The sequence below is a fragment of the Gordionus sp. m RMFG-2023 genome, chromosome 2, assembly GCF_954871325.1.
Source record: "Gordionus sp. m RMFG-2023 chromosome 2, tfGorSpeb1-WG-v2, whole genome shotgun sequence".
Lineage (NCBI taxonomy): Eukaryota > Metazoa > Nematomorpha > Gordioida > Chordodea > Parachordodidae > Gordionus > Gordionus sp. m RMFG-2023.
Window position 1 is genome coordinate 45,022,065 of NC_088776.1, and position 102,887 is coordinate 45,124,951.

At 26.7% G+C, this 102,887-nt stretch overlaps 1 protein-coding gene and 2 long non-coding RNA genes across 6 annotated transcripts; 1 reads left to right on the plus strand and 2 right to left on the minus strand.

Annotated features, from left to right (window-relative positions):
- The first annotated feature begins 30,045 nt into the window (after nt 1-30,045).
- LOC135924959 (uncharacterized) lies at nt 30,046-30,732 on the plus strand. The gene is made up of 3 exons (XR_010571465.1): nt 30,046-30,232; nt 30,275-30,479; nt 30,547-30,732. It is a non-coding gene; the product is annotated as an uncharacterized LOC135924959 (long non-coding RNA).
- Nucleotides 30,733-31,802: 1,070 nt separating this feature from the next.
- On the minus strand, nt 31,803-32,811 carry LOC135924636 (uncharacterized). Its single transcript, XR_010571346.1, has 5 exons — nt 32,561-32,811; nt 32,317-32,493; nt 32,243-32,275; nt 32,082-32,200; nt 31,803-31,995 (listed from the first exon to the last, which is right to left on the minus strand). It is a non-coding gene; the product is annotated as an uncharacterized LOC135924636 (long non-coding RNA).
- Nucleotides 32,812-38,088: 5,277 nt separating this feature from the next.
- LOC135925127 (uncharacterized) lies at nt 38,089-102,243 on the minus strand. Of its 4 annotated transcripts, none has more exons than XM_065460316.1 (59): nt 101,953-102,243; nt 85,065-85,104; nt 79,076-79,157; nt 78,567-78,667; nt 77,598-77,879; nt 77,408-77,506; nt 77,128-77,258; nt 76,200-76,482; nt 75,962-76,110; nt 75,549-75,825; nt 75,286-75,458; nt 73,219-73,408; nt 72,966-73,154; nt 72,675-72,854; nt 72,379-72,561; nt 72,150-72,332; nt 71,990-72,106; nt 71,788-71,948; nt 71,592-71,744; nt 69,201-69,366; nt 68,908-69,099; nt 68,320-68,505; nt 67,874-68,236; nt 67,587-67,784; nt 67,247-67,491; nt 66,726-67,203; nt 66,427-66,684; nt 66,092-66,364; nt 65,547-65,750; nt 65,209-65,429; nt 64,592-64,856; nt 63,842-64,000; nt 63,623-63,793; nt 53,796-53,960; nt 53,535-53,726; nt 53,353-53,479; nt 52,940-53,082; nt 52,686-52,886; nt 52,406-52,633; nt 52,178-52,311; nt 50,783-50,976; nt 49,440-49,564; nt 49,051-49,362; nt 48,607-48,772; nt 48,054-48,546; nt 47,846-48,008; nt 47,591-47,731; nt 47,178-47,534; nt 45,225-45,654; nt 44,985-45,178; nt 44,737-44,940; nt 44,287-44,688; nt 44,085-44,243; nt 43,790-44,038; nt 43,636-43,743; nt 43,492-43,591; nt 42,790-43,427; nt 42,282-42,377; nt 38,089-38,225 (listed from the first exon to the last, which is right to left on the minus strand). In XM_065460316.1, exons 1-59 carry the CDS (start codon nt 102,112-102,114, stop codon nt 38,215-38,217), a joined length of 12,246 nt encoding a protein of 4,081 aa, XP_065316388.1. In that variant the 5' UTR covers nt 102,115-102,243; the 3' UTR covers nt 38,089-38,214. The 4 variants fall into 4 exon arrangements, with proteins under 4 accessions (XP_065316388.1, XP_065316387.1, XP_065316389.1 ...); XM_065460315.1 differs by lacking the exon at nt 38,089-38,225 and adding an exon at nt 38,411-38,626; XM_065460317.1 differs by lacking the exon at nt 38,089-38,225 and adding an exon at nt 38,411-38,626 and having other exon boundaries at nt 102,042-102,107.
- Between the last annotated feature and the right edge of the window lie 644 nt (nt 102,244-102,887).

Consider the following 102,887-nt stretch of genomic DNA (forward strand, 5'->3'; position numbering starts at 1 on the left):
CAATTATACAAAAGCCTAAAAGGGCATTTTCTTATCTTATATTTGCCTTACCACAAAAATCGCACTCGTAGTTCCTTTAGGCCGCATTCATAGTGGAATTAGATCCAACACGATAATAGCTCATCGGTTGTTAAAATCGGTATGAGAATCAATTTTTCTTTATTAATACCAATATTTCTTAGGTAATTATCATGTATAGAATTAAAGATAAAATTAATGTTAATAAAGAAATATTGATCTCATAAATTTTAAAAATCGATCAGCTGTTAAATCGCGTCGGATAGGATCCTACTACGAATTCGGCAACATGGTGTAAAACGAAACTGCATATCGATTTTCACTTGATCTCGGATTCTTTTTTCTAACATTATCTTGAAAAATCTTAGAGTCTAATCTCAGCACGAATCTAACGGACCACATTTTCCCTTGTAGATAGAAATAACCACGTTTTCCCGCAGTCCACGGCGATTTTTTTAAAATTGATTTGGTCAAGATCGGTCATCTATTCCACTCCATTCTCTATCGCTGTCTTTGGTAGTTGCTTTACCTCTTTATCTTTGAAGCTTTCTTCCCTAACATACAGTCAGGATCTTCTGCATTTGTATTTTTTTATATCTAAATATTTTTAATAAATTTCAATATATTAAATGTATAATAAAATAATTTGAAAGGTTCATATAACTTAAACCTTGGCACATATTTTCTTCTGTTCTTTCTGACACCTTTAACCAAGATTTCCTACAATTAAACGAGACACTCATTTATTTTAATGTACTACGATTGCTTCTCACCATTAAAAAATCACTACGTTTCGCATCGCCGGACTGATAAGTCACCAATTTCTTTTTATCTTTCTTAAAGAGCGTGTTACAATACCACCATTGCCATGTCATCGCTACTAGGTCTGCTTTCAACATACTATAACCCTTATGAATCCCTTCATATCCTTCAACGTGTCCATTTAAGCCGCTGCCAAGTATAATCACCTAACATTCGATAGTTTATTTAAGACATTTTATCATCTCATTAGAATTCCGCAAGGATAACATTCTCCGCACTCCTAAATTTAATAAAATAGCGTATAAAATATTTCCTATTTGGGCCCTCTATTTGGAATAAGGACTATCGAATATTTAAAAAGATATATAATACGGATATTAAAATTAATATATCTACACCTGCAAAGTATCAACTTAAAAAATAATTAGTTTACACATTAATTTGGGTCTATCGTAAAAAAAATAATTATTTGTGCATTTAAATAATCGATTCTTCATTACAAACCTGCTAAAAACTAATTTGGAAATATTACATGGAGTTATATACATTTTATGAATGAATAATTATTTATTAAAATTAAAAATGTGTTATTTTTTTGTAACAATATGCTAAATCGCTTTTCCCATAACTTAATATAGCGATGCTCAGCTCAGCTCAGTATGAAAGGACTGTCCTTAAGCCGTCTCAACGCTTGGATTATATATTAAACTTTTTCCTGTTTAGCTCTTAGCTATTAAGCCTTTGAGCTTTGACTATAATAGTTGGGTGATTAGTATATTTTTAGTCATTTAAGCCAATTTTTAGCCCTAAACCAAGTTTTTAGCCGAAAACTATCACTATGGCCTCGCGTTTTTTTTTAAAGATAGCAGCTGAAATTTGGAAGAAACTGATAGGATTTTCTCCAGCACGCGCCTGAAGATTGAGCCGTATTAGCCGATGTTTAGGCATAACCCAGTCATAACTATTACACCCTATTCTGGTTTATTTTAAGATTGTACATTAATAAATATTTGTTATTTATATATTTTTTCGGTATAAATATAACGAATACGTGGCAAATCATAATAGCATTTTTCTTTTTAGGCTATTTAGAGGAAACTATGGTTAGACAGACGGCTGTTTAAAAATAATTAGAACGTTGACACGGCCTTAATACTTTGTGTGTTCACAAGAACCTATTACAATTATCATATTTAATTGCCCCCCCCCCTTCCCCCCATTTTTTGACTTATAAGTGTTATTGATGTGATTGAAGTCTTATATAGATTACATGTGTATTTCTTTTATAATTAGGAAAATATAAATTGGTCAATTATAATTATATTAAATTGAAAGATTTTTCTTATAAATAGTGATATTGAAAATATTTAAAAAATCGAAAATGTAATAATTATTTTTACTTTATTATTTTTCTGTTAATTTTCTAATTGTAATCATTTATTTGTACAATTAGAAAATAAATTAATGATTAATTAAATACTTATTTAATTCCACTCTATAAGTATATTAGTTTAAATTTAGAAACCACGAATAAATATAATTTTTTTATAAACATATTTTCTACCACATTGATTGTGTAGCTTCCCTTCCACTCCATAAGTATATTAGTTTAAATTTAGAAACCACGAATAAATATAAAAGTATTTTGTATAAACATATTTTCTACCACATTGATTGTGGAGCTTCCCTTCCACTCTAAGTATATTAGTTTAAATTTAGAAACCACGAATAAATATAAAAGTATTTTGTATAAACATATTTTCTACCACATTGATTGTGTAGCTGTAAAAGTATTTTGTAAAAACATATTTTCTACCACATTGATTGTGTAGCTTAGGGGGTTACCAATTCTAAGACCACTGATTGATTGATGAAAAAGTACGCATAACGATCCCGCTTATTTCTCAATGCTATAATTGGCGAAGAGTATTAGCACACATAATCGAGTAAAAAACCTAAAAAAGGACTGGATTTTATGTGGATATGCACATTTTTACTTTACACTTATTTTACGTCACTTTAGTTATTGATAATTATTTTCGATAATTTGTTTTGATTAAATTTGACCATTACTATTTCACAATAACGTGCTATACTTTGACTTACATTGGAAAATAAAGGAAAGATTCAATATTGGTATGTATTGTTTGCTGTGTACATTTTTATTTTAGATTCTTTATCTCAAAAGTCCTTCACATTATCATCGGACCGCTCTAAAATATAGGATAGATTCTATATTGACAAGGATTGCTCATTAAATTTTAGGTACTCCTATTTTAACTGATTCCTCTACATGACAATGGTCATAGCTATTCTTTATCATAATCCAGAGCTAGTCGGTTCACTAAGCAGTCTCTAAGATTTTCAGTGGATGCAAACCCCACTCAAAAATCTATGCCTACCCTCCTCCCCCCCCCCTTTAAAAAATTCCCGATATCTTCGGTAGCAATGTTTTTACATTCTTAATTAAACCCTTTTAATTATAGTGGTACTCCTTTCATGCATGATTTTAAAAAGAATAACTTACATTATTTTAGCTCTACTTCAACTATCAAAATATTGTGAATATAAGTTATTTTTTATTTTTTTAGATCATGAATTCAATTAAAAATCCTCATTTACAATGAATGTATTATTATAGAATATTGTTTGGCATGAATATGAGTTTACTGAGAATGCCTAATCCTTTTAAATTACATTTAAAAGGATATGTCTATGATTATTTGCAATATAGATTTGATTGATAATCAGGAATATCATTGTATTATAATAGGTCTATATGTATTAATTTTTACAGCAATATATTTTGTCCTATTTCCTACCTACCATTTAAAGGCGCCCACCCCCTCCCATCTCAACAAAAATTGCCTGCAAACTGTTCCTACCCTACCCGCTCATGTAGACGTCACCTCTTGTTCCCTTCACATCCAGAATCTTATTAATGATATATCAAATATGACACTTTGATTTAATTTAATCTCGTCAAACTTTATATACCAGATAAGATATAAAAACATTAAATATTTTTAAAAATTAGGATATGATAATGGAATAATGACTTGTATTCAAAGTTGTAAAAAAAGACTTTATCATTTTGAAATATTATATCTTATAAAAGACGTTTTATTCCCTATCGATTTAATAGGAATTATTTATAAGCATACCAATGTAATACCAAACTCTACTTATTGTAAACCGGTTTATGCAAAAATATAATTTAAAAAAAAAATTATATTTAAATATTAATGAAATTGCTACTTTCCAATATTGTTTCGAAATAATCAGCAAAATAAAATAAAGTTACTTTGTTTGTTTTAAAAAATTGAAAAGATTGTTATATACCCTATCTGAACATGTATAATCAATAAATCCATAAATATTTAAAATAATTGCCTCATTATATTTTATTAATAAGTTTAATTAAAGTATAAAAGATTTACATTATTTAAGAAATTTTTTTAACTATATAAATTAGTAATAGCCAAATTTATACCACAAGAAATCTATTCAATATGTACATAATGGAAACAAGTCATATAACATATCAAATAATTTAATGAATATTTAAATACTAAGAATTATCTCAAGTTATATATTTAATAAAGTTGAGTAAGTAATATATAATACATTATATATAAAACTAAATTTTTTAACATCTAAGGTAGTCACAATTTGTAGACCATTGATAGTGATTCTAAACCATAGACAACCTCTATCGAAACCAAACAGTGATTAAAACTGGTATTAATATACACATGTATAAATATTTTGTCACCTGAATCCAGTTTCTAAAAAAGTCTGTGAACCGGGTTGAATTTTTTAAATATCCTAACTAAGATTATTATCAATCAAATTCAGAGGCATAAAGATATTGGGGCCCCTAATAAAAATATGAGGTCCATGTATCTGCAAAAATTTGGCCCCTGCTTGCGCCATAGCCATTTTTATATATTAATATTTGACGGTGCCAATTATAAAAGTGTTACCATATAGGAGTATTTCAACCAGAAATTTATTAATTCTCCATGTTATAAATTAGAAGTGGCGAGTCTAATTTTTTTATTTACCATCCATCCATTCGTGCTAGTACTAAGACATTACATTTTTACATCCGATGCTTTATTTTTTTTTATAGCCGACCCGCTCTCACTAAGGACAAAATTTTGATAATGCCAGAAAAAATCACCGGCTATATTAAAATTAAAATAAATAATTATTTTCGCTAAACCAAAAGGTGATTAGTAATATTTTTACACTTATTTATTTTATTTTTCTTTCAAAGTTTTATTCAACAAATATTATAATTCTGCCTTTTTCTTCACACAACTACACAAAGAGCAAAAAAATGAAATAATAATAATTGTCTTACCCTGCATTCGCGGTTAACACTAATTCGTGGCGAAATATATAATAATATACAAAATACAGCGTATTTTGTATAATTCGCCGCGATTTCATATTTGGCTATATTGTACAAAAATATTTATTCGACAAATTATTATCCTTTGTTTAAAAAAAAAATTACGACATGCTACGGAAACCGTTTTGAAAAAAAAAACTAGCCTATAAGTGGCCTTTTTGTAGCAGCTAAGAATTCATCACATTTCATTCATAAATCAAAATTTATTCAAAAAATGTAGAGTGCTAATGTATTTTTTTATTTTCGTTGCTTTCGTCTTTCGTCTTTCCTCTAGTAAATATTGTATATAGAAAATAATCTATCAATGGAAACACACTAGACAAGGTTGGCAAAAATTCACATTTAATTTTTTGAAAAAAAGGAAGAATTTGAGAAAATTCGAAAACTTTGATAAAAATAGTTTTTTTCTAAAAATAAAAACATGTTCAAACCATTTTTTGAAATTTAAAAAATTCTAAGAGTTTATTCAAGTTTTTTTATTTGAAAGTTTTTATTAAAATTTTTAAAACTAAATTTTCCTTGATTAGGGTTAAATATCTACTCAATCTCGATTATTTTTTGGAAAAGCCTGCCACGCTCATTCGGTACGAAATTTGTTCACACTCAGTGTTGCAATTTCGGTCACTGAGATTATTTCCCGCGCCCATCTCTATTATAAATTTAATTTGAAAGAAAAGGATCTAAAAATATTTTAATCGTGTATGACTCATCTTGTCTATCACTTTCGGAAAAATATATTATAATCAGTATATTATATGTACAATAATAATAAAATAATATTGGTTGCTTTATGTATGGATTTTAATGATAAAATTTTTTAAAATTTCTTATTCTAACCAGTTTGTATACTAAAAGGGTTAGATTTTAAAGGCAAAAACCTAATCGATATTATTTTTTACTAGACGAACTTAAACCATGAAATTGTTATCTTTATTGAAATCTAAACCGAACCAAGAAAAATGATAGCTAACGATTCCCAATTATTCTTTATATAGCTTTAAGGATCTTATTATAGATACAAATTTTGGAAGGTGCCTAATTGACATATGGGGCTTGTTAGTTCATTGATTGAATTTAAAACCGGCAAAACTTAAGGATGCGTCCATACTCCATACTCAAAAAAATAATAAATAAAATTGTATTTTATAATAGCATTTAATCTATATCTTTGAGACAGAATTATTTTTTTAAAAATTCCTCTTATATTTTTAATATTTTTAACACGCTATTTTAAATAGTATGCTAACTAATTAACAGTTTAAAAAATTATAAAATACATATTATATGAAAAATAAAACTCTCTTTTAATTTTTGAAAAAGTTTCAGATTCATGTATAACTTTTTTTAGTCAGTTAGTATTTTAAAAAAAACCTGGTGTCTTATCAGCATCTAATTAACATAAAAAAGCATACTATAAAGTTGCAAAAAGCCATTATGTGTAAAGGACACTGTGACTAAAAAACTAAACTGTTCATTATATTTATAAGTTATTACTGATATTAGCACCACAAGGGCCATTATAATCGGGGTTAATCGGGATAAATCAATTATGTTTAAAGATAGATATGCACCTAATGCTCATGCTATTGGTCAGTATTCACTATTTTGTTGATACATTTGTTGATACAATGTGTCGTCACCAAATTATTCAACTCTCATAAAGATAATTGAATAACTTTTCCTAAAAACTTTGTAGTAAAATAAATTATATTTCTTTGTAAAATATATACAAGTCATTTAAGCCTGCATCCTGTATTTTTACAAATGTAAAGATTCCCATACATTTAAAATGTCATATTTGATCAATTTTTATATGAATATTTTATATATGTAAGTTGAAATATTATATCAATTGAGCATTGTGCATCAAAATAAAGAGATAAATATATTGATCCCTCTTCTATGAGACTTAATAAATTATTCGTTGCCTAGAGAGATCCGACTCGTCTTGGGTTAGGGGCTTGCAGATTCAAGAATTCACTTTTATCAAAATAGATTTTGAATTTTTTTTATTAGTTATTACTTTTTTTATCAGTACATAAAATATGTGTAAGATTTAAATGACAAATTTAAATTAGTATTTCGTAGACTTGAATACTGTTATTCAGTGGCGTATTCAGTGAGAGGTCCAAAAAATATTTTAATTTATTATGTGATTTTATTACTAAATTATTAAAAATAGTTATTATTTTTCCCCCGACCCTCCTAAGCCAAATGCTAGATACCACTGCTTTCATTATTTTAAGATATCACTTCCCTATACTGTACTATCAAGTGCGGGAATAAACTTTTATAGGATGATTAATAATTTGCCTGTTTGTACTCGATAATCAACCAAGACAGATTAATTGTCTAGGGCTATTTTTGTCCAATGTCTTTTTTTTATCACATTTATGTCCAGGGTTCCTCTTTAACATAAATTTATAGATAAAAAACAAATCCACTCTTTTTAATACAATTATGATTTAAAATTTATATCACATAATCGATGGGAGATATATCCAATTAGGTTTTTTTGACTTATGATTTAAGATAATAAAACTTTTTTAAAAAATTATAAATTTGCAAGAATTGCAAAATGACAATACAATAATAATGATCTAATTGAAATTCAACTCAAGATCTTGTATTATTTTATTCACTTTTCCTAAATTTCTCTTCTTTTTTTTATTATCTTTTGAAACAAAAACTACTCATCGTATTACTTTTATTGAAAAATATATTTATAAAATTCGATTCTTCTACAAAAAGTAAAATATTTATTTTTTGATCTTATTTGTGCCAAACATTTTCAGGCAACCGATCATTACCCTTCATAGTCCTTAAATCTCTTTCAATTCTCTCTAAATTTAATATTTACTTTATTTTACTTTGCAAAATATTTGTTCACTTGTAAAATATCTTTCTAAACTTGTAGTGTAAAATACGTTTTGATATATTTTTTTAAATCAAATTTGAGATGTTAGACTTGAAATTTAGAGTTATACTTTATACACTCAAACTGACTTACAAGTTTAACATGATAAAAAGTAAAATTCTAAATGCACGACTTTTCATGAGAACTTATTTAAATTTAAGGCTTATATAAATTTAAAAAATAATAAAATTTGTTCAAATTTAAAATATTTTTCGAGAGAGTTCAAATTAAATTTAGATGTGCTGAATAAGATTTTGCTCTTTATGCCACAATAGGAAAGATTGGGGCGCATAGAATTAGGAGGTACATCGGAGCATCGCAACTTTTTAAAAACCTGTAAAGGTCAAAGTATGATATTTTTTATTATAAGATAGATAATTACAATATGCACCTTCGGCAAAATTATGATATATACCTCTCGACAATTAATAATTGGTTAATGTCAGCTAGGTGTCATGAAGTATGTTTTTATATCTAACTGCAATATATTTTAGAAATATTTACGTCTAGATTCTTAATCCTAATCTTAAATACCATGAATAATAATTGAAATAAAACCCTAAACTATATTCTATCATCTATGTGAGTATTTATATACTAGTATCTTTTAAATTCACTTTTATCACGACTGTGGATTTAGGGTATTTGGAGACAATCGCTCGTCACATTTTTTAAATATATCTAAGGGGTGAGGGATTATTGAAAAAAGAAACCAGATATATTGTACGTATCCAAAGTTTAGGAATGCATTAAATTATATGAAAATAGAGTTAATTTTAATTAATATAACAATATCAAAAAAAGTATAATAGGCTTTTGGAAATTCCTAAATAATCTATTGATTGAAAATTCATACTTGAAAATAAAATGACACCATTTCTTTTGGGAATTCGGCCTTAAAATGTATCTACTGAAAAAAAAGAAGAGTTTTCAAATATATTTTTGAATCTAAACTCTACTGAGGTGCATGACTGCTGGTTTCACAATAAAGATTGTAATTCAAACAATATTTCTATTTAAATTAGATTGACTTATAATTATAATTTAGATAAGCATTATACATAAGGATTATTTAAAATTTGAGTATTAGTCAAAAGTGCTAGAGTCTTATTTGATGAACATTAGTTTGATTTATTCAAATATTATTGCAAATCATATTTTCATTGAAATTAGGTTGACCGACTTCTAATTATAAAGAATTAGATAAGCATCATGCATTTTCCGGTCCATAGCTAGAATTTTTTTCTTAGGGGTAACTGGAGGGGTATCGCGTTATTACAGAGAAACCATTACAGAGAAAACAATTATAGAGAAACTTTTACAGAGAAAACAATTATATAGAATGTCGATTATAGAGAATAATTTTATAGAGAATTATTTTATAGAGAATTATTTTATAGAGAATTATTTTATAGAGAATGTATTTTAGAGAGTTTTTTTTATAGAGAAAGCAATAATAGAGAATGTCATTTATAGAGAATGTCTTATATAGAGAATGATTTTACAGAGAATTATTTTATAGAGAATGATTTTATAGAGAATAATTTTATAGAGAATGATTTTACAGAGAATGATTTTATAGAGAATGATTTTATATAGAAAATGATTTTACAGAGAATAATTTTATAGAGAAAAATTTTATAGAGAATGATTTTATAAAGAATTATTTTATAAAGAATTTTACTTAAAGAATATGATTAATTTATAAAAATATGTTATATATATTTGGGAATTTTACGAAATATATTTTGAAAAATAAGTATAAAATAAAATAGGTGTTGTTAAAAGTTTGGCAATGTAATGCAACTATTCAGGCGCGTACGCAGGAATTTGGTCTGGGGGGGGGGGGATAATAAATTTTTTTAAGAAATATTATTGTTTTTTAAAAATATTAAGCATAAATTTATTAGGACTAATAACTATATCTAATACATAATTTTAAATTAATGTGAATTATAAAAAAATTATATATAAAAATCACTTAAATGACTCAAAATAGTAATTTGAATTTTTTGAGCCTTTAAAATTTATATATAAAATATAAAAAATTTAAATGTTGGAAATATAAATTAATATATAAAAAATTTCTTAGGAATAATTGTATTTTGTATGTTATATATTTACAATGTAAAATCCAATCTTCGTTGGGATTGAGCTAATTTTTCAATTATCTCATCCTTGCTTGTCATCAAATACCTATGAATATTCAAAAGATCCAAACCTTTCAATCTACTTTCAGAAGTTGTACTTCTTGGTATGTTTTTCAGAGACCTGCAGGCCCGGCCACCAGACCGGACCGTATTTTAATATATCTAAAAATGCCCGGGCCAGGCCAGAAATTTTTTTAAAAAACACACGGGCTCGGCCTAAATTTAAAAAAAACACACGGGCTGGGTCTAAATTTTTAAAAAAAAACACTCAGGCCGGGCCTGAAAATTTTTTTTTTTTAAATTTTTTTTAAAAAACACTCAGGCCGGGCCTGAAAATTTTTTTAAAAAAAATATCCAGGCCGGGCTGTATATTTTAAAACAGCCTATGTTTTAAATCGTTATTATTAGCTATAAAAATCAAAAATGAATATAATTTATTTTAAAAAAATCCGAGCTGGGCCTGAAAATTTTATTATAAAAAAAGCCGGGCCGGGCAAAATTTTTTTTTAAAAAAATACCCAGGCCGGGCTGTTAAAACAGTTTATATTTGAAATCGTTATTATTAAAATCAAAAATAAATATAATTATTTTTAAAAAATCCGGGCTGGGCCTGAAAATTTTATTTTTAAAAAAGCCGGGCCGGGCCTGAAAATTTTATTTAAAAAAAAGCTGGGCCGGGCCTGAATTTTTTAACCGGGCCATGCCCTGCAAATGGTACCTCTGCAGGGCTTTGTTATTCTTCTTAAAAAAGATAATGTTCTCACATTATCTTACTAATGGGAAGATTACAAATATATATAAACTCTTTTAATACATTGGGAATATAATCTTAAATGTGTTTGAAAAAATGCAGAGCATCCATAGCATTTTTTGGGACTATATCTACCATAGTTAATCTTATAAACATAGTTATTCAGCTAATAAGGCATCATAAGATACTATAACATCTTCATGATAAAAATCTAACAAATATATTTTTTCTATCACCACCTGAAAAAGGTTGGGAAGGCTTTTGTGGAAGTAATATTTGCAGATTGGTAAGTGCTGCATGATGAAATAAATTTCGTAAAATTCCTTACAAATCATGTCAAAATTTGGTTCATCTCTTAGTGACAAATAACTTTTAACTTAAGAATGGATTATCGGTGTGTCCCATCTATAATTAAAATTTTTTTAGGAAGAAGAATAATAATATAAGTAAGAACTAAATAAATTTTGCTGAAAGCTTATAAATGAAAATCTCTACATTAGTTTTGTCAAATCAAGTGGTTACCATTAACTAGCTACACTAAATTTTTGCTAAAAAATATTTAGAACTAGTTACATTTACAAAATCGTAACTGTAGCTGCTACATTTTTTAGAAAGTAACTGCCAAAAGTAACTAGTTACTTAATTTAAATAAATATAATTAAATAATAAATTTAAATTTGTAAAATTATTTTATATTCTTTTACTATATGATTTAATTAGTCAATGAATTTATATTAATATAAATATATTATATTTAAGGTAATTTAATCTATCCGGCTAACCCTGAATCTACTATCCACTAAAGATAATTGTAACTAGTGACAAGTTATATTTAAAAAAAGAAAACTCTTAACTGTAACTTGTTATATTTTTCCAAATTTAACTACTAACTTAACTAGTTGCATTACATTGCCAAAGTAACTTTTAACAACACTACCTATTTTATTTTGTACTTATCTTTAAAAATAAATTTCGTAAAATTCCTTACAAATCATGTCAAAATTTTGTTTCCTAATAATCGAAAAACCTTGTGCAAAGATAAACAAATTTTTCTGTATCGATTGTAATAATTCAAAAACTACCCAATTATTCGCTTATATAAGGTAATTCTAATATATAATATTATGTCAAATATTGTAATTTATTTTTCCTATGACTATATATAACATTTTTCATAAAATAATCATATTCTTAAATAAAAAATAATATTCTTTATAAAATAATTCTATAAAATACATTCATTATAAAATAATTCTCTATAAAATAATTCCCTATAAAATACATTCATTATAAAATAATTCTCTATAAAATACATTCTCTATAAAATCATTCTCTATAAAATCATTCTCTACAAAATCATTCTCTATAAAATCATTCTCTATATTCTCTATAAAATCATTCTCTGTAAAATCATTCTCTGTAAAATCATTCTCTATATCATTATCTGTAAAATAATTCTCTGTAAAATTATTCTCTATAAACGACATTCTCTATAATTGTTTTCTCTATAAAAGTTTCTCTGTAAAATACATTCTCTGTAATGCCGTGGAACCACTAGAGGGAAGGGGGCTAAATTTTTTGAGGTATTTAGATTATAAATTATGGTTCGATCACTTTTTATCATTTTATAGCGAATAAGCAGATTCGAATAACAAATAAAAATATGCATTATATATCCTAAAATATAAATAATTGGTAAATGACTAAATTAGGTAATATTAATCATAATTTATGGAATATAATATTACATAAATTTTTATTAATAATGATTTATGTAATATTAATGATTATTTATGCAATATTAAGGTTAATTTATGTATATATATTTTTTAAACATAATTCCCTTCTAAATATGAAGTAGCAAAAAATTCCAAATCGTTAAAAATATTCTAAATGGAGTGTACATCTAGGGGCTAGGCTCCTAAAATACCTACTCCCCATTAGTTGCGGCCCTGTGCATTATTTTTTAGGATATTCTTAAATGACTGAACGAACTTTAATTTGATTCAAAATTTCAAAGCAATTTTCTAAATTAGCTAGATTTTTTAAAGTACTATATAAGCATTCGATTATTTAATATAAATTTTTACTAGTCAAAAAAGCTTGATCTTAAATTTATTGACAAACCATTTAAAAAATCAGTTTGTTAACAACAATCATATAAGTATTTCAAGTAATTTAATTATTTAATCAGGATATTAGTAAAAAGAGTTTGAGATTTAAATTATCGGTGGATACTATTACTTTATTAAAAATTGCAAGGCAAGGCATTTAAAAAATCGTTGTATTAAGTTATTACTTTATAATAAAAGAATTATGCTTAAAATTTTGGATTAGAAGATAAATTATAGGATCTTATGTGTATCCTCTTTACTCATTTCATGGAATATATGATATTCTTGGTTTTTGAGGTAACCCAATGTGTCCCATGCAATGGTACTACGTGTCTTGTTACCAGCCTCATGCCGAGACTTTTGGCGGCCCAAGGCAAAAAATAATTTGGCAACCCCAAAAACACGATATACCTAAACTTATTTGATAACTTTTCGCAATGAAAATAAAAGAATATAAATACCTTATTAAATTTTAATCATAAATGAAATGAGTAATGCACATTATAAAAATGAATATAATTATAGATTAAAATATTGCGATTTTATTTTCCTCCTCGCCTTTTTATTTGCAAAAGAGGATATTATGTCATTAGAATCTAAGGATGAGGGGATATCATTTCCTATTGAAATTAAAGAGAGATTAACAAGTCGGTCCTTTTCCATACAGAATCGTAGATAAGTTAATTAATTTGAAAATCTGCTTTCTGCGGATGTGACGGTAATTGGAATGATTAAAATAATCCTTAATAATTAATGTTAATATAACATAAAATTTCCAATAGAGTTTTTATTCAATTAGTAGATTTTGAGGATTAATAATGTATCCTGATCTGTTAAATATCTAATGGACAAGATATTTTTATCTCACTTTCAGGCTATCCATTCTGGTATACATAATATCGATCCAAAATTTTATTTTGTAAATCATTATTAAACTTATACAGAGTCTTTTCAGGATTTCAAAACATTACCTTCAACTTATTTTGCATAATTGAAAATGACACAAGTAAACGGTATTTGTAAAATTTGAATTGAAACTACAAATTTGCTATATTTTTAACTTAAAAGATACATTATGAAAGATACATTGCAGTTTGAACTTTGAACATATTTATGCGGTTCATTGATCCCCCTTTGAGATTTTTTTATAATGGTTTGAACAATACCGTTAATTCTGGTCTTGTGGTTCGATTCGAGTGATTAGAGATTAATTCACTTGAAAAATTACTACAAATATATTTTCTTATAATATGGAAATCTATAACTTAAAGTTTGAGCACCAAGTTTTGTATATTTTTTATATAATGTTTTCCTTACTATTTAGAATTAGTGTATAATTTTTATTTAAATCTAAATTCATTGTGAAAAATTCATTCAAGTATTTAATTTAAGATTTTCTATTTCTATTCTCGTAACATTTCAAATTCCATTATCAACGTTATATGAATGCTTTTAATATATTATAAACTTGATCATCTCCTTTTAAACTTTTGTCGGATAAACTTATTCGAAATTTTTTTACACTTATTATATTAAAAATTGAGGGTCATAGACCCGGGAAAAGCTAATTTTTAATATGAGAATAAGGAATTAGCAGATATGATTTATATAAATATATTCCATGTATGTTTTAAAAGTTTATTTTGCTACCTTATCGATTTGTTTGTTTCATTGAAATAAGTTAATATACATACTATGATAAAGTTTAGATTTAAAAAAAAGGAAGATATGCTATAGATAAATATTAATGAAATATGCTTTTTTAAATATCATATCCAAATTATTCATTGGGTTATTTATAATAATACAGTCAATATTTTAGAAAGGCTAAATATTTATTATAGATATAATTATTTATTAAAAAAATATGCAAATTTATTTTGTAAATAAATATTATTATAAAAAAAAGCATGGTTATTGAAAATCAACATGATATCGATATATTCAACCAACATAAATACAAATTAGTAACTCGCACCTTGTTATATAACGATAACGCGATTTATACCGAAAAAATGGATAGGTGCCAGATACAAGATGGAAAAGTTCACGACAGCAGAGATTTTTACTTGATACATCTCAATAATGTTTTTCTATGCGTTGCGCTTGTCTTTCCCATCATCTATCGTTGTCAAAGATGGATTTTCCAGTTTTGCATTATTAGTGGCTCTTCTCTCAACATAATTTGGTGGAGTATAAATAGAGATATCTTTGACAATCAGAAAAAACTAACAATAAGTAGTAATTATAGTAAAACAGACTTATACAATGACTCGTTACTTGTTGGAATCAATTATTTGTATATCAAATTAAATTCACACAATGCAATCAAAAACCTCTCAGATGAAAACTTTGCAACACATTCTGTAAAATTAATTACTTCTATAAACGTAACAAACCACTTACAAAAAATGGACACTTATAATGACATCGACTTTTTACTTTGGAACATCACCTTTTTGATCATAAATTTCGTTCACCTCTGTTTTCTTATAAATTCAAATTACATAAATTGTCGACTTGATCCTGTCCGTATCCTTTTTTATGATAAATATTTTAAACCATTAAATATATCGAAATACGAATTCTCCGGCTTTTTAAAAGCTTCTGTCATATCAGCGTATTCTTTTAATCATCCAAACGAATCTTCCGCGAATTTTAAAAATATAAAGGTTAATGACAAAATCTCGAAAACAGTTGCTATAAATATAATACATCCTAAAAAATCAGGAATCCATTATCAAAAATACGTGTCTCATATCAAAAGTGTTTACCCTTACTTATCTTTATCAGGTTTCGAGAAGCGAATCGTATTCGCCACTAAGACCCTGAATAAAAATAAATTCAAGTTTGATCCGTTTAAACTTCACTATTTGTTGGAAGGGAGGTATAAAAAAATTATTTTTTATATTATACTGTATTTTTGCTTTTATAAATTATATCATTTCTGGTGTGTAACTCAAAGTTTAGTAATTTTTGGAACAAAGGTTGAAAAAACTTAAATAAAATTTATCATAACTAAAAGTTTCCAGTCAAGCGATCTCCAAAATGCAAATTATAAATGATATTGGTTAAAATTTTGATTAAAAACATAGTCTCATCGAAGTAATTCCAATGTAGGGTTTTGTTTGTATAGATATTTCATAGAAAATTTTATAATTTTCCTAAAGAAGACAAACATTTTTTAAAAATGAAATCTAATTTAATAAAAGCATAACCTAAATTTTGTGATTTTATTAATTAAATGTTCTGTTTTAGATATGTTAAAGAAAATTATGATTTTATTCGATAATGTCTTTTTTTATATTATTTTATAATCACATAAATCATGTATATTATAGTTGATGAAGAGATATGCAATGGGCGAGATTTAGTTTCTGAAGAGAATTGTCCTCCCGCCTATTTGTTTAAATATATTATTGGTCTAAATATATTATTCCCGCTCACCAATTTGAAAATATTTTTTTTGCTAAGCTAACAAAATGGTAAAATTCTTTTTCAAAGGGTTTTTTTCCTTGTTTTAAAATGATAATATTTTCCATATTTTGTCGATATACTCTGAATATATGGAAAACTAAGATTTCTTTGGGTTATGATATTTAGAGTTTAATAAACAATGATCAGATTTTATTTTTATACCTTTTAGGGGTCTCCCTTAGTTCAAATCATCCCCTGACTTATACGTAATATATACTAATTCCATAGCAGTTAAATATCTAGGCTGCAATTGGCGAGAAATGAAAGATTCCGAAATGTTTTGCCACGAATCAAACCATCAACCCTTCGCTTCATATTTTTCAACCTACTGACCCACCAGCTATCATAAAAAACAATTTTTTAAAATATATACATTAGTGTTGTTAAAAAACTAGATTTAGCTGATTTTAAAAAAGCGGTGACTTCAGGATTTTAGATAAATAAATATTTATTTAAACCTCGAGACCTAGCCAAATCATACCAAAAAGATTTGGCCATTTTTTGGCAAAATATTTCATTTGATTCTCCCTTCAAATATTTTGGCGGGCATACCATTAAAAAATGAAAAATTCTTAAATGAGGAATTAATTTTTAATAAATATAAGCCTGTACAGACAATCTTAGCACATACATTATTTCAAACCCATCCACCTATCTAATTTTTTAAAAAAAATTTCTGCCTATCCATATTGGAGTGTGGACATACATGCCAAAACTTTACTCATTGCAGACAGGTAAGGTGTAAATTGGGCAAGTAGGAAATTTAAATTTCCTTAATTTAACGTGTTTAATATATTCTAATTGATTAATATCTAGCAATCCCCGTTAATTAGATTAGACACTTTAAATAAATTGTTCTGCCTACATGGCCCCCATATTAAACTTACTTCATTTCAATTGACTTATTAAGGATCTACCATATATGCAATTTAATTTAATAACCAAAAAGACATCTTGACTATATTATATTATAGAAAACGGGAATAATGTTAACTTAGCTGACCAATCATTACAATACTTATCATAATTTATAATATTATAGTATCAGAGTTGAAATCGGAAAGATTCATATCCATGATATTCCTCCCATGAATTTTATTAATTCTCTCGAGTGGGATTTTATGATACACTCTTCGCTTAAAACGAAATCAAATGATCATCTACTCATAAATCAGGTTAGTTTATCGATTAAATTTCTTTTTATAATTACAATTTGTTAATATATATAATTCAATGAAATCATCAAAGGTTACCACTTCTGTATAGTTGGCTTCTATATAATATCACAACTTAAGTAGATTTACTACTCAATAAATTATTACAATGTATAAAAATATTTTTAAATAAATAGTATTTGATTAATCATGAAAATACCAGAAGATGTATTAATTTATATAAATCTAACCATAAGCTTTCTCCTATAAATTAATCCCATCTCATATCAGTCTTTATCACACTAGTGTGGATAAAAGCTCGTGACTTTTTGGAAATGTTTGTTATTAATAGATATATAAATTCTAAATCTAGCCATATCACATTAATTAATAATCATTATTTGGCTAAGCCCGGGAACCCCCCTTAATGACGTAGTTTGTATTTAGGTTTGGTAAAAATTCCATGAGTTAAGGCTAAATAACTTATAAAATTAACACATTTAGGCCGTCCTAGTAGAATCATATTTATAAAAAAATATAAATAAATCTAGTTTTTACCAAGAGTCTGTAGTAAACTAATCAAATTTAAAATATTTTTTTAGAACCTGAAAAACTTATAGACTCTAAACCCGAATTCTTTGTTAATGCATTTCAGCAAATGCTATGCATTACCATAAAACTTTACTTCAAATGTAATTACATATCCTAAACTAGGTATATAAGCTAAAAAGACCTGACGTGGCCTAGATTTATTATAAATTCTTACTGAAAATCCGTTACCTAACCAAAAGGAATTTTTTTTTGTTGTATTTATAGTCAGGAATATGTTTTCTAACTTAAAAGCGCGTAGCCTAAAATTCAGTAGAAATGCCTTATATCATCATTATTAAAACTTTTATATTTATTTAAATTATTTAGCAAAAACAATATCTTCCATAATCACTATTATAATTTTTGTTAATATATTATAAAGGTTAATGCTATTATTTTAAATAGCTTATTATCTTATTAAAGTTGGATTTAAATATTAAAATACATCTTTGTCTCCTGTGAAGTTAAAAAACGGCTTTAAGTAAGACTGAATAATATATTTAAACATGTGTGAATGGTAGGGGAAATCAATGTATAAATAAATATTAAATATAAATGTTTTGTTGATTTAACTAAAACTAGGCACAGGAAGGTCTGGGTGCAATCAAGGATTAGTAATATAATAGATATTGGATTAGATTCATATTTATCAACACATAATATTTTGCTATTTTTAACCTATGGCCTGGGGTTTATAAATAATGAAATGATTAAAATTTGATTATAATCAGGGACATGGAACGGAACGTTTACGGAACTGAACTTGCTTCCGGAACCTTCCCGAAACAAAATATATAAATTTCTTATTTATTTCTATAATATAAAAATAAAAATTTTAATCTATCTAACATACATATATTAAGTTTTTTTTTCTTTTATAATTTTTTTTTATAATAGTTAAGAATCATTAATCATATTAAACTATACAATACTAGCAAGGTAATAACAATTAGCAAACAAGTAGTAAATTAAGAAATTAAAAAAAGGGGAAACATTTTTATCAAATTTTAAAAATTTATTTAACTGTTTTTTTCTATAAAATTAATTTGTTTTCTTATTAAATAAAATTTTAAATGGACAAAAAATAAAAAAATTTCAAGCGAATCTTTTAGGCAAATCAAAAAATTTGCTATAATACTGGGAGTCCAATAAAATAAAAAATCCCATCCTGCATGAATTGTCCCAAATCGTATTAGTAACTCCATTTAGCCAGATAAGTGTTGAACGTTGTTTTTTTGACACTCAAACACCACAAAGAACCAATATAAATGATAATCTTTTAGAAAATATATTATTGCTTCGATGCAATAATTGATTCATTTAATAATTAAACAAAGATTAATTAAAATGTGTATATTAAAAAATATATTTTTCTAAGAACGTTCCAAGCTGGAACGGAACAATTTAACTTGGCCTTAACCTGAACGAAACGGTGACACAAAAATACCCTTGTTCAGGGTCCCTGGTTATGATATAATAATTAATATTTTTAAAAAATTGATGGACAATTCTTTCGTTATATATCCAATAATATATTTGGAAAATTCATTGCGGTAATGTTTCGCCCAGTAATACGAGGTTTTTATATTCCGGTTACCTTATATAATTTTTTATTTATTTAATCACAAGGTTAGTTATAAGCCTCTATCAGACGATATCATATACCTTTCGTGGGACAAAGAATTTCTTTTTCATTATTTTTTATCCAACGACACATTGGAAACACAAAATAAAAATCCGTTTTTAATTAAATGCATATTGAGTATGGACATACTTAAAAAGTTATTCGACGTTAGAGAAACAGTGGTTAAAGATAGTCCGAAATCTTTAAATGATGAAAAACAACTACACAAAATAGATATTAAAGGAAAGTCATGCGAAGCACAAAAAATAATTAAAAAATCGGCTTTATCAACTAGAACACCCCTAATCGTGATTAAAAAAAGCGATAAAAACTTTTTCAACAAGATAAAATACGAACCGAATCCAGTTTCGAGTGATACTTATTTTATTTCAACAGGTACTAAACATGCTCTCCAAAGATTACAATACTAAACACCGCAATAATGTGTATATAAAAAATTTGAATATTAATCCAAATAAAATGGTGATATATGCGCACAAATTGTCAAATTTATCAGTTCTGATCTATCCTAACATCAAAAGTTATGCACATTTCGTATATTTAGATGAATAACTTTGCATTGTAAAGATATAATTAAATCAATCAATATATAAAATGTAAGCAAAAAAAGTATTAAAATAATATATAAATTTAGTATTTTATGCTTTAATATTAATTAAAGCTGTGATCTATGCTTAACTTTTATATTAATTGCAAATTATATCATTATCCAAAATGAAATAAATTCGTATTACATAATTTGATTTAAATAATGATTAAAAACGATTCATCTAATTATTATAAGCAGCCAAGTAATGATAGATAACAACGATATTTTTGGTTGCCTCAAATCAAATATTAATCATAAATTATTTTGTTGGTTATTTTAGTAAATATAAAAATCTTCTAAGTGAAAATCATCATGGAAAGTAGCAAATTATTGTCTTTAGCTTATGACTACCATAGTGGTAAAAAGAAACATTATTTGATAAGTTAATTTGATATTTAAAAAAAAAAAAATTTGAAGCAATAATTTTTATTTTTAAAATGTTGTAAGAATCTCGAGGGAAATTTAAAAAACTCATTTAAATTTTCTTTAATTTTTTATATAATGATTTTAATGTTTAATTAAGCTTAAATTAAGAGGCCACATTTGAGTTTTGAGTGAAGATGTGAATGATATCTATATAATGTAAATTAAAAAAAAATATTTGTCCTTTATTTAAATTTATTCCCAAAAAAATAAACGAAATGATTAAGTGAAATCGTTATTCGAGTTTTAAAATATGAAATATAATATAATTCAATGAAAAACTGGAATTGAAAGCGAAAAATAAATTTTCAAATTAGCGATCGTTATTGTCAATCAAAACATATAAAAATAAATGTCATGACACATGAGAGAAGGTTTATAAAATCAAATGACTACCGAAAAATTTAAGGGTCACTGAAAAAAATATACTGTTAAATTTATAACTTTAATAACTATCTGGCTCTGCAATTAAAGATATTATAATTTATAGTTATTTTTTTAACCAGGGATCCAAAGCGAAACTGAACCAAACCATTAAACCGGTATTAATCGTTTTTATCGAATCTGAACGGTTAAATCGGTATTAACCGTTTTTATCAAACCCGAACCGTTAAATCAATTTCTATCGGAATACGAAAAATGCTTAACCGGTTGGAATTTCATGATTTTATGCTTATAATAAAATTATTAGTAATATATTGTGAAAATTTTAATTTATATCCAAATTGTTTTAAAAATTATTATCATAACATTTTGATTGATAAGTATCAGACACAATTATATATAGCCATTTTACAACATATATTAAATGTACTTAAAAGTGTAAATACATGGAAGTGAGCTACAGTGGGTCCCTACAACGGGAGTGGGGGTGGGCCGAAGCAATTGCTTCTTAAAATTTGAATAGGGAAAAAATTTTAGTTTTTTTTCCCACAACCATCTATAACCAAAAGATTTCTTGTCTTATAAAATTATTTTCCCAATTTCAAAGTATGCCAAAAAATATTAACCGAAAAAATACAAATGTTTAATTAATAAATGCACACGGCATTATATAAGAGATGATAAATGGACAGACCATATTAGAAAAAGATATGGTTGGCAAAATTTTAACAATACAAAGAAAAGCTATTATAGTGGCTTTTAAAGATATTATTAAACTAATTGCAGATTAGGAACCTGTCATCAAATTGTATATTCAACAAAATGAATAAAAAAGAAGGGAGAAAAAACAAGAGGGATTATAATCCAAATTATATTCTAATTTATTATCGTATAATAATATAAATAATCTTATTAAAACCATGAAAATATGGTTATAAAAAAAATTAAAAATGAGATTAATTTAATAGGTGTTTTCAACTATAGTTGATGGTACATTTGTTGTGTCGAAATCAGAAGCTATTGCTTTGTTAGTAATATATATTGAAAATGGTAACACTACTGGCCTTGATATTAAAAAAAATACGATATGCAAACTTAGTTCCACGAATTCACCCCTCGAGTTCTTAATTGTGAAAGCTATGATGGCCTTCAAACATAAGTTGAAGGATCATAGGAGTACAGGCCTTAATTAGAGTGAGATCTAAAGTCGACTTTTATTTGGTGTTAAAGTCATCGATTTAATCTAATCATTGTTCAATTATGACAGTCGATAAAAGTACTAATAAATGTTTTAGGGATCTTAGACGAGATTCACGTGTATTTCTATGGTGTTAAAAAATATGCAGTGCTTAAAGCATGTCACAGTGATGTACAGACAAAATCGTAACGATTTTTACCCATCAAGAATACCATTCCGTAATAATATCTTATTTGTTTAGATTATAAATGTTTATTTTATATTTATAGAAGCTATCTATCCTCTGCAAGAAAAATTTTTCTACTTTATAATACCTTGAGGGGTTTTGACAAATTTAAAGGATTTTGAAGATTCTACCACTTCTTAGAATAGAAAATTTTGATTTTATTTTATAACTTTGTGTTTTGGATAAAATATTGTTGATAACATTGACTTGTACAAAATCGCAAACTATTTATGAATGTTTTCTCAAAGGCATAAGATTTTCTGCAGAGGAAAAATCGACCTTTTGATTTTTAAAGTTCTAGACTTAACACATTAGTGAATGTAATATTATATTAGCTTTAGAACCAGTTTATGCTGCACCTGAATTGATCATCATGCTGTTGAAAGATTCAATTATAAATCGATGAAATTTTTAAATCAAACATCATTTTTTACACCAAAGGAAATGGCGGGAAAAACATTCGTTAAAGAAGATATTAATGATATCTGTCATATTTACTCTTTAAATTTAAGCATATTTTTGAAAAAATGTATAAGTTTGGAAATATTTATATTATGACTAAAACGAGGGATGTAATTAATACACATGACCTGGAGGTTAAAGAATCTAAAGATTTGTCAGATTTTGAGAATTGTAAATTTATTCTATAAAAATAATTATATTAAACATTATCTAACTACTTCTGATGATGATTTTGAGACTTATGATTCAGACTGGAATTCCTTTATTTTACCTTATCGTTTACTTTAAAATTTTGCTGTTTTCCTTAATTTATCAATTTTATATAAATATTTATTTACCATCTCTAGGTGTTAAAAAATAATTAACTGGTATTGCGGAGAGCGTGGGGGGGGGGGGGTACTTTTTATGGGGTATTCTACTTCCATCGCTAGAAAGTGTAAAGGCCACTGGTGGGCTATAAGCGCCATCTTACTGTTTGTAAGTTGATTAAACGACATTAATGAGCATTAATATATTGATTCGATAAGACAATTATTTAACGTGCAAACCACAAAATGACACTTTCTATCTATATACACTTTTTATTAATGAATTGTCAATCTAGTAATTATTTACGTATATATTATAAATGACGCACCCCAATGTAGTTACAGATTATACTATTATAAAAGGCCACCACAACGTCACCAGAAATCATCCTCTAAAACTCGCTAAAATTAACAAAATATCAAAAGCCAAAAGAAATAAAAAGGATAAGAATTTCATCAAGCCAACACTCTTGAAAAGAACAAACATGGCACAAGATCTATTAGAAAATCAGAGAATATTAAAAATATTTTCGTTCATTTTCCTAAAGAACTTCGCCTAAATAAAGAAATGAATATACTATTGACAAAATCAGAGTAATCGATACCCGGAATTGCATAAATTGTCTGACGTTATATTGGCAGTGCCAGCAACTCAAGTTAGCGTAGAGAGATGCTATTCAACAATAAAATTTATACTTTCTCCATATGGATATATTTTGACTAAGGTAGAAAACATTAAAATTGTATGCCTTAATACTATTTTTTAAATAAATAAAATCAATATTGATGTAAATAATTTATAAATTAGATATTATTTATAATGTGCAATAATAAAATATACGTTATATATTAATGAAAAAAATGTTTTTCTAAATATGTAATTCGTAAGTTTAGACCGATTAGATATTTTTTAAGAATCTAATCTGAAATATTCGTTTCTGATCCCTGTTTTTATCAATTAAAAATGTGATTTGCTTTTCTAGATAGTACAGGGTGGGGCAAAAAGTTACCATTAACTTTAAGTTACTTAACACTTCTGTTATCATGTTAAAAATGTAATAGAGTTCTATAACTGTTAATGTATGAATTAATGTTAACTTAAGTTACTATATAAATTTTAGCCATTTTCCAAAATCTTTTAACGAATAGATAACCATCATATAATGTAAGCTTTGCAGTCAAAATCGGATAAGGATAAGTGTCCTAAATTATCTACATTTATCATTTTTTCAGTTATACGATTACATTGATTATTCGTTATATATTTTGCACGTATTCTTGGGTTAATGTTGCTTATTACCAAAGGCAATACCGAGAGAATCGTGATTTTACAATTTTTATTTGATATATAATACCAAAATTTATTAAAATGTAATAAGACCCTTATTATTTAACATATATTATAACGGAATCAAGTGGTTGAGTCCGGCAAAAAATACCATCCCCCAAGGACGGAACCACCAAATTAGATTAAGAAAAAAAATATGATCATTGCTGGGATTCGAATCCATAACCATCGGATTGGTAAGAAATGCTCTTGCCGACTAGGCAACGGACGCTTTCCAAAATTCACGATTTTTCAAATATATATTATAAATATATTTGGTAGTGCCGATCCAAATGAAAAATAAACAAAATATAAATTTGACAGGCAATACCTTAAGGTAGTAAGCATCATTAATCCATTCTATGCATATAAGCTATGTATTTGTATACAATTTTAGGTATATTTATTTATAAATTTTAAAATGAAGAATATATCTTTGCGAATTTCAAATCTGTGAAATGGAAAGTAATTTACTATATATTTCCCCTATACATATTATTAATAATATAAATAATTTAAGAGATTCAAAGTTATTTAAAAAAATAAGGTTTGGATAGCATTAGGATCCAAATAATTTCTTTTTTTAAACAATGCTTTCTTCTTATAGTTAGTTTTGATCCTCCAAGTGTGCATACTCAATAATTGTATAATATAAATTAAAGTCCTGCATCAGATCTATTGTCATAAAGTCTGGTCCTAATGCAAAGAATTTTAGCTGGTCATCTTAGTTGAATCCCCCCCCCCACCCCTCCTTTAACTTTATGAAAGGAGTTTAGAAATTTTGATTACATTTTTAATTTTAAATCTGCTGACATTAAAAAAAGCAGCAGGGTGCAATTAAAAAGTGAGAATACATTTGGCCAACATCTAAATATTTCCCCAGTAGACCATATAGTGTGTAGCCTTTATATAAATTAGTATAAAAATGTACAGCAGATGTGCATGATTAGTTAAATATTTTTTTTCTAAACAAATTTATGTGGGAAAAATTAATAATTTTTTTTAAAAACATTTCTTGCCATATAAAAATCAATTTGTTTTTATAATAATAAAGATTTTAAAATAAACTGCAGCTTAATTAGATCTGTGCCAAATTGAGGTGATACCGTATTTTTACATTTTCTAACGATAGAAGAAGTAAAGTATATTAATAAACTAATATTTAAAAAAATTACCCAAGATTCTTGTGTATTTTTATTTTCTATTGTTTTTAATAAGAAAGAGCTTATAGGGATGAAAACTATGCGAATTTAAATTTCATTAATTAACAAAGACATCAATATTTTATCTCCTATAAATCCCCTTGATTTGGAGGGCTAACGCACAAAGATTTCCAAACTTTGGAAAATCTTGCAAGTATTTGGTATCTCCTGCAACAAGTGTTCCATCAGAATGTATCCCCCGGGACATCATTCTTGGTTATACTCAATTGATTTTTTAATTTTAATCACAATACTATTCATATTTTTATTAAAAATTATATATTATAAAAATATTTAATATAAAGCTATCTATATTGCATTTTTTTATTTATAAAAATTCAAATAAAATTAAAAAAACAAAAATGGCTATCAAGATTTTTTATTAAATCGTTTAATATAAAGATAATAAACATTTTTAGTAAATATTAACACCCAAAAAAATCCCTTCATAACAATGTTAATTTTTTATTTTTACCGGTAATAAGAAAACACTTGAAATTTTTTAATTTTTTTTTTATATTTTCCAAAGTAAAATTTTACGGGCTATAAAATGATATATAATTTGTAACTCTATCTTAAATATTTTTTAAAATAACAAGATTTAATGAAATCATGCACTTAGCAATTTTCGATTTTGAAGGTGTATATCTTTGGATCTGGTTGACCTAGCACTCTAAAATTTTGATTTTATTAACATTTACAACATAAATAACTAACATGCCAAGTTTCAATCATTTTTGAGATGGTCGGTCGAAAATCTCGTTTTTTTGGTCAATTTGACGTGGAATCACCCATATTTTAAAATAATTTGTAAACAAATTAGATAGATAAATATGCTTTAAATACATATTAGTTCATTATAGTAATACACCAATAACATTTTAGAGTATGGTCAAATACTCCTTCTGTCAATTGACCGACTAGCCAACCCTGGTGAAGATAGATATTCAATTGCTCCTTTAAATTTTGAAATAAAAATTAATATTTCCTCTAGAAGATCCAATTTATAGTGTGAAATAATGCTTTCCAATTCCTTTAACAACATGATTAATTTGATTATGGTTCCATAAATACATTTAAGCATGATTAATACATTCTGCACTCTGATGCCAATAACTTTCTTTTTTGGTCATTATTGATATTATATTGTATTGTCAATTTGAAAATGGGTATCAGTAAATATATGAATGCTATCAAGATCTAGCATATTCAACATTAGATGTATTGAATTTAGACATATTCTAATGACATTATACAATTAAAACAGTGATGTTGACAAATCATTAGAATAAGAATGAATGTATAAGGAAAATTTAAAATTATTTATGCACAAGTGTGATTTACATAAACAGCAGTTTTTGGTGAGTTCAAAAATATTGGCAGCCAGCAAATGGCTGTCCAACATAAATCTCAATCTTTATATCAGATTTAGTAAATAAAGGAGATAGAATATTTATAATATCAAAATTTTGACATAGAAAACTCATATATTCTATGATAATATATTAATTAAAATCACAATATGAGAGGTATTACACTATGATTAGATTTATTACATAACTGTCATTGTATATTTTAAAATATCACATTAAGAGTTAAATCATCAAATTTAAAAAGTTTATACACTTATTTCCTGAGTAAAAGTATTTGGAATTTTGGTGCCAATCATAAAATCATCTAAGTCATATATTACTTTAATAATTAATGAACAACTGGGACATATAGCAAGATCCTCTCCAGCTTCTAAATCTTCCTTTGATATTTGAAATTTATCTCCACAAGGACATGGATAAAAATACATTTCTGAATTAATATCATATTCAAAATCTTCAATCTCAATTTCATCATGATATATAGACATTATATAATTATTTTAAATATTAAAGCCCAGTTTTTTCATACACTCTTTATGAGCTGCTATTAGATCTTTACAATTTTCTTCGCCTAAACATTTAAGGATAAATTAAATACTATTTAATTCGAAATAACCTTTCTTTAATATACAACTATCTCTGGCTTCCTTTGTTTCTGGGCAAGAACAACAAGCTTTAGGTTTTTTATCTTCCTTTTTAATTTCACCTGATTTATCTTGTTTCTTTGTATGTTTGGATTCTTTATGATCAATGGGCTCTTTTTCTTTTTTCATTTAAATATAATATATAGCCTGAATTAAAATATAAAAAGCATTAATTCTAACTTCCAAAAATATTATAATAAGAGAACATCAGAGTTCCATTATTGCTTTTATATCTGCAAACTTTTAAAAAATGATAAATTTATAGATGGCGTATATATTTTATATTATCAAATCATATAATAAGTTTATTCTAAAACAATAAATATACAATAAAGTAATTTTAAAAGCCAAAATTTTATCTATTATATTGCATAAATTTTTGAATATACAAAATGATTAGCTTATTTTCCTATAAGTTTTATGTTAATTTTTGAATTAATCCTAAGAGAATATCTAAAGTTGAAAAGAAAGCTTACCTAAGCTGTCTGAGAAGTTGTATAGTTTATGAGAGTAAAACGTGGGTTTAAATGTGGCTCCCGATGCTTAAATTAGAAAGATTGGATATGAGAATGGCTAGATGGATGTGTGGGGTATCTCGGTGAGAGAAAAGAACTTTAAAGGAATTGCGAGCAATGTTGGGTAGAAACAATTTGAGCGATAATGAGAAGAAAACGACTGATTGGGCATATGGAGCGAACGAAGGATAACTGGGTAAAGAGATGCCCCTCGATGGAATAAAATAATCGAATCAGAGGGGAACCTGGCCTATCCAGATATATCTGGAAATCTCCATTAAAACTAGAAAATGAAGAGATAAACTTGATTTAATATTCTTATATTTTAATAAAAAAATCTGAAAGATAAAAGATTTTAGATTGGGGTTATTAAAAGATTTAAATATGATGGTTAGAATTAGATTCTACACTTGTGTTAGATATTATTTTGATTAGCGAATACATATATATTATAACTATTTATAGTAGAAATACATCTATAGACATAAACTCTGTTGTAGACAGACAAAAACCTGCCGAAAGTCCGTTAAAAGTGGTTATTAGGGAGGAGCAAATCCCCCTATAAATCATATATAAATACAGTAAAAAAATATATATATATATTTTTATAAATAAATAGCACACTATTATCTACTTTTATAAAAATTTTGCCACGCCCCTGCAACCTATCATTCTTCAATATAATCCTATATTTTTTTTCACATTTAAGTTTCACTCTCATTTCATCCTCTTGATTTCAGGTATGCCAAGATTTATTATTTATCTTTATGGAATAGTATATAATTTACAATCTTGAATAAGGTATTTGATTACTACTAACTTTTATAAAAGATATATTATTCATTCTTCTTTAATCTGTTTCTCAGCATCCTCATTCTATTATTCGAAAACCTTTCACGCTCTTTCTATAATAACATAAAATTGAGAACTAGAAAATAAATATATTTATCATGTAAACCTATAGCTAGAGAAGAAGCTTAATCAACATCATCTTATTTGTTCACTTTCTCCATTTCAGACCGATCAGTACTACTTTTTTTGTTACAATCTTCTCAAATATTTTTTTACTATTTAATACATCGTCTGTTAGAGAACCTTTCTATTTAATTATATTCAATTGGAAAAGATTAAAGCTAACTTGTACTCCACAATTAATTCGAACAATTATATTGATAAGTGTCGTCCTAGATATTTTTTAAAAAAATTAAGAGACATACTTTTATAATAGTTTAAGTATAAAAATATGGTTTTTAAATAAAAGGTAAATCTTTCGTAAAAGAATGAAGAAAATTCATTCCCAGTCATTTTTGAGGTTAATGATGCTTGGTACCTTAAGGTACCATCTATCAAATTTGAATTTTGTTCATTTTTCATTTGGATAGGCACTACCAAATATATTTATTTATAACATATATTAAATCTTGATTTTTGGAAAGCCTCTATGGCCTAGTAGGCAAGAGCTTGGCTTACTTATCCTATGCTCCCGGGTTCGAATCCCGGGAATCTTCATGTGTTTTTTCTTATTCTAACTTGGTGGTTCCATCCTTGGGGGGATGATATATAGAAGGCCGGACTCGACCACGTGATTCCGTATTAATATATTAAATAATAAGGGTCTTATTAGGTTAATGATGCTTGGTACCAAAGGCAGTAACGAGCAAATAGCCATTTTACAATTTTTATTTTGATGGGTACTACCAATTGTGTATTTTTATTTTTTAACGATACGAATCAAAAACGAAACTAGTATATGTCCGATATGAAACTATTTTATAATTTTTTTAACAACAATGGAAAGCCATTTTGATTTAGGATTAAACGATAGTCAGGTAATATTAATATTTAGATAAATACATAAGATAATATAATTATATCTTATAATCTTTATATCTATAGATCAGTCAATACATTTCATGCAATTATTTCTTAATAGACTATCAATCAATACAAATGTGATACTTCAAACAATATTTTCTTAAATTATACTTATGCAATATGATTATACTTATTAAATATTTTGCAATATGATTATACTTATTAAATATTTTGCAATATAGATTATACTTATTAATTTTTTATGATTCATAGACAAATAATAAATAGATGAAATACCTTTGCTGAGGCTAAATTTTTTAGAGAAGTAATAACAAAAACTTAAGTTTGTCTAATTATATAAATTTAAAGATGTAATAACAAAATTAAAACTTAAGTTTGTCTAATTATATAAATTTAAAGATATAATAACAATCAAAACTTAAGTTTGTCTAATTATATAAATTTAAAGATATAATAACAATCAAAACTTAAGTTTGTCTAATTTTATAAATTTATAGATATATAACAAAACATAAGTTTGCCTTATATAAATTTTTATAACATACTAATGATTACTTTTAATGTGGTTCACAGTTATTTTTGTATAAAATAATATGCTTGATGACTATCTCATTAATTATTTTATTAATCACAGCTAGAATATGTTTGCACAATACAGTATACTTTTACTGGATTTCAAGTTAAGACAGCTCTATCAGATCAGGGCCAAACTTTTTTTTCTTAACTAAGCTGCAAGACAATTATTACTTTTTGTGTAAGATTCCATGATTTTCCTTATATTATTCTATTAATATCTTCTGTTTTCATTCAATTATTAAGGTTAATTGTTGGTACAAGTATAATATCATTTGACACTTAACCATTTATTAAACCTAATTTTAATATATTTCTTATTTTTTTAGATAATAAATGGAATATTTTAGGCTCAGATAAAATTATAAAGATATCTTAGACTGGGCTATTTGTTAAAATTTATACATCATATGACAAATCAATTTTGATAAAAATGCTAATTTGTAATCACTTGAACAAAATCTTGATTTTAAAATTTACATGTTATTTTAATTTTATTAAAATCATTTCTACAGGCAAGAAATTAAAATTAACAAATATTTTAATGTTTTACTCCAGAATGGAAACCTCAACTAATACCCAATAGGCCCTTTATGTAGTAGAAAAAGGCATAAATATAAGATTATATATCATAATGGTTAATTATTTTAATTAAACTTTATTATAATTTTAAATCAAAGATGTGCTAATATTTGTAATTTTCTCAAAAAATAATAATAAACACATAATTTATTTATTCTACTTAATCATATCATATAATTTATTATAATTATACATTTATTTAAAAATATGTAATATAAAAAAATATATATTTATTTCTTTAAAAAGCATAATGTTTTTATAGAATTTCAGAATTTTCATCTTGATTTTTGAAGGAATTTGTGGTTACAATTTTTGACAATTGATAAGTTGGTAAATTTGTTTTATTTCTTAAACCTATAAATAAAAAGTAAGTTATAATAAATTTCATATTTACTTAAAGAATTAAAATATTAATATGATATTGAAAATAATTTAGTTACCAGAGTTTTGAATAACATCTATTGCTTTGGGGGTCCCATATTTTGAAAGTGATTGATTAAATTTACAAAAACAGGTTGCAACTCAGATACTGCTATTCTATTATTCTTTGGGAGAGAAGCTATAAAAAATACAATAATGCCATAATAAATATATATTTTACTGAGAGGATTTTTGTTCATTTTATTTTCCTTGCCTAAATAAAAATATTCAAAAGATAAAAGATAATTTAGTTACCAGAGTTTTGAATAACATCTATTGCTTTGGGGGGTCCCATATTTTGAAAGTGATTAAATATTTAATAAGTATAATCATATTGCATAAGTATAATTTAAGAAAATATTGTTTGAAGTATCACATTTGTATTGATTGATAGTCTATTAAGAAATAATTGCATGAAATGTATTGAATGATCTATAGATATAAAGATTATAAGATATAATTATATTATCTTATGTATTTATCTAAATATTAATATTACCTGACTATCGTTTAATCCTAAATCAAGATGGCTTTACATTGTTGTTAAAAAAATTATAAGCTAGTTTCGTATCGGACATATACTAGTTTCGTTTTTGATTCGTATCGTTAAAAAATAAAAATACACAATTGGTAGTACCCATCAAAATAAAAATTGTAAAATCGCTATTTGCTCGTTACTGCCTTTGGTACCATGCATCATTAACCTCTTATTACATTTTAATAAATTTTGGTCGGTATTTAGCAAATTAGATTGGTATTTAAAATATTTCCATACATTCACTTGGTAGTAAGCATCATTAACCCATTTTTGACGGGCTATCTACTAGTTTGTAATAATTTTATGCGATAAAATTCTAATTTAAGCAGTAATTTTTTTAAAAAATAAATAACTAATATGTTCTAATCGTAGGGGAGACATAGGATCTTATGAGCCAGAGGTTGTTGCGAGCCTTTGAGTTTCTTTCTAGAATATTCAACTCTAATTATTAATTGAATGACTGTATTATGCATATGAAGTTGTAATTTATTTTAATACCGGATCACATATAAAATTTTAATAAAACAATATATGATTTATACCCTCAAAAGTAACTTTTTAAATGCTGTAATTTATCAAAATAATAAAGTTTTTAATTTACCGATAACTATCTTATATAAAAGATTAAAACCAATTCTATATAAAATTATTCTTTATATGAACAAAAAATATGTTTAAATTACAATAAAATTAGATAAAACAGATATAAATTAAAATTAATGAAACAACAAGATTTAAAATATCTATATAGAGACAAATATTCAAGAAATTATATAATATAAATATCTAATAAATGTATCTAAAGTGTTTATGGATCTTTTTCAACGTAATGCTTTTTTGGGCACATGAATCCTGTTGCAATTTTAATCTATCCTTTATTTGTTTAAATTGTCAATAACTTTCATTAATTTTTATGATTATTTTCCATTCTGGCTTACTTTTATCAATAAAGTAGTGCAATGATATAAATATAATTTTTATATTTAAAAATAATCAATATTGGAGCTCAAAAGTCTCTCATGAAAAAACTCCTTTAATTCTCGGGTGTAACTCATTCTTTCCCAAAAAAAATTTTCGGAAAAATTAACACTGTTAAAAAATTATTGTATAGCATACAAGTGGAATAAAATGAGATATTATTTATTCAATATTATCAAGTACTTTTAATTTTATTGACGTATTCATTTTAGGGCTGGCATGCTTTTCGGTCTCAATTTTACAGATGAATCCTTAAGATTTATTTTTAAAATCAGTGTTTTTATATTTTCATTCTAAGAGTATTCTACGTTTTCTTCTGTTGTGCAATTCTGTAATTTTCAAGCTAAAGGAAGAATTCTCCGTAATTAACGTTCATGAAAAATCAAAACCGGAATCTTGCAAGATATGTGTCTTGTTTGGCCCAAGATATGCTGAAAGAAATTTAATAGCTTAAATTGTATATGGCAGGGCCTGGCATTAAGTGGTCATTTGAATTCAGGAAACTTGAATTTCGTTAATAATTATAAATATAATTTTCGTTGTAAAATAAAAGGCATTAGGGGATTTCGCGAAGAGTTTTATTAGTATCAAAAAGATTTCTACATATCTCCAGCCACAGGATTGAAAATGAAATTATTGATATTTGAATAATATCATTTTAGAAAACTTAATTAATGAAATCAATTCTGCCCCATGTTTCTCAATTGTGACAGATCGGACTATAGATATTGCAGGTAGTAAGCATAGTGTGTCATTGATACATAAAAAATAATATTAAAGATGTTTAAATTTATTCATCTTATAAACATGACTAGGTCTGCTATAGCTTAAGTAGAGCATCTTTAAAAATTCAAAGTAATAATTAATCACATTGTTGTAGCTGTTGAAAAAAAGAAGAAATAAATTTAATATAATACATAAAATGTCAGTTATTTTCTGACAGGAAAATTAGTCTTTCCTGGTGAATGGGAAGAAAACGAAAAGAGATCACATGGGTTATTGTTGAATAAAAATCCTTTGTTGGAGATTTGGAGTGAAGATATTGGATTAATTGGAGAAGATGTCAGCTGGGAGGAACAAAGAATGGACCTGTGGGGATGAAGAATATATGAAGCTGGATAATTATTATTTATAATCTTTATATTTTTTTAATGGATAGATAAATATAATTATGAATAAATTTGGATCGTTTTATTGTTGCCGTCGACAGGATCTACTTAGGGATTAATGCGGAACACAATGCAATGTAAAGGATAAGAAAGTGATGCATGTACAGAACCTGGAGATTCAAGAGTTATTTGTTATAAAAAGGTAAGAACCATTTTTTTATGTAATTTTGAATTTTACTGTGAAACCACAACACAAGTACTAGAAACTATACAGGGGTAAGTGAGATTAAGGGGTGAGTTTAAGGGTTTCTATACTTATATATTTAGCTTACAAAGGGTAAGATAGAAAGTATGTAATGAGTATTCGGCAGGAATATGAAAATAAGATCAGGAATTTAAGACAGTAATATTTGGTATATTATATGTCTAAATGTATATTGTACATCCATATGGTCTTATTATTTGGTATGCCTTAAAACTCATTGAATGGTGTTATAGGTGTTCCGTCATAGGAAGCTAAGACCTCAAGATCAGCAGGACAGAAAGGATTGCTAAATTTTAAATATTTGAAATTTAGGAAAATATATATGGAAATAGACTTTTGTAATAGTGTGTATTATATAATTATGCATTTTGGGTTTTTAAAGGGATGGACATGTGTGGGATCATTTATTATTAATTAATGTTAATATATTGTATTTGTAATTTAGTTTAAATTAAGGTTGATATGTTATTAAGGGATCTATTGAGGGTGAGTTAATGTTGTTTATTTTGAATTAATTAACCATTTTTATGAAATAGGGTGTAATGTAAATTACACATATGATATATTTAAGTTATGAATGATAATTTAAAGGAATTGAAGTATGATGAAGTCAGAATAATATCTAATGTTAGAGGTGGATAGTTATTTTGATTTAGCGTTTGCATTTGATATATATATAAATTGGCTAGGAATTTATATGATATATTAGCTGATGTGTAATATTTTTTTTTTTTAAATTATGAAATCTCTATATTTATTATATATATTTTTTTAAATTATAAAATTTTATAAAAAGTTTTATTTGCAATTATTATATTATTTTTATGGTATGCAATGATGTGAAGGGAAAATATTTTTACAGATAAGGTCAGCCATGTTGATGGGTATGCCTTGAGGTGAGAATATTGTTTAGTTTGCATACTGGAGATAGTTTTTTTGTGTAAATTTTTGCTGCATTTTACATTTTTTTATCTTTGTAATAATATAGCACATCACATTTTACTATTTATTTTATGAACATTTTTTTTAAAAGAAAAGACTCAAAGTGAAGGTGTATTAAAAATTCATACCATATAGCCCATTATATTCTCAATTTTTGTTACGTTGCATTCTACATTTTTTTGAATTTGTGCTCATTGTGATGGCAGAGGTAGGTAGAAATGGTATATTTTTCTTAGGATACTGAGTAATTCCTAGATGCGAAATATTGTATTTTCTACGTAGTATATATTTTTCCTCCCTATAAAATATTAAATTTATTTCTATACATATGTTTTGTAATTTTATTTAAAATCTTTGTTCGGCAAAGTTTCGCAATTATTTTTAATACCTAAAGATGGATTTTTCTATTCATTTTAGGAGATATTTATAAAAATGTAGCTTTGTTTTTTTCACATGACAGAAGGAAAATTACATGTGTTGAAATTGCATTTCACACATAGACCATGCGTTCACATTACATTATTATATGTAAAATCATTATCTCTTAATTACCATGAATCATACCCAAATAATGTATATTATAGCTCATATTTCCCAAATGTCTTAAAATGAATGAATTATTATGTTTTGCTGATATTACATTGTCCATATTAATGTTCCATAGATTATAAATGCAGATACCCCAATGTACATGTCATTATTTATAATATGTGTTTTCGCGATTATATATTGAAAGATATCGGCGATATTATATTATAAATCATCATAAGGGAAGACGATTCGACAAATTCCCTGAACGTCTTCAAGGCATCCAGATACAATTCAAAGGGGCGATTTGAAACAATTCAAGGTCGATACAATTCAAAGGGTGATTCGATACAACACCACTACAGAGAAAGGGACGCTGGGCTTGTGAAGGGTGGGCGTGTTGTAGCTGTTGAAAAAAAGAAGAAATAAATTTAATATAATACATAAAATGTCAGTTATTTTCTGACAGGAAAATTAGTCTTTCCTGGTGAATGGGAAGAAAACGAAAAGAGATCACATGGGTTATTGTTGAATAAAAATCCTTTGTTGGAGATTTGGAGTAAAGATATTAGATTAATTGGAGAAGATTTCAGCTGGGAGGAACAAAGAATGGACCTGTGGGGATGAAGAAAATATGAAGCTGGATAATTATTAATTTATAATCTTTATATTTTTTTAATGGATAGATAAATATAATTATGAATAAATTTGGATCGTTTTACACATGTTAAAATTATTTTTTTGAAAGATAATAAATATCGATTTGATAAGCGGATAAGAGTATGATAGAGCATGCAATGAGTTGGCAATTTAATGGACTTCAGTCATTTATTAAAAAGAAAATGTCTAAAAACTGTATATGCCCACTGTTCTCATTTCCTCAACTTGGCAATTCTTAATTGATGTTTTTTACATTTTTTTTTAATATGCCGGTTTTATATGTTTAATTTTTATATTTTCACATTAATCTGAATTTGTGTATTAGAACTAGTCATTAGTCGTAATAAATATATAAAACTTAAGATATTTTTAAACAACAAGAATATCACCTAAAAAAATTAACCCCTTATAGATAATTAAGTGTTTTTGTAAGCTGGTAAATTCAACATAATAACAATAAAACTAACCCAAAATAGTATAAACACTAAGGTAATATCCACCATCAACAGTTTTTTTTAAATCGCATTTATCATAAAATACAACAACAAATAAACTAATTACCTCCTAAAGAAATCTCTATAAAAAATAAACAAGCACAATTTTCGTGATTAAATTCACTTATTTTTTATAAACTTCTTGCCAATATTGGAACTAAATCACCCTTATATATATACTTCTATCTATGCTCAAAATTTTACAGAGGTATCGTCATGTAGGGTAAATGGCTGCCAAACATTGAACGCTAATACACTGCACTGGATATGCCTCCTAAGGGATGGTGGAGTGCTAACTTGATTGAAGGATTGTTTCAGTGTGATAGGATATACGGTAGTAGGTTTTATAATTAATCTACTTTATTATAGTTACCTATCTCTATGTAAAATTAACTTCAGAATAAATTTAACTTGGTATTTTAAATATAAAATATGCAACAATTTCTAAATAACTCTAATTTTATGTTGGTAGCACATTAATATTCTGTTTATTATATGCTATCTGTTACAATTCATATTATATATATACACGCACATGAAATTCACATATCAAATATTACATTATATACAAATCATGAATACCAAAATTTTTTCATTTAAATTATAAGTAAGATCGCATTCCAATTTCTATGATCCCTATTATTTAAATCCTATTTAAATAATAAAAAAGTTAAAAATAATTCATATTAAAAGTTTTAAAATTTGTACTTTAGAAATTCTGATAAAAATATTATGAAAGTCAAAAATATTTTTAGATACAGTTATTACAGTAATCAATAAGTTATTAGTTTTTACAAAATCAAATTAACTTTTATTAGAAATTAAAGCACAACAAAAATGTATAAGCTATTTTATAGATTAGAAATAAATGAGAGAATATATACGCATCATATTATTATGGAATATATTATTTGAGTTTAGACAAAAGCTTTAATTTGTTTGATGTGCGTTAGTTATAAGCGAGCATCGGTATGGTTAATGATTGTATTTTTCGTGTTTATTTTTTTAGTATGGGAGTTAGTATCATTATCGATATTATTAAGATTCGTGTCTATTGATTTTTTAATTTAAATAATTATACAAAATAACAAATATATTATTCAAAGTAATCGTAGGGTTTTAATTGAATTCAGGTGTTTTATTGACCCGATTTTCTTAGTTATACCATAAATCCTTTATAGTGGCTGTTTTTTTAAATTTATTTATTTTTTTCGGAATTATATACCAACATGTGTACTGTACCTACCCTACCTTTAATTCTGCATTGGAATTATGGGTTAGCTTTAAAATATTATACAAACATCAATAGGAATGTCGCATTAAATTAAAATTGATTAAAAATCTCAGAAATTGTCTAAAATTAATTGGATAAGAAGCACTAAACACATGCTAGAATGCAATTTCGACAAAAATAAAGAAATTAAAAGGCGTCCTCTAAAAGGATTTAAATTTTAAAAATTGTCACTGCCATGATTTTTTAAAGCCCTACGAAATATACAAAAATATGGTTTTGTTTAAAAAATTTAATGAAATCTGTTTGTATTATATTATTAAAGAAGTACATAGAATAGGGTTTTTTTTAAATTTGATTTGTATAATTTTTTTAGACGAGCATTCTTAGGGGAGGTCTAACTAATTAGTTCAATATGAAGACCTTTTTACAGCACACAAAAAAGTAAAGTTTTTTTTATTATAAGGTGATCCATTAGGATCCCTTTTTCTGTTTGCAACCATTAATATAATTCAAACCATTAATTCAGAACTCTCACTTTCACTCCACATCTGGGATATAGATGACGGTATCGTTAGTGAACCTCAATTATAAACCAATAAAGCCGTACACATTATCAAGGAAATAGAATGCGGTGTTGGACTCATTCTCAACCTCACAAAATCCGAATTTATGCAAGTACCTTCAAAGAGGAGCTATCACATCTAAATTCCCCAGTAGGCGGATTCACGGCAATCAGTGCCTTCCTCCACTACTCTTGACATTTTTTTTAACCTTGGTTACCTCTTGACTTGCTACCCTCGCATAAATCATTCTTCCTCCGTAAAAACTTCTTTAACATTCCACGTATACTTTATGCTCTGTGCTCATGCTTATTTTTAAATATCCTATACCTCTCAGTATTTATGAAAAGAAATAAAAGATCTAACCGAAAATATTATTTTGAATCTAAAATTCAATGAAACACATGGGCTCAAGCTTCATTACCCATAAATGGTGATTTAGGGATTAGATCTCCCACCGATCTTGTTCTCACTGCCTTTATTTCGAGCAGTTTACTTTCGAAACCTACAATCACGACCCACACCTCACAAAGTGACTTATTCTCAGATGATGTTATCCTGCTATAGAGGACACGTGTTGATGATGTCATATCGCCCAAATCTAATATACAGAAGGATTGGAACAGGTCAGTTTTAGCATGCTGCGTTAAATCTCTATATCTAGCATGCTCCCAACAGACCGTTCTCTCTTACTTCTTTACTTAATAGATGACATGAATTTAAGGAAATAATTCCTTCCAAAAATCTTCAACTCCAACTAACTAACAATGAGCTGATCCACGCAATAAGGATCCGCTTAAATTCTACAATACCCTTTCCTCATCTCTGCTCTAGCTGCAGAATTTCCTTAGACTGCAAAGGAAGACACAGGCTACATTACAGATCGTGCAAAGGAGGAATCCTCAGACACACCCAATGCATTACCTTGATCCAGCGGGCATCGCCCAAATACTCGTTATACTTGAACCACCAGGACTTTTTAGATCTGATGTAAAGAGCCTGACGAAATCACCCTAATTCCATGAAAACGGGTCAATTTCTGGCGTGATTCTTGTATAGATCCATTAGCTTTATCCAACCAAACTTTAAACCTACTTGAGCAAAAAGAATAACATAAAATTTTCAAATAGGAAATATCAGAAGATCACATATTTATCCCAATAATATCCACAACCTTAGCCTCCTTTGGTAAGCTTGCATTATCCTTCATCACAGATTTAGAATCTCACATCTGCAAGCATACTGGAAATTTTAATTGCAGTCTTCTCTCCACAGATCTTCGCTAGATTCACTTTTTTTCTGTATTCTTATCATTTTACACTATATTTCAACTTTATTTTATTTAATTTTAAATTTGTTTTTTCATACATAAATTTTGTATTACTTATATTATTTAATAAATATTCGATACTTAAAATTATTTTTTTTAATTTTAATAAATAAATATTTTAAATAGCTTGTTATTTTTTTTATTAAAAAATTTAACTTTTTTTAAAAGTATTTATTCATATAGTGGCAAATGAAATGATGATTTTAAAATAATTTATTATGCTTTTATTATTTGCGGAAAAAAGTGCCAATAAAATTTGTTATCGTAAAGAGTTTTCTTTTTATCTATGTAAAATATAATTTAAATTTCAAAAATATTAAAAAAAAATAAATGGTATCATATGGATATTACCTCCCACATCCATATCAGAAAGCTTAGAAATTTAAAAATTAAAGGGAAAAGTTGAATTGATTGCACCATCTTATTCTAATAATTTTATGGCCTTAAAAATGCTAAATCTTATCTATTTTATTGTAAATTTTGGTAAATTAAAAACAAATGTCATATATGATTAACTCCTGTTTCAAATATATTTAGTTTTCATATATTGGCGTTTCAAATGAAGTAGCTCGCGTTAGTAGCATAAATATGATTTTAAAATGGTCAAAAGTACATCATGCCCTTCAAAATGTTAAATAGGAATTAATATATGGATTGCAGTTAGAAAATATTTATAAGCTAATTATTATATATCACAAACAACACTACATGATAATCTAGTCTATAAATATAAAAGTTATATTCTTGCAAAAGAGGAAGCCTAAAGAAAATGGATATATATTTATGGTAAAGTTAGACAAAATCCACAATTACAAATTGGATATAATCTCTTTTTATAAAGATGCTTTTCGTAGTATTTATTAATGATTTTAAGATATTAATTTATTCCAAAGTATAAATCTAGTGGTGCACCAACCTTTACAATCTCAGGGGGGCTCTATCTCCTGTGCCCCCTCCCGTGAAGTTACGGTATAGATCACAGCGCTAGAGTAGATACTTTTCAATTATATCTCTAGATACATACGCATATCTTAGAATCATGTAAGGTGAACATAATGTCATAAATTAAAATAAATAATAAATTTTTCTGGCCATCTAATATAAAATAAACTTTTATAAATTACTAACTCTTGTTAAATTTAAGTAATGTTAAAATTTAATAATCACCTTTATTAATCTTGATAATTGTTTTTATAAGAATAAATAGATGTTCATGAATTAAGTTGTGATCAAAAAACTATTGGAATAAATTAGCGTTTTAAACATTAATAAATATTATAAAAGTATCAAAAAAAATTATAAAAAAAGATACGAAACCCAATTCGTGATTGTGGATTTTGTTTAACTTTTCCAGCACAAACATATGTCTATTTTGGTTAGGTATACGTTTGAAAATTACTATCGCACTGTTTATAAGTTCTATTACACTTGAAAGGATTTTATTTATAGGTTGGATTATACTATATTATATATAATACCTTTTTTGTATGCTGTATAAAGCGTTCATTAGATACATAGATGTTTTAAATTGAAACATTTATAAAATTATAATGAAAAATTTTGGATATTATACGTAGCTTACTTGTGATATTAGGCGGAGGCATAACTCTACCGTATTTGGTGGCTTCTTCCATATTTTTATTGGAAAACGAAGTCATGTTATCAAATTTGATGTCTTCTAATAAATAATGTAAGGCAGAAAATATAATGTGTATATGTTGATCGTTGTAATAAGGAATATCAAAGATTAAAAATCCCAGAGTGGGAATTCAAACCAAGTTTTGTTTATAATCCGTTAAAAATAAAAGAACGGAAACTAGAGCCTATTAAATTTTTTGGAACCAAAATCTGATTTCTAAAATATTAAGAATTGAGTTCTTTTCAGTGGATGTTCTAAGCTCCGAATATAGTATTATATTAAATATTTTAAATCACGTTATTAAAAAAAATCTAAATTGATATAATATTATACAAATATTTTTTAGAACTTAGCTTATGTTATAAAAATAATTAACATTATTGACAAATTAATTAATATATACATATAGTATATAATAAACTATTTAATTTTTTTGAATTTATATTTAAACCTGGACCAGGATTGTAAGCATGATTCTGATAGGTGTATATATCATAAAAATTATCATCTTCAACCCTGTGATTTAGAGTACCATTAGGATTCTGCGCAGAGCCATAATCGTATATTCCACGTGTTGAAGCTGGGTAGGTTATGTAATAAGGAAGATGATGGGTTGGTCCACCTTCTAAAGGACTAAGTCTTGGGATCGCCCCATTATTGTTAAGAGTAGGGGGAATAGGAGCGATTAAAAAATTATCGTCTTTAGAAGCTAGAGCATTAATGTCTGGCTGTTTAATACTGCTATTAAGATGATCAACATCCATTAACTGATGTTGGTTAAGATGGGGAGGCCTCCTCCTGAAAGTATTATTCATATGCACTAAGCCTTCAGTTATATCGCCTTGATAATTGTTGTCGAGTATGGGAAGAGAACTCATGAGCATTGGATGGGAAACCGGTACGATCATCATTTGCTCTTTAGGATAATGATTGCCTTTGTCTTCATATATATTTTGAGTTTTTTTTGATTTTTTTTTTGATTTTTTTCCATTATTTGCATACACATTATCTTCGTTTATATACATATCAGGATGAGAAACACCTTTGAAATTATTATGTCGTCTTTTCTTAGAGGATTTTGCACTATTTCTAATTAGTTAATAAAGATATTTATTATTTCTAATTAATAAACACTTAAGATATATATATGTACTTTACGCATATCATCCATAAAATAAACACTATTAACACCAAGAATATCACTGAACCAGATATACCTCCAACTATAAATTTCAATTCTCGAGTGCGATTTCCTATAATTAAATATAAGGTATTTTTTAATAATATAAAAAATTACTATCTGCGCATATTAATCCAGAAAAGCTTTCGGAACAATCGCAATACTGTATATTGAACTCATTTTTTTTGCAAATCCCATTGTTAAGACAAAAATTATCACAAGAATCTATATTACAATATTCGTATTTCTATCTAGATTTTAATTGTGCTACCTTTACAAAAGTGTCCATCTCCTAAATATCCTATTTTGCATTGGCATTGGTAGGAATCAAATGTGTCGCTACAATCAGCAAATTCATGGCATGTATGATTTCCTAAACGACATTCATTAGTATCGTTACACCCGATAAAGCCATCACCAACAAAACCTTCATAGCATATACAAGTGTATCCAGCTTTAGTGTTTATACAAGTCGCATTAGCTACACATTTTGCCTCACCTGTTTCGCATTCATTTGTCGCTATTTATCCATTATTAATATATGTTTATATAATTATTTGGCTTACATATACAATCATTAAAATGAGTTGAACCCTCTTTTAGTGTTGTAAAGTCCTCGGGGCAACTAATACAAGTCTCCATCTGGATAGAAGGCTGATATGTTCCAATCGGACATATTTTACAAATGTTTGAATCATTTAAATATGATCCAGAGGTGCATATTGCTAAATAAATTTATATTTAAAATAATAGGAATATTTTAAATACGTATTATACACTCCTGAATTTTTCTAGAGCCTTCATATGTTGTTGTAAATCCTGAAGGACAAGGGAGACATCTATCGTGAACCACATATGTTCTATATCTACCTTTCACACACTTTTGACAAATTCCATTTATGCTGTATTCCATACCTGATTCACATTCCTCTAGACATTGTGATAAAGATGTGGAATTAGTTAAAACAGTAGTAGTTGCTAGGGCATAAGCTTGATTATCATATTTATGAACATGTGATATCAAAGGTTCTAGATTATTGTTTATTCTTCCTTCCATAACTAATTTAATTGGAATATAAGAGTTGACAGGACACGAAATGCAGTCAAACATCCCCCAATCTGGTTGATAAAATCCGTATCCACAATCATGACATGTTTGAGTATCACCACCTTAATTTAATATGCATAAATTTTACAAAAACTCTAAATAAAAGGTACCGTAATATTTTCCCGGAGGGCACGATTCTTTGCAATCTGTAATAGATATTGCTCCCATTATCGCTGTTTTGCTAGGTTTGTTATTTATTAAAGGACAAGGTTTACAAAAATTCACACTTCCTTCGATATCTTGATAAGAATCCTTAGGGCATAATATACATTTTTTAATGTTTGGGTCAAAAGAGCTTCCCATCGAACAATTTACTTTATACAAATTATTAAACAGTTAATAAATAATAAAAAATTACCGCAATTATCTCCTAGTAAGATTTGACCTTTAGAAAAACATAATGGCTTGATATTAACCTTAATTTTGTCTTTCATGACACTAACACCAGGTAGGCTATTCTCAAAATCAAATCCTTTCGATAAATAAAAATGGTCCATCAATACATCTTTTAAAGGGGAAAATCTACCCTCTAATCTATTCTTCAATGGGTCGCTAATATTATGCGAGTATAACGTGTATTCATTAATTATAAAATTACTTGATAGAAATGAATTGAAAATCAGCTATATAATAATTTCCTTTGTTCAGTTGATTAATATCAACTTTCGAATTTGTATCTATTAGAGAACTTTGAGTGTCAACGAAGTCACTTAAGACAATAAGGTTTTTTTTATCTGATAAATCGGTAGGGTCTTTTTCAGTGAAAAATAAATCATGGTCATTTTCTGTAGACCTTTTTTTAAACTTGGAATGTTCGTTTTGACATAATATCTCAATTTCGATATTTTGATTGCACTGATTATCAATAGAATTTTTAGGTACATCACACATCATTTCCCAGTAGATATTCAAAATGTCCAATTCTTTTCTTATGCGTCTTTCCAACTCTATTTTTCCAGCCGAATTACAGGGTCCCTTTGTTTTGAATAAGGCTGACATTTCAACAGTCTTTTCAGCACGCCTCATTCCTATATAGATTTTAATATATAGAATGTTTATGAATGTTGATTGTCTTTCATAATCTCGAAGCAAATAACAATCAAGGAATCAAATCCAATATATTATTAATTTTAAAAAACAAATTTTTTAAAATTAATTATATTATTTTGTATCTTTGAGTATAGAAATAATGATCTCCATTCAAACTTTCAATTTTAAGTCCAGCCCAGCCCCAAATATTTTTTAAAAAATTTTCCAGCCCGGCCCGATTCTGAACAAATAATTTTTTATTTGTCCCGAATAGCTTGGCTCGAGGAAATAATTTGCACGGCACGGATTTATTTAAATACCGAAATTAATTTTTTTTTAAAGTTTTATACAATTAACTTTTGTTTTATTTTTAATTATATATTTTAGCGTCAATGTGTTTTTTCCACTTTAAATCATTTTTTGAGCGTGTTTAAATATTTAAAAAATTTGATTTTACCGGAAATGTATGCCGTCAAGTTCGGAATAACTACCCTATGGATTTCAAATAATTTTTCCATGAACTTTTAAACTTAATATAATTTTTATTAAAATTTCCCTATATTTTTAATAATTATAAATAACTCAAAGGTTAACAGCAAAATTGTCTGCAATTCTTAGGATAGGTATTCCAAACATGCTAGATGGCATGTTCGATAAAATCATATTACTAAATTTAAAAAAACTCGCTTAAAAAATGATTTAAGGTTGAAAAAATAACACTTTGCCTCTAACATATATATATATGAGATATTGGACATTGTATTATTAACCTCAAAATAAAAGATATATGGTGCCTAGTTTGCTTCAAATAAATAAAATTTAATATCTTTTTAACTTAAAAAAAATATTCTACAAATAAATAATAAATATTGGCGTCATGTTTCTTGAAAACATATTTGTTTTACACAAAATTGAATTGATTATATATGTCATAATTTTTAAAGGGATCATGACTATCCGGGATCTTCACGGGATTTAAAGGGATAAATAAAAAATTAGGGTTGATAATTAAGGAATGATAATACGGGATTATCACGTTTTAATAAAAAATTAGGGTTGATAATTAAGGAATGATAATACGGGATTATCACGTTTTAATCGTGATAAAGAGGAATCTTATTTAAAAAGCGTTTTCCACGAGTTTCGTTGCGTTTTTAATTTTCAATTTTGTTTTTTTTGGCCTTATGATATAAGATATGTCTAGTATAGGGTATCATTCGATAGCTAATCAAAAGATTTATTCAACTGGAGGTCAATCTCTGCCCCAGTGATAATACCGTATAGTTCTTTATCCTTTAAAAAATTGAAATTTTAAAGGGATCCCTTTAAATCCCGTGAAGATCCCGGATAGTCATGATCCCTTTAAAAATTACGACATATATATTACAAAATTCAAAACCGCCAGATTTTTTAAGAAAATGTTAGGCAACCTACCCCGAACCAATATTTTAAAAAAAATAGAGCCTGGGCCGGTTTATGACTTAGCCTATTTTTCTATCTTCTAAATTCAACGACTATATACCTGAGCATTGTGGGAAAGAAGGGTTATCTTCATCTAAGTTAGGCCTCCAAATACCTTCTTGTCCACATGTATAGAATTTAGGAACTGGTATGGAAAAGCTACTATTGTATTCATGCTCACAACTTATGCTACAGAATCCAAAATTCGAGCCAGACCCCCAATTACCACATTCAATTTTTAGCTGTTTCGTATCTGCAAGTCCCAGTTTCTTAACTGAAGCTATTAATGATTGCATCCTAGTATTACAATCCCGTGTTTTTTGATTGACAAATATATTAAAATTGCATAAATCCATATTTCCAGATGAGTCCTTAGCTATTATGGATACCATATGTTTTCCCAAAGCAAAATAAGAACCTAATTATTTAGAGGAGATTATTTATAATTTATGTTCTATTGATATGAATAATTACCAGATTCATGAGAAGATTCAATGTTAACAATTTTTTTGTTGTCTTTCAATACTATAGTTGACCAATTTACTAAAATTCCCCTCTTTTCAGTAGAAATAGTTATTTCAGAAGGACAATTAGCAATCCTAGGAGAGTTTTTGTCTATAAAATTATTTACTTTAGATATAATAGCAATAACTTTATATCTTGAAATTAATTTTAATATAATATAGATTTAAGATTAAAAATATAGAAATTCAGCTTAAATGAGTAAACCAAGTTTAAGAGGGTCACATATCGAAGGATCATTTCGACCTTCTTCACACAAAGAATTTCCGCAGCTTGAAGGTATCCTTTCAGTGTCACCAACCATATGATAATCTGACCATCTGGCTAATAAACCATCGTAAACTATTGGAGCTTTTGCACAATTAACGCTCTAATTTTCATATATCAATAAATATTTTATTTTAAAGAATAAAACTTGCAAAGGTATTTCAGCCTCATAACTCAATATTCTGTCCCACAAATTGACCCTGCTTACGTAACCCCTAAATTGAGTGTTTAAAGGAAATCCTTTTGCGGTATTATCTATTGATGTTAACGTATCGAGATCTGGTTTATAAATACTTGTCTGCTTCAAATCTCCCCACACAATATCTCCCAAGGTGATGGATAGATACTCGGGAAATTTGTTATTCTTTCTTCGTCTGTTTTTTCTTTTATAAGTCTCCTCTACTAGTTCATCCACATTCGTTATTCGTACTCCGTCTAATATAATATCAAAGGAATTTTCATTGGAAGAGAGAGTTATCATTAAATGATGCCACAGACCATCGTTAATAGTCTTGGCAGCATTAGGATCTGACGAACCGAAAAATATAACTTTGTGTGGGTCATTTTTAAAGATATTGATATGCACACCAATGTAATCTATCTTCAATAATTCTCTGACGGGATTTATAGCCCTGTCGGATCTATATAATATAAATTATCATTTAATTATTTAAAATTGATGATAAAGGGTTGCAGCTCACTCCATTTCCCATAAGGTTAAGATGTTTCCTTTGTCCTTGTAATCCAAATATCTTACCCATAACCCTATTGTTATACTGTGGGTTCTAAGATTGAGAGGGCTTTGTAAATATGCACCAGATTTTCTGTTTTTCCCATTGATGTATAAATCCCATAACACATCTACTTCTATATAAAATGAAATATATAATTTATTTTTATTATTATGATTCTTTAAGTAGCAGCAAGTAGAAATTTTTAGCTGGAGAGACACTTATTGAAACTAAAAATTAGTTCATAGAAATTCCAAAGGTTATATTTATGTAATCCTATATATTTAAAATTTCATGCTAAATATCGCATTTAAAAATATTATGATATCCACAAATATACATAATCTTGTTGTAGACTATCAAAAATATACCCATAAAATTATGAAGGTAAATTAAATGTTATTTAAAAAATACCTTTATCGCACTTAGGACCCGTTGTATTAAATGGGCATTGGCAGGTAAAAGAATTGATCCCGTCTATACATTTAGCAAAATCAGGGCATTTATTATTGTTACCTTCTGTGTTTCGGCAATCATCTATATTAATAGTACATCTTTGACCTTCGAACCCTAATGGACATTCACATTTAAAAGATGAAGGTTCATTTTGGCTAACGTAAAACGGCGAATCTGAAGATAAAACCACTTCTTTGCAAACACCTCCATTTTTGCAAGGTGAATCATCGCAAGGATTTTTTAACTTTTCGCAACCATTACCGTAAAAGCCTGGAAAAATAACGAGATTGTGGAATTTGAAATGTTAAAAAAAAATTTTTCTCATAATTTAAAAAATTATTAATTACTTGTGGGGCATAAACATTTCATATTTCCATTTTCAACAACGCATGTTCCTCCGTTTAAGCATGGAATACCAGCACACAAATCAGGAGATCCTGTACATCGTTTACCACTATACCCTGGTTCACACCTTTTCGGTTATATATAAAAAATAAATCAATAAATCTGCAAAATTCAAAATTCCTGACCTTAAATAATATATTATATCCTAATTATATTAATATACTAGTCTAGACTGAAGATTCATTTATTACGATTCATTCTAAATTGTGTATAGCAAAGGAGTCAGCTGTAAATGCCATTCGTGTGGTCTTCACCATTGGTTAAATGACATTTATGTTGAAAAAAAATTACTCCATCATAGTACATTGTTTTTAATGTTGTAAAAGATGATTTATTAAATTTTACTTAAAAAATGATTTTTAAAAATTATACTAAAATTCAATATAAATTATATCAAAATAAAATATATTTAAAAAAATAAATAGGAATATACTAAAATTTATATAAAAAAAACATTTTAAAAATAAGGAAACCATCATCCTAGAGAGGAGTAAATGCTTAAGAAATTGGACTGGCAGATTTTGAGAGAAATCTGCTTATGAAAGCAGAATCCTTTGTTGCGGGTACCAGTAATAAGTTTACTTTTTTTAACCAATAGAACATCCCTATCGTGTTGGTAACTATTAGTAAAATAGAGTGTCTGTGTGAGACTAGCATATTTTTTTTAAAGACTTCTGCCTTTTCAATGGCAGCAGGTGTAATTCCAGATTAGTGAATATTTTTAAACAATACAAAACAAAAAATGTCATTAATTCTACATGAAGACCACAAAATGATGTGTACATCTTATAGCTATTTGCGTACCCGAAAATATCTCACCGGATCAAGTTTTCACTTATATGGGTATACAATAATTAAATTATACTGTTGTATTTAATTTTGGTACTCTTTAGGAGTAGAAATTTTTCACAATTATATAAGTGTGAGATAAATTGATAGCGTTTGAGATTTAATAATATAATTTTTAGTTCTATTACCGTACCCAGGTATATAAAAAATGGAATTTCCTCAAATTTCGATAGATAGTGGCAAATTATTAAGTCATATCCAACATTTATATTAATTATTATTAGAAATTAATAGGATTGGGCTATAAATTTGTGTCCGAATTTGAAAAACATGTGCCTAATAATGAAGGTGCACCAAAATTTTTGTTTAAATTGTGGAGGTGATCTTATTAAAAACCTAAATTAGAGAAGTTTTAACGGGAATATATTACGGTATGATTAAATTGATTTCATTAATTTTGATACAAATTGACATAATAAAAATTTGATGTTCATACGAGCAAAAATAGTCCTTAAATATATTGAAACATTTTCCGCCATTTCTGCAATCCGAATTTTCGCAAGAATCAACAATAATTTCACAGTTTTTTCCTTTCCATCCGGACTGGCATTTACATTGATAGTCCGCAATCTTATCCAAACAGGTTCCACCATTCAAACATGGATCCATGACACAATCATCTACATTAATCTAAAGAGAATAATTTTTAGTGTGAGGTTAACGAGAATTATTTATTATTTCAGAGATATCTGTAGGGATACCTTTACAAAGCTCAGCCCGGATTCAATAATAATTTTCATTTTCAAACTCGGTCCAGTATTTCTATGAATTTTTTGCCCGCCCCGGGTATTTTTTTGTCATTTTATGGCCCAGATTAACCCGAAATTTTAAAATTTTGTTATTTTGAATTATTTCTGGCTGTATTTTATAAATTATTTCTAAGAGAAATTGAAAAAATATTAGAAATAAATGAAATATCAAACGGTCCATTATATAATCTGATTTATTTTTGATAGAAATGGGAGAATTTACTTTCAAAATAAATCTAAAATTATTTATGAGATTTTTTTGCCTAATTTAAAATAAATTTCGTTATAACTCAGTCAGCAGAGATTTTTTTTGGTGAAAATCTAAAAATGAACCCCAATGTATTTTTAAAGATGCATGGATGTTAGTAACTATAAAATTAAAAATGACATTTACTATAAAAAAAACATTTTATTTATAATTAAAGGTCCCACCTTAGCACAAATCCAGACGTGGCACATATCTAATATATATACTAATCATGTAGCACCTAAATGCTTATCTTGAATTGGCGTTGTGACATATACATAAAGATGCTTGGAAGAGGTTAAAACGGGGTTTTCCAATAATTTTCAATCAAATGATAGAAACTGCAATATAACATGCTCTCTTTTATAAAAATAAGTATTGACCTTATTGAACATCTTTTTTCCCCTCATATCCAAAAAAACTCTTTTAGGCCATTTGGATTAGAATTGGCAACAAGACATCAATACTAATAAAAACAGAGGGTGTTGCATATATTATAACTTAATTTTTAAAAGGCTTTTTGTGCTTAATATTTATTTTTATATTTATATTATATAATTTGCCACTTCTTTAATTAGTCTATCGTTTAAAATTGTAAATATATTTTAATCTTTATATTTGAAGGAATTAAATTATGTTTATTTAATTTATTCAATGCAATATTTATTTCACTTAAAAATTAGGAATCAATTCTTGATAATTTAATAAAATCAGTGCTTCAAAATAAAAATAAATTAATAAAAAAAAAATTGCGCTTGTAAATCATATGACCAAAAAAATAATCCGCTGCTAACTGGTTCTTACAAAATTTATATATGTGGTAAAAGTTAACTACCTCACAGTTTGTTCCAATAAATCCAGGTTTACATTTGCATTTATAATCTCCTAATAGATCCCTACACTCGATAGATCCTATAGGATCGCAAGGATTATTAAGACATTCATCTACATCTATTTCACATGTTTTACCTGATGAAACATATAAATTTATAAAAAAAAATAAAATAATTAAGGGTACAAATTTTTTAAAAAATTAAATATGTAGAATAAAATCAAAATTTACCTTGAGTTCCTACATCGCATTCACATGAATATGTATCATTTCCATCATGACAAATACCATTATTAAGACATGGATTATGAGCACAATCATTAATATTATGTTGGCATTCAAATCCCGTAAATCCAGGTGGGCATATACATTCATAGTTGTCGATCATATCTATACATGAGCCGCTATTCTTGCATGGATTTGGTGAACATTCGTCGATATTGATTTCGCAGTTATCACCTATTTTGCATTTACTTTATTTACGAACATTAATTCATAATTTTTTATATACCCGCATAGCCGTAGAGACATACGCACTCCTTGTAAAGCAATCTATCTACGCAAGTTCCATTATGGCAAGGGTTAGGGTCGCATAAATTCTCTTTTATTTCACATCTCTTGCCTTTAAATCCCATTGGACAAGCACATTCATAGTCCATGTGCAGATCTGTGCACGGAGCTCCTAACAAACATGGTTCTTCCGAGCAATCATCTGTTATTAAGGATATTAAGAGGCAATAGCTTTAATTAATAAATATTTTTTACCGATATTAATTTGACAATACCGTCCTGTCCAACCTGGAGTGCATTTACACGTGAAGCGATCTAGAGGAGCTGCTTCGCATATTGCTCCATTTAAACAAGGGTTCTGATGATCGGAACCACATGAATTTATAGTTTCATTGCAACTTTTCATTATTAGACATCAAAAATTTTATTATATAATATTTTGGTTAGCAATTAATATTTCTTTGATTATGTAAAAAGGATGGCTGAAATGTAGTTCACCTAATTTAACATTTCTAATATATTGAAAAGATTTTAAAAGAGAAAATAAGCCGAATTTCTCCTTAGCAATATTGAAAAATAAATATTTTAAAAAAAATTATGAAACTTATTTATTAAATTTTTGCCCTCCTCCCTCTCTGAAAAAAAGTGGACACCAAGTATTATTTTACTATTTGCCAGTAAATCCCTTTCTACAGAGACAATGATAGGGATCTGAATTTTGACACATGGATGAGGCGTGGCATGAATTATTTTCGCACATATTCGGAGGTATTTCACATCGATATCCACTATATGCTAATGCAAAAAATAAAATGTGATTCTTAATGATCAAAATTTTAGACTATAATACCTCTGGGACAGGTGCAAGAATACCCGTTACTTCCATCTTGACATGTGCCACCATTAAAACATGGTCCCGTCTCGCATTCATCTATATTCGTCTTACATAAAGCTCCAGTATAACCCGAGGGGCACACGCACACTTCCTTGTGATATAGTACTTTACATAATCCACCATTTTGGCAAAGATCCGTACAAATGACTGTTATATCGAAAATAATAGATTAAAAATGATAATAATTGAGCACGTTTTATATGTATATTTAATTACCTTTTTCACAATTATTCATAGAAATGGAACCATTTCCTTTAGTAAAGGAATCTTCCGGACATTCATGGCAGTAAATTTGACCAGATTTATCTTGATAATAGTTTTTAGGACATGCCATGCATATCTCTAAGCCAGTAGGAGAAAAGTACCCTGGTTGACAAGATTCTTTTTTTTAACATATATTTTTTAAAAAAATTTATTTTAATTAGATTTTGTATAAATATTTGTGAGTTGTGAGACATGTATCAGAAATTTTATAGTCAAATAAAATATTTCATATGCCATACATAACATATCATCGCTTGCATTGGTATTCCTTTTCCTATCTGACGATGTTTCAAAATAATACTAAAATATCGTATCTCAATACTAATAAAAATGTGTTAATTACATTTTGTGACATAACCTAAATTATATTTTATTTTATAGTTATTTTTAGACATTTATATTTAAATAATAACAGCATATAAATTTAATCTTAAAATATTGTAAATTTAAATACAGTATAATAGAATTGAGCAAGCTTCATTTATATCCTTTTAATAATTAATGAAGTTATAAAGTGGTTATAATAGATTTTCTTACAAGATATATAATTTCATATATTTTGAATGGTAAATGTTTTAACAATCATGATCAGGCGCGTACGCAGGAATTTGGTCTGGGGGAGGGGGGATAATAAAATTTTTTAAGAAATATTATTGTTTTTTAAAAATATCAAGCATAAATTTATTAACTAATAACTATTTCTAATACACAATTTTTAATTAATGTGAATTAAAAAAAAATTATATGTAAAGAATCACTTAAATGACCCAAAATAGAAATTTGAATTTTTTGAGCCTTTACACAAAAAGTTTCTTAGGAATAATTGCATTTTGTATGTTATATATTTATAATGTAAAATCCAATCTTCGTTGTGATTGAGCTAATTTTTTAATTATCCCATCCTTGCTTGTCGTCAAACGCCTATGTTCAAAAGATCCAAACCTTTCAATCTACTTTCAGATGTTGTACTTCTTGGTACGTTTTTCAGAGACCTGCAGGCCCGGCCCCCGGGCCGGACAGTATTTTAATTTTTTTAAATATACCCGGGGCCCGAATTTTTAAAAAAAACACCCAAGCCGGGCTGTATTTTTTAAAACAGCCTATATTCGAAATCGTTATTATTAGTTATAAAAATCAAAAATAAATATAATTTATTTTAAAAAAATCCAGGCCCCTGAAAATTTTATTATGAAAAAAGCCGGGCTGAGCCTGAAAATATTTTTAAAAAACCCAGGCCAGGCCTAAAAATTAAAAAAAATCCGGACCGTGCCCTGCAAATGGCACTTCGGCAGGCCTCTGTTATTCTTCTTAAAAAAGAGAATGTTCTCTCATTAGTTTACTAATGGGAAGAGTTTATAAACCCTTTTAATAAACTGGGAATTTAATCTAAAATGTGTTTGAAATAATGCAGAGCATCCATAGCATTTTTTGGGACTATATCAACCATAGTTAATCTTATTAACATAGTTATTCAGCTAGTAAGGCATCATAAGATACTTTAACATCTTCATAATAAAAATCTAACAAATATTTTTTTTCTATCACCTTATGAAAAAGGTTGGGAAGGCTTTTGTGGAAGTAATATTTGCAGATTAGTAAGTGCTGCATGATGAATTAAAAATTCATTTATTTGGGTTATAAATGTATCTGTATTTAGATATACTCTTCTACTGATCCTATATTAATGTTTTAACGATGAGCTTGCCTTGCTACAAGTCGAGGGAGACAAATATTAAACACGTATAGCTCTGCTTTTGACTCAACAATAAAATATAAAATATGAAATTCTTCATCAACATTAGCCCTAATTTCCTTGAGTTCTGATAAAATGCTCTCCTCTATTCTCATCTTCTTAATCAAGTCAATGTCATGTTTTTGAAAGTAATACTTAAAATAGTTGTATAATTAAATAATACATTCTAATGAGAAATAAAATTTGGAATAAGCATTGAATCCAATAATTTTCTTGCTTCTGAGGAAATATTTTATTGTGATATTTCAGTAATAGCAAATATTTGGCTCTTCTTAACTCCTTAAAAGCTGTTACTGCTTGATGGCAGAGACTCTATCTCGTTTGATAAGGTTGTAATTTCTTTTTCCCTGTTGGACAAGAAGTTTCAGAAATAATTATTATTTGACTAGAAATTTAAATGGTAGATAAATATTACGCCACTAAAAATTTGAAAATAATAAATAAATATTTTGCCGGAAAACTTGAAATCGAAATTAATTGATTAAGTAACTTATTAGATAAATGTGATAATAAATATAATTAAATATATATTTAATATGAGATACGAATAAATATAATTAAATATATATTTAATATGAGATACGAATAAATATTAACAAATATAAATTAATATAAACAATAATATTTTTGAAAAATATATCCGGCATCTGCATTTTTTGGCTTTAGGGAGGGGGGGGGATTTGCTCCCCCCCCCGCTGCGTACGCCAATGATCATGATCATTTATATAAAAATATGTGAAATAGGATCATTTTTATCGATTGTAAACTCATCAAATAATGGGCCAAATTTTAACCTATCCTTATTAGTGGTCTGAGAACCAATACTAAAAACGTAAGATTAACAAAATATTGTATTGGTATTGGGTCTAAAATATTGGTATTGGGTAAAATATTGGTATTGGTTTAAACAATATTTTTTATTTCTTGTATTAATAATGGTATTGGTTTAAACTCAAATTATTAATTAAAAGAATAGAAATAATTACTGTTAAAACAGGGCTGAGAAATAAGTTTCAAAATTTTACTGAATGCAAATTTTGTTTTTAAACTAGGAATTTAAGTGATGTAACAGGCGAGTAGACATGAATTTTCTAAGGGGTGGGGGGAAATAATTTTTTTATATTAAAATAATTTTTTTTAAGCATAAAAAATTTTTAGAATTAATCATCATATAAAATTTGTTAGAGACAATCATATTTAAAAATATGATAATTTCGAACACAAATAATAAAATATTAGAAAATACAAAATATTAAGAGAAATATAATACGGTTAAATATTATAGTTATATAAATCGGTATGTAAATCACAATAAAATATAAAATTAAAACATTATATAATGATTTAAAAAGTTAGTCAATATATCGTTCATATAAAAATTTAATCTTCTTTGCGGTTGGGCCAATTTTTTAATAATTTGTTTTGTGTTAGGGATTAGATCTCGATGAGTAAGCTAATCTAATGATATTGGTTTTTATTCTCTGTAATGAAGAAAAGGTCCTTTCATTTGTTTATGTAATAATTGGTATCCTTGCCAAAATATACAGTAATCTTAATATATTTGGAAAACTTATAAATCGTTTTCAGTATCATCAACATTATCTATCATTATTAACACTATTTGCTCTTCATTCATTATAATATCATAAATGAATAGATAATAGATATCATGTAAAAAATTTACTTCCACAGTACAAATAAACTATAATTATCAGAGACCTGCAGAGGTACCATTTGCACGGCCCGGCCCGGTTTTAAATTTTTTAGGCCCGGCCCGGATATTTAAAAAAAAAATTTTTACGGCCCGGACCGGATTTAAAAAATTAAGGCCCGGCCCGGATATTTTTTTAAAAAAAAATTTCAGGCCCGGCTCGGAATTTTTTAAAATTATATTCGACCTGGTATATACAAAAATTCACCTATGAGTTATTTTACCATATTTTTCAGCGAGTATTATCGCTTATTATTTAAAAAATACATGTAAAAAGCTAATATTTTGAGAATATTATATTGAATTTATAAAAATTATAAAACTGTTATTTATAAAAATGGATATTTTGAGCATATACTATATTTTATATTGCATTTATAAAAATAAAACTAATATTTAATTTATAAAAATGGAAAATATTTTGAGAAAATAATATATTGTATTTAATTTACTATTTAATTTATAAAATAAAAATAAATCGCTATTTAAAAAAATGCATGTATAATAAATAGTATTTTGAAAATATAATCTAATTGCACAATATTAATATAATTTATTTTATAATATAAATTTTTAACAAAAGAAGATAATTGTATTATATAATATTGTAAAAAAGAATAATGAAAAATGTTGGATTAAAAACTTTCATGACTCAAGGTAAATATAATAAATGCAATAAATATTTGACAGTTTGCAAAGTAAAAAACCAGCATGATTGACGAAACCCTATGCTCAAGGAAGATATTAAAAATTCACAAATTATCACCAAGAAAGAGAAGCATATCTACCTTTTCAGGTTGAAGATTACTTCTTCTTTCTTCAAGAATTCTTCCAGTAGTGGAAAAATTCCGCTCACAGCTTGCACTTGAAGCAGGAATTGCCAATTTTTCTAAAATTGGAAATTCGCTTTGATGAGCCGCCCACCACTTTAACAAATTATCCACCTTAAATGTTTCATCTATTTTTTTATTTATGTAATTATAATATTCATCATCGGGTATTGACATATTACCAGAATTACCATCGCCCCATTTGTCATAAAATTCAGTTTGTTTAACAACAGTCGTAATTTGACTGGTCGATGGTATTTCATTTACTTCCTGAGCCTCTTGCAATTTAATATAATCTTTTATATAGTTTTCCGTCATCTTGCGATCTGTCTCTGACTACATACGTAATTGCTTGAATTTGGGACAGAGAAAAAGAGAAATAAAATGATACTTGTGTAAAACAAATTTTTCAATTAAAAAATGCTTTATATTAAGTAAAATCAATTTTATTTCTCCTTTTTCGCTTTGAAAGGCATTACAAACTTCAAGAAGTGATATTCCTTTATTTGATTGTTTTGGTAAAATATATTCTAAAAATTTAGATATGAATTATAAAAAAATATATTAATAATACTTGAATATTGGGGCTTATTTAAGATATTCCTTTATTTGATTGTTTTGGTAAAATATGTTGTAAAAATTTAGATATGAATTATAAAAAAATATATTAATACTTTGAATAAATTTGGAGGAAATTCATAATTAGATCGATCTGTGGGTGTTAGGTAGTGTTAACCATCACCCAATATATTATTTTAATCATAACTGTAATATAATATAATCTTATAACCATTAACTCATAATGTAAAAATTTTTATAAAAAATATTAAGGCCCGGCCCGGGTTTAACAATCTTAGGCCCGGCCCGGATATATTAAAAAAAAATTTTTTCGGCCCGGCCCGGATATGTTTAAAAAAATTTTTTTAGGTCCGGCCCGGGCCGGGCCGGGTTTAGGGCCGGGCCTACAGGTCTCTGATAATTTATACACCAATATTGATATCAGAATATATAAAAGTTTGCATTTGCATTAAATATTGGATGTAATAAGTTTAGGTAATTTAAAGAAAGTAAAAAAATATATCGCGATATAATGATCCACGAAAAAACAAAATAATCTAATATATATAATCTCCATAATCAAGTATCTTCCTAATGTATTTAAAATTTAAGGAGACTATATATTGTAATGATATTTACGAGAGTGGAACACAAAACTCCCGTTTCAAAGTCGTATGTTTTAAGCATGCACCAACTTTATAATTAAATTTAAAATATTAATTATATATATATTAATTAATAGCTGTTCTGCCTTTTATTACCATATTAGCTTACGCGGTTGAAGTGTAATTATTTGGTTTGTGTGTATGGTACTAAATATACTTTATTAATAAATTTTATATAAATATTAAAATTTGGGAGAAAAAGAGGTAAAATTGTTGCAATGTATACCGTTTGCATGTATTAAAAATATCAAAATTTAAATTTGTGATGGAAATCATATTGGATAAAATTTAAAATAAAGATGCTTTAAAATTTTTGAATTTTAAATATGGGTTATACATTCCTGAAATTTTTTTTTTTGCAGACATAGCCAGGCCTGATCAAAAAACCAAGTCCCATGCAATTTTCATAAAATTTTGTCATTTATTTTTATTTTAATTTATATAAAAATGTCTTAAACTTAATTTTATATTTAGAATAAAATTTAGATTTGTGATAGAAATCATATTGTGTAAAATATAAAATAGAAATGCTTGAAAATTTTTTAATTTTAAATATGGGCTAGATATTGGCCTGAAAATTTTTTTTTGCAGAAATCTCCAGGCCTGATAAAAAAAACCCAAGCCCATGCAATTTTTATATTCTGATTTTATTTTTAAATGAATTATAACTTTTATATATTTTATTTCAGTTCTCAACTAACAAAATTATGGTCTTTGGCGGGCTTGAGAAGATTTTCCCAACAATTTGGTTCAGAGATTTACCTATCTCCAGGCTTGGGTAGTGTTGTTAAATGGCTCATTTTGAGCCGATTTTTTAAAACGGCTATATCAATATTTTAACCAGAAAAATATTGCCTAAGCCTGGAGATTTCGATTATATATCTCTAGAACTTTGTTCCTTCTATGAGCAAAATCTTCAGGCTTGCGTAATATTTTTCTGGATGAAATATTGAGTTAGCCGTTTTTAAAAATCGGCTCAAAACGAGCCGTTTAACAACACTAGGCTTGGGGAAAATTTACAAAATTATTATGGATTGGCCAGGTTTGAAAAAAAAATTTCAGGCCAATGTCTACCCCATATTTATATTTAAAAAATTTCCAAGCATCTCTATTTTAAATTTTATTCAATATGATTTCTATCACAAATTTAAATTTTATTCTAAATATAAAATTAAATTTTATTCTAAATATAAAATTAAATTTTATTCTAAATATAAAATTAAATTTAAGACATTATTATTAAATTACAATAGAAATAAATGGCAAAATTTTGGGAAAGTTGCATGGGGCGGTGTTTTTTGGTCAGGTCTAGCTGTGTCTGCAAAACAGAATTTTAAGGCCAATGTCTAACCCATATTTAAAATTCAAAAATTTTGAAATCTCTATTTTTAATTTTACCCAATATGATTCCTATCACAAATACGGGTTACATTGTAACAATTTTACCTCTTTTTCTCCTAAATTTTAATATAAAGCATATTTAGTAACATATACACAAACTAACTAATTACCCCTAACCCCGTCATTCTTGACGGGTTATTAGCTAGTTATATATATTAATCTCTTTTTAATATTGGTATTGGTCAGAGTTGGTCAGGTCCTCTGGAAAAAGAATCTAGATACAGATACAGATTCTTTATAAAAAAATGAATCTTAGATACAGATACTAGTATCTTTTTCAAAATATCAAAAAGATACAAGATAAAAGATACTTGTATCTTTTACTAAATTAGAGTATCTTAAATACAAGATACTTTTAAATTATCATTACCAATTAAATTAGAATAGTTTATAAAATACAGTTTTTATTATTTATTTGTGAAGAGCATAGCATACACATATAAGAATGAATATTTGCAATAATTAATAAAATATTTATTGATGACTAGGTTTTATGTAAAAAGAAATTTAATAAAATCATTCGTATTCACAAAATTTTTTTTATAATAACTAGAGATTTTAATATTAATTTTTGCCCATTAATAGTATAAACAGGGATGGGTAAGTAGTATATTTAATGGTAGTTGAAAATGTGCAAATAAGAAAAAAAATTAAATCAAATGGTTAATTAGAATTTGCAGGTTATTTTCTGTTGTTTTAAATATAGATTATATTCGGAGTATATGGCTAAATGGCATCTCTAAAAAAATTATACTAGTTTTATTTTATTCATTATCTTTGATAAGTATTTATCATTACTTGTTTGTGATATTTATGTATTTTTTAAATTAGATATATTTTCTAATTTGACTTATTAATTCTTGCATTTGTAATATTATATATATATATATATAAATATCATTTAAATCTCTTTTCAATTTTTATTTATATATTTCTTTCAAAATCATTAATTATAATATAAAAAATATGAAAATAATGTACAACATTATATTATTTTATTGTTAATTTCATAGCAATTTTCTTTAATGCATTTTAAATTGATTAAATTTTGTAAATAAATACTGTAATGTAATTTTACTTATATCATAAATAAATAAAAGTAACTAATAAAGTTAAATTCTACCTTATTATAATTATTTTATTAAGAGCCTTTTAAAATTATCTAATATTATATATCAATTGTAGCTTAAATATTTCCTCTAATAAGAACTTTCTAAAATAATTAAATATAAAATATATTAAGGATGTGTCGATATTTTTTATCGGATCGCATCGGGCCGATATTTTACCCCTTTTAAAATATCTGTTATCGGTCAATATTATAAAATTTGATCCGATATAAAAATGGCTTCTTTAACAAAATTAAAATGTTATAAAATTAAAAAAAATAGTTATATCTGAAATCATTTATTTTTATAAATAAAATCGGAATCCATTTTTATGTATATTTTTTTAATAATAATAATTAATTAATAAACATTCATATTGTTATTTTTTTGCGCATTCTGTTTATAAAGTGTGCAATAATCTCTTCAGAATCTGTTTTTAGTGAAGCTGGTGATATTGACAGTTACTATCGCCGCAAGCTGACCTCTGATAAATTTGAAATATTGGTATTTTTAAAAAGAAATCTTCGCTATATTAATGTTAAATATTATTTTAAATATTTATTTCAAATTTCATAATATAATTGTTTATTACTTAATATGTATATAGATTAATGTTATTACTTATTATATAAAAGTGATTTAACAATAAAAATATTTTATATACTTTTAGAATTGCAATCGAATTGAATATAAACTATAACTGATCATTATAATATATTTAAATGACATAAGTTATGGTATAGTTAAATTATAGATGTTATACTAATAAAAAGTATATTAAAAATTAAAACCATTGGTATATTTACAGAATACAAAATTATATATGATATCGGATCGGTAATCGGCCGATATAAATTTAATATCGGGAATATCGGATCAAATCGACCTCTAAAAAGTGGTATCGGTATATATCCAAAAATGATTTTAATTTGATAATCAACCATCCATCTTCTATAAAAAATTTTTAATAACAATTATCTAAGAGGGACTTATGTATAGGTAATATGTTAATAATTATAAAATAAAAATGTAAACTATACTTTAATATGTTTAACAAAGTTTGTAGAGGAGTTTGTTCAACCTTTAATAACTTTTTTACTTGTGCAATTTTGACATTCGGCTTGTACCTTCTTTTTCACATGAATTACTTTATAAAATTTTCCATCTAGAATTTTAAGATTGATTCAGGAGTACATATCTCTATAATTTCATCTTCACTACTATATATGTTAAACATTCTACAAATTAAAAAATATTTCATATAAAATATATCCTATTCTTATTTTTGGTGTTGTTATTTTTAATATATCTATCTTTGTGATCTGTAAAATTTCCAACTAATTTTGGTTATCAATATATTTAAAATATAGCAAAAAATAAAAAAAATAATACAAGATTTCACAGAAAATAAAGTTACATTGTGTGATATGTAAATGTTCTAAACATGAATATTAAAAAAAATCTGTATCTGTATCTTTTTAAAGAAAATGAAAAAGATACAAGATTCTTTTCAAAATAAAGGATCTTAGATACAGATACTGTATCTTATTAAAAATGTCAATAAGATACTGAGTACAAGATACAAAAGGATCTTGTATCTTATATACAAGTATTCGCGGTACTGCCCAAATCTGGTATTGGTTTATATTATTTAAACAATATATTAAAATAAATATATTTAGATAATTGGTATTGTAAATCAAGAATATATTGGTATTGGACCCATCTCTAATGTATATATAACTTTTTTACTTTTACAATCGCTTTCTAATATAGATCCTGGATGTTCAGTGAAAAGACCATCTGAGCAACTAAGGCACCCTTTGATACCGTTAAAGGTCGATAAACCGGAATATGTATTGTGAGGACAGTGTTGACAAGGTACTAAACCACTAGGGGAAAAAGTTCCATTTCCACATACAGCTAATTTTTATAATTTAATAGTCATAATAAGGCCATTTAAAAAATTACGTAAGCAATCCAGTCTTGATTTTGTCATAATATGCAGTGTATAAGTTAATAGAGGACACTTTATACATTGCGATGAGGCAAAAGTTTCTTGATAATACCCTAGAGGACATGGTTTGCACGTGTTGTTGTTTATTTCATAGGTTCCAGGTGAACATGGTACTTTAAAATATATCAAAATTTACACAAAAAATTTTACATTTAAATTTAGTTATAAAAAAGTTTTAATAATTTGTGCTAAGGTTCATTCTTTTATACATAGTAATTTAAGAAAGGGATGGTAATTTTAAATAAATATATATGATAGGCTAACAAATACGAATATCTGATTATTAATATGTTATAAATTTTAGTTTTATGCCTTATGGAGTGATTTAAAACATTTTAGTTATATTAATATTCCCGTTACAATTGACATTTTTATTATTTTATCACTTAACTTAAATTCAGTTTATTTTATTAATTTAAATTACAGTTAATTTTTTTTTCTTTTTACGTAACTTAAAATGATTGATTATTCACTTATTTCAATTTATAGAGATATATAGAAGAAAAGACGTTTTTAAATAATAGATATATATATTTTGATAGGTGATTTAATAAAGTTAATGTTATATATTTAAATTCTGACTTGGTGACAATTATAGAATGTGTATCATTATTTAATATAGATAAATCTGTTCTCTAATCACCACCAAATTCTCTCTTAAAACAGCATAATAAAATAAATATTATATAAAAAATAATAATTACGGCAGAATGGAAGGGAATCTCGAAACATTATAATTTTCCCTCTTGGACAATTCAACAAATCATGGACTCTTGGTGAAATGTCTGTCATTTTTTTCATTTCGATAGGTGGACAATTATCAGATAACATTGTGTCTGTTATTTTCATTAGTTTGGAGACTGGAGCTTGATACAAATTTGTTAATAAAGAAACAGTGGAGGAACATCGACTCAATAAAACGAATACATCATTACCCGCTTGAAGGTTTATAACAAATTTTGCCGATATCTATTATTTTATAAATATTCGGATAGATATGAAACGTTTCTTTAATATAAAATCAACAAAAATTAAGCATATCATAAACAACCTCTGATTTGGTTTGTATTATAAATAATTTTATAGCTTCGTCTTATTTACCTATTTTATATACCCAAATAGTGCAGGAGGGAGTAAAAAATGGCCCATCACATTTGAGGGATTTCATTGTAAAAATTTCTTATATAGTGAAATTCGAATAATGAATTTCATAATCTATAGTCGAAGTAAATTTTCACGATTAAATTAGCTAAATGAGTTTGGACGTTTTGATCGCCCCAATACTTAAGACACTATAACAAGCAAACTAAAAGATAATTACTGTAGTGGAATCGATGATAGCAAATGATAAATTGGAGAATATAGCCTTCACTTTCAGGCTGCCCAAAGAGCACAGATCTGTTAAATCTGTAGCGACACTTTCGAATTGTGAATGAATGGCGGTGGAATAATCGGTAACACAGTCTTTATCTATAGTGAGAGTGGAATCCAAAGGTGTGTAGATCATATTCATGACTATGTGATATTTTGCTAAAGCATGATCTATCATAGATTTAAAATAAAATCCAGTTAAATAATTCTCAAAATTATATTTTGATTTATTAAGTGATTCTCAAAATTAATTATAGTAAATTAAAAAAGTGTTCCTTTTATAAACACCTGGTTTAACACAATCAGCAACATGAAACCCCGGGATCCAATCATTTGCGAGATTACAGCGGTAAACTTTTTGAGGTATATCTTCATCTGCAAATCTATACCCATCAAAACATTTGAAAACGCATCTTGTTTCCGCGCCTAATAATTCGCATTTTTTTTCGCCGTTGGCAATATTTGGCAAAGACCAAAAAGAACATTTTTGAGCTAGATTATAATGTAATGGGCATTAGTGATAAATTGAATTGTCGAAATATGGCTAAGATTGACGGGTTGGTCACTAGCCTTTACAATCTCAGGGGACGCAAAAAAAATTTTAAAATTATTTTCAAAATTACCTTTTTTTATAGCTAAATCCAAAATTACCTTTTTTAACTGACATTATCTAAAAATACCTTTTTTTAGAAAATTATCCTAAATTAACTACTTTTTCAAATTTTTAGTGGGCTCTTTTTCAGGGGGCTCGAGCACCTGCCTCCCCCCCCCTCCCCCCCCCTCAGGGACGATACTGAAGATTGATATCAACAAATTAATAATATAAGTGAAACCTTGAATTGAAACGTGATATTGGCATGTTGCGATGTTATTGAATTGATCACTTGCAGTTATTTTAACAGTTTGAAACCTTTTTGCAGGGATTACAGCTGATGGGGGATCAAACACAACTTTCAATTTATTGTTATCACTGGAGTCATTGAAATGTAAATACTCATCGCCCACGCCAAATTTGTCCGATGTGAAAGTTAAATTTAATGAGTCAATTTCATTTTCAAATTCTCGAGTATATGACAAAGGACAGACTAGAGTGGGGGGAACATCATCTTATTATTTTTTTAAAAAATGGCCTTATTACTTAAATCGCTTGATATTAATTTTAAAAAACCTTTAATTATAAAGTGAACTATGCATGTTGCTTGATTTCCGGTGGGATCAAAAGCTGTATACGTAATATCCATTTTAGGCTGATTCATGAAAAATGGAGATTCAATAAATGGAGGGGATTCCAAATATCCAACTATTCCAAAATTATCAATAGCTCTAGGTTTAGAGAAGTTTATTTTACGCATTTTAGAACCAGCTCTTAAATCCGGTACATAAATTGGATTTTTTGGGCAATTAATGAAGGTAGGTGGTTCAATATCTAAAAAATAAAATAAGTGAAGCAAATTCATTATATCTTACCAAAGCATAGAGGTGCCGGTTTATTCCAACCTACTATTGTATTTCCATTCGATATCGGTATATTTATATCTCTTTCGTAACAACCTAATATCTCTAATTTTAAACAAGGTAATTCTCTAAAATCTAGAGTTTCTATCACTATAGATCTAGCCATAATAGCCTTTGCTAATATAAAAGTTTGGGGCAGGGCGATGGGATTTTCAAGCAAGGAAAATGTTTCAGGGTAGGATTTATAAATTTGTGAGCTACCAGCTCCTTCACTTTCCGGTAAACTGCGATTTAATGAATACATTCCTAAATTAATTGAATAATTAAGTCTAAAACTCGATATTTGTCCCATAACACTACTATCAATATATCCCTTTGCTCGAATTGCAGTAATTATAACAGGTTCTTCATGCGAATCAACAAGATCTATTCTGATGGAAGGTGAATAATCATTTCCACACCATGCTTTTGGAGAATTAAATCTTATATACTAAAAAATTTAAAGGGAAAAATATTACAATTATAATAAATACGTTAGAGGAATAGCCCGGAAGAGAAGATGATACTAATATAGCTGAATCGGGTATTACATTTGACGTCAATCCCAGATCAGTCATGTAAGGACACACATTGTTAATTGAGCATTTAAGCGATTGCAAATTAAATTCAGGAATAAATCCTTTGCGATTGCATGTGTAATTGACAGTGCGTCCTTCTTCGTATGAACGAGCTATTTGAAAGGAACCTGCAGGGGTACCAGGATCCCTACATACTGGCCCTAATTATATATTTAAGTTATGATAATGAATATGGGAATTGAATAATTAGTATATAATTTATCATTAAATTTACACAAATGCGCTTATGACTCACCAATGCATAGTAGAGATCCAAAATTCCAAGAACCATTATCATCGCAATATACTTGATTTGTTCCTAACTTACCACTACCAGCAACTTGATAAGGTGGTTTGCAAACAAGTTTAAAGTTCGATCCTACGAGTGTTGTAAATGATTCACCAAATACATATTCTGCCCCAGCTATTGAATAAGGGCGTCCACAATCAACCACTTTAGAAAAAATTTAAAAATCAGATTGTATAGTTTAAATTAAATAAATTATTTAAAAATTAAAAATAAATTTTTTTGAATAGAATTACGTGGGCATTTTGGAGCACTTCCTGAAAGCCAATAAATACTTTTAAAATTTATATTATCATCGTTGATGGCATTAGAGAGTAAGCCAGGTTTGAAACTGAAATTTGAAGAAGATGTTTTATATGAACCAATTTGTGAGATAGATGACATTATGGGATCAAAAACGCATTGTCGAAAATGGCTAAATGCAGTTCCTAAACTTTTTCTATTTGTTCTAATCGATTCTATGGAGTTAACATCATCAAAATCATTTTGGGAAATGCATTTTATTGACACATTTTGCCCGTAATCAATATCGATAGAATCAGGCATAACAATAATTCCATCAAATAAGATATCCGCTTTCAAACCTTTGCATTTTACGGCTATTAATGAAATTGTAAAGAAATTTTTATTGTTTACTGTTGGCTTAAAAATTATAATATTACAATAAATCTTTCAATGCTACCTTCACAAACTGGTACAGAATGATCCCATTCACCATTCATCATGCATTTAATAAATCTCTCTCCAACAAGTTTGAAACCTAAATTGCATTGAAACTCGATTGACTCCGTATAATAATAAAGGTCGTTGGTAACATTCGTTATTATCATACCGTTTTCAGGACTATTTACAGTAGGGCATAGTACTCCTATAGTTAATATTTAAATCAGTAGTTCGAATGATAATAGCTTAACTCAAGAAATATTCAGCTGAAGGGGATTTTTGAATTCGATAAAATATATTTAAAATTTAACAAGTGTTTGAAGTAAGGAATAGGATTGATATTGGCTTTGGTTAAGATATATTAAAAATGGTTTTTAATAAAATTTGAATTTTTTTTATAAATAACTTTTCAATTCTGACAGGCCATGTTATTATAAATAGATGAATAGAAATTTAAACAAATCAGCTGTTGTAACGGCAATTTCCTTGAGTTTAACCATAATCAGTTCGAATATAATAATAAACAAATTTTTTCTTTATTATCTTTATAATTTTTTTTTAATATAATTTTTTTTCCCTTAAAATAAGGCGTAGGTAACGGATTTACTTAGACATGTATGATTTATGCGCATGGTATCATGTTTATCCAATCCACTTTCTCCTTTAGCCAAATAGTTTCTCATTGTGCCATTTGACGAAAATAGAACGTACCCTGGCAGACAACCGCATTTGTAGCTTCCGGGTAGATTTCTGCAAATAGGATTACATAATTCAGGATCTTCCGTACATTCATCAATATCTTGATTTTAATTTATTATTTTAATAAAATATATATATTACAAAGACCAACACCATATATGTTCATTAAATTTACTGCATGTTAAAGTTTTATATTATTACCTATGCAGGATGTTATTTGACACCCATACAATTCTAAACGTAGACATGGAGCATATTCATAATCCTCAATTAAAATGTATAAGTAACGAGCTTTGACTGGATATGGAAAATTGACCCATGAATCCTGAGATTGATCCATGATTGAAATCCCTCGTATTTTCCATGGCTATAACAAATGTTTATGCGAAGATAACAAAATAACTGAGTTGTTAAAGTATCTAGATATAAAAATGTGGTATCTGTATCTAGATAGATTTTTGATTAAAGTATCTGTATCTAGATATTATTTTAGAGGTATCTGTATCTGTTTTTAGATACTTTTTAAGATACATTTTGATATACTCTATTTAACGCTTTTTTATATTATAAATAAAAAAACTTGAATGTAAAATTTATTTTATTTCAAATGAGCATATAACTTAATATTAATATATATATTAAAAAATTATATATATATATGTAAATTATTAAAATTTATATATAAAAAGGAATATATAAATATTAATTAAATATTATGTCCGAGTTATCAATAACAAGCAAATTATGATATTACAATCCATCTCAAGGAATTTGCTATTTTTAATTGCAATGGAATTGGTATTTTATTTTATTATATTAATTTGTAAGATTAATATTAGGACGAAAATGACAACATTCTTCCATGGCCAATTTATAGACCATATTTTAAAATAATATCTCAAAATAAAGAAAACAAATCTCTGTTAGTAAAATGTTTGCCATGTCCAAAAAATATGAAAATTTCAGTTAGCATTACCTCAACTTGCAACATTGTAAAACATTTAAGGGTATAGATACTAAATAAATGTTTACAATTTTAAATTTTAAGAGAAAACTTCAAATACTCTTAATCCAAATAAAAAAGGGGAAGGAGAAAAAATTTATTAAAGAAAATATTGGACTAGACTCATCGTCCATTGATTTTTTTTCAAGAGACCTCAGACTTTAACCCAAACCACTTTAGATGATTTAATAACTGATTTTATTATAGATAGCATTCAGCCATTTTCAATTGTTGAAAATCCTTCATTTATAAAAATGATCAAAACATTAGCTCTACAAAAAAATATAATTTGCCGACAGACAGTGGTTGCTAGAATCTCCCAAAGATGGGAGAATGAAAAAAAAGAAATCATTAAAAGTCTAATAGAACCATCGTTAATATGTACAACAGCAGATTGTTGGAATGCCTATCGCCGGTATAGCTAATATTTAAATTTGTATAATAATTTAATTACAAACAAATTATTTGAGCAGTTTTAAGAAATGTTAATTTTTAGTTCATACATAGGAGTCACTGCACACTATATAGATCCAACAAGTTTGGAAAGAAAAAATGTAGCGTTGGCTTGTAGAAGAATGACTGGTAGTCATACATATGATAAAATAGCAAAAAATTTACAAGATATAGCAAAGGATTATTGCATACAAAATAAAATCTCAAAGAGCATTACTAATAATGCCAAAAACTTTATTAAGTCTTTTAGGTTTATTTTATTATAAATATAAACATAATATTACTTATTTATAATAGAGTTTTCAAGCCAATTGAAAATATTAGTGAATCCATAGATGATCTGGAAGATGAAGAAACAGTTGCACCAATATCAATATCAGATCTTTATACTACTGCTCAGGATTTTGTAATATCAGAATCATAAACTTGTGTAAGAAAACCAATAATTTAATATCCGATTTTTTTCAGTATCCCACAGCAGGAGATATGATTGTTAATGATTTAAATTCTGATAATCAACAAATTTTAAATATTTTTTCAAAAATGAATGCCGAGATAGATTTTAGTGTTTTTAAACAATATCCTGTTATAAAAATGTTATTCATTAAATATAACACCACAATCCCTTCCAGCGCCCCTGTTGAAAAACTTTTTAGTATAGCTAAAAATGTCTTTGCAGATAAACGAGGATGTATTAATGACCAAAATTTTGAAAATATTTTATAACTGAAATCTAATAATTATTTATAAATTATAATCATTTAATCATATTTTATATTATTTTATTAATGATATATAATAATTATTTATATTAATCATATATTATATTAATATCTAAAAATCATTATTTTACTTATATTTTGATAAATGTGATATCGAGTCAATAAATTTTTTAGATCATTTCATTAATTTTCACAATAGAATCCTAATTTAGGTTTATTCAAACCTTATCTAAGAGTATAATAAAAAATGTATCTCTATCTAGATACATTTTAAATTGTATCTGTATCTAGATAACTTTTTAGAAGCTGTATCTGTATCTAGATAAATTTTTAGACGATGTATCTGTCTCTGTATCTAGATCCATTTAAAAGTATCTTTTAACAACTCTGCAAAATAATATATTATAGGTAAACTTCGCCTTCCTCGTTTAGTAAGTCCAAAGGATCCTCATCTTTATTGATAGAATATTTGATTCTTAAATATTTGCTAAAACCCTTGGTTCCATCTTGTCTTGGTCCATTTTGAAGATTAAGTTTATTAATAATCGTTGGAACCACCATATCTATCTATAAATATAAATTAGAAAATAAATTATATCAAATTTATTACCTTAATCCAGTTTTCTAAGGATTTATTAGATGTTCCACACCAACCAACAGCAGAATTGAAACGTATTGAAGATTTATTAATGTTTTCATTAGAAGAAATAATTTGAAAATCCTCAATTTTACCATTTTCAAAACCTAGTGGATAAAGATTGCTCGAACAATCTAAAAGTATATTCATTATAAATCTGTAATTTATTATGAACCCAAATTGTGTTTGTACCCAGAAAGGCATTCGCATATAAAACCTCCATTTTTGTTTGAACACTGTGATCCAATGGAACATGTATCTTTAGTTATCGGGTTTGAACACTCATCAATGTCTAAAAAAATAATATCTAAATTAATACAAATTATAAAACAAACCCATGCACATTGGGATTTCGGATAGTAAGCCGTTTGATAGACATTTGATTGTTTTTATATCATTTTTTACAATGTACCCTTTGTGGCATGTAATATCCAATGTTTTGTTAAACTCTACCCATTTAGGATTTGATCTTGTATAATATCCATTGGTAATATCGGGTAATTGAGAACACTTTACAGCTATATTAATTAATAGAAATAATATAATTGACTTAACAATTTATACCTTCACAAATAGGTGGAGAATCAGACCAGGTACCATTAGAGGAACAAAGGGTAACAGGAGGTCCTAGAAGTTTATAACCGGGATTGCAATTAAAGCTTAATAATGTTCCATAAGTAGTACCATCCCCAAGAACTATATTTATATCCCCGTTAAGTAGTTTCGAAAAGGCTGAACAGGTGGTAGCTTTTTTTAGATTAACATAATTTGATTATAAATTATTTTATTTTCTTATGATAGTATTAGGAATTATATAATATATTTAAACCATTTTAAAATAATATTTATTAAAAATTTACATGAACAATTTGGTAACTCGCTCCACCCAGCATCTAAGCAAGTTATTATTTGTCGAGGAACTTTGTTAGGAAAATGAAAACCAGAGTAACATTCATATATAGCTATACCACCATAAGTCACCTTGTCGGCTTGTACTACGTATCCATTATCAATTAGTGGCACAGGACCGCAGTATTTAGCTATAATATACGTGTTTTGTAAAATTTATGAAATGAAAAATAATTGGTTATAAATATTTGACAAATTTCTTATTTTTTTTAAAAAATAATATATATCTAAAATTATTTTACGGCCACAAGACGGAATATGAGGCAAACTCCATTTTCCACCTTTCAAACATTTAATTAATATAGGAACTTGAGCGGGGGTCAAAAAATCATAATTAGGCTGGCATTTTAATTTTTTATAGGCATCGTAGGCGTTACCCAACGATTCTTCAATTACTTGAACGTGTTTGGGGATAACTAATCGAGGACAATCTACCATTACAGATTTTTAAAAAATGCATATTATGTTAATGCTTTATATAATTTCCTTTAATACCTATCGAAAATGTTATATTCCACCCTCTGTCTGTTCCAAATTCGTTACTAAAAAACTTGACTATAAATTTTCCACTTCGTGTCCTATATCGTTTAGGGGACAAAATTTCTTTTGTAATTCGAATCGAATCTTGGACATTGTCATCAAATAGAGAATGCTGAGTCATTTCTTTATCAAGTTCATTGCTAATCTGTGCGGTTCATTATTAATTAATTTTATTTTCTCATTATAATATATAGTTAACAACTTTATGACAAAAGAAAATGATTTTTACTTATTTATATAATATAAGGATTGCATTTCGTTAGCATAATGTTAGTATAAATCGATTAATTATACTTGCTTTTAAAATTAGATTTATAAAAATTTGCTTATTAGATTTTCTGCTTTTGCGAACTTAATTTATAATCTAAGAATGTCTATTTTTATGATAAAAATACGTGTTAATTAAATTAAATATCGTTGTCAAATTATCAAACCGGCTTGATAAATTTTTATATAAATTTTAAAAAGGGTTAGGTACATGTTAATCTAACATAATTAACATAATTATTTCTTATGACATCTTTCATCATGAATTATGTTTTTGCGTTAACGTATACCGATTGTAGTTAATTTACTTTGTTCTTTTAGTGTTTGAACAGTTGCTAGATTCGATAAAATTATATTCATAAAATCTTGGAAGTCTTTTGGATTTATATTAAATTTTATAATATGATAAATGTACCTTTTGCTTTCCTTCCTGTCATGAGCAGATTAGATTTTAAAGAGGCCATATATTTTCTAATAACTTAAAGAAACTAATTAAATAGATATAATTTTGATTTATATTTTCCTTAACCAAATTTAAAATGATTGTGGTCATAAGTCTAGAATTTCTATATTCATTCATCTTTTCAAATAAATTGAATAGCGGTAAAGGGAAAAATGTTTTTTTTGATTGAAATGAAATATATATTTATATGCTTCCCTTTCGATTTTAATTGAAACCCTTTCTCGTAAATAATCAGATCCCAATTTTCAATTGCCTCGATCAAACTTCCAATTTAATCTTCCAAGACCGAAATACCTTTAACAAAAGAGTGAATTTCTTCTAATATATCTATCAAACCTAAATCACCAGTTAGTGGATAATCGTTTGCTAAAATGATATTTGGGAGTAGAGCAATTTTAGAGGGCTAAAGAGTTCCTAGCAACTATGCCAAACGAAATGTTTTCCACTAGTACTTCCCCAATTTTTACCATCTCTATTACTAAATCATTTGCATATGAATATAACTCAAGCTGATTTTTTATTTGACTTGTGATATATATTTAATTTCACCTAATCAACCATCCAAAACCAACTGAAACCAATGACGTATAATACTTTAACTAGATTGACATTTGATTCATTAATGCATTTTAGAGACCAAGAAAATAGCAATTTTTCGTCCCAAACTAGCCCGTAACCCGGTGACAGATTTTTTAGATCTAAGAGACCTGGTTCTTGCTAGTCCACCCAAATTCCTTTTAGAGTTTATAGAGAAAAAATCCCAAGCACAAAATATTTCGTTTATTCTATGATTTTTTTCAAAAAGGTTTACATAAAATTGGGAAACCAAAATGGCGTGTGTCACAAGCTGATTTATATTGATAAGCATTTAAATGGATCATTTGTCTAGGTGATATTATATGCCATTGCTTCAAACAATGATTGATATATAAAATATAACATGTTTTCTGTCAGAATCTCAACAGAATCCAAATATATAAAAAGATAATTATGCAAATAGATACCATTATTGTTTTGTTAAATATAATATTCTTATAACAGTTTTTCAAAAAAAAATTTAAAAAATGAACATTATGATGGATGTTTTTCCATATTTTAATAACAGGCTCTTAGATCACAAAAATTTTAGCAGCCGGCCAGCTAATTAAATTCAAAAAAAACTGGCTAGGTTGAAAGGCTGTAAGTCGGTTTCAGCTCAACGCTGATCATGTATATTAGTATTATTTTTAATGAAATAAAAAAATATAATGTCATTTATAATTTGACAGACCAAATATTTATTTTAAATTTACTTCTAAATAGTCTCCATCACGATTTATGTTGGCATTGTGCAAAATTAAAGTGATTGGATAATCTGCGGTTGATACAATTTCCCATCGGCAACTAATATTTGTAGGATAATTAGAAATTCCATAACCAGGGGAACTTAGAAAACCATATTTTGAAATCAACGTGTGAGAGCATCCTGTGTTTATGATGATTGATCATTTAATCGAATAATTTAATTTTGTATTTTTTTAAACAAAAAAGGAAGTATTCTTAAATAGTTTCATACCTAATTTATAGTTTATAGAAAAACTTCTGGTTGAAATATGTGAATATCCATGTGAAATATCGTTTGATGGTGAAAATAAGTCACTAAAGAAATATATTTTAATAGAATCGCTGATAGAAGTGAGAAGTATAGGTTTCGAATCAGTCAAGGCATTATAGTTTTTGTTGTCGGTATTTAAATATTTGTTATTTGGTGAAGCGTATAATATATTATCGGTTAAATTTGAATTATCCCTAATAATTAGCAAATCTCCTGGGTTCAGATTCAATTGGACTATCTATATTTAATATATAATACAAAAAAAATTAATATACACGTTGGTAATTTAAGGTTAACTAATCATAGAATTAATTATTTATCTTCCTGAATTTAAATGTTTAATACTCTTTTCATAATATTAATAAGCTAAACACCTCGATAGTTATAAGTGATCCAGGATCACCTCTCAATTTATAAGTGCACTCCAATCCAGAAGGAAAATTTTTAGGATAGCTCGGAGAAAATAGTGGTTGTATGGTAGATTGAACGCGTAATTCTGTCCCACAGTTCTTTAAGTCACTTCCTTGATTTTTAATGTTTGATAATTTGGTAATTTATTATTTGGATACAACAATATATACATTATTTTTCAATTTTAAAATGGTAATTTACTTGCAGTCCATTTGGCAGAAAATCCTCTGAATTGATTATTCGCATCCGAAGAAAATTGTATAATCATAAAATGATTCGGGCTTAAAAATGTTAAGGGAGAATTTGTCAAAAATGAATCCTCTAGATTTTTGCTTGAAATGGTAAATTCACTCGTCATTCGAGTATCAATATGTTGTTTACCGTTTCCTGAAATAGTAGCTAAGTAAATACTCTTTGATTTAGATCTTCCGCCACCACGAATATCTACCATATCAAAACCTTGCTCCGTTTCAAAGTTAGTGAACTATATTTGAATATGTTGTTTTAAGGAACAAATTACATGCATTTAAATCGAAATTAACAGTTTTTTAAATATGATTATACAGTTATGCTGAGTTTTATATTTATTTTCACAGATTTTTAAATTAAATTCGCAGTTTCACTAATTTTATTAGTTACCAAACCCACTATATTTGGTAAAATATTAGACACTTAGTGCTGCTGAGCAGCATATACGGTTCATGCCAAGACCTGATATCAAGCTCGTTGTAAGCGTTAGCGCTTAGCTTAGAAATATACAGCAAAGATAAGGGTTAGTTATATTAGATGATGAGAAATATTAATTTTATTAGACATCAAACCCACTACATTCGGTAAAATCTAACAAAAACTGAAAAATAATTTTATTTGTAACTGCAATTAAAAACTGAACAAATTGATTCAAAAACTGTGAAATCAATTATTATAAAGCTGTGAAACTAATTATTTAAAAATGTGAATTTCGACTATTTTATAGTGCTATTAAATTATATTCTTTTTTTTTAAATTCAAAAGTATATATGTGTGAATATTATAAAACACTTTAATTTAACTAATTAAGTTAGTTTACAAATATTAATATAATGATATATGTTTTTATTTGTAAAAAAATCATTTATCATCAAATAACATGTAATTCAATTTGGCTTCCCACAGGTGCCTCTAGAACCCATCTACTTATCATGTTCGGAGGATATTTTGCAGGAAATCCAGGCGTTTGAATTTGTCCAGAAGTTCCTTCCAAGTGATAAAAGTTTTGATCTGCAATTTTTTAAATAAAAGATTATGATATTATAGTATACTTTTTTTAATATAAATTTTTAACTTGTTAATTTTAATGTCATTTGAAAATATATTTATTAATTATAAAATATTCTTCCCTAAATGAATGTTAAATGATGATTTTAAACTTGGGCAATCAGATTCGTCAGAATTATCTCCACAGTCATCTTCTTTGTCGCATTTCCATGCCATTTTTATGCACTTTGAATTCGCACATTGGTATTGTCCTGAAAATATTTTAAATTGTAAACTGTAAATTGAGCATAGCAACTTTGAGATAATATTTTTGAATACAAAAAAAATGAATTAGTATTTTACCGTTCAAGCACGCTGGAAGTTGGCACACGAATGGTTTCAATGAATCACAAGGTCCGTTATACCACTCAAAATTATCATCCTCTGGCAAATCATGATACGAATCAATGATATTCGACAAGTAGCCATTCGCGCTCTTTATAAACACGCAAATACCATTTTTAATCTCTGGTTGACCGATACCCCAAAATCCGGCATACTCCGAGTTGGGCTCACCGTCACTCCATCGAAAATGGTAGGTCAAATACGAATTCGAACTTGAATTGTCCAAGGAGCCGATTAAACCTTTTTTTTTTAATGTATAAAAGTAATAGTCATTTAAACTAAAATTCTATGTTAAATATTAGATTTGGCCTAAAAATAGCCATAACCAGGAAGATGTTAAAAAACTTAAATTTTAAATATTGTACCATTTAATGGTGTAATTATATATTTTTATAATGCAATAATACCCATTTTACCATAACCCCCTAAAGTGCATCCCTGTTACTTTCAATCCTGACCCTAACCTTTTATAGAAGTAGTATAAGTATATTTTTTGTAGTAAGTATATTTTTTGTAGTAAGTATATTTCCTAGTTCTGAGCTATCTTAGTTAAGGAGGGTATTCCTAAATTAATAGGCCTGATAAACACTTATTTTTAGTATGAAAATTAATATAAAGTGTATCTCATGATATATCATAGACATGCGGGCCTATCCCGGCCCTAAACCAGAGGTCACGGACCGGGCTTTATTTTCATTTTTTAAAAAAATACTTAGGCCGGGCCGTATATTTTAAAATATTTTAAATGACCACTATTAGCTATAAAAATTAATATTTAAAAAGAATACGGGCCGGGCCGTTCCAATGGTATTTTTGCAGATCTCTGATATAGATATTTATGAGGATTTGAGAATGGTTGTTATAAACAATTATATCGAGTCTTTATAATATATTATATTGGTTGTATGTTAGGGATATTATACATACCCATCCACAAAGAGTTATTTTTCCCAAAATATTCTTGCGCTTTTTGACCGATGACATTGTTTACATCAATATCCGTGATTTTGACAAGTTGGGCGCCAAAACTAATTTTATATATAGTTTTTTTTATAAAAAAATATCAATTTAATTGCTTAAATTGCCCATATTTATAGGTTTGATATAATGGGCGAGGTGTAATTTTTCTTTAGTAAAGTGGCTTCTATATTTTCATTTGATTTTGTTAAGCTTCTTAGCCTATGTCCCAGCGAGCTACAATTGTGCAGTTTATTTTCCCTAAAATCATCATTAATCACTTTTGCGATTTTATAGAAATTTTTTAATTAGCATGAGATTTTATTTGAAAGTTTTTTTATAAAAATTCAGATTATACATTTTTTTTATCCATCCTTCTTAATTTTATTTTGCTTTTATTGCGAATATAATTGATGGGAAAATAAATTGCTTAATATAATAAGTATTTTTTTAAATTTTTATAAATAAAGGATTTAAACCTTTGGCACGTTAATTGAGCAGAATGTTGTGACATAGCCACCTGTAGCCATTTGTAACATTTTGTTTTGAAAAGGTACCATCCTAAATAATAAAATATAATAATCATTTTTTAATTATTTGCTAATTTCTAATAAATGAAAGGTTTTCAACATATTTTGAACTAATTAAATGGAGATTATTTTTAAAAATACAGGCAGCCATGAAAAAAAATATTCATTTAATCGTTTCATACACGCCAGGCTCGGAATAAAAATGATATGATTTTAAAAATCCATCTAGACGGAAATGAATTTACAAATCAAGTCCAAACCTTGCCTGAAAATATAAAACATTCACAGCTCAATTTTTAAAACAAATTAAAAGATATAAAAATTCGCATGACGGATCTGATATTCATTAGCTTTTCCGTCTTCCTTTTGAAACCATTTATAAAAAACACCTAAATTTATTTAAAATGACCAAATCTTAAAAAACTTGGACCAAGGAATAAAGTTATCTAAAAATTCTAAGCTGGACCTAAAATCAAAAAACCTGGAAGGCCAAGTGATCCGGCCCGAGCGCTGGAAAGTGAGACTTTTAAAAAAATGCGCATAGCGTAATAAAATAAGATCTTTTTAAAACCATTTATTTTAAGTATACCACCAAAGATGGGACCTCCTTCCTTATAATTGTTTTCAATATGAATTTTACTTTAACGTGGATATCTGAAAAGAAAAGTCTATAATCTTTTTTTTGATTTACGAAAGTCTGAAAATATCTTTAATTTTCAAAAAAAATAATATATATATACTTCGGTAGTATCATTATAATATTTCTCTTTATATATAAATTCAATTTTATACAAAAAAATGTGTCTATTCTTTTGTGCAATTTTTATTTTAGATTTAGTGTCAAATTTTTTTAAAAATTTGACATTTCCATTTCTTTTAAATCTTTAATTCTAATTGTTATGATGCGCCGGTATTAATGTTACAATTATATGAATATTCTTATTGTAATGTCATGAATGATTTTGGTAACGATCAAAAACCCTATATGGAAAGACAGATTTTTGGATTTTTTTAAAAAAAAATCACTTTAAATTCCTCTAATAAATTTTCATGTATTGACAAAGCTATAAACCGGAAAACTTATTCGGTTCCTTTTCAGTAATTCCCTGATAGATTTAAAATAAAAAATTATGTTATAAGATTTTACACACTTTACCTAGATGGAACATGAGTAAATTTTCATATCGTGTGGACATAACTCAAGTATTTTGTACATATTATACTTTTTAAAAAAAGTCAAACAGATTATAAAGTGAAGTGAAAGTTAAACTATTATTTTTTAGACTATTCCTTTCTAGCTTAATTTTGATTTAAAAAAAAATATAGAGCATATATTTTTATATTTAATACATTTTTATCTTGTTATGAAAAAAATCATAATCTTATTCTTAACTATGTTTTTAAAATTTGTTTTTAATATTTATTGTTAAAAAGAAGCTAATTTTATTTTACAACTCTTTGTTAAATGTGAAAACTATTAACACAACTTTATTTGTGTTAAAAATATTAATTAAAATATCAAATAAGCTATCAATAAAATACCCAATATCAATTTATAAATTATTGAACCAAAAAATTTAACCCATACATAACACTATAACTTATTATTTAAATATATTATTAGTAGAACCATATAAATTTTTTTTAAACAATTTTAATAATTATTTCTTAAGTTTGTCATCGTATCTTTCGATACCTCAATGGATGCTGAGAATATCTAATATAATAAATAGCGGTATTTATCTTGCTGAAATGTGTAATTTTCTTCATTTCCTCAGTAATTAGCGAATCTAAGATTTTCTAAAAAAAAGGGGGTGGGTCAAAATTTTCTAAAAAGTATGAAATTATTAATATTCAATATTCATAATTTTAAATATAAAAATGTTTGGTTTGTAAAATTCGAAGAACATATTTTATATTAAAAATATAAAAAGCAATTATTTAAAATTAATTTATATTTTTTTAAAAAAACTATAAATTTGGAAAAATTAGAAAACTTTCTTTAAGGACCCACCCCCTAACTCCCAGAAAATAATGCATTGTGTCAAAATTTAGGATATACCCCAGTAGATTTTACTGACGCAGTAGCGACTGACCCCTCCCCCTATTTCAGTCATGGGGTCACTTAGTTTAATAATTTTTGATGTGAATTGTTTTTTTGCTCTTAAAGATTTTGTCATCAGATTTGTTTAAGTAACATTCAATTAAACTGTTCTATGCAGTCATCACCCTCAAGCACGATCCAAAAATATGAGCAGATCGTGTTATGGCGTTAAAAATTTTATATAAATTATTAAAATATTATTTTTTGTAAATGACCCCAAAAGTAACCACCCTTAGGCCTTAATTTGACCCATTTTATTGATTAATAATTTACATTTAAATTTTCTAGCCTAAAAACATCAGGATATCTCTCAATTCTTAAAAACTTATTGTTATATTTTACAAAACATCACTAACATTTCCTTATATAAAAATAATTTCACAGAAAATTTATTTTAAATCAATATAATTTGCCCTATTATACTTTACAAAGTTCACAGCATGCTCCAAGTTTCCCATGATCTATCTAGGTATTATCATAAAATTTGAATTTAAAAAAATTTTTGGTGTTTTCTTTTCAGTAACTCATTATATCACCCGCATCTAGGCTTATTTAGAAATAATTAATTAAAGGAAAAGATTTAAATAATATTATTATTATAAGTTTATACATAATAAGGGACAAATACATTATCATTTATAATATAATAAGGTAAAAGAAGAAGGGAGAAGAAATTAAACGAGGTCATATTATATGGGAAGTGAAAAACTCAACAATTAAGTTTAATGTTTAACTTTATATAATAAGCAAAGACCTGCAGAGGTACCATTTACACGGCCTGGCCCGAATTTTTTTATTATTAATTTTCAGCGCGGATATTTTTTCAACCCGGCCTGGGTTTTATATTTTCAGGCCCGACACCCGGATTTTTTAAAAATATATTTTTTTTATTTTTAATTTTTATAGCTAATAATGGCGATTTAACATATTTGGTTTTAAAATATACAGCTCGGGCCTGTCAGAGTATTTTTTTAAAAATCAGGCCCAACCTGGGTATATATAAAAAAAAAAAATACGGCCTGGCCTGAGGGGCTGGCCTGCAGGTCTCTGATAATAAACATAAGTTGAATATTTTCAAATTATAGACTCCTTACAGTATGACAGATTTTATAGTAAAGAGTACGAAAATATCGCTCCCCATATAGATATTTGCTTAATTTTGGTATCTGTCATTGTTTTGAAAAGAAATATCACCATATCTTTGCCTTTACTAATTCATCCCAAGTAATATAATAAATTATTATTATACAATTGTAACAAGTTATAAAAAAAGTAATTTAAATACAATACTAATAAGTATTTGGCCATTTAGATTTTAAAAAAAGAAATTTTTATTAATTTGTTTTTATATATAAAATATTGACTATCGCCTATTTTAAATTAAGTGCAAAGCTTTTAGAAAATTCCTTTGGAAAATTTTAGAAAACTATAAATATATTGTGACAATTGCATCAAAACCCTCTAAATCCCCCTTAGCCTTGAGAACCTCTTACGACTAAAATATAAAAGAATTAAATACCGACTATTTAATAGATGGGGAAAGCAGTGGAAGCCAAAGCCATCAATGATACTGAGCCCCTCTTATGACTATAAAAGGATTCAATTATAAAATTGTGAGTGGGTAAACCACCTAAAATTTGAATGGCAGCAGAGTTGCATCGTTTACACCTAGAGTTAAATGACCGTGGCAATAGATGAAATATAAATTAATAAGCTATAAACTACATAATCGTAGCTACAAAATAGATTTTGAATTTTGATATTAACTGCATCTATAAGGTTTATAATGATACCTAGATGGAAAAAAGTCTAATGCTTATCTAGAGAGGGAAGAGAGATATCAAACAATATTATAATGTAAGGATAATTTTAGATAGGATTCATCTATCCATAAATAAATCTTAGTTTAAGGGTGCAGCAGGAGTTTAGAAAAAATAGAAGAAACATCAATTGTATTTTTTCTATTCCGATTCCAAGATTGGCAGAACAAAGATTGAATATAATTGAGGCATTATTTTATATTTATCAAAGGTATGAGACAATGTTAACCGTGGCTTGGTGATTAATTTACTGAGATAAAATGCTAATGAGAAGGATATAAATTAAAATGATTATAAATATAATGCTTTATTACAGAGGGGCTAATTGGTTAATAGCACAAAACTGGTCTCATGCAAGGAAGTGCATTAAGTTATATATATAATATTTATTAGTTTTGGATTACATTCGTGAAATAATTAATATATTTATCCTATCTGACTTTAATACTGATAAAGGAGAGTTAGGCTAAAGGTCAGAAAAAAAAGTTGAAAAGTTAGAAAAAGTTTATAGAAAAAGTAAGTAAGCGATTATATGGTCTCAGAGATATATTTCAGTCCAACTCTCTAAAACAGGGTAAGATAATCACGTAATAAAAATTTTAAGGTAGTCAACATAAATAGTGAGTATCCATTTTATAATTGAAAGTTTCATATTTATTCATCTGTCAGGGGGGGGGGGTCTTCGAAACATTTGTTTATAGGACTCTGTTTTGAATATATGAGTAGAATGAACGATAACAGAAAACACTTGGGAAAATGCGATAAGAAAAACTTAAACAAAAATGTAGTAAATCTTTATATATTAACCAAAGTTAGAAACCATAAAGATAAAGCTTATTTAGAGCTTCAATAAACTGAAAGTTAAACTGTGCTTATGCCTGAGCCCAGAATTTATCTTAGACTTCTTAAAAAATACGGATTGAGCTTAGATATTTTCAAAATAATCTTATTTCTAACAAATAAAGCAACCTTACCGAATGAATAGTAATATGCTTTTATCACTTATTTTTGATGTAAGGCAGAAAAGAATGAAGGAGAGTTTTGGTTCTAGAGGGAGTTTCAGGCCCTCTAGAATGATATTAGAAATGAGATAATAAAGATTGTCAATATAAGTGTTATTTTTTATATATTAATATGACATAATTTATTGAAACAAAGATTAATTGATATTTGATTCTTGTTTATTATTTTCTTCTTTTTTGAGGGAGTGAGAAGCTGACATGGTGTCAAAGATAAAAAAGACTCTGCTAACTGAATATATTACTTTAAATATTCAGTATCAAATTTAATGGTTATTTAAAAACTTATGAGATATGTTCATCAAGATGATTATAGAAATTATATAACGCATTTTTAAATGTTATTAGGATGATCCAACGAAGGAGGGGGTGGGGAGCTTATTGATAACTAGCTAAACTTAAATTAAATAAATCGTAGAGTGTTATTAAAAGTAGTCAGATGTCGTTATACAAAATCGCTCAATTTGAGCTGATTTTGAAAAACGGTTAACTCAATATTTTAACCACTAATATTGCCTAAATTTCGAGCGGCTAACTCAATATTTTAACTAGAATAATATTACACAAGCCTGAAGATTTTTCTCATAGATAACACAAAGGTCTAGACATCAATTAGCGAAATCTCAAGGCTTATGCAATATTTTTCTGGACAAAATATTGAATTAGCCGTTTAAAAATCGGTTCAAAACGAGCCGTTTAATAACACATCATGTGCCTATGGGCCTTCGATGATCAAAATATTTAGGTTTGCATAATATCTTTTTTTAAACTAGCGCCACTCCCTCTTATCTATTTTAGATTGGCATAAGAGTGACACATATATTCCACCTCCCCCCCCCCCTCCCCACAAAAAAAAATTCATACCACTATTAAAATCATAATTATAAATGAAAAAAAATTCTAAAATTATTGATCTTAAAATATTCATTATAAAATGTGATTTGTATTTTTTTTAGGAAAAAGAGAATATTTAAAAATTAAATATAATATTATACCTTTGGCACATATAAATCTATCATCTGTAACTGTAGTTCCCTGTTAAATATTATTTTTTGAAAAAAGAAATAATATATATTTTACAAAAAATTACATAACATAAAATTGAAAAATATGTGTCAAACTTTTTCTAATTTTTAAAATATAATGTAAAACGATTTAAAATCAATAATAATATATCACAATTGATACCTGGGGGGAGGGGGGGGGGTGATACGCTAATAACTATATCCCCAATTTCGATATAATAATAAATAAGAATTTTTTTAACATAGTAACATAATACGTTCCATTTAATTCTTAATTATGTTGTCCTCAATCTTAACCCTTTTCGAAATCGATAATATTATATAAAACACCTATGATGTGTAAATTTTAATATAAAAAAATAGGACAATAAAATTATCATATTTTTTTTATCGTAAAAAAATAAATACTCTCACTAATAAAAGGTTTATCTTTATGGCATAAGAAATCTTTGTAATGATTGAATGGAGTTATTTTTTTAAGATTCTATAAATCCCTTTCCATCAACTTTACAGAATATTTAATTTAGAATAACATACCAAGAGTCAGAGTTGGACAGGTCCTTAAAAAGGGTTTTAGATACACATTCTTTATAAATAAAATATCTTATATACGGATACTTGTGTCTTAAGAATATCTCAAATACAAGATACTATTGATGAAAAATTCATCTATTCCTTCCTCATAGTAAAAATTGAGATTTGTATATATCAATCGGGAGTACTTAAGGAAATACCAGGCATATTCTGGTGTTTTAACAAGCTGAAAGATAAACTCCAAATAAACAACTATAAAAACTATCCCAAAATTTTTCTAAAAGAGTAGGGAAATTTTTTAAGGTTACCTAAGCTAAACCGCTAAAAACACGATATTTCGACGACTATAAAATATTAAAAAATATTTTATGTAATTAGGATAAACCAATATAGACATTATTATAAAAATAAATTTTTATAATCAAATATAATCAACAAATCGAAATTAATCAAATATTAATATTTTTATGTATTGTGCCGATATCAAATTATGAAAAATCATAATTTGTATAAAATATAATGGTATGAAAAGAAAAAAGAACAAAATTAATGCAGGAATCTAAGTTAAAAATAATGTTAAAGTGAATAATGATTTTTTAGGCAAATAAAGAGTATTTGTATCTTTTTGTAAAGTAAATAAAAAAGGTAAAATATTATAGGCTTTCAAATCGATATACGAGAAAAAAAGACAAAATTTTTAATCTACAGAAAGATTTGCATAAATTTCAAGATGAATTGAATTTGAAATGCGATGAATACAAAAAAGTAATCTCTTACCTTTTTTAAGATTCCGCGTTGATATTTTTGTATATGTTTTTATTTCTAAAAATAAAGTATCTATGATATTACCAATTTAAATTTTTTATCAAGAAGATATAAAGTACAAGTTACAAAGTACAAGTTACAAAGTACAAGTTACAAAGTACAAGTTACAAAGTACAAGTTACAAAGTACAAGTTACAAAGTACAAGATACAAACCAATTGTTTCGAAGATACAGGTATTCGGAGTATTGTTCAACTCTGCTAGGTGATAATAGTATAATCTTTCCAAATTTGAAGTTTTATATTTTAAAAAAAAACCTAAGGCATACATAGTGATTCCGAAATTTAAAGAAAAATAATATTTAATCTAAAAACTTAAATTCAGGCAAAAGATCGGAGCCGAAAACCAAATAACCAGAAAACTGTTATTTTTGTTAGAACCGCATTGCGAAAAATTATTAAAGATTTACACTAATGCATTATTTAATTATATTAAAATAAGAAGGTTTATGGAAATACATTTTTATTAGTTTTTTCTAAGAAAATAATTCTAAAATTACATTTATATGTTACTTCTGGAATTTTTATTTTTTTATTCCTACTAGATATTATAGAAATTATTGTATAATTCTTTCATCCAAACATCCTGGAATAAACTATTTTATCCAGGAAATTAATATCGAAAAAGGCATTAATTTATTTTAAATATAGTTTCATAATATGCCGCAAAATAAATCACGCATATTTGCTATACCATTTTTAAGATCATTTAAAAATGGTTGCAGGATTATAGAACTGAAAACTAAGTCCTCTGGATAAAAAAACAGAAAAAGAATTGATTTAGATTTCCCCTTTAGATTTAAAAATTAAGTTTCGATATCCTCATTTTAATAATCTCTAAAAATTCTTGATTAACAAGGTTGTTGTCAAAATGAGTTTTATTTAAAAATTACATTAAAAATTTATATATTTTTTATCTAGCAATTAGTACTTGAACTAGTCAAAAATCTAGACAGAATCTAAAGTGACCAATAAAAAATTCTTCCATTATAAAGATTTAAAACTTATAATAATAAGTAACCAATGGGTTTATCAGGCGGATTGGGTATCCCGAAAATCAGGAGTAGGAGGCTGAGGAATTAATTTAAAAAATTGCGGGGAAGAGGGAATGGATGGAAACGATTTCCTACACCTCTGGAAAAATTTAAATGGAATAAATTTACTCCTCTCTAGGGTGACATGTTCCTTTTATTTAAAGTTTTTTTTCTTTTAATATTTTTTATATAAAATTACTTTGATAAAATTCTCAATATAATTATATATTTTCTCATTACATAAGTTTTTAATATTTCTTTTTAAATATGTATTATTTTAAATTAGACGATTAATAGAAATTGAAAATAAATTAGATATTACCACGAGACATATTATAAAAATAAAACAAAGTGTTGCGAAATAAAAATTTATTATTTGATTCTTTAAAAAGCAGTGTCGAATTTACCGAACCTAGAAAACTAAACTGACCTATATAATTTAATATTTTATTAATAAACGTCACCCTAAACTTTTATAAAAATATTTAAAAGATCAAACCGACCCTTTTTAGATGTTCATTTATGTTATTATTTTTTTAAATATATTAAGCAATGTAATTTAAAAATGACATAATATTTATTATTTAATTGTTTTCATATCTCTTTAGCATACTTATTTTTAGATGTCTTTTTTTAACACAATTATATAGAAGAATTATAGCAATTGTTTTAAAAATGGGAACATTTAAGGGGATTTATATTCTTCTCTCTTAATGCATGATTGATAAAGAAACCTTATCAACATAACGTTTAATAATTTGATTCCATAAAATCAAGGGAAATAAATGTAAAAAATGACGTATTATATGCATGTCTATATCCATATTCCTAACATTCAATACAAATTTGGCATGTAACATGTAATTTATCCTTCCCTGAGCAAAAATACTTATTTCAATAAGGAAAATAACAACAATCAAAATATGTCACAATTCAAAGAGCGATTAATATATATGATAATGGATTGATAAAAAATACCGACACTTCCATATTGGGAAAGAAGAATATTAGAACCCTAAACCCTAATATATATTTTATCATCACAGAGAACACGATTGGACAAATATGGCAACAAAACTGTGTTATGTTTAATTCTTATATATTCATCATAAATAAAAATTAGAATTATTTATATAGCTATATATGGGTACTTTACTCTGAAAAAATAATAATTACTGAACCTTTAAAAACCAGATTTTAAACGAATCTAACTTTTAAATTTAATTTCTTAATCTGACAAACCCAAACCGTTATAATTTGTTCTTCCTGATCCTGGAACTAAACATCATATATAAAAAATGGTTTGAGTTTTACACACTGTTAAAAATAGATAGTTAGGGAAAATGGATAAATGTATTTTTTTCTTTGTCTAGATTTAATTTTTATAGAATTTCGTTAAAAATTAAAATTTTATTCTAGTTTCAAGAGATTTCTACTTTTAAAATCAAGATTTTTTGATTGAGTAATTATAAGAGGAAAAAATCTTTTTCCATCTTTCACTGTTTCCGACTATGTCAGATTATGCCCCTATCAGATTTCCCGCTATTAAAATATTTTTTTGTGTATTAAGAATTTTTATATATTCCTTTCTTTATCTTATTAAATTTAATTCAAAGAGAACATCAGAACCAGGTGTTTCTAAAAAATTAGCGAATAAAATCATAATTAATTTTATAATTTATATAGTCAGCCAATTTCCTTGGTTGATAACCCCAAATTTGTCAATCTGACTACATTATCACTTAATACGAATATATTATTCTGGCAGAAGTGATGGAAAGAATTTTGATAATTTTCAAAAAATATAGAGTTTAATTTGAAATCAATAAGATGTCTTACATCTGCAGAACAGCAGATAGGTGGGACTCTTGAAGGTAAAATAATTTATGTTCTTATCTTATATTAACTTAATCGGTGAGAATTTAAATAAATTGGTTTACTCTTAACGCATTTTTAAGCCTAAAATACTCAAATGAACATTTTTGATAATTTTTGAAAATTAAATAAGGCATTGCCCTCAAGTGCTATTGTTGAACGATTATTCTATAAGGCAAAATTTATACCTTCTGATACCCGCTCTAGATTTGGAGATAACATGGAGATGATTTTATTTTTGAAGTGCAAATTATTTTACATTTTTAAATCAATTTCTACATGTTCAAATTTATATGGACATAAATTTGATAATATATTTTAAAATATTTTTGTATAAAGTAGAGTAATAAGTAGCGAAAGCTACTTTTTTAAAAGGTAACTAATAGCGTTCTGTTTTTTTAATAAAATAGTGGTAGCGATAGTGCTATACCTTTTCCCAAAATAGCATAGGTGGTTCGCGCTACTTTTAAAGTGTCGCTTAACAACGCTGAAACTAATCTATCTAATTTTTTTTTAATTGAATCTTAAACATTCTTATTTCAATATAAAATTAATGATTCAATTATTTAATATTTTTTATGGACACTAGAACCTGGTCAGATAATTACTTACCTATGAAGGCCTTTATATGTATGTTTACTTAATAAAACTTGTAAGTTCTAATCCTCTGTGTGAATAATGTTAGAGACTCAACAATAGTATTTATTTAAAATATTAATAGAGAATGAGTTATTTTTTCATCGAACAAAAAATGTATGACGTGATTTTCAGAAAGAGATATTAAAAATAATTTTAAATATTTATTTAATGGATTGCTCATTAGAGTAAATGGACTTTTCTCCCTTAAAGACAAATTTTCCAAAAAATTATATATTATAGTTCAAAAAATGAATAAGTGTTTCGTGTTTCGATTCCACTAATTTAATTAGTAATTAATTACTGATAATATAAATTTTTGCATCAAACTATCATATACAGCGAGAAAAAAGGTGATGACTTGAGCACCATCGCTCGCTCCCAACCCAAATTTTTATATATAAATTGTTCTATATAACGATCATAACGTAATAACTCTTTGGTGGCTAGCCTATATTTTACATAGGCGTCATTGAGTAGTTTATCATTATTAATTAAACTGGCAACAAGCTATAATTTTTATAAAGGAATGAGGGGGGATTCTTGACTTTTTATTGGAAGACTTTAAGCCCACTTATTACAAACTTTTAGTAGAGTTTATAGATTTAAGAATATTTTATTTTCTGAATTAGACCCTATCTTGATTAAAGTTTTTTTTCACAAGGTAAAATGCTTATTTTAAGTTTTTGAGGTTTGTTTGACTTGCGGTAATATTTTTAAAAAACCAAAACATATAGTTTCATAAATTTCTTATGATAGAAATTTTACTTATAGAGTATCCATTAATCCCTTTCATGGGTAAAATTTGAATATAAACATGCAATCCTCTCAAAAATAGGCTTCTTATCGTGTCAAAAAAAAAGTTAATCAAGAGGGGTCTTATAGTCATTATTTGAAAAAAATTATTAATTTATCTTATTGGGAATTAAAATCATTGTTTGGGGCTATATTGTTTCAATTTTGGGGATGGAGATAGTGTTGTTAAAAGGCCGATTTAGCCGATTTTGAATCAAGATTTTAGTCAAAATAATATAATGAAAACCTTAAAATCTGGTTAATGGATGTCCAAACTTTCTATCATCTATGAGCAAAATTTCAAAGCTTACTCTAAAAATTTTGCCTAGAATATTGTGTTAACCGTTTTTAAAAATATAGCCGTTTAACTAGATGAGGGAATGCGGGAAGGATAATTTATGATTAATTTAAAATTATATTCACGAAAACTTTTAAACTTGGGAATGCCTGCCCCGTGCATTCAATGTACCTATATACTTAATAATATATTTACTATCATGATGAGTATATTTATTATAATAGTTTAATTAATAAGTATAAATGTTAAGATACAAATAAAAGTATTATAATATATGATATCTTATACATTTTTTCAAAATAAATTTATATTTAACTCCTTGAACCTAATAAAAAAATTTATACGCCGTATAAAATAAATGAATAACAAATAAAAAAATTATTATTCTTGATGTAAATAAGAAAAATCAAATATAATTAAAAATGGTGCCTTGACCGTTTTACCAACATTCTTGCCTTCTACTTATTCTACAAAAAAGCAGCCCTCGTATTAAATGCGCCAATGCTATTCCTATTGTCCCCTCCCCCTTGAGGTCCCACTATCAATGTAGAAGCCTCTAATACGCACATCGGAATATACGATAAGATATTTAGGATTCTCTGTCTCTTTGAAGAAGTACAAATTACGCTTTGCCCAATCACTATCTCAACACCACATGAACCTCAAAGAATTGCTAACCATCGCAGCAGGTCTATCGTGAGGGGTCCCCCAAATCATAACGGACAGCACAACGGTGTAGGAATCATTAGTAAATGGGAATTTTGTAGCCAGGAGTGCAAGGCTCGTTTCAGCCTTGATACGACGATGGGTTTCATAGATATTGTGGCACTGAGCAGGCATATAGGTTGTATTTTTACATAGGACAATCGAGCAGACCAGGCTAGTCACGAAGGGATTCGAAACAACCAACAATACGGCTTCGTATGCAAAGACACAAGACAGCTTGATATCAACCAAATGGGCGAATTGCTAAGACAAACCTCATTCTCGATAGCAAAAATTGCGGACACATAGGTCTAAATTACCATTTCTTTGATATCACATTGCAGTCGTAGCCAAGAAACATCCCCCCCCTTCTAAAAATTTTGTTTCTTCCAAACCCTTGATATCCCGTGATTATGATAATTTTTACATAAATATAGTTTATAAATAAATACTTTTCCCGCAGGAAAACTTTACCTTTCCGAGAAAGTAAGAACAGAGATTTCAATTTTATCTATGAATGTTAAAATCTTTTATAAGCAAATATTTTGTAATTTTGATGCATAAAAAATATTTCATTATGAAATCAAAAAGTTTTGAAGATTTTTTTTCAAACTCTGGGCAAATGTATTAATATATTAAAGTTAGTGTTTATTGATCGTTATATCTATCCTAAATTATCTAAAAAATGCAAATGCTATATTCAAAAAAAGATTTAATTTTAATAATCATAAAAAAAGAATTTTTTTTTATTTTCAAGATTTCAGTTGGAGTTCGACATCAATCGCAACGATGGAAAATTTAACTTATCAGTGAAATTATATTAGAATTCCATAAGAAATGTAGAATTTTCTTGTTTTTTTCTATAGGGATTCTATGTTAATAAAATTTATAGTCAAGCAAGATTAATTTTAAATTGCCTTTACCGAAAAGAAGTATACGATATTCAGGTCAGAGAAAAGCTTTTCAAATTAAAACATTTAAAAAAATACTAACACATTTCTAGTTATAGGATAAAATAAGAAAAATTTTTTAGACCCCTTATTTAAATAAAATTAGAGGGGCTAAAGAATAAACTTTGCTAAATGGGGGAAAAAGTAATTGTTCTTTAAAATATTGATTGGATATATATTATTATCTTTTATAGAAAATCAATTATACTAATTTATATAAAATTTAGGCAACTATGGCAAACTCATGACTTGATAAAAAATTCAAAAAAGAACAATAATTCGATGGAATAAAGCCAATCAGACTATTCAATACTTAAAAAGGTAGATAACACTGGAATCTTCTTGATGTTTTATAACCACGTTATATTTTAATTCGAATACTCATTTAAAAACGTTGCTTCAAGAACCAATCTTCCCATGTTTCTAATTATCGAGTATTCTTCACATTTTATAATCCCAAACTATTTTGTAACTCGAAAAAAAGCTATTTGGTTAATTTTTAAAAAGCATCAATTTATCCGTATAAATTTTAAACAACAACTTTGGAAATAAACTCACTTTATCTACATTTGTTCATCTGGTTTCGTTGCTCATAAAATCTTGTGTTTAAAATTGCAACAAACTTCTGAATGTGATTCCATTAAATTGAAATCTTCGAATATGGTTGAATTGCTGTGTATTACAATTTCTACTGATGCTTTTCATTATCTGATAATGGATCTCAAAATAATAGTTTTTAAAAAAAGAATATAATTTTGTACACTAGTCTTCCTTAATTTATTATACAATTCCACGCCTCTAACAATGGAAATTTGCCAACGTTAGTACAATAAGCCAAGTAATCAAAGACTTGATATTAGCTTTTATCTAAGTGTATTTTCTATACAATAAAACAATACATTACACTTGTCATTTCTAGAACAGTGATAGGTGCTGAAATACTTTGGAAATAAAAGAATATCTCTTGGTGGAAGCGTATGTGAAGAGAAAAGCACTCCAACAAAACTTAAACTTATAAATATTTTTATATCATATATAGAAAATGTAAATTATAAAAACTCTCTGAGAATTTACATCGAACTTTTATACCCTTCTTCCTATCTTTCTCTCATGAATAAATGCATATTTTGATCTGACAATTATTTAATTATGCAACAAAAATCTCGCATAAATTAAAATATACATAGTAATGTTTATTCCATCATCAAATATGTGTAAAATATTTGACTTTACACATTCATTCACAAGTACGATTGCCTTTAACCTACCCCCCCCCCCTTCAAATTGTTTGATATATAACTCTGAAAAAAAATATTGAGTGATTTTGTATAATTTTTTAAATTTATTTTTGAAGAAAGAAACATGAATTTTAGTGCTCATGAATTGTTACAACATTGTAACCTTGATTTGAAAAAGGAATGCATCAAATTCAAGTTAATTACACTTTTGATCAATTATTTTTAATGTGCATTTCGTTTATATTCAAAACTTTGATCAGATAAAATAAAAATTCTTTCATCTTTATTGTATTGACAAAAGCTAACTAGAACCTTTTTATTTTGATTTTATATTTTTTCTGTATCTTTTTCATTTTTAAAATGGGAATCGTGAATAAGTAGCTTAGAATATAAATTTGGTATTATACATGCAATTTATTGTAGAAACAATTTGAATTAAAATGAACTTCATTTGACAATTATAAGCATAATTAATGTAATATTTATACATTTTTAATCACTTAAAAAGTTAAACATTTTAAATGGGAACATAAATTTTTTTATAAGGGCTTCCCCCTCCCTATTTTTATTTCCCATAGTTACTGTCCTTATATTTAATTTGCTGAAAATATTTAAAAATAATATTTAACTTAAAACAATTCTCCACAGAAATTTATTAATTATAAAATAAGAATAATATTAATAATTTATTTTTTTTAAAATTCTTTCAAAAAAAGGAGGTTGATTTGCAATTTTGATACTTTATTAAATACGGCTCATTAATTTGTTGTGTGAAGATATCAGTGGCCCCTACAACGGGGGAGGGGGGGGGTCCGAAGCAACTGATTCAGTAAATTTGAGTGGGGGTACTTTTTTTAAAAAAAAATTTTTTTAATTTTCTTTATTATTTAATTCTTTTACTGTTTTGTTACATCCATCATGATAAAGTGATTTCTGGTTTATAAATGTAATAATAAGACCCCCCCCCCCCACTTAATATTTAATTTAATATATATTTACGAAAATTTTGGTCGATGTTTAGTAAATTAGGTTGTTATCCGAGATTTCTTGTTATAAATTATTTTTCCAATTTTAAAATATGCCTAAAAAAATATAAATGCCTAATTAAAAATTGCAAATCGCATAATATAAGAGATGATTAGAAATTGGATTACTTATAGTATTAAAATGAATAAAGTTTTTTGCTTAACATGTTTCTTATTTGGAGGTCTACACACAAATTCAAAATGGACATGTGAAGGTCTAGATAAATAGCAGAATATTAATCGTGTAATTATTGCATGAATCTTCACAGGCACATATGATGGCCGATTATGGAAGGCTTTCTCACAATAAAAATTCGATATTAAAATTTATAACACCCCAGAAAGAATGTGTAGATAATAACCGTTCTATCATAAGAATTATAATAAGATGTTTAGATTATTTAATATCTCATAACCAAGCCTTCTGGGAGAACAGGCAACAAGAAGGTAATATGATGGCCCTTATTAAGCTTATTGCAGATACCTGTACTAAAAATGTATATACAACAAAATGAAGAAAGAAAAAGGGATTAAAAACGAAATTATATTCAAATCTATTATCATATAATAACATAAATATTCTCATTGAAACCATGAAAAATATGGTTATAAAAAAAATTCAAAATGAGATTACATTTAACAGGTGCTTTTCAATCATAGTTGATGGCACATATGATGTTTCGAAATCAGAAGCTTGATAGTAAAATATGTTGAAAATAGTGAGATGCCGAAGCCTGTTGAAAGACTGATTGACATATATTGTACGGGAAATACCACAGGTCTCGATATTAAGCATAATATAATATTCAAACTTGGCTCGATGAATTTACCCCTTGAATTTCTAGTTGGGCAAAGTTATGATGGCGCCTCAAACATGAGGGGAAGAATCAATGGTGTGCAGACCTTGATTAGAGCAGAGGCGCCAAAGGCAGCTTTTATTTGGTGTTATTGTCATCGATTAAATTTAATCACTGTTCAATTATGCTAATCAATTAAGGAACTTCTAAATGTTCTAGGAATACTAGATGCGATTTATATCTATTTTAATGGTGTAAAAAAATATGAGGTACTCAAAAAATGTTAGTGTAATGATCTAACGATTTCTACGCATCAAGAATACCACTCGGTAATAGTACCTTATTTATTTAGATTTAAAATGTTTTTTTATTTAGAAGCTGGCTATCGTCATATAAAGCTATTGTAAATTTTTTCTACTTTATGATGCCTTGAGGGCAGCTTTAACTAATTTAAAGGATTCTGAAGATTCTGCCACTTCCACTATGGCTGGTGCTATAGTGTTTAGAATAGAAAAATTTGATTTTATCTCGTCACTTTGTATTTTGGATAAAATATTGTTGATAACAAGTTTGGCTTGTACAATATTGCAAACCATTTCGAAAGATATAGGGTTTGCAATAAATCAAATTTAATTGGCAAAAGATTGCTTGATTAATTTGAGAAGTATAATATAAATTATTGTCTTCATTTTTTTTAATCTAATAGATAATAACACTAAAGTTTTGGATGTTTTTTCAAAGTCAAAATTTTATGAAGGAGAAAAATCTACCTTATGATTTTAAAGTTCAAGACTTCAAACATTACTATCCAAAAAGGAGAGGTATATATAAACTTTCATCAATAAATATAGATATTTTTTTAGCTTTAAAATGGTGAGTTTTATGCTGCACTCGATTTAATTATTATGCAGTTTAACGAAAGATTTAATGATGATTCGATGAAATTTTACATCAATCATCATTTTTAACGCCAAAGGGAATGGCAGAAAAATAAATTATTAAAAAGATATCGAGGATATCTGTAAATTTTACAATTTGTCAAATTTTCGAAGAAATGTAGAAGTTTAGAAATATTTATAAGATGGCCAAAATGGGGAATGTAATTATTACTCTTTTCAAGGGGGTATTTCAGGGGGTATTCTGCTTCATTCGCTCAGAAAGTGTAGGGGCCACTGGAAGGTATTACAATAATAAAAGAAAGATATAACAATGTTAGAAAGTAACCTATGTAATGAAATTATTATTTTTTGGAAAGAAATAACGTCACTCGTAAACAGTGGCGTAGACAAGGAAAGGGGGGGGGGGGGGTGTTTTCTGGCATAGTAGAGCCGAGGACGGAGAAAGAAAATCTGCATATTTCGAAAGATATTTTTTGAAAAACAATTGTAAATTTAATAATATAATTTATTGTTAAACAAATTAAATAATTTTAAAAATTTTAATTAAAAGAAAAATCGTTTAATTTGGTAAAAATAAACAGCAAGCTTTTATTTGCATGTTAGTCTGAATTGTTGATTAAATTTGAAATGCGAGCGGATATTAAGAAAATCTCAGTTTTACTCTGATGATTTATGATCCTATGATAAGTTACTTTGCGATATCGAATTTTGGTATAAAAATTTTGACAGAATAGAGTACTCTTTGAGACCAAAAAATGTTTTGCATGCATTTTCCATGTGTAATTGCACTTTAGATTCCCTGCCTAATATTAAAATATTATTGTTTTTTATTTTAGTTATTTTACCGAATAGTACCTGCACTAATGAAAGGTTTATTTCAACTTTGAAACAGTTAAAAACCTATTTAAGAAATAGTACCGGTGAAAACCGTATGGATTAGCTCTATTAAATATTTAGGAGATTATTCCAGATAATTAGCCAAATCTCAGAGGAAAATAGATTTCTCTTTATAAATTCAAATCATAAAATTGCAATATGATTATAATATCTTCTTAGTCATAAAATTTTTATTTAAAAAACATAATTATAATAAATTTTTAGTCATAAAATTTATATATTTTTTATTTTATACTATTTTTAATAAAAGTATTGGATTTGCAATAAGAGTTATTTATATTTTGATATGATAATATAATCATTTGTATTAATTATAATTGTTAAATTATATTTATACCATTATTTGCAACTAGAATTACATATACTTTATTGTAATTTAATAATATTTTTTTAAAATACAGTTATTTACAATAAATTTTTATTATAATAATCTGTATAAAATTTATACATTTTGAAATTTATTTTATTGTATATTATCACTAAAATAAATCATAGTTAAATAAAGGGATGTTATTTATACTAAAGTATTTATAAATAAAATCTATAATGAAATTTTCTGTAAAATTTTGTTATATGCAAAAATTTAATTAAATAATTACTTTTAACATATATTAAGATATATCGAGTGATCATAAAAAATGGGAAGGTTTTTTTTTTGGGGGGGGGGGGGGGTGAATTTTTTTTCCTTTCTACACCGAATGGATTGAATTAATTTACAATTGAACACTACACATTGTTAAATTTTCAGAATAATGCTTCAAGTTGCCTATTAATCATAAATTTTGCCAAAATCTTGTTATTACTATTATTTTATTTATGCTGACTACTTGAGTGGTTAGACAATAATAAAGCACAAAATATTAGCAAATTTCAGAATTAGTATTTCCAATTGTTCAGCTAACTTTAACAAAAATGATATAAAAATAATTACCGAAAAATTAATATTATATAATTTTTTTAGGACCCGATCGAAGGCCGGAGGAAAGTGAGTATGGGAACCCCCTCCCCTATGGATAAATCCTGGCTACGCCACTGTTCGTATACTTTTTTTAACGAAACCTGATAACGTGCAATAATGCATTTATTTTCTGAATAGCGATTAGCGAATAATAACTGTTTTATTTTGCTTATTAAAAAATGAGATTAAATATTTAACAAAATCTTTTATCTTATTTTTTTATCTTTGTTTTTGAACATTTGATACCTTTTTTTTTCTTTAGATTTTATCCGGAATCAAGGTTATTGAATTAATATTGTAGGTAAATGAATTTATACTATCTTATATATGCAATTTATTATATTCGAATTTACTAAAATAAAAAGATGATTATAAGGTAGTTAAGACTTAACTTTTAAAGTAGCGTTTACTACAGCACTGAGTATAATAATAGTAAAATTATGTTAACTTTATGTGCATGTCTCCATATGCGATTCTTTGTCGTATGCAACTGGTAACCAGCTCTAGCATACCATTTAATTTATAAAATTAAAATAATTTTGAAGTTTCTTTTCGTTTTTTAAATTTAAAAAAAATTTTCAATATCGGACTAGAGTTAAAAACGGCTCGCTTTCAAGCGATTTTAAAAAATAATTTTTTAGCCAGAATAATATTGCCTAAGTCTCGAGATTTCGCGAATATATGTCCAAAACTTTATACAATCTATGAGCAAAATCTTCAGATTTGCTAAATATTTTTCTGGATAAAATATTGAGTTTGCTGTTAAAAATCGGCTAAAATAGACTCGTTTAACAACACTATATTCGGACAATAAAAACGAGAACTATTATCTATTAATTTTTATTAATCAACTTCTTAGTAAATAAATATATTAAGATTTCAATACAGAAGTTGGGGTATAAATATTTCCACCTCTAGCCGTTTTCGTCAGACAATTAATTACTTCTTCGATGCTCATCCTGATTTTTTTTACTGCACATTTCTGTAGATTATAAGCACTTTAGTTTCAGTGTTTCAGTGTTTATAATATCTTCCAGTGATTTACATAATCATAATTACCATGCATTTAATTGGTTTTTTGGTTAATGTTAAGTAATGTTTATTTCAGGTCATTTATTTGAATTATGCGCCCATCCCATGTGCTAACAAAATGTATAATTAATTTTTTTATCTTAATGTCATCTTAACCTGGCTGGGTATTATAATATTGTTGATCATATTGTATAGGTAATAGATATACTTCTTAAAACTTTTTTTTAAATGACTCCCTCATTCTTATATAATAATCAAACATAACAATGATTAAATAACAATCATGTTATACTCTTTTTATATATATATGTTTACAAAAAAGATTAGTATCCTATTTCACGAGTATTTAATATTATACCTAGAAGATGGTTTTAATATTTCACCTGTTTATTAAAAAAAAAATTTAATTATAATAATTTAATAAAAATTTTAAAAATTTATAATTAATTATCAATATATGCTATATAATAAGAAACTATCATCGTATATTTAAATGGGATGACGTCAAACACGAACTAAATATATAAGTCCTAAAAGTTTTATAGAAAATATTTTGGCCCTAATATATAAAGATAAACTTTTTATCAAAATCTCTAAAAAATTACCCCCTCCCTTAATGTCTTTCAAGCAAAAATTCACGATTGCGTCCCTCCATGTATCTGATCTCAACTACCATTATTAACGATTTTGGAAATTTAAAGAGAAATATATAATAGCTTTTATTTTTGCACTTCAAAATTTTAGATCTGGATAAGGTGACCATTAAATATATTTGGTGTAAGCGGGTGAAGGTGAAATGCCCCATTCAAAAATAAGTAATATCAAATCTTTATTTAGTAAAATAATAAGTACTATAAATTAATTTTTAAAAAATTAGAATGGTTATTCTATGATTTAAATGTTTAAGGCATAGGCGTATTTAGGATTATCCATAGGAGGGAGGGGAATGACTATTAGGCTGGATTTTCCGTCATAATTTTATTGGAAGTCTTTAGGTCCATTTATTGTAGCCTTTGGCGATTTTTGGTTTTCACTAATTTTTTTATAAAAGGTTTTTTTTTAAAAAAATTAGAGTTATAGTCTATTTTAAAAAGTTATTTAACTTTTACTAGTTTTTCTGTCAAATTCTTCTCTTATAGCAACACATTGTATACATTTTTGGAGGAGAAAGTGACGTGTAGGGGGAAAATTTTTATTAGTTTAAAATGATATTTACGAGAAAAGGTAAATTTGTGATGGGGGGGGTCCCCCTTGGTCACATGCTTAGTTTAAGATTGTATAAATTAATAACGACTAGCCTAAAGTCGATTCCCATGCCATTCTGAGGGAATCTTGTCTAAGCCTTTATTGTGTGGTTATAATCTGATAATCATGGACAAAATAATATAGATTTATTATACTGAACCCGAACCCTTTTAGAAGGGGTTCACTCCCACCCCTGGTTATAATTATTTTTTTTAAATAAATAGCTTAAAATCCATTTTAAAAGGGGATTGTAATTTTTTGTTAGAACTAAGCTTTTTCTTTAAAGACTATTTGACAGCTTATGTTTACTATTAATTCTCAACACTATTTAGGCATGTGCAAACAGGGAGAGGCAGCCAGGGTGATGTCACCGGGCCTCCAAAATAATACTGCATTCGGGGGTCGTCAAATTTTATTCCTTGTGCAGTTAAAAGGAACTTAAAATTTAAAAAAAGCGTAATAATTATTTTTACCTAATTCTGTCATATATTACAATTTTATAATATATTGCGTAAATATGAATTCATATTCTAAGCTGCTTATTCACGAATTCAATATTTTAAATTGCGCAGTTCATTACTTTACGATTTTTTTTAAAGCTCAAATTCGAGTATAAAAATCTGCGAAATTTAATTTTTACGCCAGGCTGAAAAATCTTAGCATGGCTTTTATGTATTTTTATTATATTCCTTTCATATATTATCATTTTTTAAAATTAATTTTATCAAAATAAATGAATCAGGCTTTGATTTGACTCTAATAATAAAAGCTTCAAACTGACTACACCAAAAATGGCTCAAATATAATAATCATAAATCAATTTTAACATAATAAATGGTACATTTATTATACCCTTCATTATTATCGTTCATTCTCGCTAAATATTAGCATTTGGAATCATTTATGGTGATGTATGAAACAAATGACATAATTTTGAAAATCGTTTTTTTAATAATAATTTAATGTCAAGATCTACAGGGCTATCTCGGAGTGGGCTATATAATGATATATTATTTTTTGTAATCTGGGCTGAGCTTTAAAACAAATAACAAACTTGAGGCAGACCAGGTCTGAAAATATTTTTATGAAAACTAATTATAAAATATTTAGGTTATACTTTTAAAGACTCGGAACTGCTCACAGATTGAGAATTTATTTGATGTATCCCAATCAATAGAAAATATATAGAAATCATTATGGTATAACCTCTCCATAATTTCACGATTTCGCGATATTTCATTGGAATATTTTCCCCAGGGACCTTGGATGATTTTACCATGTTAAGAAGCCTCTCTTAGAATTATAGAATTTATTCGAATTATACGAATTTATAAAAATTTGATTTTGTTGGATCATAATCGCGCCCTATGTTTTTTTAAAATTCGTAATTGAATATTTGATAACTTATTTTGAATTTTGAATATATTTTTATGTAAAATACATTATTTAAAAATGCTGAATGGGCCACTTATTTTTTTTTTACTTATTTTTTAAAAAAAGAAAAATAAAACACAGGATAATTTTAATTTTATAATTATTTTATTTATTTACATTTAATACAAATTTAAAAAATTTTAATGTTTAGAAATTTGTATTATTATTATTTTAAAACAATGGTTATTTAATATATTAAAAGGAGCGTCTTTTTTAACTTCATACTGCTATGGCTTCTATTATTTATTTTATAATTATTGTTTCATACCTGACCAAATTATGTTTTTATTTATTTTTTATTTATTTACCGTATATACCTCAACAATAAGAATTTCCTCTTTGTTAAGCATAAAAATCAAAAATTAAATTAATTTTTTTTATTTTAAGTTTTGTTTATAAATATAAAGAGTTTTTTATTTTTATGGAATAGGCTATTTAAGAATATATATATATTTCAAGAGAGCCTTCACTTATCTCACTTATTTTCTTATCAATGCTGAAAAATAAGCTTTAAAATTTTTTTTATTATTTTATGTTCCATAATGATAATTAATAGTCGAATAAAGTTGAACTAAACTTCACGCATTAGTCGGAGTCGAAATTTCAAATTTATGTAAT

What these genes read in the sequence shown, in the direction of transcription:
- LOC135925127 (XM_065460315.1), bottom strand. Translation starts at nt 102,114, where the DNA reads ATGGTAAAATCATCCAAGGTCCCTGGGGAAAATATTCCAATGAAATAT. An exon ending in TGACGAATCTGATTGCCCAA is followed by an intron (nt 77,259 to 77,407) that starts GTTTAAAATCAT and finishes AAAAAATTGCAG; the next exon opens with ATCAAAACTTTTATCACTTG. An exon ending in TCATTTTAATGATTGTATAT is followed by an intron (nt 44,039 to 44,084) that starts GTAAGCCAAATA and finishes ATGGATAAATAG; the next exon opens with CGACAAATGAATGCGAAACA.